Genomic DNA, 121,896 nt, shown 5'->3' with positions numbered 1-121,896 from the left:
CAATTCCAGAAGAGACTTCTTGGTCCAAGAGGAAAGAGGCACGAGAAACAAAATCATGTTGATCATGATGCATTGAGCAACCTTAAGTCTCACATGAAGGGGCCAACCTTCAGACTTCCAGTACATGAACCGATCATGAATACGGGATGACATCCAATCTAGCAATGTATGAGGAGCTACATCCACACCAATAGGATAGCCCAAGTGTCTAGTTATGTCTCCCTGAGAAATCACAATTCTATGTCAGCCCAAGGCCTGCAAAACATTCTCCGTGCAAGAAAGCAATGTAGATTACTGAGAGTTAATATGAAGTCCTGATGCGATAGCAAAAATATTCCATGCAACCATTGCTCGAATGACATTCGAGCAATCAGCCTTAAGAAACATGAAGAAATCATCTGCCAAAGATTGCCCCAAAAGTTGGATCCCACTAGGAAGAGTCAGACCAACAATCTCCCCTTGATCGGCCAACTTGTCCAACAATGAAAGCATCGGGTGAGTGACTAAAGCAAACAGCAAAGGGCTAAGAGAGCAGCCTTGTCGAAGAGACCGGGATAAGGCAATTTCATCCGTGATCCCTCCATTAAGTGTGATGCGGGCTACAGCACCCTGACTAATGGTATCCACAAGAGAAATCATACAAGGTCCAAATCCCATGGTGGTCATAGCTGCCGCAAAAAAGACCAACTAACATGATCAAATGCCTTTTCAATATCAAGCTGAAGTGTAACAACCTATTGGGCTGAAGCTTTAGCATCGTCAATCCCTAGTTGAACATTCAAAATATTGTGCATTATATTCCGGCCCTTAATGAAATCGTATTGGCGTAGATGAATCAACTACAAAAATACTTTCTGCAATTTGTTGGCAATGATTTTAGAAAAGATTTTATATAAAGAACCCATAACAAAAACGAGTCTCCATTGTTTCAAGGAGGATGAAGAGGGAAGCTTGGGCAATAACCGAATGACAACAATCTTCCACTCTGAAGACATCTACCACAATTCCACGATTGATGACACAAACGAGACAATGGATTCTTACGTTGCTCCACATGGGCCAAAAACAGTTCATTAGGAAGCCCATCCCATCCAGGGCTTTTCCTTCGAGGAAAATGAGATAGCACCTCTTCCACTTCTTCCTCCGAAATATCGGCCTCCATCAAATCAGCCCATTCTAGCTTAACCTGATTACCAACCAAATTGCAAATATATCTACAAGCAGAAAGAACCGCATCTAAAAGAATCTCCTGTGGGCCCAGCAGTGATTTATAAAAGTCAACACACATCTGAATTATGGAAGCAGATTCAATCACCATAACACCTTGCTCATCCATCAAATGCACAATATTTTCATGAGCATATTTCTGATGCAATCGAGCAAAAAATTTACGTGATTGACAATTATTGTCGTGTAAAGCTTCAGCTCTAGCCAACAATTTGTATTTAGCATATTTCTCTTCCTGTAAAGATTGAACTCTACCTTTCAACCATTCAATGCATGTGAGCAAGTCATCATTAGAGTCCCCTAACTGACACAAAGACAATGCTGAATACCATACTGTTGGGATAACGATTGGGATAACGATCGGGCATTATCCCTAAAAACAGCCCATGCTTGCATCCCTTCAAAGAGGACCTTGGAACTAAAAGAAGCAATCAGTTGCTGAATATATTCTAAAAACTGATTTTACAGCAGAAATGACTGATTGAAACAAAGAGGCAAATGGGCAAGGAGGGCCTTGAAGGCATGGACCGGTTTGTGATTCAGCTCCAAGACCAAAGGATAGTGGTCTGACAAAACATGCTGTCTCTCCACCCACATATCAATAACTTCAGGAAGAAAAGAATCACTTTGGCAAATATAGATCCGATCTAGTCAGGCCCAAGTATTTGGATGCTAAAGAGAGCGATAAGTATATCCGACCTGAGAAGGATGCAACCAACACCACATGTCCTATTTCAAGGATACAACTGCCAGAGCATCCCAAGCCTGCCGCTGAGGATCATCCATGACGGAGTGTTGTGAAGTCGCTTGATCCATAGATACACATGCATTAAAGTCACCCATAACAAAGCCTGGACGAGCCATGGCCAGGCATTGCAAATCATCCGAGAGTTGATGATGTTCTCGAGCAGTAGAAGGAGCATACATCCCCACTAGCCACAAAACCTCTCCCTCATATAGGATTTTCAGAATCATAAATCTACCGTGATGGTCCTAAGAAACCAAAGATGGTTGCAAGGATGATTTGACAATGAATATAACTCCAAATTTATGTGGAACATGTCCACTAAAAAAACTGAATAATCCTTGTATACATAGGTAGATCCTACCAAAGCATGTTGTTTACACTCCATGGCACAAAAAACATCCCAATTTCCACTTAAAGCAACTTTCTACAACCGATGCTGCTTACTGCCCAAAGAAACACCTTTCACATTCCATAGAGCAATTTTCATGATAAAACTAAGAAAGAAAACTATTGAACCACCCCTTTCCCTTTCCCTTTTATATCAACAGCTTTAGCTACCTGAAATTTCTCCATTTCACTTCAAATCACATCTACCATATCTGCTCTCTACAAACTAGCAATCGAATCATAAGAAGGAAACTGTTGTTGCTGAGAACAGTAAACATCACGAGGAGGCACAAGCCTCCCTTGCGGATCAAAGCGCAAAGTAGAATCAGAAGTCCTTTTATCCTCCACAGTGACTACAGGAGAACGTGAGGATTGAGGTTTCATGTAGAAACCCCTACCTCTACATTGAAAAGTCTGAGTGATAGGCAACGGAAGTGGGTGGGCAGCAAACAAACAAGACTCCTGTCTAGCATTGTGTCTAACCACAATAACCTAAGAATTATCTTACAGAGGCAAATTCCGACCAACCGAAAGCAATGCACCCTCTATACCAATTTGAGACGCATTCTTCTTTCCATCATCATGTCCATGTTGAACAAGCGGCTCATGATCAGCTTCTGGCTACTGAACCACTTGCTGGGGATGATGCTCATGCATATCCGTGTCAGGAACCATTGAACTCTGCAAAACATCAGGGCTTCTATCACATTCATAAAATGTACCCCATTTCAGCTCGTAAACCAACATTTGCAACCCCAGAACCTCAAACCGGACTTTAGTTGGGCGAGATTTCCCTGTATCCCAAAGCATGCAGGCCCTATTCCTGTTGCGGGAGGCCAACCGAGGCTCCACCAACACCTCACCAAGAGTTCTCAATACCAAAGGTAGAAGTCTCCAAAGATGTGCAGGAAAATCAACCACCTCAACCCAAATAGGACATGCTTGCCTAAGTACCCCCTTAAATTCTGCCATAGGTCTCCAAGGGACCATATGTACTAACTGACCATCCATAAACAAAGGGATATGTTGCATAATGAAAGCACGCACTTCCGGGGAGTGAAAAAGGACTTCAAAGAACCCCTTCGGTCCATCATAAATCTCTTCAACAAGCGGGGCCTGCACTTGTGCTGAAGCATCATCTTGACCCATCTCAGTAGCACTAACAAGCATAGACTGCAACCAAGCACGAATTCTAGTGATCAAAGGAGTCCTTCCCGTAAAGTAGAAGATGGCTGCCCTCTAATGGAAAGCAGCAATCTGCTGTAAAACCAGATCTGTACCCATGATAGCTACCACATGTTCCCCTTCCAGTAAAGGACTCGCTTTATCCTCATTGGCTTGAGCGTAATCCGACAATAGATTATTAGTAGTGGCCAGCATAAAATGAAAAGGCCCTTCAGGATGAGAACATGAAGCATAAACATTTCCCTGAATTCTGGGCACACAAGACCGGTTCATCGACTGACATTTTGTGACGTTTACCCATCTCATCCCCATCCATCAACTGTCCAGAGTCTTCTGCTGACGAGTCACCATCTGATTCAACCAAATCTTTATCATCCCCATTCCCGATATGCTGGTCAAGAAAGGCCATATCAATACCATTTGACTCCTGCAGTTTCTCCATAACCAAGTTTAATGTTTATTATAATCTCTGTTTTCAAACCCTGATAAACTGTCTCAGATCTGAACAGGATCAGTCTCCGTACACAAGCTCTTGGTGTGCACTGTACCAGTCATGAGGTCAGCCTGAGAATGACTTACACATTTGCAACTAATACCCCAAAGCCCTTTCGATGTGCTCCAGTCAGGAAATCTCTGCACAGGACGAAGGTCAAGCCGCAGTCTGATCGCAGGGCAGATCGACAGCTGGGCACAGAGCAGGGTGGCACAGAACCAGATTGACTCAGATGGGAAGGTGTGCAGGAGCAGAATGCGATCAGAGCCTCTCTCTCTCTCTCTCTCTCTCTCTCTCTCTCTCTCTCGCAGGCGGACACACAGAAACAGGGACCTGCAGTACCTTATTCCGTCTGCACACAGGTGGAACAGGCCGGAGTATGACAAGGCGGTGCAGGAGGCAGGTCATGACAGGTCGCCATCGAGCATTCTCTCTCTCTCTCTCTCTCTCTCTCTCTCTCTCTCTCTCTCTCTCACAAAAGGTATATCTTCAAGAAAATGCTCAAGTGCACTTGTGCATCTTGCTTTCAAAAGAGCACAGAAGATTTGCAAGCTTTCACCTCCCAGAAGCAGTCCAAAAAGAAATATTTGTAACTTTCAACCCATAAGAAATAACAAGTGCATTATTTAGCACCTCATGTGTGGTTCTAAGATGCACAGTTTACTTGCACAGAGTGTAGATTTGAACATAGGGCTGCTTGATTGATCAATGAAATTATACTTTGCTCAAAGAAAGGAGTCGCCAACAAAACATTACAGAGAAAGGCTAACATTGCGATGATGGGTAAACCCCTCAGAAAAGAGTGTGATATAAGGTTCTTAACGAGCTTGATTCCAAAACATGTTTGCTAAAAAATGAGAGAACACTAAAGGTATTAACTACAAGTTCAAATTCAGATAGACTATTAGAGGATCAAATTAACCAACCATGAATTAAGGCAAATTAACATATGAAAGGGTGGTAATAAATTCATGCTGCTGTTTCTTACTTCATTGCATAATAGAGTTTACTGCTAGCAAATGCTGAATAGGCTCAAAGTTTGACCTCAACACCAAACAAGCCCTTAAAGATACTGAAAGGCAGCCGTTGTAAAGTAATACGTTAAAAAAGCAACTTTCAGAGTCTGGAATAAAAGAATTTGTTAGGCAATAAATGTACAGAACATGAATCCAGAAACTCTCTTATTAACAATGAAAATTTTCTCCATGAATGGAATGATAAAGATTGGTATGTGTATACAACCTTGCTTATCTTCACTGGAATTCGGGTGACAAATCAGTCACCTTAAGGAATATATTCAATCAGTAGAACCCCTCACTTTGAGCAGCCTGAAGGGATGGAGGAGTCCCTGGAGGTATACAAGCAACACCTAGATCACCAGCTTTTAAGCATAGGCGTTCTGCATCCTGTAAAGCTTCATCAAGATCTATATGCCCACTAAGCTCATTGATGAACTTCAGTAGCGTGTCAAAATCCATGTTTTCCTCCATTATCTTTCTCTTGTGTTTTGTAAGTACAGCAACACAAAGGTACAAATGTAAGTGCTCAGCTACATAATTTGTCCATAGTCGCTCCCATAACCGAATAACATCTTCATAATCAAACTCCCTGAAAAAAACAACCCCCAGGTCAAATTTCAAAAGAACAATTCAAACAAGAGGCGTTACTCTTCATCTCGTGCCAATAAAAAAATAAAACAAGCCAAAAATTTATTTCGCCCTCACACCCCTCGGAAGAGGAAAAAAGTAGGAGTTGGGGGGGCTGGGAGGACAAAAGAAGCCAGAAGACCACCACCACCACTAACCATAACTTACAAGATACTCAGTAAGGTTCCATTTTAGATGCCAAATTAAACACCTTACTATTTTGTACAATGTGAATGCTGCTTAGCTAGCAATCAACTTTCAAACAGACATTAACACCATATATCCATATTCGTGGATACTTCTGAAATTGCATAAGTGAACCTGACATTGTGAATGGCACAAAAGCTCAGCAGTCTATTTGATATAAGTACTTCAATGGAGACCGCTAGATCAAACATGTTGTTGATCTGGAGCAGCGGACACTCCAGCCAAAGACTATTCAGCCATACCTTTGGATATCCTCCTCAACTTCAGCGACTGATTGGGAAGACGCAACACTATCTGGGAATGGATTGTTTTGAAATATTTTTAAATATTATAGTGCTTGGCTGTGTAGTTAGGATTTTTTTACAGATCAAAATAACTGACTGAAGTAGTTCCCCTTGCCAACGTACACTTGAGGGTCCTCCAAAAGGCATCTCTATCACACTGCACTCTTCTCTATGTTGCATAAGTACCATCCATGGTCTTTCCACAGCCTAAGATTGATGGGACACACAACAGGAATACACACTGATTGGCTGTGTATCACAAGCCTCCTGTGACATAAGAGTTGGCAAATCAGCAATGTCTCCCTATTTCATGCTTGAGATGTCTCATGCCTGGCTTGAAACACATAGATGCCTCGTGATTTAAAAATTAGTCATTTTAGCAATATTGAAAATGAAACAAAAACTTGTGTTTTAGAATGTCATCATGATATTGGAAAAAGGAAGAGACCAGCTGTCACACATGGGATTTCTCAGCAGATCAACCAGAGATCTTTGGAGGGGTCTTGGTTAGAATCGCCACTCCCATTGTCCGTGCCTTGAGATTAGGATCTTTTGGGCTCCACCAACTAGCCCTACCAAAAACACAAGCTGCTTTGGATAGAATATTCGGTGGATGGATGTGTGGAGAGAGAGAGAGAGAGTCTGTCTTCCTCGCGCGATCGCGTCCGCCCAGTCGCTGCCCGACGTTACGTCGCTGCTCGCCTGACGGTCCGTTGCTGCTCGCCTGTCACTCGCGCCTTCTCAGCCCCGTCGACGCCTGCAGATCCGTCCGTCCTCGACCTTCTTCGTGCTTTCTCCCTGCGCCGCCAGCGAAACCCATCGCGCCCTGTTCCTGACGCCCTGCGCCTGCCGCCGTCAACGCCTTCTTCGCCTGGTGCCCTGTCCACAGCCGCCCCTGACGCCCTGCTTCAGATGCCCTGTCCACGGCCGCCCTTGCTGCCCTGTCCATTGACCTGACAGATCCCTGCCCGGCACCCCAGCCTGTCCCGTCCTGCCGTTGCGACCGACAGGCCTTTGTTTCGCCCTTCTGCCCCTGCACGGTGACAGGTACAGCTCAGCTTTCATTAGCTGTCTTTGCAGAGTACACCCCTGGACAGCGCCTCTGTACAGACCAGCGGGCGAGAGAGAGAGCGGGAGAGAGACAGGGTCAGTCCTCCTTTAAGATCAAATTGTCACACGATGGCTGGTTTGGATCTGGATTTCATCGACCAAACAGTGGCAGCACTTGGCCCGGATTCTGATGCCGAGGAACCTGAGGACATGGTTCCGTGCAACGAAGAGATGCCCCCTGGTCCCGACATTCAGCCTGCGGGTAAACGTACCAAGCATACTTCGGAAGAGATAGGTGTTCCTCAGGATCGTTCCTATGCTTAGGTTGCTTCGGATCCTGTGGACTCCCAGGATGTTGACTGGGAGCATTTGTTGGAATTTGCCAACACGTTGCTTGGCGATTATGTTCAACATAATCAGGAAGCCTTTTCTGACTCAGCACCTGACGATGTTCTGGACGCCACCGTCGACCCAAAAACTGTCCTACGCTCCTTTTCGGTATTTTATGATCGCGCTGTGATACTCTTCTTCACTGGTCGAATCCCGCTGCTTTCCCGTATTCGCCAGTGGCTGCACAGTCTGCTACAAGGGGAATGTGTTGAAGAGATTTTTGTTGGCTCCCGGGGGTTTTTTGAGGTTCTGTTGAAATCAGAGACGCACCGTGCTGCTCTCCTGTCTAAACTGCCTTTATTTTTTGAACGCCGGTTGGTTCATGTGGTTCCATGGCGCCCAATGGCAGATTTTCAGCGTCTGCTGCAACGTGAATGCCCTGTGTGGGTAGAAGTGGAAAATTGCCCGGTTGTTTATTGGCCACTGTTGAAGGATGCTATGGCCGCGGTGGGCACTGTTCTCGTCCCTCCCAGTCTCCGGGCAGTGAATCGCAACCGCTTGTGTATGCTATGGGACACTGCAAGAAAAAGGCCTGCTTGGTTGCGCCTCAACTGCTCGGGCATGCATCCGTTACACTTTCGATTGAAATGGGGCAATTTTGCAAGGCATTGCTTTTCCTGTGGACAGTTGGGGCATTTTATGGCTGAATGCCCGGAACATCAACATACCTCCGATGTTGGCCATGCTGCGCCGCCCACGAAAGATATGGTGTGTGATGCCCCGTCGATGGATGCTATCCACCAGCCCCAAGTTCTGGCCAAAGGTAAACAACAGGTTTCGGGTCTGGATTCCCGCGCCACTGATTGGGTGGAAGTACGTGCAAAAAAAGGCAACAGGGTTGTTGCTGGCATGGAAAATACTGTGCCTACTCCCTCACAAGATTCCATGCGTACATATATGCGCAGGAAGGAAATGTTGTCTTCCGAGCGCTCTGCTCCTGCTATGGTTTCCTCTGGCCCCCGTCATCAGCCCGCCAGAAAAATGTATTCAGATCGTCCAAAGGGTCCCCCTGCTAAGCTGGCATTTGATACCAGAGGTAACGTCATTACCCCGTGGGACCGTCGTTATCCCCGTTCCAACCCCAAGCCAGCAGATATGCCGTCTACTTCCAAATCTGGTCCTCAGAACTCTTTTGCTGTGTTGGCGGATTCCTTGGACGAGGGAGTCCTGGACATTCTTGCTGACAAAGTCAAATCGAGGCAAGCTGTGCCTCGTACCTGATTTGGTTTTAACTACACATGAAAATAGCCACGTGGAATGTGCAAGGAATTTGTTCTCGCCACAAGCAACATGCCATGTGGACGGTATTGCATGAAAATCAGTGGGATGTCCTGTGCGCTGTTGAGCACAAGAGTCACGGTGAAGCCGGAAAAGTAGTGGATTGCAATGGCTTTCGACTGTTCTATGCAGGGACATAGGCCATGCATTATTCGGGAGTGCTCATGATTGTACATGACAAATATCAGCCTATGCTTATTAAAAATGATGTTCATGGCCGCTTTTTGGTGATTGAAATTTTATTCGAAGGGGAAATCTTATGGTTACTTGGCCTCTATGCTCCGAATGATTCGTTATCTCGTCGGGAGCTTTGGCAGACTTTGCAGACCTCGTTTGTCACTTGGCAAACGAGGCTTCTTCATGGGGGATTTCAATATGTGTGTGGATTCTTCCCAGTCCACATCGGAGCATTCGGTAATGGACGCGCCGAAAAGTCGTATGTGGCATGAGTTGGCTCTTGCTGTTCTTAAGCAAGATCTCTGGTCCTGGCTACACCCGTCTTCTACAGGGTTTACTTTCCATTCTGCCCAGTATGCAACAACATGGTCGCGACTGGATCGTATGTATATCATGCAGAATGATGATTTTCTTCCCGAGATGCTCGACATCAAAGTGTTGCAGCAATATGCCTTGTCAGACCATTTCCCTCTGCAGCTTGAGCTGCTTGCACAACCCATTGCACCTTTCAAGCGATTTCTGGACCGACTCCCTTTGCGCTTCAACTCATCTTACCTGAAGCATGCACTCTTTCAGGGCTATATGCAGCAATTGATTGACAGATTTGTCTTGGACTTCTCTTCTCAAGGCACTGAGTCTTTTGAAAGATTGCTCTCTAATGTGCAGCGGGTCGCTCGGCAGTATGGGATTTATCATGCCTCTCTTTGTCGGCAGCGTCGCAAGGCAGCAGAGGATCTGCTGGCTTTGGTTCGTTCTCTGCTGGTGGACACTCCGGATGATGCCTTTCTGCTCGCACTGGACATGCGGGTGGCTGATCTTATTAAAGCATTCCAGTTGAAATCATATCAGCAGGCCAAACTGCAACATCTGACGGAAACTTTGCAAGATAGTGCATGTCAGACCCATAAGTTCTTTCGAGCTCTCCATGCCTCTCCTGCTCGAGAAAATATGACCAGACTCGAGGATGCAGAAGGCCACCTTATCCTGGATCCGCAGACTATTGTGCATATGTGCAGGAATTATTTCCGTGACCTTCTCGGTTCCACTTCTCCACCTTCGGCCCAAATTACTCAGGCCCGTTCGGCTTTTTATGACCTGGTCCGCAATCAGCTTCCGCAGGACATGCAAGCTACTATGGAGTCTGATATTTGTGAGGCAGAGGTTACGGACGTCTTGTTACACTTGCCTAAGGATAAAAGCCCGGGTTGGGATGGTCTCACTAATGAGTTCTTTGAAGCTTTTGCTACCCAACTGGTGAAACCTTTGCAGGCTTTGTTTCAGCAGGTGTGGGAAACGGGAATCATGCCTTCCTCATGGAAAGAAGGCCTTATTAAACTGCTTCCAAAAGCTCCTTCGCCATCTAAGTTGATACAGTGGCGCCCAATTTCTTTGATGGGTTCCATGTACAAAATCTTTTCCAAAGTAATGGCGAATCGGCTCCATAAGCATCTCCCGGCCATTGTGCACCCTCTACAGTATGGTTTCATTAAGGGCCGAAATATCCTACACAATGTATTGAATGCTCAACTGGCAATTGATTATGCCAGGCATTCCAATCAGGAGGTCGTACTGATTCAACTGGACCTGGAAAAGGCTTTTGACTATCTAGACTGGTCTTTCGTTGCTGAACTTATGTCTGCTATGGGCTTTGGTCCGCGGATGTCTCGTCTCATATACACCATTAGCGCTGCAGCGTCTTCGCGGGTCATGTTGAACGGAGGTGTTACTGAGCCATTTGTCCTTGCCCGCTCTGTCAGACAAGGGTGCCCTTTGAGCCCTCTATTTTTTGCCCTTGCAACACATCCAGTTCTTTCGATGTTATCTCATATGGCAGCCTCTTCTCAGTTGGTAGGTCTGTCGCTTCCTACAGGACAGCAATTCATTAACCAATCCCTGGCGGATGATACTTTTATGATTTTGCGTGCGGACAGGGATAACCTTCGAAGAGCATTGGATGTTTGGGGCCTCTTTGGTCAGGCGTCCGGCCTTCGCATCAATGCCCTCAAATCAGCCATTCTCAGCTGCACGGAGTCGGATTTGCAGTCCTTGGACTGGCAGGGTCTGGTTGTTCCTCGTGGCTCCATTGTCAGGCACCTTGGGTACCCTTTGGGTGTTGATGTTCCCCCAAAGCAGCTTCTGCAGTGGATTTCTCAGAAAATGGTGGCTAAGTTTATGTATTGGAAATCTCAAGCCTGGCCTTTCCATGTTCGCCTCAAAGTGGCCCAGACTATTATGTTGCCAATGCTCACATATTTCTTGCCATTGTTGCCCTGGACTACTACGACTCTCAATGCTCTTACTCAGTCTATTCGTTTCATGCTATGGAAGAAAGACTCATTGCATGCAGGTATTTCTTGGATCTCTTGGTCGCATGCGTGCACCCCCAAACGCATGGGTGGCGGAGCTATTTTAGATGCCCAAACTCACATGCAGGCACTCCGTTGGTCGCTTTTCCGCGCCTTGTGCTCGAATCATCATCCATGGGTCGATATAGCCCGTTATTTCCTTGAGGGCCATGGGCTTCAACATGGCAATACCCAGATCCGGAGTTCTTGGTGGCATGTTCTTAATGCTGATTCGCAGTTCTCCAATTCTTCTTCGTCGCTGCTTACTCATTTGGTGTGTTCCTGGAAACACGTCCTCCAGAAGGCTCAATGGCATCCAGCGGAGGATCGCTTAACTACTAACTCTTTTCAATTGGAGTTGTTGGCAGTCTCGCGTTTACTTGCATGGGAAGGTAAATAGGACCTCAGACCACAATTCAACCGGATGGCCCGTTTGGGTTTGTCTTCAGTTGCGGATGCCACCCTTGCCAGTCGCAATGTGCTTATATCTTTTCGTACAGCTAGGAGGCTTTTCAGGATCCCTCGTGGATACAAGCCTTTATGGGAACAGCTTTTGAGGGTGCTCCAGAGCAGACAACCCTTTCCTGCCCTTGCTTCGGATCATCCCTGGCAGGATTGGGACCTACAAGGCCGGCTGGCTTTAAGCAAAGCTTCTGCTAACCAAGTGTATCATATTCTGATTAAAGATCGTCAATGGCTCGTCACCAAAGCGAATGCTTTATGGGGATTACGTAAATCCCGGTCATGGTGGAGGGAAACTGTGATGGCGGGCTGGTTGAACAAGACACCCTTCAAATGTAAAGTTTTTCTTTGGAGAATGATGATTGGTGGTCTTCCGCTTGCTTCGGCTCTCTCCAAGCGACGAATCTCCAATGGCCACTGTTTCTTTTGCACCACTGCTGTGGAATCCGCCCGCCACCGATTTATTTCTTGCCCCATCGCAAAGAAAGTCTGGTTATTTTTGTCGGCTGTTTGGCAAGGAGTGGTTGGTTTCACCCTGCGCCCCTTTGATTGGGCTTTCGGGCAGCCCAAATACCCCGCTCCTGCACAACCACATATGAAGCTCGTGTATCATTTTCTTCGATATTGGGGCTGCTGGCATAACTGGACCATTCGGAATGCTTTTCTTTTTGACTCCGCCTATAATATTCAGCGGCATATTGCGAGGCTTAAGGGCCTCTTGTATTGGCAGTTGGATCTTCTCCGGCATTCTGATTTGCTCTCTAGGGAGGACTTACGTCCCTGGCATAGGGCAATTTCCTCTGCATCTTTGCCATGACGTTGTAACTTGTAGTACTTAGAACCTCTTCACATGATGACTTAGATTGTCGTCATGTATCTTGTAATCAAGTAATCTTGTACTTTTTTCGTAATTAATACAATTACCTTTTACGAAAAAAAAAAAGAGAGTATATTTGACGGGGGTGTGGGTGGGTGTGTGTGAGATAGTCACATGGAACGGGAAATGGGAATGGGAAACGGGAAAGGAGAGGATCATGAATTGCCATTCCATGTAACTATATAGTCACATGCAATAGGCATGAAATAGGAACAGGGAATGGGAACCCAAAAATCGCCATTTCATGTGACTATAGTGTGTGTGTGTGTGTGTGTGTGTGTGTGTGTGTGTCAGAGAGAGACTAGGGTTTCTCCTGCAGCCTCTCTGCCCTGTGCGCCAGCTCTTTGCTGATCACGTGGGCCTGGGGGGCCTGCTGTGCCACTTGCCAGCCACAGAGCCTTGGCTGTTCAACGCCTGCTGTGGCTGCAGCGCCTAGTGTCCCTGCTGCACGCAGGGGCCAGTCTGCACGACACACACACACACACACACACAGAGAATGTTTTACGAAAAAAGAGAGAGAGAGAGAGAGAATGAGCTGCTGACAGCTCCTGTGCTTTGATAGCGGGCTTGAAGATGGCTAATATGGATTAGAATGTTGAAGCCTTGGGTCAAAACATGGACATGGAAGAAGATGCAATGGAAGAAGACATGATGCCCTGCACCGACAAGATAGCTCCGCCCCCTCCTAAGGTTCAGCCATCTGTCAAACGCAGCAAGCATCTTCCTGAAAAATTTCCCATTGCCCCTTAGGCCCCTAACCTAGGTGATTCTTTGCCTCGCTCATATGCTCCGGTGGCTTCTCCTTTGTAGGATTTGCAAGAACCAAATTGGAAACAATTGCTCGAGTTTGCGAATACTCTCTAAGGAGAATATGTCGTGCATAAACATTGAGCTACTCCTGTCTCCACAAAGGAGGAGATTTTGGGTATACAAGTGCCTACTCAGGAGGTTCTTCGCTCCCTTTCTCCTTTTCATGAGCAAGGTGTTATTCTCTTCTTCACTAGTCGGATTCCCGTGCTCACTAGGATTCATCGGTGGCTGGCATCTATCCTTCAGTCAAAGTGTGTGAAGGAGATCTTCGCTAGTCTGTGTAGCTTCTATAAGGTTGTGCTTCTTGTACTTCAGCAGAGGTTACGCCTCAATTGTAGCAGCATCCGGCCTCTTTGATTCCAACTCAAATAGGGTACTTTGCTGATCACTGCTTTTTGTGCGGTCAACTAGGTCATTTCATGGCAAAATGTCCAAACTACAAGCACAACCTCGTAGATCAGCCCATGCATAAGGATCAAAATATGGCTCCAACCCCTACTAAGCAACAAACTCTTCAACCCACTCACTCTAGAGCCAAGCAGCCACCTTCTTCTTTGGACCTGGAAACACAAGGTTGGATGGAAGCCCAACGCAGTAAAGGAAAAGAAAAGGAGACTTCCATGTCCACAACACCTATTGATCCTCCTTTGCCTTCACAAGACCCCCCTCCACACTTATTCACATCACTAGGATAAATCTTTTGATGTGCCTATTACTCGAATTCCCACTCTTGCCAAGGATCTACCACCCCCCAAACAATAGCCACAACAACAATCATTGAGTCAACCATCGTTGCATGCCCATCACCCCCCAACTCAGCTAGCATTCGATGTTGTTGGTAGAGTCATCACTCCATGGGATCACAAGTATCCAAGCCCCTCCACCCAGTCTGTAGAAGTGCCTTCTTCCTCACGAGCTAAACACCAATGACCCAATTGCCTTGCAATATTGGGAGACTTCTTTGAAGATGGTGTTCTAGAGACATTAGCAACAAAGGCTTGGGCCCATGCAACAAAAGCTCATCAAAACTCTTGATCTATTGAAACTCTAGCATCAACCCCTGCATGAGCTCAATAATAGCTACGATACTTCTTTTCTTCCAAAAACAGACTACCTATATGAAGATCATGTTAGATTTGGTCAATTATGGGCAGTGCCCAATGTAATTTGTGTGGTGTAGACAAGTATCAAAGTATAATATCCCTAGGACTTTAAAAGTAGTAACACTAGACTCCAGTTAAATTAACTCTAGTTGAGTTAGAAAATACTTAGATAACTTGAGAGATGGCTGGGGATGAGAGAGAATGTTGTTGAGAGAGAAATTTCAAAGTTTCATCGCGAGAAACGCTAAAAGCTACTGTTGCCCTGCTCAAATAGCCATGAAAGCTATCTCCTACAACTTAGGATCACCAAAAAGACTACCGCTCCCTCCTGTATGCTATCATATACACTAGAAGGACCTTGGACTGCTATCACTTGCTCCTAGAAGACTCCATGCTCTTGTCACATGCTGTAGGACTAATCCTAGCTCGCTACAAATCACATCAGTCACCTCTCCTTGCTCTCTAATAGCCTCCTGTCTCACAATAGCTAGAATAGACTTCCACTAGCCCCTAAAAGCGTTTTTCCCACTTGAATAGGCAAGTTTAGCCAAAAGCTATCCTTCTAATCCCATTTTCCAACATTATCCAGCTTACTAAATTAATTTTTAGAATAAAAATTTTGAAATTTTATTTATTTATTATTTTAGTACTCAAAAAATTAATTCCACCAACCAATAATTAAATTGGCTAGACCAATTTGTCTTCCAAGTATCCTTGAGCAATTATTGACCCTAGCACTAATTGATTAATTATCACCTTATCTCTAATGTCACCACTGACATTAGTAGCCGATAAATTAGTCTAGATCCAAATCTAACACCAAGTACCACCTAGAACCTGTCAAGCATAACTTATTACAAATTTTGACTTTGGCATCAACTAATATCTCGAGGTCTTGGGTCCCACACTATAAAATACTTAACTTGCATCTCACATGTGCAAGTCACATTAGCACATTTAATTAACTTTCAATCAAATGCTAAGCAAACCAAAAAAATTCACGTCCTCGTGACATAAATTAACTCCAATTGAGTTAGGGATAAGTCTAACTTACTTAAGACCTATTGTATTTTCATTCTATCATTCTAGTACTTGCATCTTTTGAGTGTGGACCGCCGCCCACTCTCTCTCTCTCTCTCTCTCTCTCTCTCTCTCTCTCTCTCTCTCTCTCTCTCTCTCTCTCTCTCTCGTATTTTTGGTACGAGACGGGAATGACGGGACGAATGCAGACCAGACAGGCGTGACGCTAGCGTACGTGTCTAACGTGTCGGGCATGTCGGGGATATGTCTAGCGAGTCGGTGACGCTTGTACTGCAGACATATCGTGAGGACCTAACGTGACGTACCTTGCGTGACCTCAGACCTCTCTGGAGTGAGGCAGACTTGTCGTGAGCAGGAATGTACCTGGCATGAGGCAGATCTGTCGTTAGCACTACAGTGTTGCAGAGATGTTGTTGATTTAGAAGAGAAATTGTTGTTTTGGAGGAGGAGCTATTGCTTTTCCAACATGCACACAATTCCATATGCAGTCTTGCACTTTCTCGTAATATTCTAAACCATACTTGGCATCTTCTCAACTCTACCCACCATTTTCTCAGCCATATCCGCCACTTTCTACATATCTTTTTTAAAAACACACAAAAATCCTAATTTTTAAATTTGAAAGTTTTTGAAATTTTGTGTAATTTCTTCTCCATCTTGCTTGTCTCATCTCCAATTTCAAAGAAATTTTAAATTTCTCACACTCAATGCCAAGTGATTTGGGAATTTTCAACCAAATAACCCAATTTCAAAATTTTCTTCGAGGAAATTTGGAGCTTTTGCCCAATTCGAGCTCTCATGTGTGAATCTCCATTGAGACCACCAACATTTTGCAATTTCTTCAACATTGGTGCGAGAAAGTTGGGGTGTGAAGTTTAGTTAGTTGGTTGCTATCTACGTGCATCCCAAGGCAACATTACACTGAATTCCAAGGCTATAAGTATAAAATCGGTTCCGTTTCTTGAAATTTTGTCGAGAAAATTTGAGACTTTTGCTTGGCAAAGATGTCGTTTTTGCTGAAAATGCAACCTATTTCCATGACCAATTTGAAATGCCAGCCTCGTATGAGAATGGTGATGTCTTTGGGAGTCTTTTGCCACTTGCATTCAGACCCATGCCTACTGCAAATGAAGAAAATTAGCCAATGCTGATAACTTATTTTTTGGGAATTAAATTCACCGAAAATCAGCATGGTATTGTTATGTCTCAGTCATTGTATGTTTAGAAGTCCCTAGAAGGTTTAACATACAAGATTGTAAACCTATAAGCGCATCTATGAAAACAGGGATGAAGCTTTCAATGCATGATGGCAATGATCTATCAGATGTTGCTATCTATAGCTAGGCTGTTGTCTCATCTAACTGAGCAACACCCATCCTAACATATAGTATGTAGCATCACAAGTGAGCATCCAAGGATACTACATTGGCAAGTTGTTAAATGCATTTTTCGCTATTTGCAAAAGTATCATAGTCATACGGTTTGCTATTTTCCAAGGGGGGAGACTTGCAAATGCATGCTTGCAAAGATTTAGATTGGGCTGGTGATCACAATACAAGTCAGCCTACAATTGGACATTGTTTCTTCCTAGGCCAGCCATACATTTCTTGGCTAAGCAAGAAGCAAGCTACTATGGTCACCTCATCTTGTGAAGCTAAGTACAAGGCAACTTTCAAAACAATCATCCAATGTGTTTGGTTGTGCCATGTATTGGCTGATCTTCATGTTCATTTGGAGGGATCCACTCCTATTCTTTCTGATAGTCGGAGTGCTATTGCAGTAGCATGGAATCCAATTTTTCATGCTCGTACAAAACATATTGAGATACATTATCACTATATCAAAGAGAGATCATATGCAAGGAAGATTAGCATGGAGCTGGAGTATGTGGATTCTTATACAGACCTAGGAGTCTTATTCACAGGGCCCACCTTTTCTATGCGAGAGGCAATAGACACTAGACTGACTCGCGGATACACAGCACTAGGTGGTTTGGAGAGGATGTGCTCACAGGTGCAATTCCAAGAACCCCGTACCAAGCTATGGCTCTTCGATACACTGGTCACATCTACACTACTTTATGGAGTACAAATATGGGGACCTAGTCTTGACCGCCGTAGCAGATCAGGGCGCACTTATGATAGATGGAGGTCGATGGAGAAACCCCTAGTGTCCATGATATCCAGGATGATCAGATGTAAGGCCTCAATGCCACATGAGATCATTAGAGCCGAGCTAGCAGCTACACCAATTGTGGTAGAGGCCCTCACCCGATCGGTCGCATACATACATAGCCTATGGAACTTACCCAGACACAGATATGCACGGTTGGCCCTTGATTCCTCCAGGTAGCTTGCCAGAGAGGGTGATACTTCATGTTGGTATGCACAGATGTCGGCCTGGTTTGAGCTGCATGGCTTTAGCATAGACAAGTTACCCCCCTTCCAGTACTCCCTTGATGCACCATCTCTTGATCTGAGCAGGTTAGAGATCCGCAAGATCGTCAGGATGGATCTTACCCAATTGGATATCAGGCGTACATGGTTGATGCCAGGGCAGGAACTAGGGACAAAGATAGCTTTCTACCGTGTGCATTTCCTTCATACTACAAATGATGGATTTATTGTTCGCCCGAGATACATGGACACCCACCTTTCCCATGGGATCAGATGTACTATTGGCCAGTTGCGCACCTCCTCACATCAGCTAGAGATTGAGACTAGCAGATATAGATCCATCACACCAAAGGAGCGCATATGCTAGATATGCCAATTAGAGCCACAGATAGAGGAGCATTATATTTGCCGCTGCCCAACGTATTATGAGGTTTGTGGTCGTTTCCACTGTCTCTTTATAGACGGATTTGGACCACTATCCAGAGTCATGGATTTTACCGATCAGCGATGCCTTGGCCTCTTTCTTCTTGAGATACGACGGCTTCGTGACATGCGCATCAGGAGTGACGGATTTCCAATAGACCCATCAGGGGAAAGGTTGTTGCCAACCCACACTTGCTGTTGCCAAAAGCCACGTTACCATTTCCAACTAGGATCGTTGCATTTTGCTGCCACCTGCCAGGAGGGCTGTCGCAATCAGCTGTAACTTCTCGTCCATCAAATTGGCCTGCATTTCAGCCTGCATACCTCCAGAGTCTATGCCGATGTCTTGCTGACCAAGGGACTGTGTTTCACTCCCTCTGCTGCTGCCCAAATCATCATCACTCGTGGTGGACTGCTGCTGCTGCATTTTGGGATACATCTCAAGTACAACACACTCAGAGCTCTTCTCAGCTGGTCTCTTACACTCCCAGCTCAAATGAGCCCCATTTCTTGTGACACGGAGCTTTTATCATTTATCACTTCTATACACTTTCATTGACCATTCATCAGATTTTGTATACCGTGTATCATAAATTTTGGTTTTTTTTTTCTTTGCACTAGCATTTCCTTCCAGCTGATCTGGAAACCCCCTATCATGCACACAAAAAAAAGTTCAAGAATATATCCAAGTGTCAAAAGGCACCACACAAAGCAAGTATGCAACCATGTCTCATAGGATAGGAATGCATGCATGATGCATAATACGATTGAGAATTGCCCTTCAGCATACTGGCTTTTCATATGATTCATACCCTATTTGAAAACAATACACGAGTCCAAATTAAAGAGCAGATGCTCAAGACCAGCTTGAACACAGATCCTTAAGGCCTTGTAGAACAAATCCATAATGGCATATACCAACTTTGCACAGCTCGCCCAACGTATTGCATCCTAGATAATCCATCCATAACAACCCATCCAATGAGCTGCCAAATTTGCTTGTTCCCAAGCTAACGATTCATAACAGTTCATCAAATGAACCGCCAAACTAGCTACTAATCCACCTATAAAAGTTCCTCAATGAACTGATTAAATACTTGCTCATCCTTCCCAAGTAAGCCATCGTAACAGCTCATCTAGTAAGGTGCTATTTGTCACCTGCTCAGAATTGCTTCCCCAAGTATTACATTCATAGCTCACCCAATCAACTGCTAAACAAGATTCACAATTGCCATAAACCAAGAAGAAACAGATGCATTTAGGAGCACTAGTAATGTCGAGAACTTTGGCCAATTAGAGAACCTATTGCTTGGGAATATTTTTGGGAAGGTCTAGCCTATCCTGTGGCATGAATCAGTTTGTTTTTTGGTATTGTTCTGACCACCAGCCTTTTCACCCAGTGTCGTGCATCAGAAAGAACACCAGTATTATATGCTGACCATACGATTCATGTATATTTGTAAGTTTGATTATTAAAAAACATGCAAAATAGGCGAACTTGTGCCCAAAGGGTTGGGACCAAATATGTAATTGAGTAGGATGTTATTGGCCATAAGATCATTATTACTGGAATGTTATAAAAATGTGCATAATTCCAGGTGAGCTTGCACATAGAAGGTTGTGACTGAACATGCAATTAAGTAGGTTCTGATTGGCCAAGAGATCATTATACTCAAATGTCACTACCCATTGAAACAGAAGTTATTGAACAGGCATCCTTTTAAGGGTCAAAAAGTAAACATTGATGATTTGGCTAACTATCTATTTGTTAGAGAGTTTTTGGCTATTCAACATCACATTCCCAAGTATTGTAATTTCTTATCTTTAACTCTCTGATTAGTAGAGCACTTGTTTCCTAGTTGTTGTCCATCTAAATACAGTGCCTAGATTTGAGGCCCACACTAATAGACAGCATGAGTTTCAATTTCTATATTGAGACTACTACAAAAACGATGCCATATCCAGGGAAAATCAATCATGATTCAGTCAATAGATTCATTTCTTTAAAGCTCAGTTATCTTTTTAGCTTGGATTGAGTCTCTCAAAGACAACATATATACTGTTGCCAACAAACTCTTCAAAGTGTTTAGCACTCAAGAAAGATTTTATACACATCAAAGCTATACCAATCAGTTGCAATTGTGATATTCCTAGTAAGAGTTCAAGGAGTTTCACACCATGTCACGAAGCGTTCTCCTCTTTTAGTTCCTTTGAATTTGACAGAGATGCTAACTTGCATCTAAAAGTTAGACTTGGCTAGAGAAACATTTCAATCAAATTTTGATCAGTTAGAGAAACACCATGAGATGAAAGGATATAGACATAACATGGACATCTAATAATCTGAAGACTACAAATGAGCCATTCAAAATCCCATTTGTACTTTACCAACAAAGTTTAAGCATAAATTCAGCCTGCAACAGATGCCTTAGAAAATAACCTATTTTCATGCTGGCCTAAAAGAAAGATGCTATTTTGAGTAACAAAGCAAAAACATTTGTAAAGAGCTCTTTGTATTGTTCACTACCTAAATCAACTGTTGGAAAGTGCTTCCCTCTTCACATCTTTTAGAAAATGAGAACGTTCACTTACTCCAGTAACAGAATGGTTGTTGCTCACCTTTTGAATTGAATTAAAATCCATCGGAAGCAGAAATAATAGTTGAGACAATCTACTTCTTTGAAATAATTGTGTAGTTGGCTATCCAAAAGCTGCACCAACTGCATCAACAGAGCCAAAATTGTGTGAACAATTGCATGGAATAGTAGAGGTCCACTAGAGCAGAAGCATCAAATTTTCTTTAATCTCTTTTCATAGAGGAATTTATGCAAAATTGGTTGATAAGTGATGCATTCATCTGTTATGTGTATGGCAACATTTCAGGGACTCCTTTGACCGCTTTCTCCTTCAATGGTTCACTGCACATGTGACATACATGCTAGCCAAAAGCTCCACAATATTTATCCAATGTACAGTTGACCCCTTCAGAACTACTACTGTTACCCAAAAAAACAAGATGGCCTACTATTACCAAAGAAAAGAAGACCTAGTGATATGTAGGTCAGGGGGATTGGGCGGGGGGGGGGGGGGGGGGGGGGGGGGGGGGGGGCAATGGGGTGGGGTGAAGCTGGGTTTTTAGCATTTCATACATTCTGCATGACTTGATCCATGATTCTACTTGTACGTCTTACAATTCTACACATAAACTGTTATGGAAATGGAGAAATACAGAGAGGCAGAGGGAGAGAACAAAAGAATGTTGTACTAATGTTTGCCAAAGGCCAAAATGACTAATGAAACTAAAAGATCAATACAACTAATTCATGGTATATTTCACCATCGACAAATGTAAGAAAAAACCAAGAAGGTGACTAATATGATTCTTTCAATCTGTGTGTACATCTTGAGGCTCTCCTGCTATCCTAAAGAATCAACAGGCCTCAACATATCTATGATATCCTCTACATGGGCAAGTATACCCTTATGCAACCAATGTGCTTAACAATTAAGCAATTCGCTTGTTTAGGTGACTAGTACTTCAAGGAAATTGAAATTACAAACAATTGAGGCTTACATTAGAGGTTTTAAGAAATGATTATAACCATAGACACATGAAAGATTTGGAGACAATTTGAGGGTTGAAGATGGACCAAACCCCACTCCTAGAAGAAAAAAGAGGCAATTTCTGCTCAAGTCCCTAAGAGCTGAGGTCAATTACAATCAACGTAAGAGAAAAACTACTATTCACTCTCACTGATCATGCAAAGATACACAAAAGCAGGCATGCTCACATACATATAATTCCTATGCCTCGAACCAACTAAATTCTTTACAATCTGAAGAGTACAAGACAGGGAAAATCAGCCTTTCTTCGTGGTGGTGATGGAAAAAGAGTGGCAGAAATGCTTCAAAGAGGCCCTAAAACCAAGTTCAAAAGTCTGCTATTTTGAAAACAACAGTGAGAAAAGAGAGAACTTGAAAGAAAATGATGATGGATATGGCTATGCCCAACTTGGGGCTATATTGAATAGAATTTCAGCATACTTGATGTAGAACGAGAGAAAAGAGCTCTTCTTATGGGGAAAGGTGGTCTCAAGAGCAAAGAAGGAAAGCGCTATTCAGTGAGACCTGTCATTCTTTTCTCAACTTTTTACTTTTTGTGTTGTTAGCCCTAAGGATGCAGCCCAAGATGTGTAATAATAGACCTCAAGCATGGACAGCTTATAACTATGTTAGAATAACATATTGTCATCTTGCTGAGCCGTAAAACTAGATTTGTACTCGATCATAACTATGGTCATTAACCTCTAATTTAGTCTCCTTAAAACAACCCCAAAAAGCAATTAATTCAAAACTACCAGAAATACATGACCTATTTTTGACAATGGGACAAATGCATCCCCAATCCTCTATAAATAGGAATCTTGTGTTTGTGCGTCCTCAAACCCTTCATTCTAGCCAGCCATCATTTAACCCTCTCATCGCCAACTACTATCTACACCCCTTCTTGGAGGACACCTCAGTTCGTGGAGCTTGTTCGAGTGCTGCCCATTGCTGTCTACACAGCCTACTAGCTAGATGGCCTGAATTGGAGAGCTCCCACTGCATCGCCACCATTAGACACCCATCACCTTGTTAGTAGGATTGTTAGATCATGCGTGAGCCTATGCATGATTGATGGGCTGAGCACATTTGTATGGGTTTTAGGCATCTTATTTGCTTGGCATTTTTTTGCCAAATTGGCATTTTTCATACCAGTCAGCCAGCAAACCAACATTTATGAGGGTCACATTTATGACCTATATATTCTAGAGGCTCCTTCTCCTCAGTGATCATCATCATTCACCAGGTGGACTTCTTGTTGGAGAGAGGACTAGATGCTAGTACCCACGCAGTCAGTGACTCAATGTTGTATGCAACTATCTTGTGTTTGGTATATGGATTCCATTTCCTGAGCATCCTTCCAAGTTCTCTTCTTTGCAATGTTCTTTCTTTCTCTTCTATCTTGTGTTCAGGAGTTTATTTCAGCACTTGTTTATGCTTCCATTGTTGCATTCACTTCTAACACGGTATCAGATTTCAAGTTCTATACTACTACTGCTGTTGTGTTTCTCTACTGATTACAGGCTGTCTACTCCCCTGCTGATTTTGCAACTGCTCCCTACTGCCAATCAACTTGCTGCTGCCTGAGTTTTCACATTTAATGCCTGTACGACAGCCTGAGACAGCATTTATTGCCTGTTCAGCCTGCGTTTTGATCCCTGCAATCATCATTTTTCAGTTTTTGAATATTCTATAACTGCGTTTTCAGCATTTACTGCTCTCTAAGGATGGGCGACAATGTTGGTTGTTTTCAATTTTCTGCAATCGAATTTTTGTGATCAGTCTATGAATATAGCATGTGACCTCTATTTTTGTGCAGTTTGTGTTGTATGGTTAGATTGTCTCTCTATCTGCCTTCTATCTTCTCTTCTTATTCTCTCTAGATGGTTCCTCCATGCACTTACAAATTACAGGTTACATGGACTTGACTATCCTACATGGAGTACTGTGATTTTTTTATGTGTGGCTGTTAAACTTCCCAAAGATTTTGATGAGGACAACCATGACAAGGCTGTGCTTACATGGGATTCCGATGACTCTAAGAGTGGTGACACAACTTATAACTTTAGTTGCATTCACACTAAGAACTGAAAAAGAACTAAAGACTAAAACATTGGGCATTGCTCATAGAATTGGCAAATTCTAACACCCCCCTGTAGTGCCAATGGGGTAAAGTATAGGAATGATCAAACACCAAAGGGTAGCAAGTTTAAAAACTTGCGAAAAACCTTAAACTTCTCACTAGGTAGTGCCTTTGTGAAAACGTCTGCAACATTTTCTTATGTAGGAACATACATCAAGTTGATCTCTCCTACATAGCATCTGTCTCTGACACAATGGTAATGCACCTCAATATGTTTCGTGAGAGCATGAAACACAGGTGACTAAGTACCTTGCAAGTATCTAACGATGTGCTTAACAACTTGCCAATGCACAGTCTATGGGCTATGCATATACCTACTCACTTGAGATACTGCATATTGAATGTCAAGGCGTGTGTTGCAAAGATAAATAAGACAGCCAACAATCTGGCTATAAATTGCAACATCAAACATCTCTTCACCATCATGCATAGACAGCTTTAAGCTTGGCTCCATAGAAGTGCACATAAGTTTGCAATCTTACATATTGAATCTATGTAACAACTTATCCACAAACTGATTGTGACATGATGATACCATGCTGATTTTGGGTGAGTTGAATCCCCAAATAATAGTGTAGACAGCCCATATCTGACATAGCAAATGCATGTTTTAATTCAGCCTTGAAATCTGTAATTTTTGCTCCTAAAGGTCCAATAAGCAGAATGTCATCTACATAAAGAATGATAATCAGCAAGTCCCCCCCTTCATTCTTAATGTATTGATGGGAGCATTTGGACTATTTTTGAACCTTTGCTGGCCAAATATGCATCAATTTTAGAGTACCATATACAAGGAGCCTATTTGAGACCATAAATAGCTTTGTTTAGCTTACATACCATGTGCTCTTTTCCCTTCACTACAAACCCTGGAGGTTATGACACATAAACATCCTCATGTGAGAGTGCGCAACGGAAGAACACAAACACAGAGGAGGAGAGAGAGAAAGCAGGAAAGAAGGAAGAAAATCTGCACTGACTGAAATGAAATGCTGAATACACCAAAGTGGACTGATCGGTCCCTGCATGCAGCCCGGAGCGTCAGTGAGGGCACCAGAACAGACTGGAAGCAATGGGAGCACCAATGCCGGAGTGGGAGAGGAGGGAGTGTGTGCTGAATCTGCAGAAGAATGTGAGAGAATGACTGGGGGGGCTGCTATAAATAGCCCCAAGCCAGAAAAACTGGCCGACCTACCCAAATATGGGCCGACTGCACACAAAAAGGCCCATTTTGGGCTGAGTGACACCCGAAAAGGGAATGCAGACAAAATCAGCAAACACAAAACTGACAGAGCTCCTCTGTCTCCTGCCAGACTCTGACAGGAGCTCACAACCAGGAGATGACAGAATGAGAATGAAAATAGAGCAGGCTAACACCCCCTCTCAGATCCTGGGAGGGTCTGAAGACCTAATAACCGCATGTGATGAAGCAAAGAAGCCTGAGGCAAAGGCTTCGTGAAGAGATCAGCCGCATTGTCCGCCGTGGGACAATAGACCACCGCCAGCTCCGAATCCACAATCCGCTCTCAAACATAGTGATACTGAACCTCAATGTGCTTCGTGCGAGCATGAAACACCGGGTTCTTTGCCAGAGCAAGGACACTCTGATTGTCCACGCGCAGCTCCGTAGGTCCTGTCTGGGAAAAGCCAAGCTCCGCCAGCAAGCAACGGAGCCAAACTGCCTCCATAGCGGTCGAACATAGGGCCCGATACTCAGCCTCTATAGAAGAAAGTGCCACAGTAGGCTGCTTCTTGCTGCTCCAAGAGACAGCACCGGATCCAAGGGTGAAAGCATAACCTGTAGTGGATAGTCTCGAATCCACATCACCTGCCCAATCAGAATCACTCCATCCAGAAAGGGTGATCCCATCTCCATACATGATCCCGTAGGATCGAGTCCCCTATAAATACCGAAGAACACGCAAGGCTGCCCGCCAGTGATCCTGTGTAGGAGTCTTCATAAAAGAAGACAACAAAGTCACCACAAAGGAGATATCCGGCCGAGAGTGAAGCAGCTAGATGAGAGAGCCTACAAGGCACCTGTAACGAGTGGCATCTGTAAGGGGGACTCCATTTGCCAAAAGCTTGGACTCAGGGTCCATGGGGCAAGAAATAGGCCGATACTCGGCCATACCAAACTCCGAAAGAAGCTCGGAGATGTACCTATGCTGCGAGATAAAGATGCCATGTGCCAGCTGATAGATCTCCAATCCGAGAAAGAAGTAAAGGATCCCTAGATTCGTCATGTCGAACTCCTGCCGAAGAATGGACCGAGTATGCTCCACCTGCTGAGTGTCGCTCCCTGTAATGGTAAGATCATCTACATACAAAATAAGGAAAACACAAAGAGAACCCACAACCCGAAAGTAGAGATTGGGATCATGATCGGAGCGCTGAAAACCACTCTGTAGAAAGAAGCGGTCAATCCTCTGGTACCAAGCACGAGGAGCCTGCTTTAGGCCATAAAGGGCCTTCCGCAGCCTGTAGACATGATCCTCCTTCCCCTGCACAAGAAAACCAGGAGGCTGTGAAACATAGATCTCCTCCTCAAGGACGCCATTCAGAAAGGCTGACTTGACGTCCATCTGATAAACAGGCCAACGGTGGTGAGCTGCAAGAGCCAAAATAACTCGAATTGTAGACATCCGAGCTGTAGGAGCAAAAGTCTCGAAGTAGTCCAATCCTGCTCGCTGTGCAAAACCCTTGGCAACAAGCCGAGCCTTATGCTTGTCCAAGGAGCCATCTGCAAGATACTTGGTCTTAAAGACCCATTTCACACCTATCACCTTCCGTTTCTTGGGACGCGGTACAAGCTCCCAAGTATGGTTCCGCTCGATGGAATCGAGCTCTGCCTGCATAGCCTGTCTCCATATATCCTGTGCAAAAGCCTCCTCCACAGTGGAAGGCTCGGAATCCTGAAGAATCTGAGACATAAGAGCATAGTTCACACATAGTGAACTATCCCGCTGGGCCTGTAAGCGGGCTGATCTGCGTGGACCTGTAGAAGAAGCAGGAAAGTGAGTAACACCTGAATCCCGCATGAGCCGGCGATACCATAAGGGAATCTTAAGAGACTCCTCCTACTACGAGGGAGACCGAGTAGTCTCCGGAACCTGCAAAGCACCTGTGTCTGCGAGGGACTCCCCCTCACCAAGTGAAGGTAGATCCTCCTCATCTGAAGAAGGCTCCCCATCTGATGGCTGTGGATCCCGAGAAGACTCCTAAGGGGAGTCTGAAGGGGTGGAAGAACTCGTAGAAGGAGTCATATCCGCCAAAGGGGAAGGGGAAGCCGTAGTAGAAGGAGGAAGGGGAGGGGGAGGGGGAGGGGGAGATGACGAAGGAGGGGTGCTAAGAGGTATCCTAGAAGGAAGAGAAGGTAGAGAAGGTGGGGGGTGGTCCGTCGATGTCGAAGAAGCACCTGTAATAGAACCATCAATCGGATCCTCAGAGGCCGAAGCCTCATCAAAGATCACATCCCTGCTCACCTCAATCGTCCGTGTCGTCGGGTCGGAGAGCCGATATCCCTTCGTGGTCGTGCTATAGCCCACGAAGATAAGCTTTCTCGACTTAGAGTCGAGCTTCGTCTTCCTCTTCTTCTTGTCCACATGGACAAAAGCATCGCACCCAAAGATGCGAAAGTGGGACATGGAAGGCTTCTTCCCAAAGAAAGCCTCATAAGGAGTCATGTCCTGTAAAGCCGAAGTCGGAGAGCGGTTGCGAATATGCACCGCTGTAGCCACCGCCTCACCCCAAAGGAAATGAGGAAGACTCCTATGCTCTGGCCATCTCCACCATGGTCCGATTCGCACGCTCCACCACACCATTCTCGGATGGTGTGTTCGGATGGGAATACTCCATCCGAATGCCGTGATCCCTGCAAAACTGAGAGAAAAGGTGAGAAGTGAACTCGCCACCTTGATCAGCTCGAACACCACGAACTTTGGAAGTTGTTTGTGTCTCCACAAACACCTTCCACTCGCAGAAACGAGAGTATGCCTCGCTCTTATACTCCAAAAAATAGGGCCACACATAACGACTGAAGTCGTCTACAATCAGCATCAAATACTTGGCCTTCCCAAGGGAGGCCGTGCCCATAGGTCCGCAAAGGTCGGTGTGAACCAACTCAAGCGGGGAAGTAGCCCTCCTAGAGGCAACCTGAGGGTGAGGCTGCCTATGTTGCTTGCCCCTCAAGGAGCTAGGGCACAAAGTGTGAAGAAGAGGGAAATCTGGAAGTCCCTCCACCATCTTCCTCCGAGAAGCCCGCCGAATAGAATCGAGGTGCAAATGACCATACCGAGCATGCCAAAGCAGCCCAAGCTCGTGGGAAGCCCTCGCAGCCAAGGCTGTGAGCTTATAAAGCCCACCATCCTGTGTACCTGTCCAAAGAGCATCACCTGTAGAAGCATCCTCCACTGTGACTGCATCCTGTGTAAAAATGACTCGAGTACCTAGCTGAGTAAGACCATGCACAGACAATAGGTTAAAGCCTAAATCAGGTACATAGAGAACTTTGGCAGAAGAAGACCGTCTGTCAGAAAACATAGGTAGAGTCCCCACACCTCGAACAGGAACTGTAGAATTATCACCAATGGTGACAATGCCCCCTCGGGAACGAAGATCCTGAAGCCAATCCTGTCAGAAGGTCATATGTGAAGATGCTCCACTGTCCACAAGCCAAGGCTTCTCCTGAGTGGTAGAAGCTAAGGCTGTATCCTCCTCAACAAAGACATGCACAAACGCAGACTCTGTCGTGGCTAGGGCCGCCTTCGAGTCCTTCTCCTTGGGCTTCAAATGGGGATACTTCTGCCAACACTTCTCCTCGGGATGAGTACCCTTCCCACAGTGGGGACATTTGGGCTTCTTCTCCTTCGCATCCTTCTTGTCCTCCTCCTTCTTGTCCTTGGCATTCTCCTTCTGTTGCTTCTTCTTCTTGCCGCCACCTGTACCTACAGTAAAAGCCTTGGGGGAGCCACTGGCACCCACCTCTTTGAGTCGCTCATCATGCTCCAAGACAAGCGGGGAAAGTTCCTCCCATAGGAGTTTCTCACGGGTCCTCGAGGTGATGAGGCTAGTGTAGAAGACATCATAGCGGGGTGATGGCAGCTGAGTCAACAGAATCATCGCCATATCCTCGGACGATATCACACGACCAAGAGAGGCTAGCTCGCCTCGCATGTCCTCCATCTTCGTGATGTGCTCCTTCATGGAAGAAGAATCATCAAGACTGAGCATCCGCAACTTCTTCTCCAAGGAAATCTTGTGGGCAAACGTCTTGTGCTGATACAAAGACGCAAGCTTCTTCCACACTTCCGCCGCAGTCTGTAACCTATGAACATGTATAAGAACGGAATCATGTAAACTCATAAAAAGAAAGGAACGGGCTCGAGAGTTGAGCCTATCCCACAAGGCTGCACGGTCCATAGAGGCTCCATCTGACGAATCCACGGGGGGACGATCGATGGGCAAAGAAATAAGCTCCCATAGGTCGAATGTATCGAGGATGCACTCCACCTTGCACGACCAGAGGGAGTAGTTGGAACCATCCAACTTATTTTCCTTCGGAAAGGAAGGGAGAATCGGCACCTGAATAGAGGGAATCAAGGAAGGCATCCGCACATCTGAAGCAGTTGTCACGGAAGGCATCTTCACGGTAGATGGAACCCTTTGAGATGCATGAACTGAAGAGGGATGAGTGCGAGGAGTCTCCTCCCGACGTTGAAATTCCTGATAATCCCGCCTCCGCTCAGAGGAATGATGAGAAAGAAGCTCATCCTCTGAGTCGTCAAAGCCTGAAAACTCGTAAGACATCTTCCAATCTGCAAAATGCCAAACACCAAAGAAAACTGTGCCGAAGCCGAAGTATGACCAGCAGTATGGTCACCAACCACCAAAACGCAAGCTATGATAGCCTACAAACACCTGGATCTGCAAAATGCAAAGGTAGCTAATGAAGATCACCAGAACAGAAGCTGCCAGCACCAAAACGGAGCCTGGGAGTGGGTTGCCAGCAGGAGAAGAGCCGCCAAGAGTGGAAACGACCACCAGATCAGGAAAACACAGCCTGATGATGTGTCGCCCAACTGAAGGAGAGGCCGCCTGATGGTAAACGCAAGCAAGAGGGGTCGGTTGATGACGTGGCAGCCTCTTGGAGGAGTCGTCTGCAGCAAACGCAAGAAGAATGGCCACCTGGAGGGGCCGCCTGGGCAGTTGGGGATGAGGCGACAGCAGCAGAAGAGGGGTGAGGTATCCCTCCACAAGGTTAGGTCCTCCGTCCTCTCAGTCAGGCTCTGATACCATGTGAGAGTGTGCAACGGAAGAACACGAACACAGAGGAGGAGAGAGAGAAAGCAGGAAATGAAGGAAGAAAATCTGCACTGACTGAAATGAAATGCTGAATACACCAAAGTGGACTGATCAGTCCCTGCACGCAGCCCGGAGCGTCAGTGAGGGCACCAGAACAGACTGGAAGCAATGGCAGCACCAATGCCAGAGTGGGAGAGGAGGGAGTGTGTGCTGAATCTGCAGAAGAATGTGAGAGAATGACTGGGGGGGCTGCTATAAATAGCCCCAAGCCAGAAAAACTGGCCGACCTGGCTGAAACTAGCCGACCTGCCCAAATATGGGCCGACTGCACACAAAAAGGCCCATTTTGGGCTGAGTGACACCCGAAAAGGGAATGCATACAAAATCAGCAAACACAAAACTGACAGAGCTCCTCAGTCTCCTGCTAGACTCTGACAGGAGCTCACAACCAGGAGATGACAGACTGAGAATGAAAATAGAGGAGGCTAACACCTCATACAAATCCCCATTCAAGAATGTTGTCTTAATGTCCAACTAATGTACCTTCCAACCATAATTTGTAACCATAGCAATTACAAATCTCACCGTACTCATACACGATGTAGGAGCAAAACTCTCTTCATTATCTATGCTCTTATTTTGTGCATAGCCTTTTGCTACCAATCGTGCTTTGTACCTGTCCAATGGTGCCATCAACCTTGGGTTTGAGTTTAAAAACCCATTTTGTGCCAATGGCCTTCTTGCCAAGTGGTAAATACACAAGATCCCATGTAGAGTTAGTAGCAATAGAGTCTAACTAATCTTGCATGGCCTGCATCCAATGTACATCTTGCTGAGCTTCGTCCAAGGAAGTAGACTCATCATCATCCAACAGTGAGCTCATAAATACATACTCATCACAATTATCTACTTCCGTAAAATCAGCCAAATGGGCTCCCCTTGCATCATGTGCTACATGTCTAGTAGCCCTTCTGGTGCGTTGAGCTAAAGGAACGTCTATTTTACTCTCCTAGAGAGTTTATAACAACCATCTCGGGACTGTTTTTGCTACATTTACAGCACCCCTTTCATATAGTACTGCATTTTCCACTGCATGTGGCAAACCATCATCAATACCCTATTGTTGAGGCACATATGGTGCAGCAACAGCTTACTATGTTATGTCTTTCCGGCCATTTACAGGAGGCACAAACTCCAAAGAAAGTGACAAGAGACCCTCAAAGACATCACCACTGTCATGGATGGCTGGCATTTGAAACTAATTGTGTGAAAATGCAGCATTTTCGGCAAATATAACATTCCTACTAACAAATACTTTCCTTGTACATAGGTCATACAAGCGATAGCCCTTGCTCTCCAAATTGTAGCCAGTAAATATGCATTTTACAGCCTTGTCATTAAGCTTCCCACAAAGCTCTTTCGGAATATGTACATAGGCTATACAATGAAACACCCCAAAGTAGTCAACATTGGGTTTCTTGTCATGCCAAGCTTCAAACGGGTTGATTGTCTTTAGTGCCTCAGTGGATATACGATTCAACACATGATTTGCACACTGAAGGCCTTCTAACCAAAATTTATGAGGTAGCCCCTTGCTTTTGAGCATACAATGAGTCAGGAGTACAATTCAACAACACCATTCTGTTGAGGAGTAGAATTGGCAAATTCTAACAGCACCTTCCACCATGCAAGCAGTGACCCTTTATGGACAACTTCAGCAAATGAAGTTTGAGTCTAAGGACCCCATTCAATCATTTTTGCTCCATGTTACACAAGTACAAGACCAGCTTCAACACATGCAATCTGCCCTTCCCAAGGCACATCTCATGGAAACAATACTCTACAAGCTTTCCCCGAAGTTTGATGGAGTGGCAAATGCTTTGAGGGCAAAAACATCATCTACACCTGTGAGCTTCACACATATATCCTCAATGTTGCTTGAGCATGAGGCATCTTTGCGTTTACAGGGGAGGCTTCCATCTCATTATGGAGGTTCTAGTGAGACCTTTATAGCTTCAAAGAGGGATAGAAGGAATAAGAAGTCGAAGATCCAATGTTATAACCTGGCATGAAGGGATACTTACAAAAGAACTGCAAGGAGTTAGCAACCTCACGGAAGAAGAAGAAGAAGAAGAAGAAGCAGCAAAATGCGGACTCCTCCAGCGAGTCATCCTCTTCCTTAAATTCCAACTCCAGTCCTCCAATCAAGGAGAAGTCCAAGTCGTGGAAAGGATCCGCTTCTTCAAATCAAGGAAAGGGCTTGGTAAACCCTTCCTTTACTGCTTTCTAGACCAAGTGATGCGGTCATCTCTTACAACTCTCCAGTGCCAAAGCGAACGTGTGAGAGGGTAGTGAGATGGGGCGATCGAGCCTTATCTATATAGGTATGCAAATGCACAAATTCTAGAGAGGGGCATCCTTGATGCATTGACCATAATCTAGCAGGTTCAATCCCAGAAGTTGGTACTGACATCCAGGTTCATGATGAGCTGATTATTTGATAGAAAGCGGGATTGGCTCCTAGTCTGACCTCACACGAAGGAACACTCACGTAGCCTTGGTCAAAGGCGAGGAAATCCTTGGTCACATATGTTCAAAGGCATTTTTGACAAGATGGTCTTGTATGCTACTACGAGACATTGATGATGGACACTCAAATCTACTATGGTTCTTCTCTATTTTCAAGAGTTGGTACCATTGATACCAACATCAGGTTCTCTCCAAGGCACCTTGGTGGTGGCTTAATCACCCACAACTTCGGTATCCATGGTTCTCTTCTAGTGGTTCTATGTTGTATGGACTGTGACGAGTCATTGTTATTGTATCATTATATTGTATCAGATCATTCATGATCTAAGAGAGGGTGTTAGCAGGATTGTCAGCTCATGTGTGAGCCTATGCATCCCTGATGGGCTGGGCACATTTTAATGGATTTTAGGCATTTTATTTGCTTGGCATTTTATGCCAATTTAGCATTTTTCATGCCATTATATTCTGGAGGCTCCTCTTCAATGGGAATCATCATCCAACAAGAGGACTTCTTCTTGGAGAGAGGAGCAGGTGCCAATGCCCACACAGTCAATGACTCACTGTTGTACGCAACTGTCTTGTGTTCGATATATGGATTCCATTTCCCGAGCATCCTTCTGAGTTCTCCTCTTTGCAATGTTCTCTCTTTCTTTCTCTTCTGTCTTGTGTTCAGCAGTTTATTTCAGCACTTTTTTATCCTTCCTTTGTTGCATCCACTTCTGACACCCCAGCTGCCTATGACCTGTTCCAGCCTACCTACTTCTGCATTTACATCAGATTGAGGCTGCCCTGCTGCTTGTGGACAGAATACAGTTGCTACACCTTGCCTTTACTGCATACCAGGCTGCCCAGCATCTGATTCATCCTCTACAGCTTCCGCCTTCATCTGACTCTTGTGTTTTGCTGCCGGTGGACTTGTTTTGCAGCTGGACAGCTGCCTACACTGCTCCTGACTGCTGCTGCTGTGTTTTGGGATCCATTCGAGTATGGCACACTCTTAACACCCATTCCAAACACCTCTGCCCCAGTCCTAGACACACAGACGTTCAAGATCATTTTCATTATCATTCATACACTATCAAAAGCATTCTACAAATTGTGTTCTCCATGTTCGCGTACACTTTGCATTTTCTCTGTTTCCCATACCATTTCTTTGAACGTCTCACTAATAGTTTGTGGGAAACCCTATGTTTCCAGCAGACATGCACATTTTTCTGTTTTGCATTCTAATACAAAGTGCAAGAACACTTTTAGCCTTCTGTAAAGGCCACTTTGTGCAGCTTGCTAGACCCACCTACATAATTTACCTCACCCTCCTTCACTAGGAGAACACAGCTCATATTAGCTCTTTGAAAAAATATCAACCCTCATCATACATTTAGCGACAGCAATATGTTTTTGTGTTCAACTACCAGAAGAACAATCAACTGGCCTGAAAAGTGTTGACACAGGACTGCTTATTAAGACCTGTTTAAAGGCTCACCTTTTGCTGCAGTACTAGAGCACCCTAGCTACTGCTGAACTTGAGAAGGTCTGGTGCAGAAAATACTCAAATTCAACAGTCAGAGAGGAAAGAGAGGCTGACTACATGTAGATTTTTTTAATTCTTTTTCACACCTGCACATTTTTTTGCTTTGTATTCTGTTACAAAGTGCAAGAACGTTTTTAGCCTTCTGTAAAGGCAATGTGCAGCCTGCCAGACCCACCGAGAGAGCACAGCTCATATAAGCCCTTTGAAAGAACATCAGCTCTCACTATATATTTAATGACAGCTTTTTCCTTTTTGTGTTTAACTGCTCAAAGAACAATCTAATTAGTCTGAAATTTAATGTCATAGAAGTGCTTATTTGAACCTGTTTAAATGCTCACCTTTGCTGCAGTACCAGAGCACCCTAGCTACTACTGAACTGGAGAAAGTATGGTGCAGAAAATACTTGAATCTCCCAACACTAGAGATAAGAGAGAAGACTGACTACATGTAGATTTTAAATTTCTTTTCACGTGAATGAAGATTTATGTTTATAAGCAAGATAGTATAGCAGACTGGCAAAATCTTTCTTCTATGGTTTTCATTTTTTTTTGGGTGGTGGGTGGTGGGTGGTGGTGGTGGGGTGTTTTGTTGGTTGGCAGCTAAAATTCTAATAAGGAATGCAGAACTGAGGGCAAAATAATTGAGACCTGACAATGAGACAGAATTCGGGGAAACCAAAAGGAATTTTCCTAACCTAAAATGTTCCCACATCCATTTGGCTGCACATGACCTTTCCAGCTGCAGTAACACATTTTCAGTAAGCCCACATGTAGGCTATGGCCAATAGCAAAGCCATCTCTCCTTTCTTACTGACATAACTCTTACAAGGTTGTGGTTCCATATGCAAATAAATCCTCCACATTGCATCACAGCAGTCACTCCTTCAGGTGTATTGCCACACAAAAGAAAATTAGCTTTTTGACAAAGCTTGTACGTTGGGGTGATAGGTCGAGTGCAGAAAAAGCTATTGTATTTTTGCAACAATGAACAACTTTCTGAAACATCACATAAAAACTTTGCCTGGCATGACAAGTAACAAAAAAGGTATTCTTGTATGTTCACCCTAAATAACCAGACCAAGAAACTAACCTTGGAAACTGCAAGCAATTGTGAACGCATTCCATTTTGATCTCGATGAAAGTTCGGGGCCAGATGCTCCATCAAAGATGCAAAGCACCAAAAAGATTCAGACTCGTCCTCCATAATATATAGAATTGGAGAAAGAAGATCACTCATTCCCTGAAAGGATGCCCATACACATACCAAAAATCCTTCATCTGCAAATGACTGAAACTAACAACTGATTGAAATTTTCAAATCATGAATCCTTCACCTGACAATAACCTAAGTCAAAGTTATAAAATGAATAGGACATGAGTATATCCCGAAGTATTGTAATATTTGGGTTTTCATCATTCGCATAAAATGGAATGCTTCGATCTGTACGTATCTGTTCATGCCAAAACAGATTTGATAAAGGATGATGCACATTCCTTTGGTTCTAAACAGAAAAGTTCAACTGTTGGAGAGAGACTTACTACATCCTTCTCAATCCGACTTTTCCGCTCCCTAAACTTTGTAAAGCGCCTTGCTTGCTCCTCTGAAATAGTCTGAACATACAAAAGAAAGTTTACACAAGACATTCTGCAAATGAGAATAATTCTAAGCTTCATCAAGTTAGGATACTGAATAAGTTCAGATCTTCTGCAGAAGTATCAAACCTCCCACTGGGCCTTTAGAGTTCTGTACTCTGCACGTTTTCTGATAACAAGCTCATTTCTGTCTTTGTATGTAGAATTGTAAGGGAAAAAACCAAGAATAAACTTCCACACCTGTGGCCATGAATGGAATATCAAGAACCAAATATTTCTTAAAACTCATTACTCCACTTAGTGAACATTGAAATATCTATTCAGCTTATGTCGATAAGCAAGAATCCCACACCCACACCTCACGACGCAAACCAGGCTCAATGCCCCCCTGAAAGATTCTTTTCCTTAATTCTTGTGATTTGTTTATGCGCCCTTCACTGTCTAAAAAAGAGACCCACTACAAAACCCAAGAAGATGCATTAGCAAAGAAAACATGAAACCTCTCTGACCAAACAACAACACTACAAAGTCTACAAACCTCATCAATACTCAGTGGTGGAAGACGAGGAGCAATTTCGACTTGAACCTAATTCCAAAAAATAACTAAGGTCAAGATAGTCCAGGATCTGAAGGAATATACAAACGAGTTGCCTTACATTAACAAAATTTTTAGACGACTCAGCTGATCATTGTAAATTAGGAACATTGCACATGCATCTGAGATGCCTGTTGCACTTGCAGGACCAATGTCAAAAGAGTTAACCTGTCCCATTGTGTGAGAAGTAGCAGGCTCTGCAACAGAAGGCTTTGGTTCCACTCTTTGTCTGGGTTCATATAAGTAACTGAGTTCTTCCAACCCATCTCCATACCCAAGCATTCGACTTTCACCAAATAATTGTGCAGTCGTATCACGAGCAAACTTTGTTACCAAGGAAAACTTTTCAAGGACTTGGATGGAGATGTCTCGTGCTGGATCACGGTGACGAGTATGTTGGTTGTGATTTGAAGCATCCACATTACTCAATGTACCTTCCTTCTCCTGTGAATAGCTATCTGTGTTTGTTCTTGACACATTAGGTTGTCTTGAAAATGAAGACTCCACAAACTTTTCATCGCCATTTGAAGGGGTAATATGTTGCTCTTTTGTAGATAGAGCAGCTGTAGATACCACATCTCTTAGTTCCAAAGATGTCAGACTCCTCTGCAAATGAGAAATCAAAAATGAAAAACTTATCTTGGTGCAAGAACAAGTAAAATGCAAGACTGCATGAAAATGGAAGTCCTGTCACGGTACTCCAATAGCATATCATACAATTCAAGTCTAGAGTCCTAGCAAATTAAATGGCCGAAGGCACTCATGTCATCTCAATAGAAATTATCAATAGCATAAAATCAACCTCGTACACATGCAGGTCTACGTGAAAACAAACTACCAATGCCATTATTCACAAGTTATACAAAGACTGCTCCCTGTCCTAGGTTAGTTAAACTGCACTTGTATCATTCAATTCCAAGAACACATCAAGGCTCAACAAAATAAATGGCAAAAGATTGCTTGTGCAGTCTCAATAGAAATCGTGCTTAGCAGAAAACCAACCTCTTCTACCAAAAAACATGCAACTTCCCAGATCCACAAGAAAAACCACATATACTTGTGTTACACCCCATGAGAATGAACTAAACAGTTACACCTACAAGTTGTCACAAATTTATTACATAAAGCACGATACACTCAAAGGAGAAATAGATCAAACAAATGAGGCACAGACTTATAGTGCAAGACATGAGAAATTAATGAGCTCACAATACCTGGAGTGGATCTTGGGTAAAATCATTAACCAAGAACAAGTTTGCATCTTCAACAGACCTGCCCGTAACAAGTAGAAGAATAGAGTGACTAGGAGAGAAATGACTTTTAAAAAGACAGTATACAAGATCAGGCAAGCCATCTGAAACCCCAAACCAAAACCAAAATCAAACCCATATCATACAGAAACGTACTACAACTTTCTTTCTACAATTGACCTGAATCACAAGTACTTGCTTTCTTCATATATATATACATAGAGCCCAACAGCTTTATTGCTAGTATCAACAGAAAAGATAGTTTGGTCATGCCCATTGCTTTCAGGAGAAGTTGAGGGACAAAAGTGTACAACTTTATGGAAGACCAAGACTAAGGGTCACAAGGAAAGAACAGGATATGGTGCAGCCTTCAAACAAGGTTGACATATGCCTTTTGCAAATACTTTTTGATGACATGATGTCCTCAGAAGGATGAAAACTCTATCAGTTGGAGACTAGGGCATTCATCTGAAGACTCTCTCAGTTGGAGACTAGGGCATTCATCTCACATTCCACATAACAGACCCTTTGTAACAGACCCTCCTTCTAAGGCCTGTTATGGGGCAGGCAACACCCACCCCGTGGAGCCCGCCTCATGAGGGATCACTCTCTATTCAGCGGTCCCACAGTTTTGCGGAAGCGTATCACGACACGACAAGGAACGCAGAAGCGTAACACATCATGGGCAGCGGAAGGTAACACGTAACGGGCAAGGTAACACGACACGGAATGAGGGTAACACGATATGTGTATTGCAAGGTGCAACGAAGGCACGAGAATATTTACAAGAAAGCCGAAAGGCTTGTGGGGCAAGAAATCACGTGTAGAGGGTGGACGCTATCAACGCGCATCACACGACGCCATCACGTGGGTGAGGGAGGCATACTACCCTCATACGCACCTCCCCTTGAAAGAACTCGACGACCACCTCGAGGTTCGAAACTAGACTCAAATGCACCAGGGGTGGTGTGCTGAGACTCAAAACTTCGGGGGTCTAAACATGTCTCACTATCAAGACGGCCAGTGTCTACCCGCTAGACCTAACCTATGACCACAAACTTGGGGGTCTTTGTCGACTCACTATCAAGCCGACCAAGGTCTGCCCACTAGGTGCCATGCCCACTGACTCAATTACAAACGTGGAAACATGGTCTTCATGACTCAAAGGAAATCACCCACTGACTCAATTTACAATTGTGGAGTGATCCAAACTGACTGACTAGGAAGACAAGTAATATTGGAAACACTTCAATTCATCCATCTGCTAACCAGATTTACAAGGACAGAATGGAGAATAACCAAGTTAAAACAAGTTGTGTTCACTTGTAATAACTGAAGGTCCTGACAGTATGAGTGTGCAGAAACTGTCAATGGACTGAAGAGGCGAGGGGCGTAACTCAGCTTGAAGTGTGCCACGCCATGAATGCGAGGGCCCAGTAAGCGGCGCCCTGAGTTTGATGACCCCAATTGGCTAGATCTGTCAATCCATGAACCAACTGAGAATGAAGGCCCCGATTGGCCTGATCTGTCAATCCAGGAACAAGATAGTTGCGCGAGGTGCGCTGTGAAGACGCACCTCCCCTTGAAAAAAGTTGGGCCAGGTAAGCCCAAAATGTTTGAGTATGCCGCCGTCTTGCGAAGGTGGCACTTCTGGTGGCACGTAAAGCGCCAAATGGAAGGGGGATAGCCGTTCTTTTATACTCGTGGCGACGCGAGTTTGCAGCACTTGTAATGACGCGTACAGTGCCAAGTGACAGGGGAATAGCCGTTCTTTTAGACTCATGGCGACGCGAGTTTTTGACTGCTTTTTTGGCAATTTGGACATGAGCCAATCGTTTATACTCCTGGCGAAAAGAGTTATTTATCCTTCGGATCTTCACTCTGTTCAAGTACCATATGGTAACAGGATAAATGGCCTTTCTTCTAGGCTCCTGGCACAAGGAGCTTGGTATATCTGCAGGATAAGCATGGAAATTGCCCGTTTCTTTATTCTCCTGCAGCAAGGAGTCTTCAACAAAAGGTGTACAAACATTGGCCGTTTCTTTATCCTCCTGGCACAGGGAGTCTTCGACAGAATCAATGTGGAAAGTAGTCGTTCGTTTATCCTCCTGGCTAAAGGAGTCTTCAAGGATCTCATCATGGAAATTGGCCCTTCTTTTATCCTCCTGGCTCAAGGAGTCTTTGAAAAGATTATCAATAAGCATAGCCATTCGTTTATCCTCCTGGCGCAAGGAGTCTTCAATATGAGATGTGGCCGTTCATTTATCCTCCCGGCTCAAGGAGTCTTCGATATGGTAACTAGCCCGTCAGTTTAGCCTCCCAGCTCCAAGAGATTTCTAGGATATCAGCATGGAAATTGGCCGTTTGTTTATCCTCCCGGCTCCAAGAGTCTTCAACACACGATGTAAATCTGGTCAGCAGATGGATGATTTGAACTGTTTCCAATATTACTTTTCTTCCTAGTCAGCCAGTTTGGATCACTCCACAACTGTAAATTGAGTCAGTGGATGATTTCTCTTTCAATCATGAAGACCATGTTTCCACGTTGGTAATTGAGTCAGTGGGCATGGCACCTAGTGGGCAGACCCTAGTCGGCTTGATAGTGAGTCGACAAAGACCCCCAAGTTTGTGGTCATAGGTTAGGTCTAGCGGGTAGACACTGGCCGTCTTGATAGTGAGACGTGTTTAGACCCCCGAAGTTTTGAGTTTCAGCACACCACCCCTGGTGTATTTGAGTCTAGTTTCGAACCTCGACGCGGTCGTCGAGTTCTTTCAAGGGGAGGTGTGTATGAGGGTAGTATGCCTCCCTCACCCACGTGATGGCATCGTGTGATGCATGTTGATAGCGTCCACCCTCTACACGTGATTTCTTGCCCCGCAAGCCTTTCGGCTTTCTTGTAATATTCTCGTGCCTTCGTTGCACCTTGCAATACACATATCGTGTTACCCTCATTCCGTGTCGTGTTACCTTGCCCGTTACGTGTTACCTTCCGCTGCCCATGACGTGTTATGCTTCCGCGTTCCGTGTCGTGTCGTGATACGCTTCCACAAAACTGTGGGACCGCTGAATAGAGGGTGATCCCTCATGAGGCAGGCTCCACGGGGTGGGTGTTGCCTGCCCCATAACAGGCCTTGGAAGGAGGGTCCGTTACACCCTTCCCCCCACCTCTGGAGTCTAAAGCCCAAGGATCTAGACACCCTCATCCCCACCAAAGCAGGGTAAGTTAAGCAGTATCTCCCAAGCTGCCTTCTCAGTTCAGATACTTGGATAATTATTGCAGATATGCCACAAGGGTATCAAGTACAATAGTGATCATATCTGCACTTGGGAGTCCCCTCCAGACACCACCATCACAATCCAAAGTTAGTGCTGGCCAGAAGGCAGCAAGGCATGCCCTCCCCAGACCTCCCATGGAGGCAGATTAGGGGTGTGGACTCTGAGGGAAGACCCAGCTGCTGGATCCTCACATTGCTTGGTAAGAGCTGCATGAGTAGCAGCTATGTACAATGGATGGAGGGCCAAGCTTTAAATGAGCCGGATCCAACCCATCCAGGAGGCAATGGCCAGCCTCATCCCCAGAAATTTCTACAAGTTTCTTCTCCTGTACAACATGAGCAGTAAGCTATTCCTAGGCAAGACCATGATAACTAGGCCATTACCTAGAGCCGGCATTAGACAGAAGATAACATAACCCAGCTTTGATGTGCTTTCCAAAGCGCCTCTAGGACAGCTGACCATGAAGGAATGTATCCTTCCTCCTCTGGTCGGTAGGGCTCCCAGTTAGCAGTTGGCTTCCAGATGCAGGAGGATGGGATATGTCAATCTTCTCCACAGCAGTGCTTAGACCCACAGCTCCGCCTTTAGGCACGCATGGTAACTCAGTTAGAACAGAGAGGGACTTGCAGTATTCTATGTCATGCAGGGTTGGGCCTTGGGAGCCTTACTTCAGAGGGCTTTTTGCTGGCAACCAAACAGCCAAGGCCAGCACCTAGTCCATGATGCTGAGATGCATGACATGGTGTCTTCATCATTGATGTTAATGCCTCTGTCATCGTCAACTTGGAGACTTGCCTGGTGCACAGGTGCTTGAACCTTCATACGGCGACTAGCCCTGTACGAGCTATGGTATTCTATTATTTACTTACTTTGAGGACATTGGCTGCAACATCAAGGAGGCTTAAAGCACCAACATGGACTTGGATAGTTGTTCCTTCACATCTGCCCTTCACACTTAACAGATACCATAGAATATTCTACATGCTAGTGAGCCCAGCTATCTCCATCCATGTTTCACTTTAATAATAAATATCAGAAACAAGTGAACATTTTGTTCAAGTTGCTAGAATGGTTAAGCACTTTTGCTATGATGTCAGCTCTGTTGAGGCGGGTATCTTTGATGGCAAATTATATTTCTGGCCTTGTCAATCTGAGAAAACAAATTCTACCAAACAATTCCGAGAACCCAGCTATTCATTTGATTAGGTGCACTTTAGTTTCCACCCAAAGGAAAAAGGCACTGATCATCCACAATTAAAAAAATGTCATTACCTGACCATGTGAACATGCTCCCTCAATGTTGACAAAAACTCTTTAATACCACCATTATGAAAGTACAGTGGAGGATATGCCAAACCTGAACAAAATTTCTGCCTAACTTCAATCCGTGTTATTTGTTATCATATTAGATTCAAGCTTATAGAAAGGACATGTCAGCACGCACCACTTGTAAGAACTATTATTATGTACTGCCATCCCAAGGGGGGTGCATGCCTGCGTATAGACCTTATAAGTGCAACAGGCGTATCTTGAATTGTGTACAAAAGTCTATCTGTATCACATAACGAAACAAAGCAGTTTTTGATAACCAACCAATCATTTACCTGCTAAATGTTACACCTGAAATATCACTCAATATGACTAAACTAAAGGTGAGACATGGCCCATGATTAAAGCATACATATTAACTCACAATATTGTTATTTATACCATTTGCAGCTGAGTCTGTTGCACCTTCATCAGCAATCGTTTGCATATATGGAACCCAGGTCTGCAAATTAATAAGCAGCAAAAGAATTGACAATGAGGCAGCTGAGTTGCTTGTGAAGTATGGAAGTTTAGAAACATGTGTTAACCAAACAGCCAGAAAATTAGCTGTACAGACATTTATTGAATTTCCACTGTAGTTGACAAATATTTTAAGACATAGCCTACAATAATTGCAGCCCCGCCATAGCTATTACAGATCTTTGTGACTGCTGCCAAGTTTATGGCATGTGGCTGAAGTCTCACTGGCAATGGCATACAGATGCACTTCACGGTCAAATTAGGAAGGTCGAGGCAAGTATTGATTCAATGAAGGACAGGAAAAAAACCTTCATGTTTTACAGATTCAATATCCATCCTAGATATGGTTGTTAATAAGCTGCATTTCCTTCATCTCTGAACATGGCACTATTATTACTGACGTGACTTGGTATCTAGCTTATGCATGATGCATAAGATGAGGAAGCATAGGGACACTGATATACTATCAATGAGGAAGTAAGAACATGCATCTTGAAAAACAATTTATCAATCAAACAAAATCAGTAATCACAAGATACCAAGTCAACTAGATTACCACAAAAACTGAAGAACCTTGTCTGATCAATCGAAGTCGTCCATTTATCCGCTGACTTGCATTCTGTGTCGGATGCACTGCTACATTGTCTTTGACAAACAATGTCTCCAAGTCAGCAAAAGACTCTCCATCAGTCCTATTTATTTGACCCTGCTGTAATGCTTACATTAGTCATGGATTCTTTTCTTTTTTTTTGGAGAAGTAAAATTTATATTAATGACACATCAAATCAATACAAAGTTAGAAGACTTCACCCAGCAACCCTTTGCACAATAACACTTTACATTATTCCAGATGTGATAAGTTCCTAGAGGCTTCTATACTCACAGACAATGACCCAACATTGTTTCCACAAAGTAGTCACTGTTAGCATTCCCATATTTTCCATGCTTGCCATCTTGTGGTTGTGAGCTACATCAAAGTCTATGGAGACATAGGAGCTCTGATTGTTCATGCATTTCAGTTTCCAGCCCTAGCAGTTCAGTGCATTTCAGATTTTAGTATGTTTCTTAGTGTTCACACTGCCAGACACTGAATCAGTTCCATTGGATTTCAGTGGCAATGAAACCCTGGGCTGCATTTACACTGTAGGAGGCTGTTTGGGGCTGGGTGACCTGTTTCTGCAGGTCAGCTGCAATTAATGCAGTGCAGCCACTGCAGAATCTCAGCCACATCCTAGGGCTGCTGCTATGAATAGCAACCCCAACCTCATTTGTTTTGCAGATCTCAGCACTCTCCCCATCCAGCCTGTGTGATTCCTCTATCATCAGCTTGATCCAGTGCCCTCACTGATGCCTTCAGCTGTGTGCACAGAATGATCAGTCCATTGTATATTCAGCATTCCATTTTCAGATCAGTGCAGTCTTTCCCTTCTCTTCTGTGTTCATATCAGTCTCTCTCTTCCATTCTCTCTCTGTATTTGTGTTTCTCTTACATTGTGCACTCCCACGGTCAGAGCCACACAAAAACCCACGAACCAAAAAATAAAAAACTATGTGCATGCTCAGAATTGCAATTCTAGAATGTGTAATATGAGGGGCAATAGGATTTTCACCCAATAGTCACACCCATCCACCCCCAAAATAGAACGAACATGCACATCATTGTAGTGAAGCTATAGGATAAGTGAAAAATGCCAATTAACGAGATGAAGCTAAGAATTGTGGACATAGATTCTACCAAAGAAGATGGAGAAAAAAGTGTGAGCTTTTTTTTCTGAGAGAAGAAAATTCTATTAATAACACCTCCGAAAAAATCACCCTGAGGTAAAATAAGTAAATGAACTCTGTAAATAGTATCTAAATACATGACAAATACAACGGTTTTGTGGGCTATATACCACATCATCTAAGGTGCAATATGGAAAAAAGTGCCGGAATCCTAGGTCCACAGGAAGGCCTCTATCCTCTTCCTTATCCTCCTAGAGCCACCCTACATCCTCCCCCATCTACTACAAAGAGTGTGGATTATCCTTATCCAAACCATCACAAGAGTTGCTGCTGTGGATACATCCTAAAGGTCTATAGCATGCTGCAGCTTGCGGCCCAAATGTACCTTGCTACAATCTAATTCAGCTCCCATGTGTAACAGTATCCTTGGGTACTATGCCTGCAAGTAATCTGGGGTCAAGGATCCTACTCGTATGCTGTCCAACAATGAGGAAAGAATGGCTCCTCTAAACATCCTCATAGCCACATATTGGGCCTCTGTCTATGACCCGAGCTACAACCCCCCATTTTGCAACCATGGTTATTGGGCCTCTATCTATGAACCGAGCTACAACCCCCCATTTAGCGACCATGGTTTCTATTGTGCCATTGAATATCATCATGAGGGTGTTAAGCCAAAAAAAAGATCAATTACCAATTAAACAAGGTGAATTACTAGTTGGAATTTAATTAGCTTTTTAAGACAATCCCAAAACTCAAAATCACCGAGAGGCTTAGTCTTCATTCATTATGAGTTACTCTTCACCTTTGAGTTCTACTATTCTATCATTGTGTTTTGTCTTACACTTTGTGTTTATCTTCTATGCTGAAGGTATTTCCTTACATGGTATCAGTGCTAGGTACTCATTGAAGAAACTTAAACCTTGATTTGAATGCTCAACATCAAACTTTGAAGAGAAGAAAGAACTCTAAAGGGAAGATGACTTCAAACACTTCATCACCACTTCAACCTCCAAGTCAGCCTATGCCAAGAACCGAACAAGAGTGGTACTCACAACTAGCTCCCAACTATTTTCGACATGGGTGAGATCCAATTGACCACTACCGACCATACGAAATTTCTCAAGCTGAATTCGACTTCATTCTCATGCACCAAGCCCAACAACTGCTTGTAGCGCCTTAAGACCAGAAGCAGGGGCCGAGCCCCGCCTCCACCTCACAAAGTAAGTAAAATAACGTTTAAAGTAGTGGTATTTCACTTGCGTCAAAGGCTCCCACTTATTCTACACCTCTCAAGTCATTTCACAAAGTCGGACTAGAGTCAAGCTCAACAGGGTCTTCTTTCCCCACTGATTCTTCCAAGCCCGTTCACTTGGCTGTGGTTTTGCTAGATAGTAGATAGGGACAATGGGAATCTCGTTAATCCATTCATGCACGTCACTAATTAGATGACGAGGCATTTGGCTACCTTAAGACAGTCATAGTTACTCCCGCCGTTTACCCGCGCTTGGTTGAATTTCTTCACTTTGACATTTAGAGCACTGGGCAGAAATCACATTGCGTCAACATCCGCAGGGACCATCGCAATGCTTTGTTTTAATTAAACAGTCAGATTCCCCTTGTCCGTACCAGTTCTGAGACAGCTATTCACCGCCTAGGGGGGGCCGCCCTGCAAGGGACAATGTTCTGCCCCCGTCACCCGATCTGCATGCGGAGGTCCACCCTCGCCGCTAGGGCAGCTCGCAGACCCTCGACAACCTCCGAGGTCAAGAAGCAAAACCCTAGACCCAGCCCTCAGAGCCAATCCTTTTCCCGATTTCCATCAATAGTATCACACACCACACCAAGGGGACTATCAAACATAGGCAAATCTTTCTCCTATAGACCCTCTACTTTTGCGCAATCGGGTGGTGGAGGTGCACTAGTTGAAATCGGCCTTCAGAAGCCCAAAGGGCAATAGACCACATTTTAACAAACACTAAATTCATCTAAACAGTAAACTCAGCAAGAAAAATTCAAATACAATTGGAGCTGGAGTGCTCCTACACCACACATGGCACATGTTGGCCTCAAAGCTTGGTGCCCCTTTTGGTATTTATTTAGATTATTGATGTATGCTTGAAATTGGTTACAAATGGATGTATTTCAACGATTTTTGGTGACACGACTATTCCATGCATGCACAATGACCTTGTCCCCTTCAATGTTGGCCTCCAACCAACTGTAGAGAGTTCAAAAATGCAAATGAACACTTCAGCCCGCCAAACCCTAAAAATTAGGGCTAGCATTTGAACCCAATTTCATGAAGCATTCACCTAGAAAACTTGTCCTACATAGTTCACATGCAATCTCATGTTGTTCTTGTCACAAACAAAAGGATTTCTCATGATGAAACTATGAGAATATCACTTTCTTCGTGACAAAGTTGCCTAGATAGCACATTCTAACTGGTGAGACCGCTTGATTGGCCACTATGTAACTTGAAATAGAACTTGCCATATCAATCTCAACCATGAGCTCCAAAAGTTCAAAATCACAAAGCAAGATGACCTTAAGGTCAAGTCAGTGTAATACCAGGATTTACTCACCGAGTTTGCCACTATGAGACTTCTTATATCCTCTAATGACAAAGTCACTTTGTTCTTGAATAAATTACCCTAGAAATATTTCAATTTTGTCCAACACATGATCCCATAGCCTATTATGGCCACATTTTATGAGTTTTGAGTGTTCTATACTGCAATACGCCTGGTCGTTTGACCAATTCGATAAAATTGTCTCTCACACCTACAAAGAGGGCCTTTGTTTCCAGTTCACAAAAGGGGTAAAAAGGGAAGAGCAAGAAGGATCAAATTCAATCTCAAATACCTAGTGAATCATAAGGGAACACCTACTCACAACTCAAACCAAGATGGCATGATATATCCAAGCAAAATGCATATTGTCAACATTGTCAAAAGGCTCGCCATTTTGACGAGGAGTATCGCTCAAAGGGTAAAGGCACAAGACCAAAGAAAATCCCCTCCCCCCCAAAAACAAAGACCCCCGCCTACAATCGCAAGATAACGGCCCACAATGGAGGCAAGGTGGTGGCAACCAACAACATCAATGCAATGCAAATCTCAAAGTCACACTACCGCCAATCAACCATTATAGTTTGCACCATTTTCAGCTCCACAGGGCATGTCAAACTGGTCTCCCCTCCCCCCCAAAAACAAAGACCCCCGCCTACAATCGCAAGATAACGGCCCACAATGGAGGCAAGGTGGTGGCAACCAACAACATCAATGCAATGCAAATCTCAAAGTCACACTACCGCCAATCAACCATTATAGTTTGCACCATTTTCAGCTCCAGAGGGCATGTCAAACTGGTCTGCTAAATCTCGACCTTCAATGGACTTCAATGCTCATGCCCACCTCATCATTCTAGAGACATCCGAGGTTGCGAGCTTGGTTCCCATTCACGAGTTGCCCTAATGAGGCAACTGCAGAGACCCACCCTACATGACCTTGCGGCCATTCTGCCTCTTGGATTGTGGATAGTGGAGCTATACATCATATGACCCCACTGGATGACATTTTCATCTCCCAAACCCTCTACATTCGAAATGTCCAATATAAGAGCAACTCTTCTATCAAGATTCATAGGCATTGATCAAGTTTGATACTGACAAAGGCTCTAATCTCCCTTCATTGGACGATGTTTATCATGTGCCCCAGCTTGTCATGAAACTGTTATTTGTCCATCAGCTTTGCAGTTTGGACACATCAGTCATATTTCCAACCACCATAGTCAAGGTACTTGATGCTAAGACTCATTTAGTGATTGCTTGTAGTGGGTTATAAGCTAATGGCCTCTATCTGAAGATATAATTTATTTCCCAATCGACATTGGAGAGCTTTGAGTTTCAAAGACTCCATGTCCTAGCTACAACTAGGAATCCTACAAATGAAGAGCATGAAACATCCATCCAACCTACACAGAAGATACAATACAAGCTAAATCTACTAATTAGTCAAAATTTTAGAGAAGGACAAGGCATAATCAATGTACAAAGAGAAAAATCTATCAAAAAACTATGTCATGTCAAGGATGGTTGAAGCTCATTAATCGGAAGTTCAAGGACTACACCATCTAATCCTAGCGATCCACAGTCGAGCCTTCCACGTAATAGACATGATATTCTTGGTCAGTAGATACCGCGTGGAGTCAAACTAACTGCACCAATCAAGAAAAACAAAAAAGACAGCCATCGTCAAATAAAACTATAATTGTTTACCGTTAATGTGTCAGAGTGCAGCGATGCAGAAGCGTAGGACAAAGACTGAGAGAGAGTGAACACAAAGAGGAGAGAGAGAGAGAGAGGAGAGAGAGGAGAGAGTGTAAACGCAAAAAATCTGCGGTGTAGTATGCTGTATAAGAGTGCAAAAATACACAAGGGGACAGAGGAAATATCTGCGTATGTCTCCGACTTGATGACCTCGATCTCCATTAGCCCGAGCACAGTCTGTCTCAGCCAACAGATCTCAAGATCAGAATCTGAAATCACTGAATAATGTGCCAACAATGTGCTGGAGGACTGCTATACAAAGCAAAAATAAAAGGCACAAAATAAACAGGTCGGCTGCATTAAATGCAGCCAACTGCAATAAAATAATGCCAAATACTGTCCAACTGCACTGCAGGCTGCCACGTGGCACCTGTGCAGTCTGCTGACATGGCACTATACTCTGTCTGCTGCTGACGTGGCTCTGTAATCTGTCTGTTGTACCAAACCCTAACTATGCAGAAACCCTAACACTGCCTCTCCAGGGGATGACTCTAATGCTAACACCCCTTCTCAAATTCTGGACGAGGCATCAAACTGAGGGATCTGGAATGCTGCCGAAGAAGAGCCTGGGGAAGCGCCTTCGTAAACAAATCTGCAAGATTATCCTCCGTCTTGCAATACTCCACATCAATTGTAACCGGCCTGTTCACTGGGAAGGGCGGTAGTGTACAACCAAAATAAATAAATGCTTTCACCCAATTTAACAGTCGCCCACTTTACCTGAACTTAAAGACACAGAATCAAGAAGACATACAGGAAGCTAGAATGCTCCTGTTGCAACACATACACCCTGTTGGCCCCTAAGTTAGGCGCCCCTTGCGGTATTTCTTTATTTTTAAAAAGAGAAAGTACAATGGGCCGTCTTTCACCTATTCTAGGTGAAATTTGACAGCATAACAGTACAATTACTGACCCAAATCAAGTTGACCAGGAGGGGAAACTCTGTCCAAGTCTGAATCTTCTCGTTGGAGTGCAAAATTGGCCATTTCAACCTGCTGTATTTACTGGTTCAAACCTGTTCTGACACCTGTTTACAATTCATACTGTTCCCCGTACTGTTCAGCCCACTGTAATTACTGGTTCAGACCTGTTCTGAAACCTGTTTTCAGTTCATACTGCTCCTGCACTGTCCTGCATCATTTGGGCCAAGTGCCCCTTGACTCTGACATCAATTGGGCTCTGAATTAACCTCTGAACAATCCAAAAACAGTACTGATTCAGTGCTGTTTCAGACACTTACTTGGTGAGGTTACCACCCTCACCTGTCCCTGCTGGGACAGCCTCATGCAAAAACAGCATATTCCACACAGCTGTACCTGAATCAGAAGAAAAGCCCTTGATTCTGCAGCATAACCATACTGTTAGGGAGAGAAAGAGAGAGTAGGAAGCAAGCCCAGCCCTCTGTGCATCATAGACAAGGTAGGCCAGCTCTCAAGAGCTCTCCATCTGCAGCAATCCATCTCCCTTTCACAAAAATGAGCCCCCCATGCATTGAAACTCGTTTTTGTGCTGCCCTCTCTCTCTCTTTTGGGAATTTATGCCCAAATTGTGACACATGGCATACATGTAACAATTTTCCTGTTTAAACCTTTCGGTCTAAAATTCTCCATCCTCGGTTCAAAATTTGACCTCGGCATAGACCAGAGGATTAATCCTCGTACAAAAACGAAGATAATGACACGAACAGATTCTGGTGTCCAAAAATAGTAACTCCCTTAATTTTAGGAGTTGCTTTCATTGTATCTCCACTAGTCTTCTGACCATCTTTACAGACTATGGCTACATCCAAATCTGTAATGTAGCTCAACTGAAAGTGAATTTCCACTGATGACCCCACATAGACTAATCTCTTGAAGATTTGTCCATCTTCACTTTGAACTAGTCTCTTCTAGGCTAGTTCTCCAACACACTTGTCCATATACACTTTCACAAGTCTCTTCCAGGCTTGTCAATCTACAGTGCCATCAATCTCTTCCAGACTTATACTAGACCTTAACTATCCAGTCTTGACTCACTAGACATTCCTGTTCGTTTCATAAACTGGCCATGCAACTCAGGCGTTTAGATTTGAAGAGGGATCCTTCCAAAAAGAAAAACCAAATAAAATATGTAATAAAGAAATCAACAAAAAGGTAATAGTTGTCACAGTCTTGTGACATCAATGGTCCCATCCAAAAGCTTCTCTCGAATAAAGTGATACTGGATCTCAATGTGCTTTGTCCGAGCATGGAATACAGGATTCCGTACCAAGACAATGCAACTCTCATTGTCGCACCGCAATAGAGTAGGATAAGTCTGGGAGCAGCCAAGCTCCTCCAACAATCTCCGAAGCCACACAATCTCATATGTGGTGGAAGACACAGCCCGATACTCCGCCTCACTAGAAGAAAGGGCTACCATGGGCTGCTTCTTGCTACTCCGAGAGATAACACCTGGACCCAAGGTAAAACAGTAGCCTGTAGTAGACCATCGGTGGTCTACATCGCCAACCCAATCCAAGTCACTCCAACCTGCAAGAACCAGATCTGAAGCATCTGTACCTGCAAGATAAGAAATCCCTAAGTTAGAGATCCCCCTCAAATACCAAAGAATCCTCAGGGCAGCCTGCCAATGCGCCTCTTTGGGTTCCGTCATGAACCCTACCAAAAGACCCACAGCAAAACAAAGATCAACACGAGTGTTGAGAAGCCAAATCAAAGATTCAATCAACTGACGGTAGCATGAAGCATCCATCACAGGAGAATCTGAGTGTGAAGTGGCCCTCCAATTCGGATCCATAGGAATAGTAATGGGCCGACAAATCTCCGTCTCAAAAGTCACCAAGAGCTCCTGAATGTACCTCTGCTGAGAGATGAAAATCCCCCTCTGAGACTGATAAATCTCGTGACCCAAGAAGAAATGAAGAAGCTCCAAATCAGTCATCTCGAATGCCTGATGTAAAGCTGTCTTGGTCTCGCGGACCTTCGGTGCATGATCCCCTGTCAGGATCAAATCATCAACATATAACACAAACAACGCACGACCAACCTCAGAAGTGTGCACATAAAGCTGCGGATCGGCCTTAGAGCGCTAATATCCCAACTTCGACTAAAGAAACGAGTCAAACTTCTCGTTCCATGCACGCAAAGCCTGCTTGAGGCCATACAAGGCCTTCTTCAACCTGTAAACTTTCCCATCTGAGGAGCCAAAGCCAGGAGGCTGCTCAAAATAGATCTCCTCCTGCAAGTCACCATTAAGAAAGGCCAACTTCACATCCAACCGTTAAACATGCCATCTCCTATGGCCAGCCAACGCAAGAACAACTCGAATAGTCGCCATACGAGCAGTGGGGGAAAAAGTATCATGGAAATCAATGCCTGGGCGCTAAGCAAAACCTTTAGCAACAAGGCGAGCCTTGTGCTTGTCCAAAGAACCATCGCTGAGATACTTGAAGACCCACTTGACACCAATCACCTTCTTGTGAGAGGAATGAGGCACAAGAGACCAAGTGCCACTCCTCTCAATAGCCTCCAACTCGGCTTCCATGGCCTTCCGCCAATGATCAGACTGCAAAGCCTCCTTCACGGAAGTGGGCTCTCGATCCTGCATAACACGGGTCAGCAAACAATAGTTGGAGCAAACGAGCTTCGAAGAATGTGTCTGGTTCCTCCGTGACCTCCGCGGTCCATCCTGCGGTTCCCACTCCTTAGGGACCCCCTCGATCCCTGAATCTCGGAGTGTGTTACGGGCCCAACGAGGAGGGCGAATCTCTCCCTCTCGCTCTCCATCTGCTGATGACGCAAAAACATCCACCGGTGGAAGCTCCTCAAGAGTGGCCGGTGGAAGAGAAGACTCGAAGTGGGAGATCGATTGAGGATGTGAATTACGGTAGCCAGTGCCTCGGCCCACACAAACTGAGGTGTCTGATGGTGCTCCATCATGGTGCGTGCCATCTCGATCACACTTTGGTTTTCCCACTCCAAAATGCCATTCTCTTGGGGAGTGTTGGTGTTAGCAAACTCCTGGTGAATGCCTCTATCTGCACAAAAATGAGCAAACTCATTAGACATAAATTCACCTCCCTTGTTTGAACACAAGATCTTCAGTTGCCGGCCAGAACGGTTCTCTTCAAAGAGAAGCCAATCCTTGAAGTAAGAGAAAGCCTCCGACTTCAAAGTCAAGAAATAGGCCCAAGTCATCCTGTTGTAGTCATCTACAATCAACATGAAGTACAAGCTCCCCTTCACGGACTCGGTCCTCATCAGGCCACAAAGATCCGTAGATACAAGCTCCATGGGTGAAGTAGACCGCCTAGAAGCTTTGTTGGGAATCACATCCCGATGTAGTTTCCCACAAATGCAGGAGACACATGGCTGATGACTCACCACTATGTCTAGCAAGCCTCGGACAAACGACCCTCACGACGCCTTCCGAAGGTACTCGTAGTTCAGGTGGTCAAACCGAACATGCCATAGCTCGGATTGTGTCTGAGAAGTAAGAGCTGAAGAAGACTTCAATTTGTAGGCGTCATTCTCCTCATACCCTGCAGAGAGAACCTTCCTCGATCCATGATCAAGGACTCGAACAGTATCATTGTCAAACTCCACCAAGAGGCCAAGAGCACAAATCTTATGGACAGAAAGTAAATGATACCCCAAACCTGGCACATGCAACACCTTAGAAGTGTGGGTACCACCACGTCCATCTGGAATAAGCTGCATCTCACCCCGCGTAACAATAGACACAGAAGAGCTGTCTCCAATGAGAATTTGCCCACGCAAAGATCGCAAATGGGCAACACCAACGAAAGGAGTCATGTGCTGTGAGGCACCGTTGTCCACAATCCACTCTCGAGCCTGGGGAGCTGTCTTCGCAGCATCAAAAGTCTTCGGTGTAGAGTCCTCAATGATTGCTAAGTATAGAAAAACAGCTGATGAGGGTGCAACCACCGCTCCAAAATCCTTCGTGTCCTTCTTCTTGGTATCCTTCTTGTCTTTGTTGAGGCAATCCTTCTTCCAATGTGACCGGCCTTTCCACAAATATGGCAAGTCCTTCTCCTTGTCCTTCTTGGATTTATTGTCCTCCTCCTTCTTTTGGTCCTTCCCCTTCTTCTGAGAGGCTTGACCAACCAATGCCTCCTATTTGGAAGCATTCTGTCCCTTCAATTGTTCCTCCTAGTCCAAGACCATAAGAACCAACTCTTCCCACCGAAGAGTCGACTCCCGCCCTGATGCAATAAAAGTGGAATAAAAAGTATCGAATCGTAGCGGCAACTGGGACAGTAAGGTGATCGCCATGTCTTCGAAGGAAATAGACTTCCCCACATTTTGAACCTGCATCTGAAGTTGCCGAAGCTTGTTGATGTGTTCCCGAAGCGAATAAGACTTATTCACGAAATCTGCACCTCCAAAGAAACCCTCTTCGTTAGGGTTATCCAGTTGTACATCTAGTCGAGCTCCAACCATATCTCACGAGCAACCGTCAAGGGCTCAATGTGAGCTATCACAACTGTGGTGCAAGACAGAAAAGATTGAATCCTAACATTCAGTTTGTCCCAATGAGATTGGGCCTTGGTCAACTCCACACGAGCATTGGAAGAGAGTTTAGCCTCATCCCTCACCGAGCGCCTATTAATCTCCTCCATCACCAGTTCTGCCAAATCATCAAACTCCAAAATGGCCAACATCATCACCCGCCAAATGCGGTAATTGTCACCCTCAAGCTTTTGATCCGATGGAAGAGCTCGTAGGAAAGGCACCTTGTTGTCCGTGATCGCCTAGAACTCCAAATTAGTCTCTGTAGACATGTTAACGTACAATACCTGCACAAACGCAAAATCAGTCCCTTCTGACTGTGAAAACGCAGCCTTCTAGGGCAGGTTCCTCCGCTGCCCAAACCTTCTTCACCCGTCAAAGGCGATGAAAAGGTAAAATTTGCAATGGAAGGCCTCAAATGCAACCTTCCTCCCCTTCGAACAGCAATAACCTACAGCAAATTCACCGATTAGACTCCTTTCCCGCACGCCCATGCTCGCTTTAGCTTTGATCCGATGCGCGGCCCTCCCACTTGCCCACGAATCCTGGAAACGCAGCCTTGTGTCGCGCTGAAATCTCCTCTTCAGATAGGTTCAGCCCTCAATCAGTTCATCTTCACTGCTCTGATAACATGTCAGAGTGCAACGATGCGGAAGCGTAGGACAAATACTGAGAGAGAGTGAACACAAAGAGAAGAGAGAGAGAGAGAATGAGACAGTGTAAACGCGAAAAATCTGTGGGGTAGTATGCTGTATAAGAGTGCAGAAATACACAAGGGGGCGGAGGAAATATCTGCGTATGTCTCCGACTTGATGACCTCAATCTCCGTCAGCCCTGTCTCAGCCAACAAATCTCAAGATCAGAATCTGAAATCACTGAATAATGTGCCAACAATGTGCTGGAGAACTGCTATATAAAGCAAAAATAAAAGGCATAAAATAATGCCAAATACTGTCCGACTGCACTGCAGGCTGCCACATGGCACCTGCGCAGTCTGCTGACATGGCTGGCTGCTGACGTGGCACTATAATCTGTCTGCTGGGACGTGGCTCTGTAATCTGTCTGCTGTACCAAACCCTAACTGTGCAGAAACCCTAACACAGCCTATCCAGGGGATGACTCTAATGTTAACATAATGTTATCAATGACATTTAAAAGGTCGTATGCACTAAACATAATTTTATTTATGGAACAACCATTACAACTCGTATTATTAACAAAGCACTGCTCTTCTAAAAATTCAAAGGAAATACCTAAAGCTTCTACAGTATTTGCCAAAGCCTTTGAAGTCCTCGACTATGGCAGTCCCTCAAAGACCCCTTCTAGACTTTCCATGGTGAAACCACCCTTCCTTCCGTGGATGGGTGGTAATTCCCTAATTACAACTTAGCTATAGCAAACACATTTATTACAAAACTGAGAAATGCAAATTTATCTACAATCTTGGACAATGGACACCCTATTGCTCCCAAAATCAGTGCCCCTTTCGGTATTTATTTAACTTAATTGAAGAAGTTGATGTACAATGGGATTCTCCCAATCCCTTTGGGTATTCCAACTCCCCTTGCTGTCCAAAATGACCACAAGTCTTCAATCTCATTTGCCCCTTGATTCAGGCAGTCAAATGGCATTCACCCGCTTTAATCGAGATCAAAAATGCCCCAAATTCATTGATTTATTGGTCCGTCCATTTGAATTTGACTAAAAGCAGCTTCAGCCCTATTGAATCCAAGTCTTGGAGCTTCCAATTTTTGACACGCTTCCCGAGGCTACTGCTAAACCCTAATTTTTGCTTTGCATATTACGGTTTACAGCAAAGAAATCTGAAATTTCTCAGCCTCTGGTGATCTCAATGCTGTAACCTTCGAAGCAAGGCTGTAGAAAGGCTAGGAGATGAGAGAGAATACTAAGGAGAGAGAAAATTCAGACTTTCTTCGCAAAGAATTGAAGAAAATGAGTCATTTGATGCTACTACCCTGTCTCAACAGCTTGTAGATACAAAGAACTGAAGAAAATCAGTCAAAATGGAGCGACGAGAAGATCATTGGGACAAAGGGGCTAATTTGCATTAAATTGAGAGCTAATGGAACTTTGGACAAATACACGACTCATCTTGTGGAACAAGGGTTTCAACAATAATATGGCATTGAATATAAAAAAACATTTGTGCCTACCACAGAGATGACATTATTCCCTCTTTTGATTGCAATGACTGCGCATCACTGGCCTATCCTTGTATTTTGGTGGCAAAATTGGAGTGAAATTGGACAATTTTGTGAAAAGCCCCAAATTTGGTAAAGACCGCACATCAAATTTCTTTGATCCAATGTAGAAATTTGCAAATTTGATGGAAGCCCCAAGATGTTTGGTGTGGATTGAAGCTAAATTGGGAGATTTTTGAAAAACCCCCAAATTTTGGCCCAATTGTGCCTATGAAGGGGCAACACGTGAATTGTACTTGCTGGTGTGGAGAAATATTTTATTTATATTTTTTTAATGTTGGGCTAGAGCTGACAAGATGTTGACGTGTGAGCTAGACAGGCAACGTCTGACAAGCCGTTGCATCTAGGAGAGACAACTAGTGACGCATCGGCAGGTCGATCAAGAGCAAAATGTGACAGTAGGACTAGTCACATGCGACAAGTGGCGTGTAAGCCGGCGGATCCACATGAGCTGGAAAAGGCAACACCATTGGTTGATCAACGGGAAAAAAGTGGTCAAGGCAAGCGATGGAGGTTGTGCAGACGTGACTATCGACCGCAGTTTGGCAACCAGTCTGATAGTGTCAAGTTGTGGCAACTGGCAGGCGGCGCTTCAAACTAGGGCAAAGAGGTTGGTTGAGCAAGGTGGCTTTGAGCTCTCACTGGGCAATGACTGGGATGGGTAGAATTGCTGAATTCTCACAAGGCAAGATAGACACACAAGGTGCAGACATTGGCAGTAGTTGGTAGCATGCGAGCATAGGTAGCAGCACTAGGTGTGCAAACACCTATGAGGAAACATAAGCCAACGCAAGAGCAATAGCTCATAGGGCAGCTGCCCAAGCAAGAAAAGCTCAATGGAAATGGCTGATGGCAAATGACCGCGAGCGATGGCAAGGGCGATGAAGGAAAGTGGCTCTGATACCACTATTAACCTAGGCATGGAGCAATTGTGTGATTATTTTAATGGAAAATAAATGAGAATGAAAGAATTAATCGATGCACAATAATACTCAAACACGAATGAGAAGAAATGTATTAATGAGTGAAAGAGAGTACAATGTTCAAGGCGATCACACTAAAGAATGCCACACTTGTGCAAATGAGGCACAAAGTTTCTTTCAATAATAAAAACTGAAACCCTAATGGCTTAATCGTCATAGGAAACCCTAAAATAAACCCTAACCCTAGGGGAAACAATGACATTTTAATGACAGTTTAAATGCCTAGGGAGCCCGGATCATGGATCAAAGGGCATCAATCCGTAGCCCACAAGAGATGACCTACAATCATTCTCGCCATAACATGGTGCTTTGATAGATCATCCTCTCTCTCTCTTTTTTCTTTCGTAAAAAGTAATTGTATTAATTACGAAAAAAAGGTACAAGATTACATGATTACATGATTACAAGAGACACGAGGGCCCTAGGCCAACGTGTGGGAAATCCCCGTACTAATGCACTAAAAAGGTTACACCAATCATGGCAACGACCCAGAGGCAATTGCCATATGCCAGGGATGCAAATCCTCCCGAGGAAGCAAGTCGGAGTGCCGGATGAGATCTAGCTGCCAATGCAAGTGCCCTTTAAGCTTCGCAATATGTCTCGGTACATTAGAGGCTGAATCAAAGAGAAAAGCATTGCGCGTGGTCCAAATGTGCCAGCATCCCCAGTATCTGAAAAAGTGAAATAAGATCTTCATATGTAACTGTGGCGGTGTGGGGTACTTTGGGCGCACAAAAACCCAATCGAAAGGAGTTAGTGAGGACCCACCACTGCGCGCCAGATTTGCGACAAGAGTGACCAGATATTCTTGGCGAGCAGGCAAGAAAGAAAACGATGTCGGGCCAATTCCGCAGTAGTGGTACAGAAGAAACAATTGCCATTCGAGATTCGACGCTTGGAAAGGGCCGAGGCAAGAGAAAGACCACCAATCATTACCCGCCAAAGAAAGACCTTGCATTTGAAAGGTGCCTTATTCAGCCAGCCCTCCATCAGCGTTGCCTGCCACCATGACTGCGATTTCCGCAGTCCCCAAACAGTATTAGCTTTCACACCCAGCCATTGGTGATCTTGAATGAGAAGATGATACACCTGATTAGTAGAGGCCTTTTCCAGACTCAACCGGCCTGCAAGGTCCCAATCCTGCCAAGGACGATCCACAGCCAGGGCAGGAAAGGGTTGCCTACCCTGAAGCTCCGACAAAAGCTGTCCCCATAAACCACGGTATCCGTGCGGGATCCTGAAAAGTCTCCTAGCAGTCCGAAACGATGAGAGGACATTGCGAGTGGCAAGGGTAGCATCCGCAATCGAAGTCACACCTAAACGGGCCATGCGGTTAAATCTCGGTCTGAGCTGATGTTTGTCTTCCCATGAAAGTAATCTCGATACTGCCAACAATTCCAGCTAAAAGGAGTTAGTCTGCAAGCGGTCCCCCACTGGATGCCAACGGGCCTTTTGGAGCACCACTTTCCAAGAGCCGACCAAGTGCAGTAACAGAGAGGAAGAGGGACTGGAAAATCGAGAGTCAGCCTTAAGGACATGCCACCAGGAGGCCCGAAGTCGTGTGTTGCCATGGCGTAGCCCGCTGTCCTCAAGAAAATAACGGGCTATGATGGTCCACGGATGATGATCCACACACATGGCACGAAAAAGAGACCAACGAAGAGCCAGCATATGAGTTTCTGCATCCAAAATAGCTCCACCACCCATGCGTTTAGGGATACATGTATGTGACCATGAAATCCACGAAATACCTGCCTGCAGTGAATCCTTCTTCCATAGCATGAAACGAATGGGATGAGTGAGAGCCTTCAAAGTAGTAGGCGTCCACGGCAGCAATGGCAGGAAATACGTTAGCATTGGTAGCATAATTGTCTGAGCCACTTTGAGGCGGACATGGAATGGCCACGCTTGCGACTTCCAATACATAAACTTCGCCGCCAGTTTTTGTGAAATCCACTCCAGTAGGTCCTTTGGCCGTACATCCACCCCCAATGGGTATCCAAGATGCCTGACAATGGAGCCACGGGAAACCACCTGGCCCTGCCAGCCTAATGACTGTAAATCAGGCTCCGTGCAACTGAGAATGGCTGATTTAAAGGCATTGATGCGAAGACCAGAGGCCTGACCAAAGAGCGTCCAAACATCTAATGCCTTCCGAATGTTGTCCCTGTCCGCCCGCAAAATCATAAAGGTGTCATCAGCCAAAGATTGGCTAATGAAGTGCTGCCCCAAAGGAAGAGACAATCCTGCCAGCTGAGCAGAAGCCGCCATTGAGGATAACATTGAAAGGACCGGGTGAGTCGCCAGGGCAAAGAAGAGAGGACTCAAAGGGCAACCCTGTCTGACCAAGCGTGCAAGGACAAATGGCTCTGTAACCCCACCATTGAGCATAACTCTTGAAGAAGCCGCAGCACTAATGGTGTAGATCAATCGGGACATCCGAGTACCAAATCCCATAGCAGACATGAGATCTGCAATGAAAGACCAATCCACATAGTCAAACGCCTTTTCCAAGTCCAATTGAATCAATACCACTTCCTGACTAGAGTGCCGCGCATAGTCAATAGCCATTTGCACATTTAAGATATTATGCAGAATGTTGCGGCCCTTAATGAAACCATATTGGAGAGGATGCACAATAGCTAGAAGGTGCTTGTGAAGCCGATTCGCCAGCACTTAGGAGAAGATTTTATACATCGAGCCCATCAAAGAAATTGGTCTCCAGTGTTGCAGCATTGACGGCGAAGGGACCTTTGGAATCAGTTTGATAAGGCCTTCTTTCCATGAGGAAGGCATGACCCCTGTTTCCCAAACCCGCTGAAACATGACCGCCAATGGCTTCACCAACTGCGTGGCCGAGTTCTCAAAGAATTCATTAGTGAGACCATCCCAACCAGGACTTTTATCCTTGGGCAGGTGCAACAAAACATCCATAACCTCCTCCTCGCAAATATCCGCCTCCAAAGTGGCTTGCATATCAAGTGGAACCTGCTGGCGGACCAGATGATAGAAGACCGAGCGGGCATGCGTAACCTGGCTAGAAGGCGAGGGAGAAGAACCAAGAAGTTCCATAAAATAATTTCTGCACATATTGACAATGGTCTGCGGATCAGTGACCATGCGACCTTCCGAATCCTGGAGTCTAGTCATATTTTCGCGAGCAGGAGAAGCATGCAAGGCGCGAAAGAACTTATGAGACTGGCAGGCACTATCTTGCAATGTGTCAGTCAAGTTATGCAGCTTGGCCTGCTGATAAGATTTCAACTGAAACACTTGAATAAGATGGGCCAAACGCCTCTCCAGTGACAGCAGAAAATCATCATCTGGGGAATCCACGAGCAAGGAACGGACCAAAGCCAGGAGTCCTCTGCTGCATGTCGACGTCGCCGACAAAGAGAGGCATGATAAATCCCATACTGCCGAGCAACCCGCTGCACATTAGAGAGCAGCCGTGCAAATGAAGCCAAGCCCTCAGAGGCGAAGTCCAATAAGAACCTCTCAATCAATTGCTGCATATAGCCCTGAAAATTTGGATGCTTCAAATAAGAGGAGTTGAAACGTAAAGGGAGCCTATCCAGCAACTGCATAAAAGGTGCAATAGGTTGTGCCCGCATCTCAAGCTGGAGGGGGAAATGGTCCGACAACGCATATTGCTGCAAGACCTTCATTTCCAACATCTCGGGAAGAAAATCATCCCCCTGCATGATATACATTCGGTCCAACCGCGACCAAGTAGTTGCATATTGTGCGGAATGAAAAGTAAACCCTGAAAAAGAAGGGTGAAGCCACGACCAAAGATCTTGCTTAAGTACGCGCAAAGCAAAGGAATTCCACACCCGGCTTTCCGGTGTATCCATTACCGAATGCCCTGAAGTGGACTGAGAAGAGTCAACACACACATTGAAATCTCCCATCAAAAACCCCCTTCGGCCAAGTGACATCGAGCCCTGCAAAGTCGACCAAAGATCCCGTCGGGATGCGGGATCATTCGGAGCATAGAGGCCCAGCAACCATAAAATCTCTCCTTCAAATAAGACTTCGATTACCAGAAAGCGGCCCTGCACATCATTTTTAACAAGAACAGGCTGGTATTTCTCATGGACAATCATCAGCACACCCGAATAGTGCGTAGCATGTGTCCCTGCATAAAACAGACGGAATCCATGACAATCCACAACTTTTCCTGCTTCACCGTGACTTTTGTGCTCAACTGCACACAATACATCCCACTGGTTTTCATGCAAGACAGTCCACATGGCATGTTGCTTATGGCGAGAGCAAATGCCTCGCACATTCCACGTGGCTATCTTCATATATCTTCAAAAAAAGGAAGTCAGGAACAAGGCGCCTGTTACGTCGATTCACCTTTTCCGCGAGAGCATCCAGGACACCCTCATCCAGAAAATCAGCCAATACTGCAAACGAATTCTGGCGACCTGCTTTAGAGGTAGAAGGAAAATCCACTGCCTTGGGAGTGGGGCGGGGATAACGCTGATCCCAGGGTATAATCACATTACCTTTTGTATCAAACGCCAGCTTAGCAGGTGGGCCCTTGGGACCGTCTGTATAGACTTTCCTTGTAGACTGATTACGGGGGGCAGACGGGGCCATAGTACGCGCAGCATGTTGTGAAGTGAACATTTCTTTCCTGCGCATATACGTGCGCACGGAATCCTGTGAAGCATTAGGCCCAGGATCCGCCAGGCCTGCATCCAACTTTTTACCTTTTTTTTTACGTGCCTCAATCCAATCAGTGCTACGGGAATCCAAACCCAGGACCTGTTGTTTGCCTTTATCCATGACATTAGGTGGCTGAAGGGCCTCCTGTGTCGGGGCATCAAGCACCATGTCATCCTTAGGCAGCACAACATGCGCATCCTCGGAAGACGGTTGCCTTTCAGGGCATTCGACCATAAAATGCCCCAATTTACCACATGAAAAGCAGTGTCCTGCAAAGTTGCCCCATTTCAAGCGAAAATGCAAAGGATGCATGCCAGAACAATTGAGGCGAAGCCACGCAGGCCTTTTCCTGGCCGTGTCCCATAACATGCATAAACAGTTTCGATTCATAGCCCTGAGGCTTGGGGGAACCAGCACTGTTCCCACAACTGCCATCGCATCCTTCAACAATGGCCAATAGACCGCCGGACAATTTTCCACTTCCACCCACACCGGGCATTCTCGTTGAAGCAGACGCTAGAAGTCGCCCATAGGGCGCCATGGTACAACATGGACCAAGCGGCGATCAAAGAATAATGGCAACTTGGACAGGAGCTCAGCTCGATGTGTTTCCGATTTCAACAGCACCTCATAAAAGCCGCGAGATCCAAGGAAGATCTCCTCAACACACTCCCCTTGCAATAAATGGTGCATCCACTGGCGAATATGTGAAAGCATTGGGATCCTGCCAGTGAAGAAAAGTATAACGGCACGGTCATAAAACACCGAGAAGGACCGCAAGACTGATTTCGGGTCCACCGTGGCTTCCAGCACATCATCAGTTCCCGCGTCAGAAAAAGTTTCATTATTATGCTGGACATAATCGCCAAGCAGAGTATTGGCAAAGTCCAACAAATGTTCCCAGTCAATCTCCTGCAAATCCACAGGATCAGAGGCAACCTGCGCAAAGGAATGTTCCTGAGGACCCATTGGCTCGTCAGAAGTATGCTTGGAGCGTTTGCCCGCAGGTAGTAGTTCAGAACCCGGAGGCATCTCCTCCGTGCACGGCACCATATCCTCCGGCTCCTCTGTATCGGAATCAAGGCCAAGGGCTGCCACCGTCCGGTCTAGAAAATCCATATCCAGGCCAGCCATACTGCTGTCTTCTCTCTGAAGAAGCAAGTAGGAGCAGGCTGCGGCTAAGCCTGTACTCTGTGACCACAGGCTTCAGACGGTAGGCGTCAGGCGAGCAAACAGGCACAGGCGGAGCAGGCGGCCACAGACGAATACAGGCGGGGGGGTCTTCAGGCACGCGGGCAGTCGTCAGGCCATCGCGAAGCAAGCACTCGTCAGGCGCGCTCGTCAAGCGTTCAGTCTTCAGTCGTCGACGGGGCAGTTGAACTAGGCGCTACACGCTGACGCAGAGCAAGCGGCCACAGGCGGATCAGACGGGCAGTTGTCAGGCGAGCACAGGCGGATCAGGCGGGCACACACGAACACAGGCGGATTAGGCGGGCAATCATCAGGCGTCGACGGGGCAGGCTGACAGGTCGCGCAGGTCTAGGCAACGGCAAGGGCCAGACGGGCAGAGCCGCGACGACCAGGACCGACGGTCAGAGCCGAGACGACCAGGTCAAGGCGCAGAAACGACGGGGCAGGCAGAGGCCCGAGGCGACCAGGATCGACGGGCAAAGCCGACAAGTTAGATGCCAGACGGCATCCTCTCTCTCTCTCTCTCTCTCAAGATGACCACGCTCCATGAGCAATTCCACACTGCACTTGAAGTGCATCTAGATTGTATCAAGTCTGTATACCATTTTGTACCTACTCACCTAGTCCACCATAACACCAGATAGTAGCTTTACTGGGACTTGGAAAACTTCCCAGACATTTTGTATGTAACCTTTTGGTCTCATAGGCCAACTTGGCCTCTTGTAGACGTTAATATAACTTTCTTCTTCTTTCTTTCTTTCTCTCATGAATCTCGTATAATCTCATTTCAATTTGATGGTCATTTCTTCATGATAGAGGGCTATCCACCCTCTCAAATCACCGAATCTAATGTAAATATGGCATTAGCCTTGGAAACCAACAAATGTGTTTTTGATTAAGATAATCACTTGTGTGTGTTGAAAAAGTTCAATAGTGCACATCTCGATCCATTGTTACACAAATTCATTGATGACTTTCGGTTTGTTGAGTTACATGATGAAATTCCATCATCTCGTGGAACATTGGATTATAGGATAAACTAGCCAACAGATCTCTTGGCAACCTTATAGATTTAGCCTGAAAGAGGAAGATGAGATAACTAAGCAGTTTCACAACTATCTTATAAAGGGACTTATTGATACTCATGAATCACGACCATCAATAAGGTGACCTTCAAGAACAAGTATCCATTGCTTCAAATGGATAACTTTATTGATAGACTCTACGGTGCAAAGTAATTCACCAAGATTGATCTTAGGTCCAGGTACCATCAAATAAGATAGCGCCTAAGAATGTCCCAAAAACTATGTTCCATACATAGTATGCATGCTATCAATTCTTGCTCCTACCTTTTCAATAGAACATCACAACAAGAGAAGAGATAATGAGAGAAGAAGACATGCAACTGAAGCTGAAGGAATAACACTTTGATCTCAATTCAATACAAGGTTGTGGACAATCAGCCCCTGTAGGTGTGGATGCTACATCAAAGTGCCTAAGAATGTCCCAAAAACTATGTTCCATACACAATATGCATGCTATCAATTCTTGCTCCTACCTTTTCAATAGAACACCACAACAAGAGAAGAGATAATGAGAGAAGAAGACATGCAACTGAAGCTCAAGGAATAACACTTTGATCTCAATGCAATACAAGACTATGGACAATCAGCCCTTGTACGTGTGGATGCTACATCAATGAGGATGCGGGACTAATGGCAGACAAGAATGCACGTGATAATGACATCACAGGCCAAGATTGGCTAGTAATGCTCAAGGCAAGGAAGTAACAGCATATATATGCAGTGGGCTGCAGCCTACAAAAGTGGCTGACTTGCTGTATCAAAAACAAGCCAATTTGCTACTAGTCATTGTGTGAAGATACATTAGAGTTTGCAAAAGAAAACACAATGTATAACCACAAGTGAAACATGATGAACAAAGATGCTAATGTAAAATGCAAAATTGAATAATGAATAAAAGAATGTGTACAAAATGCTTAGTGGTGGCAGAGCAAACCAATAATCATTGGCTCTCATGGGTGCACGCTAAGGGAGGAGTGTTAGAAAGTGTCACCTTCTAGAGATAGATCCTCAATGCAACAACCAAAATTTCAAAGATTAGAATGTTGATACCGATAAGGAGGAGAACCCAAACACAAGTAAGCTGACCCAAATGCACAAGGGCTAAAAGTTTGGTGGCCAGCTCCAATCCAAACTGGGTCGCAAATCTATTCCAAATGCAGCTTGAGGGGAGAGGTCAAAATCAGGGCAACATGGGCTAGAGGAGTTTGCCAATACCAAGGCAGGACGAGATGTTGCAAAAAATGCGACGATAGCAACACTCTGATGAAGGTGACACGACCAAGACAAGACAGCAATACATGGGTGGCTCCAACAGCAATAAAATGATGACGTCCACATTGCTGGAACCATATGCTGAAGATGGTTGTCATCAAATTATGAGAGCAACAATAGCTAGAGATGGTGGGTAGCAACCAATCTAGGGAGATGGCAACCACCAAAAAGGGGGGGTAGACTATGATAGACAATTATGATTAAAGATGCAAGTGACCTAGCACATCAGTACTTAAAGAGATCGAACCAAACAAAAGTGTGAGTTTGTGTCACCGGGGCGTGAAATTTTGAGATGCTTTAATCTTGCTAATAACACTTGATTAAATTATTGATCAGATGTGCAAGGTTGTTTAGCACATGTGATGCATATAGTAGTTATTTCATGGTAATAAGCCAAGGACCCCGAGGATATAGTGGGTGTCAAAGGCAAAAGTTATAATAAGTTATGCCTGACAGGTACTAGCCTACTAGGTGATACTCGATGTTAGATTCGAACCTAACCAATTTATTGGCTACTAATATCAATGGTAATATTAGAGACTAAGCATTGTTTAATTAATTAATACTAGTCAAAGGGTCAATAACTGCTCAAGGATACTTGGAAAACAAATTGGCCTAGCCAATTTAATTATTGGCTAGTGAAATTGATTTTTTGAGCATTACAATAATTATTAGATAAATTTTCAGAATTAATATTTTAAAAATTAATTTAATAAGTTGGATAATGCTGAAAAATGAGATTAGAAGGTTGCCACTTAACAAAAACTTAGTCTCGCAAGTGGGAAAACGTTTTTAGGGGCTGATGAAAGTCTATTCCAGCTATTGTGCGAGAGAATGAGGCTATTAGAAAGCAAGGAGAGCCTGCCAATGTGATTTGCAGCCATCAAGGATCACGCCTACAGCATGTGACAGCAGTTTGGAGCCCTCAAGAGTAGGTGATGGCAGCCCAAGGTCCTTCTGGTGCAATTGACAACATATAGGAGGGGGCAACAGTCTTTTTTATGGTCCTGAGCTGTAGGTGATAGCTTCCATGGCTATTTGAGTAGAGCAACAGTAGCTTTTCAGTGTTTCTCGTGATGAAACTCTGAAATTTCTCTCTCTACACCATTCTCTCTCATTCCCTAGCCATCTCTCAAGTTATCTCAGCATTTTCCAACAATTTGAGCCATCAGAGGAAGAGATTTTGATCAATCTCTACTATAAACCCTAATTTACAGAGCAGAAATTAGGTTTTGATTGTCATCTCGAGATACATGCTCAAAAATAGAGGGCCTAGGACTTAAATTCCAGCAGTCGAAATTGAGAAATTTCAGGGACATTCAAAAGGCCAACCAGCCAAAATCAAATTTGGGGCTGACTTTGTCTTGCAAGGAACAAGGTCAAGGCCAATCCCCAAGCAAACCAAGGGGCAAACTGGTTTGGAGGCTTCCTAGTCAGTTTTGACAGCAAGAGGCACTTGGATTAGCCGAGGAGATCAGAAGACCTCAGTTGTACTCCATCCATTTGCAATAAAAGTTAAAGATATACCGCAAGGGGCACCAATTTTGGGAGCAACAAGCTATCCATTGTCCAAGATTAAGTGGTAACATTTGCATTTTCAATTTATGTGAATTTGCTTGCTGTAATTAGTGTTTAATGAAGTTACTTGCCACCCTATTCAAGGAGGCAGACTAGTTCCAGTTTGCTTATGGGACATTGAAGCACGGTTCTGCATTTGAGTTTTGGGGTTGTGTAATAAGCTAATGAAGGTTTAATGTGTAGTGCATCTTTTTTAGCTTAACGTATAAAACTAGCCAACATAGTGTTGTATGGGCTGCCAATACTCAAAATTGGCCATACACATGAAGATGATGTTGCCTAGGCTGCCACATGACCAGGGAAAAAGAAAGACAAGAAAAAAAGGCACTCCTCAATCAGGCTGGAAACAATGTGAATAGGCAGAGAACTGCAGTGAATGACAGTACCTAGCACATGCACATACAACCCAAGAGATGACAAAAAAGCAAACATACTGCTACTAACATGATGAGCATTGCATTAGCAATGCAAGACATGGATAAAACATTGGAACTTATAATTCCCAAAGCTTAGAATCTAAAACCTTCAACTTAAGGGAGAATAGAATAGTTAGATCTTTATGAGGAAGTTTAAGTCTGGCCAAGGACATTAAAATTTAAGTAGCCACTTTAATTTTAACATTTCAGCAGCCCACTTATACTGAAAATATCAGAAAACCAGTGAGGGATTTTGCATGGCTGATTGACATAGGAGAGGTGGTTCCTGGCTATGGAGGGCTGAGAAACAGCATTGTGACCTGTAAGTTCCAGCTGTCGTGATTATCAGGGCAGTATCATGACCAGCAAGAAAGTCAAAATAACCCCTTGCTCTTCACAAATGAAGCACTTGTTTGAAACTTTCAAGGGTGATTTTATCTTTCTATGCGAATGAAGCATTATGCTTTTTTCCATTTGTAGGACACAATGTGCACTCTCCATCTTCACAGCTTTTTGAGCTTTGCCATGTTTAAATCCTGATATATGGCCTGTAAGCGATGTCATGTCTATGCATGCACTATAATCATCTCTATGCCATGCTGTCACAACAGCTACCTCAAAAGTACTCAGCCAAAGAGGAGAAAACTTGTTTGAACATTACCCAATTATTTGAAGCCATATCTTGATGTAGTTAGGTAGACCAGACTACAAAGCATTACACTAAAGATGTCAAAAGTGGATACAGCAATGGAATAGGAAACTAATGTAACAGACTCCGTACAGATGAGAAAAGAGAAACATGGCAAAGAAAAGAAGAACTCGAGAAGAAACAGATGCTCGAGAAATGGAATCCGTATACCAAGACATGAGACAATATAGAAACAATATGAGTAACCTGCTGTGTGGGCATTGGCACTCACTAACTCCCTCTCTCCACCAATACCTATTGTGAGAGTATGCAAATAGCAATTGAAACCGGAGGAGGGAGACTGAATACATAGGCATAAAATAATGCCAAATATGCATTAGGTAGGCCAGCTAAATAAAATAATAATCAGGTCAGCTCTTGCAATCTATAAATCTCAATAGTACTTGCCTCCAAATTCCCACACATTACTAAATGCCTTGTTGGTTGCATGCCTCCATACAGCCCTGCTTGCATTCTCCCTCCATCCCTCCATCCTAGATTGCTTTCCAATGCAAAGGTTGCCTTGAAAACTCATGCCCCACCTAATGTTGAGCTAAAATATGCATTACTTGCTGATTAGCCTCTTAAACAGCCCCAAAACACACTAAAAAATGCTCTTTTAGAGTTAAACCCTAAAACGGGGAGCGGTTGAAGAGAGTTCAGTGGAAAACCTAAAACGGGGAGCGGTTCTAGAGAGCTTAGTGGAAACCCTAATTTTTGGGGCGCCCTTCCACATCTATAAATAGGCAGGCTGCCCCCATTTAGCCTCATTCCGTCTGTGCAGGTTTCACACTCTCCAATGCAGATTTCAGCCATCAGTCTACCTCCACGTGGCTATCCAGCCCTCGCAACTACTACCACCTCTCCCTCCAGCCTCGCAATGCCCTGGCGCCTTCTTCCAGCTGTCGCCCACTGTCAGGCGACATCTCCCAGGCTGCGTTTGGCCTCCAGCTGCCATCGCCAGCATCTCCAACATCAGGCGACATCCTACAACCTGCGTTTGCATCCTTCTAGAGCCACTTGGTGTCATCTCCCCACTCTGCAGCTGTCACCTCTGTCTCTGGCAGCCCCTGGTGCCAGCGTTTTGCAATTTTCTCTCTCTTCACTCTCTGATTGGTGGTCACAGACTTGGGATCCGTCTCCGATGGGCATCACACTCCGACATTGCTCTGCCCTTGAGCACACTATACACTCTTACATTCATTTATAGCATTCATTCACTTCAGAGTCGTATTCTCTCTCTCCCATTCGGACCGGTTGGTGAGGCTGGCCACCTCTTCAATCATGGAGGACATACGGCATTCGCAGCGTCTGGCGATCCATCTTCATCATCTCAGCCAAGTCTGATGTCAGGTTTCTACAATTCTTTTGTGTTGCATTAATCAAAACCCTCACATGTTTCTTCTTTTGAGGTACAGGACCCAGATGGCTTTGCGTATGTGAACTTCAATAGAGGGGGGTCACGAAACAGACGAAATTCAGGTACATCTACAGCTTCTGTTTCATTTGAGCATGTCACACACACTTCTCACTTCCCTCCTTCTATATCACACCTTGATCACCTCTCATCATCTTTCCAAAACCTTGGATTACACTCCACATCTGCATCACACACCCAAGGGGTTGGATCTTCCATCTCCGCTCCTAGCACCTTTTCCTTCTCCGCCCCATTCTCTACCTCTTTGCACCATGGTACTTCGTTAGGGGGAATGCCACCCTTTAACACAATGCCTCTCACCTTTCAGCAAATGAGCACATCCATAACTCCTGGGTCAACTATGATGGGCGTCCCCCTCACTTTCCCCAGCTTCACATCTCCCATGACCACTCATACACAGGGGTTTCCATTCTCAACTTATGGTGCGACTTCACATTCTCCTTGGGTTACACCTACGCAAAGATTCCCATCTTCTATTCCCCGTGTTTCCATCCCACCTCCTTGGGTTCCTCATGTGGCTACCATGCCCATGCCTAGTCAGCCCATCCCTACCTACGGATCCACCTTACACACTATCCGCATGCCTGGTGGGCACTCTGGGGCCCATTCCCAAGTGTACTCCACTCCCCCATCCTACCCACACTACACTTTTTCACACTATCCATCTCCGAGTACTACTACTCCTGTTGCAACGGCCAAGAATGCCTTCACGAATAAGACACGTTTTAACAGGTCAAATTTCACCACTTGGTCTAATTTCATGCAACAAGTGCTTGAGTCTCACGGTCTTTGGGACCTCGTCATTGGTCTAGAGCCTATGCCGAACCCTCGACTAGCTCACCCTGACTACATCCGTCAATGGAGAGCCCGCAATGCCACAACCAATGTTGAGCTGATGTAGGGATTGCTTCCTAAGTTTCACTCACAATGGCTAGCCTAACCTTTTGGCTCAGTTTTGGGCTTGAGAGGGAGGGGAGTGTTGCATTAAAATAAGCATTATGTGTTGATTAGTCTCGTAAACAGCCCCAAAACACACTAAAAAATGCTCGTTTAGAGTTAAACCCTAAAACGGGAAGCGGTTCAAGAGAGTTCAGTGGAAACCCTAAAATGGGGAGCGCTTCGAGAGAGTTTAGTGGAAACCCTAATTTTTGGGGCGCCCTTCCACATCTATAAATAGACAGGCTGCCCCCATTCAGCCTCATTCCGTATGTGCAGGTTTCAGTCATCAGTCTACCTTCACGTGGCTGTCCAACCCTCGCGACTACTATCACCTCTCCCTCCAGCCTCGCAGTGCCCTGGCGCCTTCTTTCAGCTGTCGCCCACTATCAGGCACCATCTCCCAGGCTGCGTTTGGCCTCTAGCTCCCATCGCTAGCATCTCCAACATCAAGCGACATCTGATAGCCTGTGTTTGCATCCTTCTAGAGCCGCCTGGTGTCATCTCCCCACTTTGCAGCTGTCGCTTCTGTCTCTAGCAACCCCTGGTATGCGTTTTGCAATTTTCTCTCTCTTCACTCTCTGACTAGTGGTCACAGACCTAGGATCCGTCTCTGGTGGATGTCACACTCCGACATTGTTCTGCCCTTGAGCACATTGTACACTCTTACATTCATTTACAGCATTCATTCACTTCAGAGTTGTGTTCTCTCTCTCCCTTCTCCTGTTTGTGTTTGAGTTTCTGTGTTTGAGTTATGGGTTTTGCATTTAGAGTTTGAGTTTTTCCCTCTCTGTCTGTGTCTATCTCTTTGTGTTTCTGTCATGGTTGTACACTCTGTGTGTCCTCAGCGCAAACCCTAGTAGTTTTCTTCACACCTAAGACGTACTTGGATGGACAAAAGTCAATTCTAGTGGCCTTGGATGAATAGAAGTCCCATTAGAATTTGCAATTGAGGTTTCTTCTTTTTCTTGCGTTCAATTGAAGCCTTCAAGGTAGCAAAAACTCTTTCATCTTTGAAAAGGTCTACAAGCACATTCAAAAACCCATGTACATGAGTCCCAAGGTAGAGTTGAATCCTCAACCACCTCCAAATGGAGAAAAGCAGTTAATGAGGCAGCAGCCACCACTCCAAATCCTTTGAGGATTTCTCCTTCTTCTCCTTTTCAGGAAATCCTTCTTCCAATGACCTGTTTTGCCACGAATGTGACAAGTAGACTCCTTGTCTTTGTCCTTCTTAGATTGGGCTTTCTTCTTCTCTCTTCCCACCGAAGAGTCTCAGACCGCCCTGAAGCAATCAAGACAGAATAAAAACCACTGAAGCAAGGTGGTAACTGTGAAAGGAGAGTTATCGCCATGTCTTCATAAGTGATCACCTTCCCTGCATTTTGAACCTACATCTGAAGCTGCCTTAGCTTGTTGATATGCTCCCATATAGATGATGACTTGTTGACACTCATAGTCCTCATTTATACTTCCAAAGAAACGCGCTTCATGATGGTCATCCGATTATACATCTGATCCAACTCCAGCCATATCTCCCTAGCCACCGTCAAATGCTCTATATGAGAGATAACAACTGTAGTACATGAGAGAAATAAAAACGAGTGAATGCGAGCATTGAGTTTATCCCAATGTGCCTGAGCCTTTGCCAACTCTGCCTTCTCACTGGAAGAGAGTCTAGACTCGTCTCACGAAGAAGGATGATTGATAGCCTCTGTAACAAGCTCCGCCAAATCATAGGATTCCAATATGGCAAGCATCATGACCCGCCCGATGCAATAGTTCTCACCATCAAGCTTTTAATCTAAAGGAAGAGTTGGTAGAATGGGCACTTTCCGATCCATGATAGCCTAAAACTCTGTCTCGGCCTTAGAAGACATCTTCACCTACAATGCCTGCACAAAACCAAAACACAGCCCCCTCTGACTATGAAAATACAGCCTACTAGGGCTAAGGTTCGCTCGTCCTGTATCTTCTTCACCCGCCAGAGGCAATGAAAAAGTAAAATCTGCACTTGACGGCCAAAAAACACAACCTTCTTCCTTCTCTAACAGCAAGAAAACAGCAACTTCAGCAAATCTTCTCTTTTCTCGCACGCCTGCGCTCGCCTTAGCCTTGTTCTGATGCGCAGCCCACTTGCTCACACTTGAACATTAAAAACGCAGGCCTGTGTCGCGCTAAAAACTCCTCTTCACATAGGTCCCACCCTAGGTCAGTCCTTCAATGCTCTAATACCATGTCAGAGTGAAGCAATGCGGAAGCGAATGACCATGACAAAGAGTGAACAAAGAGAGGAGAGAGAGAGAGAGAGAGAGAAAGAGACAATGAAACGTAGAAAATCTGCAATGAAGAATGCTCTATAAGGATGCAGAATTATACACGGGTGCAAAGAGAATATCTGCATATGTCTCCACCTTGAGGATCTCGATCTCCATCAGCCCCGAGAGCAATCTCCGCAGTCTGCAGGCTGAAATCTGTGAGACGCAATATGCCAAGACTGCTTGAAACTCAGCCTATTTATAGGCTGGAAATAATGCCAATAATTGATCAAGTCGGCTACATTAAATGCAGCCAACTGCTGCTGCAGTCCGACTGCTGCCACCGTGGCAACCTGCTGAGATGGCGTCTAGGGAATGACTCTCAACACATCTTAGGCTGTATTACACGCTCTTGTTGTTGCTGTTGAGAAGCAAGTGGCTGCTCCTCACTCTTATCAATATTAGTCTCCTGAGATAAATCAACATAATCCACCTTCTCTTCAATGTCCAAGATGTTGAATCTGTCTAATTTGCACTATTTTTGAGATTGCAAGGAGGCAAAACTGGCTAAAGGAGCTTGCAAGATTCTTCAATGCACTCACCCACACTTGGGGTGCATCATGCAGGGGGACTTTCTATTGACCAATCGTTCACTTCAAGGCTGCAGCCTGCAACCCTCTCTAGGAGCCTATTGTATGTGATACCACTTCTTCATCATGGAGGATGGTTCCTATGTTATGATTGAGCTATTAAGGCAGTCGTAACGATGTTCTAGAGAACGTCGGACCTCAACTAACAATTGCCAATTTGTATATAATAGCTCTATGTGACAAATATGTCATTTTGTTTACTGTAAACCGTTTTTCAAATCATCTATAGCAGAAACGCATACTAATACCAACCTCAAAACAAATCAAGGACCAACGGTGGTCGTGCAGTTATCATAGGCCCATGCTGGGCGAGTAGTAACCTTAAGACGCTCTACTTTGGGCAAATAGCGGCCTTACAGAGAAATCTCTAGCAAATTAGAGCCAAATAACTAGACCACTGTGTAATGCTAGTAAATGTTAAATTCGGATGAATGCAGATTTGAAGTCCATGCTATGGACACTGCCCAAGTATGTGAACTTTTAATGGGACGAATGCCGATGTGAAGATCCTGCTACGACGATATATAAATGCGGCACTGTAGGCTAAAGAAGCAAAACAACCACCGACATTTATATAAAGCTGAGCAAATACAAAGCAAAGCAAAGCAACTACGATGGAAACAGTACAAAATCTCTCACATGACAGAAAGAGACACCAAGGGCTGGAGAAGCTGAAATGCTCTGGGAGGCTGCGTAATCGGCATCGTCCACAAGGTCCTGAAGCTCCGAACCACTGCGAGCTGCACCGGTCATGGCCGCTTGAGGTACAAGCGCCAAAAGGAAAGAAAACCGGTCAGGGCAAGCTATGACGGGTATGGCGATGGCAAGGACTCTGATTCGATAGCGAAAAGATGACACAGCAAAAAGTTGCAGCTCTGTCAGAGATCGACCTTGGAATTTCAGCTTTTTTTTTTTACAAATCTCAAAGGATGCAAAAGGTGAAGAAGAGGAAGCACATGAGATTAATCGATCACGGCACGGTGCACCTAGGACTTTTTAACTTCTTAACGCGTGAACAAGATATTTACCTCCTAAGAGGCCCATCGCACCTAGGACTTTTTACCTTCTTAATGCATGAATAAAGAGCCAAATATGAGTGTCATCATTTGGATGCACATAAAAACCATCAAAAGGAGTGCTTAAACATCAAGAAGCATCATCCATAGCCTTCCTCTTGGGAAGCACTAGTACCGTGTCTTTACTGTATTGTTAGTTATTTGCTACAATACACTTCTTTTGTCTCTTTGTTGGGGCATTGCTTTTATCACTCATCTACTTCCAAGATGATTTCAACTTTCTTAGAAACTCTTGGTCTTTTGGGTTGAATGTGAGCGGTGGCAACTCATTACCAGCTTGAGTGGGGGTGGTCAAATGAGATGTGATTTGGATTGGACAGTGTTCAAACTCTTCATACAATTGGTGTCAATTTGGGATTTGGAGCCAACCATCATCTACCTTTAGTAGCATATGCCCTATCAAGGCTAGCTATTGTCAAGGGCTAGTCCTTATGCTTATTGGGCCAAGTGAAGGACATGCCACCATAAATGGAGGCGAGGTGAGCCATATCCACAAAATCATTAGATCTACAAATGTCATCCTAGCTATCACCACCAACATGGTATTGTAACAATGCAAACTATCCTCTCAAGAGCTGGTCATATTCTAGTCAGCAAATAAAGATGGTGCATTCTTGGGTGATTTCCTTCACCAAGATGTCCTATAATTGAGGGGGGTAGATGGCCTAAAGGTGAGCCATATCCACCAAATCATTAGATCTACAAAGGTCATCCTAGCTATCACTTTCTACCACCAACATAGTATTGTAACTATGCAAACTATCCTCTTGAGAGGTTATCATATTCTAGTCAACAATCAAGATGGTGCATTCTTGGGTAATTTCCTTCACCAACATGTCCTGTAATTCAGGGAGGCAAATGGCCATATATCAAAATGACGATAAGTTTGGCTCCATTAATCATTATTGAGATTGTTATAGCCCCATCATTTTCCACCTCAATCTAGGGTGTAAACCTTCCTTGACTAACAACAATAGGCCACCTCTCCCCCTACCCAAAATTACCAACAAGCAATTGTTTTTTGGAAATGAATCAATTTGCATGGCATCCTTTGCCAAATGCTCTCTTCCATAGCTAGGGCATCTAATTTCCTCCACCTTAGAATTTTCTTGGTCGTGGCTTTTTAGGATTTGGAGCAAAGCCCTCTGACATTCCATGAGATAATAGTGTTGTTTTTGACGACCTATGCATGTATTCCATTAAAGCTAGGGTGGAACTATCATTCATTACCATCTATAAGGGCCATGAGTATATTGTGATTAATAATGGTATTCTAGAAAACTTTACTAAGAGAGGGTTTTCTCTTGGCTTTTTGTTTCTTAGTACTTTCCTCAAGCTTATTGGGGGAGGGGTGTTGTCTCTTTTCCTCATTGCGTAGAGGCCTTGTTGTGTCTTTTAAGGGCTTCTTAATCCAAGGGTGTTTACTTTACCACTTATAGCTTTGCTAGATAGCTTCATCCTTATTCCTTACCTTTGTAGCTTTGTTTGCTTGCTTCTTTACTTATTTGGCCTTGCCTTGAAACTCAACTTTGTGTTAGGCTAGGGCTTATCCTATTGGTTGGCCCACTTATGCAATCCCTTGCATAATAACCAATCTTGTGACACAAGTAACAAGTGTCATTGAGTGGAGAGCTTCACCTCTAGCACCATCTCAATGCCATGAGGGTCAAAAGTCTTTAGATGACCAGATGTATCTCTATGTCTATCCAAAGGTATGTAGGCCTTCTTCCCAACTCGTGATATACCATTAGCAAGAGCAAGAATGTAGAGTAGTTTGCTTGGAGAGTTAGTGAGAACATTAACCTCTCCATCTAGCTAGTCAAGTAGGCACAAGAAGGTAACCCATACACAATAGTCACATTGGAAGGATTCTTCAAATGTGGTGACCACTAGATTGCATAAACAAAGCTGCCTCAAAAACTAACTATCATGATAGTCACATTCCAAGATTTCTTTGGGTGAGAAATGTGGTTGCCACATGATTGCATGGACAAAGTTCCTACAAGAACTAACTACCAAAGCCAAAATCCAATCCAACTCAACTTGAAGGTTGACAAAAGCAAAATAAAAGCCCTTACTAGCAATCTTGAATTGGGTGAGCATGGCTCTAACATGATACATTTGCAAAACAAGTGAGCATACTTCTCATGTTTGAGGATCCACCCCATGAAAGTGTGCATGGAATTTCTAATAGAAGAGTGCCATATCCCTCCATAGGGCCTTTTTCGATCTTGGCCATGTCCACCTCTCCATGTTTATCACTTAGAGGAAGTCAAGATTCATTCCCTCGTCCCTCATTTGGTTCTTCTAACTCCCATCCTATACAACATCTCCCTCTACCTTGTTCAAAATTGATTGCCCCCATGCAAGCTTTGCATAGGTAGCCTACTTATGTGGTGGCCATGCATCAAGTTTCAATTCATTTATTAAAGTAAATGCCCTTAAAAGGAAGCCACCCCATGTTATTCCCATACCCACACCATCTAATGATCTTATAGTCTCTCAATCAACATTTTTACTAAATGATACTAGGACTTAAAAATTAACTTTTGAGGATAAGTACAAAAATACTAAAACAGCTCTTGTATTTTACCATAGAAATCCATACTATATGCTCAAATTACTTTATAATTTATAGAGTTCATTATTAGTCTTCCCTACATCATATCAAAGAGTTTGGCAACATTCTTCCTTACCAACAAGCCAAAAAATGCAATTGAAATATTGTAAATCAGTCAAAATATTACACCATGTAAAATGTGAAACTCATTAATATTGTAAAATACAGAGAGAGCTTGCATTTATCTTCTACAAAGCTCAACTATTGCATGACACCTTCTAGATTCTCTATTGGACCTCACACACACACACACACACACACACACACACACACACACACACACACACACACACACACACACACACACACACACACACACACACACACACACACACACACACACACACACACACACACACACACACACACACACACACACACACACACACACACACACACACACACACACACACACACACACACACACACACACACACACACACACACACACACACACACACACACACACACACACACACACACACACACACACACACACACACACACACACACACACACACACACACACACACACACATGGAGGAGGAGGAGATGTGATGATTTTCTAGGGGTGTGCATTTGTGTTTGCCATTAAGGTTTCATTCTGCATCTAAAAGGTGTGAAGGATCATAGTTCGGGCTTGAATGAAATTGAATGCAAGGAAAGGAACATATATAAAGGATTTGGAAGGATCTCCGTAAAGGATTATGGTTTAAGGTTCTGGGGAACGCTATAGGAATTTTAGATAAGGGTTCTATGGTTTTACGAACGAGGGGCTAAGGTATCTCTCTCTTTTCTCTCACATGGAGAGGGTCCTGCACCACAACCCCTCTATCACATCAAAGCAGAGGAGTCGAGGGCATCCAATAGAAGAGTAGCATGCAATAGACGTTTGGCATAGAGGATGAGTGTTATTGCCACTACTATTGCAACAACATGTAGCAAAGTAGGTGACATGTAGTAAAGAGGGTGAGTGAAGCAACAACTAAAAGAACACCAAGTAGTGGCATTAAGCCCGACGGACAAGCGCCTCGTCCTGCACTTGAGATGATGACCTGGCCTGCCAGATACATGGCCATGGTGGATAGAGATTTGTGATGATGACTTTGCATGTCAATAGCCAAGGGTAGATGGCCAAGACATGCGCTGACTAATGCATGCCTCAACATAGCGTTGACCATGTGACAGGAGGGGTTGATTGATGGCAAGCGTCGAGAAAGAAGGTGGCAAGGTAGAGTAAGAGCCTAGTATAAGAGTCCTTGTTTGGTCCTCAGAGATGCTCAACATTCTCTCTCTCTCTCTCAAAAGAGGACCGGCTAGGAGGCTAATGCAACACACACATGCACACGCACACACACACACACACACACACACTCTGTGTGTGTGTGTGTGTGTGTGTGTGTGCGAATCATAGTAGCAACCCAATTTAGTGACGATTTATTATTGTACAGGAGCGCCAATGAAATGACACTATCACTTGTTTTTCCCCCCGAAATTGATGATGTTTTATTCATTGATTGGAGGAAGGGGCCTATCAAACATTCACTAAAATGGTGCTAAATCCTTTTTCTTACAAAGCTCACTATAGTTACAATTCTCTAGGCATTTTTTGATACAAAAAACTGTAGAGAAATGCCATTGCCATGTAAGTTACTCATCAGCTTCATCCAAAATTTTAATTGAAAGCTAGTTTTATCCTTACGAAGCCATGGCAACATGCAAATTTTGTGTAGTTGATGGATTCAAAGAGATCGAAAGGGGGGCCGATAGTTGTCATGAAACCGGCCCCTTTACTCTAGAGAACAAAAAGGAGTCACAAAGGTAGCCGGGTGGAGCAAGAGAGAAGGTGTAGCTGAACAGAGATGCAATGACACAGAGAGGCACTAGAGGAGAGAGACAATGGAAAAGAGAAATAGGCAATGGATAGAATGGTGGGGTAGAGCGGTGCCAAGCAAACACTATGGAGGTGACATGCAATGCACACACACACACACACACACACACACACACACACACACACACACACACACACACACAGGGTGGAGGATAAGAAAAAAATGTAGAGAGAGAAAGCATGGGGCAAGGGATTAGAAAATATGAAAGAGAAAAAAATGGATAGGCAATATAAATGATGGAAAGGATAGAGAGCACACATGCATGCAACCACATAAGGGGACAAATACCTATAAACCCCACACACAAAGATACATGTATACTAGCATAAACATTGATGCATAAACATAGACATATGCCTGTGCACAAAGGTGCACACATGCATGAATATGTGTATCCTTTCCATGCATGCAGACTCCTTATGCAACCACATAAGGGGACGCATACTTATAAACCCCACACACAAAAATACATGAATACTAGCACAAACATTGATACAAACATAGACACGTGTAGGTACACAAAGGTGTGCACATGCATGGATATGTGCATACACATATACATATAGACATTGCACACACATGCACAATTGCACAAATATAAATATGAGAGAGAGAGAGAGAGAGAGAGAGAGAGAGAGAGAGAGAGAGAGAGAGAGAGAGAGAGAGAGAGAGAGAGAGAGAGAGAGAGATGATGATGATGATCATGATGATCATGATGCAAGAGAGGATAATGTACACATTTGAAGACCCAACAAATGGAATGGACATGTATAAAATGCATACATCCATGCCATCATGGACTTAAACACACACATTCACACATGTGCACATATACAAGTATGTGCACACACATACATGTGTACATAAGACATGTATATATGTATCTATGTATGTATGTACATGTACGCACATGCACACTAGCCCACGAGAAAACGCACACATACATAGACATATGCATGTATATACACATATACAAATATGTACATATACACACATGCGTACACAATATGCACATATGTATGCACACAAATATGTGCATACACATATATACACACATACATAGATGCACATACATGAATGAGAGAGAGAGAGAGAGAGAGAGAGAGAGAGAGAGAGAGAGAGAGAGAGAGAGAGAGAGAGAGAGAGAGAGAGAGAGTTTAGGGTAGTCATGAGAAATGGTGGGATATTATTGAGCTATTTAAGAAGCACTTGGCAACAATAATTGGATTTCAACTTGAGGAGATAGGTGATTTCAAGCCAATGTCTCAAATGCTGTTAGGGATTCAATCTTAGCTCTCCTAGCCAAGCTAGTCTTTTGTCTTGAAAGACTCATTTCAAAGGATGAAAAGTTTGTTATTAACTCTATGAAACATGGGAAGTCATCAGGCCTTCGTGGTCTATGAGTTGAGATATTTGAGAAGATTTGGGATATTTTTACCATGATTTGGTGGACATGTTCAATCACTACAATAAGATTAGCTATGTGTTCAAAGAGTTTAATACATGGGTGATTACATTCATACTTCAAGTGTTGAAAGAAGAGGTCAAGCCATTGGAAACCTCTAAGTATGCTCAATTTTAGCTACAAAAATACTCGCTTTGGTAACAATCTATTACCTTGTCTTCTCAACACTCCACTCTAACTAACCATGCATTCTCATCTCTATTCCTAAAATTCAAGATCATAAGGCTAGCTCTAAGATGTAGTAAATTCGCCAATCTTACCTTCCCAAGTTGTAGTCCATAAGTTTAAAGGCTTGAAGATGGTTCCATGACACAAGCAACATGATCTAGTTCCGTCACTCCATCGCATCCACCACCATGCATGCCCACAATAAGACAAGAAAGAAGAAGGAGAAAAGAAAGAAGGAGACATAGAGCTTCTGTGATTTGGTCCTTCTCTCAAACACACCTCACACACACACACACACTCTCTCTCTCCCTCACTCTCAAGAATGGAGACAAGATGGTAGAATAGAAGTGAATGAATGCTCAATAGTTGTATTGATAAAGCCTCTATATCATGGATGCATAAAAAGGAGATAAAAAGGGTACTTAGACCTCCCACCCATATATAGACTCAAATTAGGGTTATGATTAGGCCCGTTCTCTAGGATGGTGCCCCATTTGCATTTTAGGGTTTATGAATTATGATTTGCACCCTTTCTTGGGTGGCCTACCCACTTTTGGATTCTACACGTTCTTCCTTGATGTATGCTTCTACCTTAACCTGATTTGACCTAGCCTAGACCATTCTAATCACATTTTTGTGGCTACAACCTACACAATAATTATGGGTGCTACAAATACAACTATGGGGTTAATAATACATTGTGCATGGGTTCAAGCTAGGACGGTCTCACAAAATAATACAAACATAATAATAATGTTTCCACAAAGTAATACAAGTGCCCAAAATAATATGTTGGATATCCAAAAAGGATAATCCGCAATAAATAAATAAATTTGGGCACTTATGCATTGAGTTTTCTTTGACCTCCATTGACTTTGCATTCTAGATTTATTGTTAGCATTATGACCATCTTAAATGCCTTGGGCTTGGGGCGTACATTTATGAAGATAATTGGCTCACTCTTCACAAATGCTTTAGTAATTCATGTATCATTTGTATGGTGTTTTCTCACTTTATATTTAGAAGGTCCACCAGGCAAGGTTGCCCACTTATCCCACTACTATTCTCTGTGATTATTACTAATCCTTTACTAAGGAAGATCGATAAGAAGAATCCTTTGTTGGGAAGATCAACAAGAAGACTCAAGATGATGTTATTAGAGGATTACCTCTTCCTTTTTTGAAGACTCAACCAAAATCAACCCTGGATGATCATTTTGTGTCATTGGATAGTTGTTGTGCACATTAAAGGTGGCCACTAGCCTTGTATATGTTGCGAAGATGTCATGTGCAACTATTAACTTCCTCTTCAAATTCCTCATGTGAAGGTGGTCCAAGCTTTGGTCAAAACTTGAAGGCTCACCTTAGTGGAGTTAAAGTATGTCGATAATGAAAACAAGAGAGGGGACTTGTCTTATCCTTATGCCTAGGATGAGCCATTTGTTCCAATATAAGAGCGATTTTGAGCTCTCTAAATACATGTATTGTAGAGGAGTTAAATTGTGGCTTGTTGTTTGGGATGCTTCATTATGTTCCCTTTTTAGCATTACTGAGATTATGAGGTAATACAATATGTGAAAAGAAGAAGGACGAGATGATTAGACCTTTTCAAGCATGGTCTTTGCTTCTTCTTTTTTTTGGCTATCATCATGGCTAGAAAGTCTTAGAAAGAGCTCCTCTTTGACAATCGCCCCCTCTTGATTTTGTTCAACAATTAGAGTGCTCTTTGGATCAAATGTCATTCTTTCAAAATCAAGGAGTTCAAAACTTTTAGAATGGAGGCAATGCAATAAGAAAATGGAGTCATTTCAAGCCTTTGTATGGGACAAGGAGAACCTATATCCCATGCTTTAATCTTGTCCCAACAACATGGAGAGAGCATCCAAGGAGTACAGCAAAATGCAACTACTAGAGCTCAATAATTGAATCCTCAATCTAATGAATAAGCATAAAACTATGAAGGCATGCAACCTTAGAGCAATCAAACACCAACTACGAAGCAAATAGCTTGCATATCCCATGGACTCGATTCTCACATTCAATATTTTAAAGATTATGTCAAAGTTAACTAGGAATGTGAGGAAAAGAAGAGTCTTAATATCTTCCAATTAATCTAATTTTGCTTCAATGATGTCCTTGGATAATGTGAATGTCGAAAAATACCCCTCTCACTCTCTTCCAATGGTTTGAGAAAATCTGACCATAATGATCCTAATCTTGCCAAAATCTCAATGTGGACCAAATTTTCATTTCTACTTCTTAGCATGTATTACTTTTTAAAGCCTATCTCTACTCATTTGGATAAAGGTGTAGTACAAAGATCATACTTAGTGGTGAATCCTGTGAAAGGTAGAGCCCAAATGGAAGCACACAAGCAAAAGCAAGAGCAAAGCAAGTGCTATGGTGGATGGAGCAAGAGAGCAAGAGAGAGACACCATATGTGAGAACCTCAATAGTCACAATGTGTAACTGACCTTCCCTTATTTAATAGTCACTGAAAGAATAAATAATAAAGTGATAATGATGGGCACTTGCCACCTATAATATAAGGGTATGTGATCACAGTATGTGCAGTAAATACAATGTATCATAGGCATATGTGCCTTTATCCCAACAAAAGCAAGAGCAAAGTAAGAGCTATGGTGGATGGAGCAAGAAAGCAAGAGAGAGAGACACCATATGTGAGAACCTCAATAGTCACAATGTGTAACCGACCTTCCCTTATTCAATACTCATTGAAAGAATAAAGAATAATGTGATAAACATGGGCATCTACCACCTATAGTGTAAGGGTATGTGATCACGGTATGTGCAGTAAATACAAGGTATGATAGGCACATGTGCCTTTGTCCCAACAACCTCCCACTTAAAGGTGAATGTGTCTCAAATGAGGAGAGACCAAGAAAAAAGTGAAAAAATACACATGTATATAAAGTATAATAGGATGAGAAATAGAAGTTATCTCATACTATGCCCATTGTCTTCTTAAAGAAGGCAAAACATTCCACTGAGAGACTTTAAGCAAATTTGTAGGATTCTTGTCAGTCGAGATCTTGCAAGCTCAATAGACTTGTCCTCTAACACCTCGCTAATGAAGTGATAATGCATCTTAATGTGCTTTGTCTTCACATGGAAGATGGATCCTTGGCCAACTGAATAGCACTCATAGAATGTGAATGTAGTGGAGAAGTAATAGTAATACAATGGTCCACCAAATAGCCTAACCATAGGGCCTCTTTGCAAGCCTTAGTGGTTGCAGTATACTCTGCCTTAGTAGTAGATAAAGTTGTGTATTTTTGCACCTTGGACATGCAAGAAACTACACCTCTAGCACAGGTAAAGACATACCCAAAGATGGGCTTCCTACTATCTACATGTTCTCCATAGACAAAGTCAGTGTAACCCATGAATGTAGTATCCTAGCCACCATAACAAATGCATATATCTGCAATGCTTTTTAGGTATCTCATGAGAGAAATAAAACACTTGTAATTAAGAGGTGGAAAATATTGCAAAGGAGTAAGCATTTTCATTTCCTTTAAAGCCATGTACCCAAGGCGATGATGCCATAAAGATACATGTGGATGTTAGCCATAGCCAAACATGGAGAAGAAACCTATGTACAAATAAAGGATAGAGGCTGCTAGCCTTGGCACCTTAAGCAAAGACAAGGTTCCCACAAGTAATCTTCCATGTGAAATCACCAAAAGATACATAATAGCTCGCATCATCTAATTATCTAGTAGATAAAAGGCTTTTGGTCAAAGACGGTACATGATGTACATCATGCAAAGTAAAAGAGCTACTTGAGGAAAATTTCGACTGTACATCTCCAATATCAATAGTATCCAATGCCAAGTCATTTTTCAATCAGAACTATCATGTTGTGATAGGTCACCAATCCCTATATAGGGTAACATGAAAGGAAGCCTTGAAATCAAGTATTCAACATTGAGAATATTAAGATGAAGCATTGGTCAAGTAAGAAGTACTAAGAGAAAAAGCTACTAAGATGTACCCATTTTTACTTTGGCTACACTATATTTATCTCTTTAATCTTTATACTGGTCTTATTAGGGACAATACTACAATACTACAATACTGGTCTTATTAGGGACAATACTACAATCATCATACTTTTCCTACATTTTTCCATTGCCTTTCTCTTTGCACTTATCATCACACATCTTATGGCACTATGATTGAATAAGACCCTGCTTCACACATTAATGACATATTAGAGAGGACTTATGACCATGAGACTTACTGTGAGACTGAGGTCATTGTGAGTCTCTACCACAGTGGTCATTACTACTCTTACCATCATGTCTATCCCTAATAGACAATTCATGAGAAGTATGGGGGTTGTATCCATATTCTTTTTGTTTATTTTTAGCACACATGGTTGTATGAAAGTGTCCCATGACTGGAGAAGTGTCATAAGAAAGAACAAGGAGGGTAGGTTATCCTTGAACTCAATGCCTTGCAAAATCAACTAGCTAAAAATGGAATGAAATTCATTCAAATGTGATGACACACTAGTTTCTTTCTTCATGGGAAGGTCCATAAGTTGTTTCAACCAATACATCTATGATGCATGACTTTGCATGTCATAAAGATTGCATATCTTTTTCCATAATTGCTAGGCATTATTCTCAGTTGTGCAACAACATTGAAGTAAACCTATTTAGACAATGATAGTATAAGGATGGACTTACATAGCTTATCCACCTCATCTCAATCATCTTGATCCATGTCTTTGGGCTTTATGCTCTTGGTTTTCAATGGCCTAACTTGCTTCTTTTGAACTAATACTTGCCATATAAGCATTTTCCAATAGGTGAAATTTGTGCCATCAAGCTTTTCAATATTAAAAATTGCAGTGTCATTTGAAGAACTAGCCATAATGACAATATACCAATGCAAAATCCAAGAGAATGGGTTGTTGTAAATGGCTGCAAATTAGCCTATAAGACTTGGTAAAAAACAAAGGTTCTTTGAATGACAATGATGAAAACATGCTCTTGATATTACAAGGGAACCAACCATAATGACATTATAGTAATGCAAACATTTCCCATAAGCATCACTAGAGCATAAATCAATCAAATGCTTGCTATCCAAACCAAAAAAAGAGAGAGGGTATAAAATGGAGAATTAAAAATTATAGATCAACTTTATGAGTATTCAAATATGCAGTTCTCATCATGCTTTTTGTTTCTAGCTATAGAACACTTGAATTTGATATCATATACAAAAGTTACGACCAAAATACGAAATTACTATCAAGATACCATAAGTGTCCACGACTTCTGTAGTATGCTCTGTATCCACTCAAAATAGATAGAATGACTGCTTCTTAGCTTAATAAGTACTCAACAAGACTCAATTAAGCCTTAAGAAGCTTTTGACAAGTTCGGAGCAAACTAGAACAATCTAGGACAAGGGAAAACTCAATGCATACCTTGAGAGAAAGAAAGAATGGTTACCATGAAGCCTTGAGTTGAAGCTTTGAATCCAAGCTAAAGCAAATGATGAAGAAGCTCCTCAAATGCCCGTTGTGATACTAATTGAAAGATAGAGTATAGGATGAAGCATGCAAGTGGAAGTAAGAGTAAAATAGGAGCTATATCGGATGGAGCAAGAGAGCAAGAAAGAGAGACATTATATGTGGAAAGCACAAATGTGGAAGGAAGAGCAAAGCAAGAGCTATGGAAAATGGAACAAGAGAGAGAAATATGGTAAGTGGAAACTTTAAAAGTCACAATGTGCAACTAGTCTTCACTTATTCAATAGTCACTGAAAGAATAAAGAATAACGTGATGGTGTTGGGCACTCACTACTTGTAGTGTACATCTGTGTAGTCAGGGTGTGTGTAGTAAATACAAGGTGGTGTAGACATATGCGCCTTTATCCCCAACATCTTGGATGGCTATCAAAATAGAGATTTTACCCTCTATCTTAATAGCTAACATCAAAATGAAATATTCTAACATACCAATATGTTATGTTTGAAAAACTGCCTATGCATATTTCAAATGCTCCAAGGTTTGCCATTTTACCAAGGATTGTACTAACATGAAAATTCAAGAACTTTCTTCTCTTGCCACTAAAGGGGCCCTCAAGGGAGTTGAACAATCTCAAGGGAAAGGATATATGTAGTTTTTGATGGGTTTGAAACTACATTTGTACTTATAACAATACACTCTTCCTATAGGACACACTTGAGAGAGAAGCAATGGTGGGATGTGAAATAAAAGCTATGGAGTGTGCAAGAGGGTTAAGAGAGAGAATAACTCAAAAGATTTATGTGAGTATAAAATGATTGGTCCTTTTATTCTTTATTATCTTCACTTATATATAATTGTATAGTGTGTATATATACAAGGATGCCCACCTTGTTATAAGCCATTGGTTTTTATCCCAACGTCCTCCCATGTAAAGGCCATTGCATCTTTGTGGGAGTATAAAAATAAAGTAAAGGTATTGCACAATGCATCAATGCTCTATAATGTGCAATGTGCTCAGAAGATGTACTCTTCATGAGAAGATTGCCAAGGTAAACATCTATACAGATCTTGATAAGTTTTTTTCTCAAGAATCTCCTTGATGTAGTGATACTTCACCTCATTGTGCTTTATCTTTGTATGAAAGATAGGGTTTAGTGCCAACTGAATGGCACTCTAACTATTAGTGTGCAATGTAGGTACTCCCACTAAACAAGTAAACCATATAGCTTCCTCACATGTGTCAGTGAGATGGCTGAGACATACTCTACCTCAATTGTAGATAAATTCATACATGGTTACAACCAAGAACCCAAGAGATTACACCACTTGTAAAACTGAAGATAAAACCTATAGTAAACCTCCTAGAGTCTATAATCTTTACAAGATTAGCATTTACATATCCAAGAACAAATGCATCCTTCCTTTTGAAGCATATGCACATAGACCTAGTGTCATTCAAGTATCTCATGATACTCTTTATTATCTCCCATTTCTTAAGCAATATTTGAACATGTAGCAACCATGGCATACATCAAGTTACCAATTGTAGATGTATAAGGAACCTTGGCCATTTCATTCTTTTACTCATCTAACTTGGGGCTGTCCTCTTAGCTAAGTTCCAAATATAGAGGCAATGGAACACTAATAGCCTTCTCTCTCTTTATATTGAAATGCTCCAATACCTTCCCAATGTGTTCCTTTTGAGACAAATATAGTATCTTTTTGTCTTAATCTTACATAATGTGCATATCAAGAATGTGACAGTATTCCCCAAGTCCTTCATGTTAAAGGTTTCATGTAACATTTTATTTAAAGCATCCATATCCATGACTAACTTTCCATTAATTAACATGTCATCCACATAAAGAATAAAGATAATACAGCTACCATTCCTAGCCTTCCTAGTGTATAGACAATAATAAGTCCCACCTCTAATGTACCCCTAAGATTGCATAAAGGCATTAAAGTTATTGTACCATTCCATGGGAGCTTGTTTCAAACAATATAAGCTCTTATATCACTCATGCACCAACTACTCCTTGCCTTTCTTAATAAATCCCTCATGCTTTTGTATCTAAATATCCTCATGCGAGTCTTCATGTAACAAAGTATTCTTTACATCCATTTGAATTGACTCCATATCCTCTCTAGCAAGATACCTTTAGCTTGTAGATTCACTTACATGGCAATGCATGTTTGCCCTTTTACAAAGTAACTAACTCCCATGTAACATTCTTTTCCGATGAATCCATCTTTGCTTGCATAGCTCTCTTCCACTTATGGTTGTCACCCCTAGTCATATTATTAGCATAATAATAAGGCTCACCACAATTCGTGACCATGAAATAGTCTAGAGACAAACTATATCTAATTGGTGTTCTAGAGACCCTTATAGACCTATGTAACATTGGCTCAACATGAGCCTCTAGTTGTCCCACTTACTTATTCTATAAGATATTAGGTTGTCCACCATTGCATGGCACTCTCACCTTAGCATGTAGATGGCATCATGGCTACATACTATCTTCTTTGATTCAAGATCCCAGAAAGTGATAGCCCATTTCATCTAACTCTCTATAGCCAACAAAATGCATTTCTTAAACTTAGGATCAAGCTTATTCCACTTTTCCCTAGGTATATGCATAAATGCCTCAAAGTAAAACACACACAAGTAATCATAACTAGGTCTCTTGCTAGAACATAGCTTCTCTATTATCTTGCCATCTAATGGCTTGCTATAGGAGACTTGTTGATCATATGCACTATTGCCTTTATAGTTTTAGCCCAAAATCCATTTATGATATCGACAACAATAGAAAGCATGCTACATATATTTTCCTAGATGGTGCTATTCATCTTCTTAGCCACACTATTTTGAGTAAATTATTAGGAGCTGTCAACCCTCTCTTGATACCATGGCTTGGATAAAGGTTCATAAAGGCATATAAAGTGTAGTTTCCACCATTATCAATCCTTAAGCACTTAAGCTTTTTGCTTGACTGATCCTCTACAAATGCCAAGAGCTTTTGAAATGCATCTAACACATTACTCTTCTTACAAAGAGGACAAGCCCAAACCTTCCTTATGGCACCATCTATAAAGGTGATAAAGTAGAAAGCTCCACCCAATGAAACTATGGATATTGGGCCACACAAATGACTATGTGTGCCATTATCCATGGTAGCCAAGAATGCACTACTAAAAGAGGATACAAACAAGGCATTGGCATCATCATTGCCACATGTATTAATCTTCTTAATATGTTCCTTGCTTTTCTCTTTTCCATCATCCTCATTTTCCTTCTTGCCTTATAGCTTATTCTTTCACTTGAAGCAATCCTTTTTTATGTGTCGTTTCTTGTTATAGAACTAACATTCTACATCCGTTTTGCTATGTGACTTGCTTCTTGACTTGTCTATGTCATGAGAGTTCTCTTTGGCATTTGACCTTCCTTACCATAAGTGAAATGGAGCTCTTTGACCTTGCATTGTTCTTTTTATTTATCTCCTCAATGAGCAAGTTGCTCTCAACCTTTTAGCACTTGTAAGACCAACTGTGGGTGTGGAGTTACTTTTCATGATATAACAACCATCGGAGAATAAATATATGCAAATTACCTTCATAAATCAATTTCAACCCATATAATCTCTACAAAATGAGCATAAACTAGCATGATCAATCCTTGAAGACAACAAATCCGCGAAAATATGTGTGCAATCCCAAGGTAGAAGCCTTCGAGTGTGAGGTACTATCCAAAAATGTTGTCTAAACCAAAATTGTTTTGTTCTATGTAAAATAGAGAATTGAAAAATACACAAAATCAAATGTAGCTCTCATTGTGCTCTTCATTTTGGGATATAGAATACATTAATATTATATCATATACAAAAGTTATGTATAAAATACGGAAGTATTGTCAAGTTATCATAGTTATCGATGACTTCTGTAGCATTTATCCACTTAAAACAGAGAGAATAGCTCCAAAGTGAATGCTTGAAAGATATTTTCATTTTTTTCTCTATTACACATATGTTTGAGAGAAAGAAAATAAAAGAGAATGTCGATTTCTCTTTTCTTGAAAAGCTTCAATATTGCTCAATGTCTTTGAGCATCCAAAACCTCTTTTCAAACATCCAAACTAAGCTTTTTTGCATCAATTTTAGCCACTAATGGCTACCAAAATGCAAGAAAATCAAGCTATTGCAAACCCATGTTGGGTGTTAAAGACCGCATTCCTAGCCATTTATGTTTACTTTATACAAAGTGCCCATACATCTATACACTATAGGTGGTAGCTAGCCATCACTAGTACTTTATTCTTTATTCTTTCTATGATAATAGAATAAGGTAAGGTAGCTCACACATTGTAACTATTAGAGTTTCCATGTATATACCATCTTGCTCTCTCTCTCTTTCTCTCTCATCTCCATAGCCCTTGCTTTCTCTTACTTCCACTTGTGCTCTCACTCTTACTCCACCTTTCAATTGGTATTAGAGCATACATTCAAAGAGACTCACCAACATTCTTAAATCAAGGAAGAGAGCTTAATTCTCTATTTTCATGAAAGCCACTCATCGCTGAGATATATATTAGCTCCATTGCTTTTCATATCGGCATATACCTTCTAGCTTTGATCTAGCCTCTCCTGGGGATTATTTGAGCTTCCAAAAGGTGTTCTTTGGGCATCAAGGCAACTTGTAGCACCTCTTGGATAACTCATGTTGATTATCCTACTTTAGGCATTGTTTAAACTTGGTAGACCTTGGCATTTGCTCCCAATACTTGTGGCTTGATTTTGAGTACATTTTGGAGAGGTTGAAGTTAGCCATTGCTCCAAATTCATGGCAGATTGTTGTTTACTCTTTGGGACAACAAGTATTTGATTTTTTAATGCTCTATTGATGGTTATGGAACAAGTTTCTGATGCCTAATGATGTATTGATTCTTGGAAAATCCTCTTGGATCAATTAGAGCTTGTTTAGCTCAACACTTGGAAGGTTCTTTATTGTAATACCTTATGGATAGCAAGTATTCATAATGAAGGCTTATATATTAAATGCTTACAGATGCTTTGGGGATGTTACATGGATGCATTGATGCTTGGCATTGATTATTATGCCCAGATATGCTTATGTTGAGCTCTAAGCTTTGGATACATACTTGCAATGGTTATTTTCTTAAGTGATTTTTCACTTATAGGGTTGAAGATTTGTTGTTTGGTGCATGGTCTCAAATATATTATTTCATGTCTTTTGACACCCATATGTTATGAGACACATGTATTGAGCTTTGCTTTGATCTTGAACATTCTAGATTTTCTTCTATGGGAGCACTTTAATATTTTCATTATTGTAGAGCTTGGACTCTTGAGTCAATGTGAGACTCTTACATGCTTATTGTTTCTTATGCATACACTATTCTTGTCATAGACATTGATGACCATGGATTGATTTAGCTTTGGTTAGTACACCCAATACTTCCTCCTATTAGATGGGTTTGTTAGCTTTGAATCCATGCTTGGTTATGTACTTGAGCTTCATTCTTCATATGTAGTTAGTTAGTTGTAGGCTGGTAGATCTCTATTGCTTTTAGAGATCTCTTACACACAATTGGCTTATGTATATATTACTCATTTGTTTGAAATTGCATCTACGCATTTAATATATTTGGATCTCTGACAACATTTGGTACCTTGGTGATTCATACCTTTCTTACACTACTAGTTGCATTTTACATCCTAGTTGCTACCTGCATATACCTAGTGGTGGAAGCTTTGTATTTTGACCTTTTGCCCATAGTTATACACTCATTTACCACAATTTTATGGACAACCATGCAAAAATTTAGTTTTGAGCAATTCCCTTGAGAGTATAAACTTGCATTGCACACTCTAGTGCTTCTTGCTTGTGGAAGTAGTGTTTTGGCTCAATTTTCTTATTCTTGTATGCTTTTTGGCTTAGATTTGGGGCTAATCTACTATTATTACATTAGCTCATATTCTCTTTGGTTGATAGATATAATGGTTGGTGTTTCAAATGCTTCCAACAAGAATACCATCTTTAATATTGAGAAGTTGGATGGCAATAACGTCCAATATTGAAAGACTCAAATTTGGTAGATATTGGTGCAAAAGAAACAAGTCAAAAAGCCATTGAAAACCAAGGGCATAAAGTTGAAACATTGGAATAGAGATGATTGGGAAGAGTTTGATGAGCTATGTAAGTCTACCATCATCTTGTCTTTGTCTAACAAAGTTTATTTCAATTTTATTACTACTGAAGATAGTGCTTATAATTTATGGGGGAAGATATGTGATCTTTATCACAAGCAAAGGTCTTGCTTCATAGTTGTATTGGATGAAGAAGCTTGTGGACCTTCATTGAAGGAGGGCACTCCCATGTCCACTCATTTGAATGAGTTCCACTCCATTTTTTGCCAGCTTATCTTGCAGAGCATTCAGTTTGGGGATAATATAAAGTCTTTGTTTTTACTTGTTACACAACTTGAGTCTTTGGATACATTTTGTACTCCTATGTGTGCTAATCCTCGTGAAGATGGCTTTAAATGCTCTGATGTAAAGGGCACACTACTTACAGAAGAAGTGAACAAGCAGAACATTGATACAGCCTATAATTTTCATGCACTTATAGTTAGAGGTAGACATGATGGTAAAGAGAATGATTGCTATAGTAGTGACTCACAACCCAAAAGAGGCAACTCTAAGTCTCTCATGGGTAGTTATGGTGTAAATCTTATGGTCTTAAGTCCTCTCTTGCTTATCATTATTATGGATAGTAGGGTCACATAATAAAGCTACAGTGCCATAAAATAAACAATGATAAGGATGAAAAAGGCAAAGGAAAGTGCAAGATAATGCCATTCTTTTGATGATCCCATTATTCCTAAGTCTATAGCTTGTCCATAGTTAAGATAAAGAAGATCAATGCCTTGAAGTACAATTCATATGATTACATACTTGTTGCTCCTTCACTTGATGCTACCTAGTTGATTGATGTTCAATCTGTTTAGTCTTAGTTAGCTTCTTGATTTGAGGGCTTCTTTTCATGTGGTTGCGCATTGTTATTAGTTTTATGCCTACCACACCACTAGAGGTTCAGATATTGGGTAATTGATCATGTATGTATTATTATTGGCATAGGTAATGTGAGACTATAGTTTGATACTGGTGCTCCATTTGTGTTGTATGATGTACATCATGTTCCATCTTTGATTGTTAACCCTCAAACGAACAAAGGTGGAAAATCCGGAAAAGCTGAAGCAGAAGACAAGGCCAAGGCAAAAGTGAAACAGAAGATGAAGGCACGCCAAGAAAAATCTAGAAACACAAGAAGCGCAGAAAAGTCCTAAATAAGGGAACAAGACGCACAAGAAAAGTGCAAGTCAATACGTTTGTAAAAGAGCGCAAGTGCATCATGGTTTAATTCAAGGAGCGCCGGGCTCTCACCCATGTAAGTTGTAAATGTAGACGGGCAGTGGAAAGGAAGCTAGGAAGATAGAAGGACAATGGGAAAAAGGGCCTACGCCACAGCCGGCCATGTAAAAAAGGGGATAAGGGGATGACCACCCAAAAGGGATTTAGGGTTTTGTACATAAAGTTGAAAAGTGAATGAGAAGCTCATTCTTGTGTGTGGCCAAAAGTGGCTCTCCTCTTCTTCTTTTTCTTCTTGTTCTTGCTTGCTTGAGCTTGTGCTTGAGAGAGGGAGTGTGAAACTGTGAGGGAGTGAGTGTGTGAGGGTGAGGGACCGGGGAGAAGAAGTTCTCCATATTCTCCTCTCTTCTTCTCTTCTCTTATCTTCTCTTCTCTTGTCTTGCTCGCGGTGATGGAGCTTGGAGCGTGGAGCTTGAGGATGGAGCTTACTTGAAGCTTGCACTTGAATCGTGGAGCTATCGGAGTGTGCGAGAAAGGAGGTAACTTGATCGGCATGGAGGTAAGCTCACTACACTTGTAGATATGGATGGCGCGTCGGCTATGTGAGAGATAGCCATTAGTGCTCGCTTGGAATGCTTGAAACAATAAGCGGTCCGTGGGTCTTGGCGGTTGAGCGAAGACTCCCACATTTTGGTTCCATTGCCGGGACCAATGGATTCAAGCCTTGAGCGCTTGCACGCTTCGAATTGAGCATTGAAGTAGGGTTTTTCCCGAACCGGTGCTTGAGGTAGATAGGTAGGAAGCGAGGGAGTTTGAAGAGGTATTCGATCTCCTTAGCAAGTAGGTTTTTGTTGTTTTGGACTTGGAACAGCATGATGGAGTAGTGTAGGTATTTTTCTTATAATTTTTTCTTGCATTTAGGAAGGATAGGAGCAAAAAATTGGAGCAAATAGTAGGGTTTTCTATTGCTGTATAACAGGCTAAAATAGGGGAATAGGGACACAGATTCAGATTTCTGGCTGGAAGACTATGAGAGACTAACTTCTGAGGTCACAACAGGCTGGGATGGGGCAATAAGAGGCCTAGGGAATTAGGAAATACCACATTTGACACCCTGCCTTCTGAGAAGAGAGTGAGCTTGAGAGCCAGGGAGAGAGCGAGAGAGAGAGTGAGCTTGAGAGCTAGGGAGAGAGTGAGCGAGAGAGAGAGAGAGAGAGAGAGCTGCGGGGAGATTGTTGACGTGCGGATCGATTCAAGTGCCACACCATTTCCAAGTACGCCAGGTGTTTCCCTCTGTTGCTTTGCATCTAATTAGACAGCATGGCACGATTCGGTGAAGTAGATGTCGACCTAGAGGCATCGCGTGCAAGTCGCAGGCCGTCAGCCGCGCAATTGGACTAGTTCATCCGAGTTCTAGAATAGGATTGCCCTATCTCTGGAGTTGGACCGTCCGACTCCGAAAATCGGACCACCTTTCTGATCTGATTCCCAGAATCGGACTAGTCCTAGAATCAAACTAGTCCGAGAATCTGACCACCTTTACTTGTCTGATTAGACACTTGACCGTCCGATTTTGAAAATTGGACACTCGGACCCTGGAAATCGGACACAAGGAATCAGACCACTTAGAATCGGATGCGTGTCAAAATCGGACGTGACCAAAATTGGACCACTGGGCCGATCGGACCAACCAAAATTGGACGTCCCATTTTGATAATTGGACTCCTAAAAATCGAACATCTGAGAATCGGACATAAAACTGTCAAAATCAGGTAGGTATTTAGAACACAAATTTTGACACATCTAAACCCCAAAATTGACCCCAAAGGCTACGCAAAGCTAAAGCCATATCACAGATCCATCACTGGGTTGAAACTTAGAGCAAGTAGTTCAAAATTTGGCTATAAACGGTCCTCTAAATTGCGCATGGTGTTTACCGCAACGACCCTATCACTGCCCCCCCGGACCCCCACAGAGGGGGCTCTGTCCCCTCCGCACCTCCCCCAAGTAAATTGGAGAAAAAACGCGTGTCGTGACAGGTCCTCCGGATTAGGTCCTAGTGTAGTAATGGCTCTACACAAGCATAGATCTTCACCTACAAAGCAGTAAATAGAAGTCCACACCCAAACAAAGACAAAAAGAGACCCTAGAACCTCAATAGGCCAATCTAGCCATCAAGGGCAAAAAGGCCACACCACGAGAACACAAAGACATTGTGTTCAGACCGTGTCTAGTCAGAGCAAAATGCAACATCAGCAAGCTACAAATGCGAAGATGACTAGATATGACAATCCTGATGATAGATGCTCCTTGAATAGCACTGCATTGACGAGCCAAGATATCAGTGGAGAATCCACATCTGGTAATGTAGTTGGGGACTCAAGGGCATTTGTGAGAATGCTTAAATTTACAAGCCAAGACCTAGAAGACGAAGACATAGTACCACCTGCTTATCTTAGGGTGAAACTCACTGCGAAAAGAGAGCATACTATCGATGCTCTGATTGATGAAGGAGCAGATTTTAATATCTTGACCTATGAATCATGGACCCTAATAGACCAACTAGAGCTCACACCAACTAATGCAACTCTTAGCCCTTACGGGGGACATCCACAAGCACTCATAGGGAAGTGCAAAATCCTTGCGACAATTGAAACTGAAAGCTTGTCTATCCTATTTTATGTTCCTCCAAATAGTGCTAGTTACAGGAAGGAAGCCCTCCTTGGAAGACCCTTCAAAAGGGCGACCAAGTGTGAGGCCGACTATGTAGCACAGAGGATACACCTGACACTACCGGGTGTGAGGATAGTCACAACCTTTAGTAAGGGTGACCTCATCGAACCTCGAGGGAAAGGCAAGGAGGGTGCTGACATAACAATCAAGCCTGCTAACAAGAGCAAGGACTTGTTGGAAGAGTTGATTCAAGCATAGGTCGAGCCACGAGAACCAGTGAGTGAGGCCATGCCTGAAACAAGAAGGTCAAGAGACAATGCCAAGGACGGGGTTTGGACTTACAAATATCGTAGAAGACCCCAAAAGAAGCCCAAGCCTTATAGATGAAGGCATTGATGGAGGGTCAGCACAACGCCACGATGGATATCCAAAGCATTGCTACGTGCTCAAGGGTATTATGCATGTAACTGATGGATTTGGGTGCCAAAACCCCTTGCTAACCCTCCCTCGTCGACTGAAGGCCAGATCGTATCAAGAGCAAAGAAGCGTAGGAGGAGATCTAAACGAAAAACCAAGTCTGGAGTCAACAACATTGGAGTGACCGAGCCCCTCATGCTCGAAATCAAGAGACCAAACGGGACTAGTCAGAGGGTAGATCCTCAGCCTAGCGTGCTTGACAACCAGATATTGGATGTAATAGTTGAAGATATGCAAAAGCTGCTAGTGCCCAAGGAGCCTTTGATTCCGCAAGAGGATAACAGGCATCATAGGCACAACATTGCTCATGGCAAGGTTAAATGCTCAACAAAGCAAATAGAAAAATCATCTAACAGCCACGAGCAAATATCCCAGCCAATGTCAAAGCCACTTAGGAGTCCCAAGTCTCCTACACCCTCTTTTTCCAAACGGACACATGAAGCACAACAGTGGTCGTCAAGGGCGGCTGCTCACTCCCAATCTCTATCTCCATCTAAGCTTCCAAATATCCAAGAGGTGGGACATGACACTAGCCGTAGCTCTCGGCCCAAGGATATGCCTGTGCAACCTAATGAGACTAGATTAACACATGCTCGATCTACACAAGTAAATGCTCGAAGGGCAACAAAAGACACGACCACTTTCGATCACCCTAGGGACTTGACACTGCAATCTACTAGCAGTATAGCCAGTCCATTGAAATAGCTGCTACTACTTCCAATCAGGGATCACAGTAGTCACATCCCTTGGCCGTGACAATGCCCCTTGCGAAACATGTCCTTGGCAGTTCACCTGTGGAGGAGGTGCCGCAACCAGCATCCTTGACAACTCCAACACTTCCAAAGTGCTTAAAGCCTAGGCTGGAGGAGTTAAACAGAAGGGAATTGGCTGAAGAGCTAGACTCTCCAAAAAGAGAGGCAGTTGTACCCTCACAACCTAGCAAGGCTATTTAGTAGGCCACGACTATGTCCCATAAGGACACTCTAGAGAAAGAGAATGTTGAGGCCCAACCAATCATATCAACGGTTGACCTAGTACAAGGTCTTGAGTTGCTAAGAGATGCACCTTCACTGACCAAGAAAAAGAGGAGAAAACAATGAAAACAACAGCAGTTATAGGTGGTTGTGGACCCCAAGAACATTGACACCAAGAGCACTGGAGAGCTGAGGAATAAAGCATCAAGTCCATCCACCAATGACCCCATTGATGCCTCTTCTAATAGTGGCGAAACCTCAGACACATCTGTGTGCTCTAAAAAATCAAAGCAATCGTTACCATTAACTGTTGCTTACAACACTCAATCCATCGACAATAGAACTCGCATTGACCAATCAAGAGTGGATACAACGCTGTCACAACAGGGTGATAAATCTATACCAGTCACGTCCAAGGAGTGCCTATGATTACTGCAAATGGTGTGATGCTTGTTAGCGAATGGGAAAGCCTACCAAATCTAGTGCCATGCCCCTGCAACCTATTCTTCTCCTAAAACTATTCGAGAAGTGAGGGATTAATTTTGTGGGCCCCATTGATCCACCAACTAGGCAGAAGTAAAATAGATACATCTTGGTATGTATATACTACGTAACCAAGTGGTGTGAAGCTAAAGCTCTGAAGCGGGATGATGGAAATAGTATGGCATTGTTATTGTACAAGAACATCATCACCCGTTTTGGCAGTCCCTTAGAGCTTGTCAGTGAGGTACTCACTTTCTCAACAAGATCATGGAAGAATTGACAAAATTGTACAAGATTCGCCATCGTAAGTCCGCACCCTATTATCCTAGAGCCAACATCCAAGTCGAAGTTACCAATCACATCTTATACTCAATTCTGACAAGAATGATAGCCGCACATTGTCATGATTGGGATGATCTACTTATAGAGGCCCTCTGGACGTACAAAACCTCCCATAAGGCGGCTACATGACATACCCCTTTCCAGCTGGTGTATGGAACAGATCCTGTCTTTTTTGTTGAACTTGAGCTACCCTCTCTATGTGTGGCCATCAAAGAACGCTTAGAAGATGACGAGTCCCTATAATGCTGTCTCTTGTACTTGGAGTGTCTCGATGAGATTCGTAGGATGGCCCTACAGTGCAGGGAAGCCACACAAGCTCACAGAAAGGCCTATCATGAGACAACTTCATTAAGCAAAAGGAGTTCAAGGAAGGAGACTTAGTTCTTGCTTATGATTCTCGATTTGGCAAGTTTCCAAGCAAGCTTCAACAATGCTAGATGGGCCTTGATAAGGTACTTGCCGTCAATCCTAATGGCTTAGTCCAAGTCTAGACGACGGATGATCCCTTCCTTATTAATGGCTATCGCCTCAAGAAGTATTACCCTCCATGGGAATCTTGACAATCATCATCGATAGCTTCATCATTCCTTGTATGATAGTCAATACGCCTTTACCTAATGCTCCTGATAACCCTCTTGTTGAACTTGATGATGTGGTTTCATTTTGATAGCCCCTTGCAGCAACCACCTTTCCCTCCTCCTTGGCTTCCTTTCCGTTTGATACAGCAGAGGTGGCGAGGATGGTTCTGATACATGGCGTTCCTGCAATTCTATTATTCAAAAACAATCTTAAAAAATAAAAAATAAAATATACCAGTCATGGAAGAAAAGGAATTCGGTCCCTGCCATGCCGACCTCGAGAAAAGGTGGAAACATCCTTGGGAGTAGGGCAATAGAAAAGAAAAGAAAAGAAAAGGAAATAAAATTGTTATGGGAGAAAAGAAAGCAATTCCCTGTCATAACAGGCCTCGTTCTAAGAAAAGCGGGCACATACCTTAGACGTGAAGCTAGTTGTGGAAAAGGTGGTAACACCCCACAGTCCAGGATCGCCAAATCTCTAGCTGAACTCTTGTAGAAGAAGTTTTCAAGCCGCCTCCCTTGGTGCACTAAGTTTTGTAACCTCATAAGTGCTTCTGATTCCTACAACAAACTAAGTTTCCAACATGCAATCCAAGCATCGAACTTGTTGGCTACCTCCCTGGGTATGCCTCTTCATCAACCAATCCATGTTGACATCATCAATCAGACAAAGTTGATCCTCATCGACAAACCGAGCATTAAGAGCTTTCATCCTAATCGGATTGGGGATATGAGTATGGGCTGCCCTCTGTATTCAACAACAGAGTGTGAGATAGAGGGTGGGGTGAGTGACAAGTCCTTGCCCTTTATATCCAATAGAGAGGTGAGACGTGTGAATGGAGAGTTGCACGAACGAGATGGGCCTCTCAATGCACACAGCACAAAATTGTTCCTGTGCACGGCACTATAAGGTTCCATGGCCTTCCTTCTTGCATCGTACGCCTACACATCAATGGGTTTCAGTAATGAGCTGTCCTCTTGTATCTATCAATAGAGTGTGAGATAGAGGGGGGGAGGGCTGAGCGTGACTGATGTTTCCTCATACAATCATTGAAGGGGGCAGATTGAGGATCGTATGCCTACACATCAATGGGTTTTAGTAATGAGCTGCCCTCCTATATCTATCAACAGAGCGTAAGACAGAGGTGGGGCTGAGTGTGACCGATGTTTCCTCATACAATTATTGAAGGGTGCATATTGAGGGATGTTACGACACTTGGCATCAGGTACATTCTTGTTTCCCTATACACATATGGGATGGGTCCTTGCCATCACCACAGGATATGTCACCCTATTTGGTACACTGCACTACAAGGTTCCCTGGCCTTTCTACTTGCACCTATATGCTAGATGGAGTTAAACATACTAATGCACCATTAACTGTGCACACCGGCATACTCCCTTTGAACCATCTCTCTTGTTGAATTCTAAACTGGGTATGAGACTGAGTTTCCATCATTATTCTAAACCGGGTATGAGACCCAGCATACTCCCTTTGAAACATCTCTCTTGTTGAATTCTAAACTGGGTATGAGACTGGGTTTCCATCATTATTCTAAACCGGGTATGAGACCGAGTTTCCATCATTATTCCATCAAGTGATGTCCGTTGTGGGGCGAGTGATTGTTCTTTCATTCCATTTGAGTGACCGTGAGCTGGGTACAATATCCTTCGCCATCGATGATTTTTCATGATTTCCTCAGCAATACAACTGCCTCCTTGGGTACTACTGCGTGGTTCCTTCCACGCTGAACGTGTGATGTGAAGACACTTTGGTACCTCCTAAGCCGACTACAACACATCATGTGACATCGCCAATTAACTTCAATTCTTGGCAATATGGGCCAAGTTTTTCTAACCTTGCACCTTCTGTTTCTTAGTGACGGTCATGTTTTAAGTGTGGGGACGACTGGGTTGGTCTGATGTGTGGTCTTATGTCCTTGACGTTCAATTCACCTATCCCGATAAGATCTTAAGTGTGAGGATGCGTCCCTGCGTGTCTATGTGCATACCTTCATGCATATATTACGATCTGCTATGCATATATGCAATGTACTAATTGTACTCTACTAGGGTCCCTTCCCCACCCACTCTTCCTTCTTTACCTCCTTCTTGCGACCGTTCCTTTTTCATTTTTCTTTATCCCTTGTTTTGATGTTTTTTCATGTGCACACATCCTCCATTCATCGGAACTCCCATCCCACTTGATGGCCATGTTTTTGCCTTTGACTTGACTACTTTTTCTTTTTACAACCCCTTGTTCCGAGCCACGGATCTTGAGTTATTAATTGTTGAAGAATTTTGTGTCCCTTTCACGCTTTTCCAAGCGAATGCACCCTTTTCACATCGGAACTGCAATCTGATGAGCCAGACCTACCATACACCTTCTCCCGGACAATTTTCCTTTTTATTGCCTATCATTCCACTTGACGATTTGTCTGTTATTAAATTTTCTGTAAATTCAAGTATTTGTGTGTGTGTTTTTGACTATTTTTTCCATGTGAACTTGCCTTAATTACCTCCTTGAATTTTGATTGCATAACCCTGCCCAGCTTGGTCCTGCGCTTGCTTTTCCTTTTTTTCCCTCATATTTTGGTCTATTGATATTATTTTATTAATATTTTTGTGCGTTTTATGATCTTTTTTCTTCTTTTTTTCCATGTGAGCGGCCCCCAATGCCCTCGGAATTGCGTTTTGATCATACGAACTTGTTCCATTCCCATCCCCTGCCATTTTTTCCTTTTCATTGTCCCTCTCTTTTGATGCACGACTTTTTTCGTATTCATTTTCGACTCCGTTTTTAATTGTGTGTTTGCAGTTTTTCCCATGTGAACGTGCCTTTCCATCCCTGAAACCGTGTTCAATCTTTTCCATCTTATCCGCCCTATTCTTGTGGACATTTTTGGGGTTCAATATGTCGCGTTTCGATCGTCGGATCATTTTGTATTAATTTTTCTGCCTCGTTTCAAATATGTTTTTCTAGTTTTTTCCACGTGACCAAGTTCTATCTCTATTGGAATGGCCTTCTGAGGTAGGCCAAAAGCATAAGGTCAACCTTAAAAGTTCAAGACAAGCGCAAAAGAGGAAAGACACATTTTAAATATAAAAGCATACTGTAAATCCTTGTAAAAAAGCACCAAGCTCCTTCATGTGCAATTTGTAAATGTAGATGGGCATGGGTGAAGGCACAATGCAAACATGAAGGGAATAGGAAACGAGGACCTAGGCTAAAATGATTGAGCATGAAAAAAAGCGATGGGTGCCCAAAGGGGATTAGAGTTAGGGTTTTGTATAAAAGGCAAAAAGTGAATGAAGAAGCTCATTCTTGTGTGTGGCCAAAGCTAGCTATCTTCTTCTTCTTCTTGCATGTTTGAACTTGTGATTGTGAGAGGAGTGTGAGGGAGTGAGAGAGTGAGTGTGTGAGAGTGAGGGACTGAGGTGGAGAAGTTTTCCATATTCTTCTCCTCTCTTCTTCTCTTCTTCTCTTTTCTTCTAATGTCTCACACGCAGCAATGGAGCATGGAGCATGGAGCTTGAAGATCAAGCTTGCTTGAGCTTGCACCTTGGATCGTGGAGCTACTGGAGTGCTTGAGGGAGGAGGCAACTTGATCAAGCATGGAGATAAGCTCACTACACTCATAGGTGTGAGAGTGTGTACGACCATGTGAGAGGTAGCCATTGGACTTGGCTTGAAACGAGTGAAGCAATAAGTAGTTCATGGGTCTTGGCGGTCGAGCGAGAAGCTCCCATAGTTGCCTTGGCATAACTGCCATGTGGGGCCAACCTGGAGAGTGGCATAGCTTGATCAAATCTGTGTTACGCACGGTGGTTGGTGACCACTCTGGAGAATCTATGTCTCCCAGGGCAGCCAACCAATGTGTCTAATTGAAGGCCCCTAACCATGCTCAACTTGTCCTATAAGGTGCTAGCCAAAGCCCTAGCAATGAGAATGAAGATGCTGTTGTCATGGTGGATTGTACATGAGAAGCAATATAGCTTTGTGTTCAGCATGGGGATTCAAGGTGCAATTCTAAATCTAGTCTTCTCCATGGATTATGCCCTTGTGTAGCAATCAACTCATCCTCATCAACGTGGATTTTGATAAAGCTTATGATCGAATAAGTTAGATATTCATTCTGAGGACATTGTTTGCCCTTATGTTTGGTCTAATGTTAATACCAATAGTTAGTAGACTTTTTCACAATGCTTCTGCAGTCATAGACATAAATGGTTTGATGGTAATCCGTTTGCTTTGAGGAGGTCCATTTGTTAAGGGTGCCCACTTACCTCTCTCTTGTTCACTCTGATTACACCGATCGTTTCTTGTGCAAAATTGATATTCAAATCAAGGAGGGATCCATTAAGACTCACTCCCTTCCAAATGGGAGCATGGCCTCTACAAATTTTTTTACTAATGACAACTTTGCCATGGTTGCTATAGAGGAGGACTCATTAGATGCCCCTTATGGCAACTAACCAAGAATTTGTTGCAATGTCAACTTCTAAGATTAGCCAAGCTAAGAACAAGATCTTCAACATGTCATAGAGGGATCTTGATGGTGGTTGCTACAATATGGATTCAAGCTAGTAAGGTAGAGGGAGATAATCTAATACTTAGGTGCTCATATGGGGGTTGGCATATCCAACAAAGCAAAGATTTGATTGGTACATGGACAAGGTCAACAAGTGGATGGGCCACCTCCTCTCCTTTGTAGGTAGGTTGATTGTCTTGAAATCAATCCTTACCTCTATTATTGTCTATTTGGCCTCGATGTTTGTCTTCAGCAAGGTGCTTGGAAGTTGGTCGAGCAACTATTTAGGATTTTCCTATGGTCCTCCAAAGGTGTTAGAGCTTTGCCCTAGAAAGCTAGGGACACCATAATAATGGGCAAGGCTAGTGGGGGAGTAGGTATCATGCATATTACTGTTAAGGTACAAAGTCTTTCCTTTGGATTAGTTAGGAGGATTGATGCAAGTTGAAGCAATGGGTGGAGAGTGAGTGACTTCACCCATTAAGGGGAAGGTGTGATCAGCGGTCAGGTAGATGGACTACATGTGCCATCCTAGTGTAGAGATCAAAATTCCAACCTTGACTATGGCTCGAGCCCTTACTCAAAGCTAGGAGACTACTCTCTAAGAAGCTCGTTGGCCACCCTCCTCCTCTAGAAAAAGAGATGCCTCCCTTAGCCTCAACATTTGGATTGTGTCGCATGCATATGATGCCCCCTTCACGCCCATGGGCCACAACCAAAGGATGTCCTACTATCTAAGCCTGAGGGGCCTTACCAAGTCATTTGACCTAGGGGATGATGGATGTTCCAAGTGGAAGGATGTTCATTTGATTGTAGATAGTTTCAATTTGAACATGGCAGAATCTCAATGGTCATAAGATCCAGTGGTCATCTAGATGGCTACATTCCCTCATTGGTCCAAATGGTAAATCCTTGTGGATGTCCAACAAGTCCAAAGACTTTGTGATAGATTCACTAGTTTTGTCATGAGAACCCATGACAAGTGGAGGAAGTTCTATCCCTCTACATCTATGGACATGTGGAAGAGGAGACTTAAGAAGGTATGAAAGTCCATCCCCTCCTTCAGACTTAATGTCTTTACATGGAGACTCATGTTGAGATCTCTACCCCTTCGTGCTTGGCTAAGCCTTAAGATACCTATCAGTCTACTTTATTCCATATGTAAAAGAGAGGAGGAGATCAAGAAGCCTTTATTTTGGGACTGTTGCCATAGTGTGGAAGAAACTCAAGCATTGGATCAAGGTGGCCAATAATCTTAGGGCGAACTTTGGCTTCACTATGTTAGGGATAAAGGTGACTGTGCCTAACTGCCTCCTTGCAAGCATTAGTGGGGGGATATTGCAGTAGACTCTACCTCTCTAGTAGATAGAGCAATGCATTTTGCACCCTAGACATCTAAAAAATAGCACCTCTAGGAAAGGTGAAGATCTAGTCAAAGGTGAACTTTCTATTGTTTGCATGTCATACATAATCAAAGTTGGTGTACCCCATGACTTCTGTATCCTGGCCACCATAACATATGCACATATTTGCAGTGCCCTTAAGGTACCTCATGATATCCTTCATGACATTCCAACACCGCTCGCTAGGTGTAGCCATATAGCATGCCACAACTCCCACTACAAATGCTATGTTAAGAGGAGTGACTATCATGGTATACATCCAATTGCCCACTGTAGATACATAAGGGAACTTGGCCGTCACGGCCTTCTACTCATCATACTATGGACAATCAACTTGATTAACCTTCACATGAGAAAGTAAATGATATCCAATAGTCTTAACATCTTGTATATGAAACTGCTCAAGAACCTTTTTGATACACTCCTTCTATGACAAAGGAGACCCTGAGAGTGATCACGTGTGATGCACATCCCAAGAATATGTGAGGTTTGTCCCATGTCCTTTATCTCAAAGCTCTTCTTGAGCTGATTTTTGAAGGCATCTAGCTCATCATGAGCACTTCTAGCAATGAACATTTTATCAACATAGGATACCAAAATCATAAGGCTGCCATCACGAGTCTTCATTTAGAAAAGGGATCCAGATCACTATGGGTATATCCTTGCGAATGCATGAAAGTATTGAACTTATGGTACCATTCCCTAGGTACCTGCTTAAGGCCATAAAGGCTCTTTCTCAACTTGTATAAATCCAAATCTCTATATAATATCAAGAGTAGTGTAGGTAATTTTCATTGGAATAAAATCAAATGCCAAATGAGAAATGCAAGCTCAAAACATTAAGTACATGACATATGAGTATCCAAGACACACGAAGCATAAGCTGGGAGCATAAAATCCAATAGATTCTTCAAGCCTGTAATTGCACAAGCCACTAAAGTAACCAAGATATGTAACTAGAGCCAAGATCAATATAACAAAGCCCAAATCTCAGCTCAAAAGTATACTATAGCATATCGAAAAGTATACATAACAATCAAAGTAGCGATGCATCCACATAGTATCCTGTGAAGCATCAATGAGTATTAGGCACAAGCTTTTCACTGATAAATGCTTGTTGCTATGTTATTACAACATTGAAATGATAGTGAAATAACATCCCGAAACATCATACATGCAATATGGAGTTTACTATTTACTGCACAAACCAGAGCTGTTTTGTTCTGTGTGAAATAAAGAATAGAAAACTACATAGAATCAACTCCTTGAGTATCTAGATACATAGCTCTCTTGCACTTTTTGTTTCTAGCTATAGAACACCTAAATTTGAAACTGTATGTAAAATTTATGGCCAAAATATGATTGTGATGTCAAGTTGCCATAACTATCCATGGCTGCTATAGTATACCCTGTATCCACTCAAAATGGATAAAATGATTGCTCCTCAATAAGTACTCAACAAGGGTCAACTAAGTATTGGGAAGCTTCTCAACAAGCGTAGAGCAAGCTGGAATGAGCTAAAAGAAGAAAAGACTCAATATATACTAGCTCGAGAGCAAGAAATAATGACTGCCATGAAACCTTGAGGTGAAGCTTGAATTTGGGCTAAAGCAAAAAGATGAAGAAGCTTCTAAAATGGTTGGCTTTGATACCAGTGTGCCTAAATGCCCCTACATTCATTACACTGACAATACCTGCACACCTGTACATTGCAGGTGGTGGGCTAGCCATCACTGTCAGTTCATTCTTTATTCTGTCAGAGTGACATTTAAATAAGAGAAGGCCAGTTACACATTGTGATTGTTAGGGTTTTCCCACATAGTACAATGTCTTGCTCTCTTGCTCCATATGCCATATCTCTTGCTTCTACTTGTGTGTTTCCACTTAGCTTTATCTTTCACACTACTAGTTTCTTTGTTGACAAATGAACTCTAGATGACTAATCCTGGGGGCTTATCGCTCTCATTTCGAGGGTTACACTTAGGTTCATTTGGCATAAGAGAAATGAACTCCTCTTTCATAGGAATTGCAAATTGCCTTATGAATGTATCAATGCAATTTGTGCTAATCTGATTGAAAGTTTGAAAGTAGGAAAGCTTGGATTTGTAAGCTTTTTTGTAAAAAGCTAATGGCTATGGGTTAGTATCGGACCGCTGTCATATTGCTGCGCATCCGAGGTGTGGAATCCACCAAAAAGTTTGTGTGTGTGACATTTGTTACTTTGTACATACTTAATCATCGAGTTTGCATTTTATTCTGCGTGGGCAGTATAGTGGAGAGGGGGTTGGAGCAAGAGGAACTTATCGGTAATGCTCTAGTTGGCATGTATGCCAAGTATGGAAACCTTCCAGCGTGTCCTCTCATCTTGTCTCCTTCCTTCTCATCGGAGGCCATTCAATCTCGCAAGTTCCCTGGAAGCGTTGCCCGCCTTCATTGTCATTGCCTGCTTCCAGTGAAGAAGCAGTTAGTGATAGCATTCAGGTTGCAGTTGCAAGAGCTGGAACTCGAACATTTTTCGTACCTTTGACATTGGAGGAGAGTGTGGAACAGGCACTGTTAGCATGTAAACAAGCTGGAAAAGGTGGACTTGAGCTCACAACACTAGCTGTTGAGCAACTGAATCGTGAAGAATTGAGACATGTTGGGTTGAAAGTCCTTGTACGGGAAATTTTAGGTCTTCGAATGGACAAACCCAAGAGGGTCACTATGAGCAATTGGGGAACACGACAGCTGAGTAGGGCACATATAGAATATGCCTGTACTGATGCCTGGGCTTCATTTGCAGTTTCTCAAAAGCTTCTGAACCAGAATTGGCAGCTGCAGTGTTAGCTTGGCTATTATGTTTTTTTTATATAGTTTGTGGCTTCATGCAGGATCAAATATCAGGCTCTCATGAATAGAGGCCATTCAACAATTTAGAGAATGCATTGATGAGCTGATGTGGAAAGGCACGTTAGTCTATTCTTTCCTAAGGGAGAGGCTCTTTCTTACTTGAGTGCTAATGACATTAAGAGCTTGTGAGCTTTTGAGCAACACTCGAGAGCCAATGATTAAGGGCTTCGTTAAAAGTTTTGAGACTGTTTATTCCTAAAACCAGTTACAAATTTTGGGAGAGGATGTTCGATGTTCGACTTTTGAAGTGCTACCCTGGAAATTGGCAAGTCTTTGTAATGGATCGTGGAGGGGGCAGGGAGTGTGTGGCTATTGAAGAATAGAAACCTGCATACAGCAAGCTTCAAGATATTCTAAGAGTGAGAAAAGGGTCTAAGGGGGCCAGGGAATTCTGATATAGGGAGGGGCCGCTTTTCTGGTCCAAAAGGGGCGTGTTGTAGGCCGCCTGGGGAGAAAAAGCAAGAAAAACAGGCTTAGAAAGGGAGAAGCAGGGCATTTCTGAGCATGTTCGTGTTACCAAGAAGAAGGGGAGCACTCACGGGACCTGGTGCGTCAACCATAACATCTGCTTGGTGTTCGAGAAGGATCACTCGGTCGCTACTACTGGCAATGCCTGTCCTGTGGGAAGCTGATGAATAGAAGAAAGACTATGTAACACAATCAGAATGTTAAGCATATCCGAGGGGTATTGTTGAAGCAGTGGTGTGTGAAGCTCCTTGGTTTTAACTGTATCTGAATATGGAGATGCAGACCTGTGGAAAGCCTATCGATTCCCTTCTGGAGAAACTCCTATGCATGAACATACTGTTGTCTGACTATTTCAAGGAACTATATAGATTGAAGACTTACCATGAAGCCATCGATGAGATTTATAATCAGGTTGACCACGTGGAACCTTGGATGAATGGGAAAGCAAGGGACGCTTCTCTCTGATCGTGGAATTTGATGCATCCTGTAGTGTGATATTGGCACCATCGATCGGATGGAGGACATACTCTCGACCTGTTCACAATTTGTGCTGATGAATATGAGGAGTGTGGAAACAGATTTCTGAAGTTGAGCAATTGAGAATCAAGAGGATAAAGATTGGAGAATTTGAGCATTCTTAGGAAGTCATCCGATGGGAGCTTCCATGAATATGTTCTTGGCCTCCAACATCGTTGTGTCTTGTCTTTGCTTCTCATCTTTCGTCTTCCACCTTCTCGTCTTGTGATCTCGGAAAGGACCCGTGTGATCGTGGTATTTACATGCTTTTTCTGTGCAACTATTATTTGATGCGGATAGGTGTCCAGTTCTATTTAGCCTTACATAAAGCCAAAGATGATGCTCTTGATGCTCCAGACCTTGCATCTGTATACAGACATTTGCAGCTGTTACCAGAACTCTTAAAAGCTCCTTGTTACACATATTTGTCTCTGATTTCGACAAGCATGGATTCTATTATACTAGCAGGTACCCTGCACTCGTGAAAAGATAACCGGCAACAAATAATGCAATATGAACTTCTGGAATCAAACAGGGGACTCTGCATATGTTAGAGGTACCCCTTGTGATTGGCTCTTGTTTTACAACGGGCTGAATCAGCAATCTCTTTGACCGATTCTCTAGATCTAAGACATTTGTACATGAAGCCAAGACTCCAAATGTGAAAGAGAAAGTGCAGCTTGAGTGTGCAACCCAGGAGGGATGGATTTTGGATCCTGTTGATGTTGCATGAGCTCTGTTTTGAGCTCTTTTGGAGTGGAAGAGCTTGAGTTGTTTTTTTTTTTAGAAAGTTCAGAATGTTTTTGTTGCCAAAGAAGAGGAAGGAACTGATTTTCAATTGCAGAAAAGAGAACCTCACAAGAGCTTTCATCTTTGTCTGATTGCATGCATCGGCTTCATGCAACACTTGACAATATTCACCAGTGGAAGGAGGCTGTAAACTCTTGGAAAGATATTGTTACTTAGCATCATTTTCTCGTCTTGCTTATTCGCTCAATTGATCTTCTATCTTAAAATTCATCAAGGTCCTCTGTGGACGCGACTTTGCTTTCGAAAACCCTTCGACATCTTTGGTGAACCCGACGTGAAAGCGTCGCAAAAATTTCAGGATGGGAGATACTTCAGCATCCATTTCAGCCTCTTCTACAATTCCAGCTGCATCCTCTACTTCAGCTCCATCATTGACTACTGCGTCAAGTACTTCAACAGATGATCTAAAGCAGATTTTGCAGAATATGTCCATGTATATGCAGCTTCAAAATCAGCAGACACAATTGTATATGCAGCAACAGCAGCAATTGCATCAACAACAGTTGTCTCAGCAAAGGCAACTATATTCGGAGCAGGAGAATGCAATCAGCGCGACTAAGGCGATTGAAGCAGTTGAAAATGAGAAGAAGCTATTTGATGGCCGTAATGTTTCAGCATATTTGAAGACATATGAGATCAAGATGGGGTTTTTTGGAGTTCCAGCTGGACTTATGAGTAAGTATTTCCTTCGTCTTGTCACACCTGCCTTGAGGGCAAAAGTGACTGATCTTTTTATTCAAAATTCACATTGGCAAGATTTTAAGAAGGCCCTAAAAGAAGAGTATTTCCTTGAGGACTTTGGGATGGCTACATGGCGGTCATTCCGAGAGTGGGTCTACATGCCAGCTGCTTCAGAGTTGATTCGAGAATTTGAAGAGAGGTATAGTCAGCTTGATGCCATTGAACAAAGAGCATTGGATGTTGAGAAAGTTGAGCTTTTCTTGCAAGCTGCAGATCCTGCTCTTCAAGAAGAATTGGGAGAGCTTCTTGAGGATCGCAGAAGCCTATGGGACTTAAAACGGATTGGCAAGATGCCCAGGAAGCAGTCTCGACTTTGACCAAGAGAAGGATATGGAAGACCCGCCTATAGAATGGTTCTATGACACCGACACCGTCTTTTGCTCCTATGCCTGCTTCTATCCCTGTTATTTCTTCTCCTCCTCAGCCAGTTTCTTGGCCTATGCCAGTGCCTACTGTTTCTACTCCTCCTATTCCTCCTGCTCCAAGACCGATGCCGGCTCCTTCTGCTCCAAAACCATCCACTCCGTCGGTGCCTACCTCTCTTGATGACATAATCAAAGGCATAACGGATTTGACACTGGAGTCAGTTAAAGCGGAGTTGGCGGGAAAATTGAAAGAGTAGTTTGCTTCGACTGCGCCTACTATTTCTTCTAGTGCTCCTACTGCACCTAGGAGTGCTCTTACTGCACCTAGGAGAGATCGAAAATGTATTTGGTGTGATAGTACGGACCATCAGCATTGCAGGGATTGTGAATCTTTTCAGGATGCAAGGAGGAAGAATTTGGTATATTGGGGACAAGATGGTAAGATTTGGTTGACTGAAACAGGAGCTCCGCTTGCTACCAACTTTGGGAAAGGCGGAATGAAGAAGTTAGTGGATGACATGGCTGCATGTACTTCTTATGTGGCAGGTAGAGGAGATGCTTCTACATATGGAGTTCAGATTGAAAAGGGATTAGAGAATCAGTCAGCATTATGGACTTATGCTATGGAGACTGCAAACAAGGGAAAAATTCAGCAAACTGTTTTGACTAGTGCAGGCTCTAGCATCAGATCTGAGACAGGTTGGGATTCGCCTGTTGACAGGTACTCTATTTATGCCTACTTGGCTAAGTCTCAGGGAGTAGATGTACTTGTTGAGGAGAAGCATAAGAGGGATGAAGAAAATCCAAGTGCAGCTAAAAAGACTAGAGGGGGTGAGTTTGTTACTCCACCTACTGCAGGACCGTCTTTGAGACCAGGGCCAGAACGACAGATGGAAGATGCTCAAAAGAGAGAAAAGAGGCAAGAGCCTAGAGAGAGTAGATTGATGTCTGATATTGAGACATCTACTGACATGAAGAAAATCTTTAATGATAAGATACTTGGCAGTGAGGCGACTTTTACTATTTCTGAGGTTTTGGGTATCTCGAAAAGAGAGTTTCAAGATCAGTTTCAAGAGGTCCTGAAGAGGAAAAGACATGCATTGCCTACTACTGATACACAGGGAGTTTTGATTGGGGAGTTGGATGAGGATGAGGTTATGGTTGAGAATGCTTCTGTTTTTCCACAGATAGAGAAGAGAGTTCAGCCTATGCACTATGCTGAAACTGATGAGCCTGTCTTGATATCGCGTAGTCACTTTTCGCGGAGTCATTGGGCTAGGGCAACTACAGAGACGATGGTAAAAATTGGAGAGAAACAGGTGCCTTATGTTGCTTTGGTGGATCATGGTTCAGAGATTAATCTCATAGTTCGTGGAGTTTATGAAAGTAACAGATGGCCTATGGATGTAGAGCATGGGTGGCGTATGAGAGCCGCCAACAACACTGCATGTGATTTGTATGCTGCCTGTCCCAGTGTCAGGGTTTCTATTGGAGATGTAGAGGAGGATTTCCATTTCTTTGTGCAGGATTCATGCTCTTATCCCATAATTCTTGGACAGCCATTCATCACAGAGATGCGTATGGAAACAAAGGTAATGGATGATGGATCTGCTTATGCACGGATTCACAGTAAAGATGGCATGAGAGAAGTTCAGTTTATGACTGTGTGTGTGAATCGTGTTAGAAACAGGGATACTCTCAGAGATGCACCTTTGCCCACTATGAGGGATTCGGGTTTTCATTAGGTACCGCCGTTTCGCGAGACGACGGTGGTACAGAGTAGAGGAGATTGGAGTTCTCGCCTCCTAGCAGCAGTGTTTTCTCCTCCAATTTTGTTGGGATTTCAGCAAACAGTTCGATGAGTTATCAGAAGACTTCTAAGTTGCCTAGAGCTGCCAGGCAGTACATATGCAGGAAGGATAAAAATTTAAAAAATGCAGGAATTTTAGAGGATGATGAGCACATAGATGGGATGTATGACAGTATGATTTGTGCAGATACGATGACAGAGATGGAAGATATGCTGAAAGCTGATATGCAGAGTTGTCACAGTAATGTATTAGTGCAATCCCTGGACATGTTTCATGAAATTGCAGATTTTGTGTCACAGATTGAGTCAAAGGCTGAGGTGATTCAGCAAAAAGTATTGAGTGCTGAAGAAATTCAGCAAACAGAGTTTCCGGCTGATTATGATCAGCTTACAGAGACATAGAGGGCTAAAAACTTTCAGCCAACAGAGTTTACTGCTGAAATATTTCAGCATCCAGAGTTTAGGGCTGTTCCTATGCAGTCCATAGAGCAGAGGGTTGAGGATATTCAGCCATTGAAGTGCAGAATTGCTGATTTACAGCAAGATTTGAGTAATGCAGAGGATCATAATGAAGCCAGGGTTGACACGAAATACAAGACTGTGGATAAGAAGGTGAAGCCGGTAGCTATACCGCTTCCACATGACAGTGATCAGCAAATAGAGAGGGCTGCCAAACAGCCAATTTTGAGGAATCCGGAGCATATAGCCATAAATTTTTAGCAGAGACTCTTGCTGAATTGAAAATTGGAAATGGTGATTTCTTGCTACCCACAGAGAAGCAATGTTTTCAGGAGATGCTTGAGCGACATGGAAGGGGGTTTGCTTTTTTCCTGCATGAGATTGGATGTGTGAATTCAGATATTGTTGCTCTTATGGTGATCTTTACTATTCCTCATATTCCATGGAACCTTCGACCTATTCCAGTGCCTAAGGCACACCTGCCAAAGCTGATTGATTTGTTGAATGAGAAAATCAGGATGGGAATTCTTGAGCCTTCATCTGCACCATACTCAAATAGGTGGTTTACAGTTCCAAAGAAGAATGGTACTCTCTGATTTATACAGGACATGCAGCCAGTAAACAGAGTTACTATCAGGAATATTGGTATAGGTCCAGTTGTGGATGAGTTTGCAGAAGCATTTGCTGGACGTGCCATCTATTCTTTAGGTGATTTGTATTCGGGATATGATAAGTTTCAGCTGGCTTTGGAAAGCAGGGACATAACCACTATGAGAACTCCTATTGGGCTTGTTAGGATGTGTACCTTGCCTCAAGGTGCCACTAATTCTGTTGCACATATGATGAATGCCATGCATAAGGTCCTTCGTGATTACATACCTCAGCTTACCATGCCTTTCTTGGATGATGTGCCCATTAAGGGGTGTGCAGAAGAAGAGAAGAATGAGAGTCTAAATGAGCAGGGATGTAGATACTTTGTGGCTGATCATATTTCAGCTTGTGAGAAGATTTTGGCCAGGTTAGAAGAAGTGAACTTGACACTATCAGGGCAAAAATCTGTTTTTGGAGTGAATGAGGTTGTCATTGTTGGACATATGTGTGGATATTATGGCAGGAAACCCTCACCTGATAAGGTGGATGCTATAGGCAAGATTACGGAGTATTGTTCTACCACTTCAGAGGTACGGAGATTCATTGGAGCTTGTGTGTTTTATATGAATTGGATACCTCATTTTGCACACATAGCAGATTGTTTATATCAGTTGCTTCGAAAGGGGCAAAAATTTTATTGGGATGAGAGCCACACTAGAGCCATGTGAAAATTGAAGAAGTTATTGCAGATTGCTCCTACTCTCAGGAAAGCGGATTATAATTGCGGAAGGCCTATTGTATTGACAGTTGACACTAGTCCAATTGGCATAGGTTGGGCTGCAGGTCAAGATGATGCAGATGGAAACAGGTATGCTATTCGGTTTGGGGCGAAAGTCCTAAACGAGAGACAGAGGAGATATCCGCAAATCAAGAGGGAGTTACTGGGGATTGTTACGGCTCTAAAATGTGACAAGGAGTACTTTATTGGAGCTTCAGTTGTGGTGAAGACGGATTGCTTGCCATTGATAGGTATGATTACGAGTTGCTCTACTCCGGATATAGCTATGTTGAAATGGATTGCATACATCAAGTCATTAAATCCAGAATTTAAACACATAGCAGGGAAGGATAATCCAGTTTGGCAGATATGCTGTCTAGAGCCAGATATGATGATGAGGAAATACTACTTGCAGAAGAGGATGATGCAGAAATTTCAGCCGCTATGGTTGATCATGTTTGTCATGTCTATGATATTGTGGCTTTCATAGAAGAACTCTATGTTGGAGATTGGTTGCAGATTGGCAAGTACCTTAGTACACTAAGCAAAAGAGATGAATGGACAGATGAAGAGTTCAAGAAGATCAGAAGGAAAGCTTATGGTTATTTTCTCAAGGACGGATTTCTTTGGAAGCATCCGAAGAAAAGAGGTGGATTACCTTTGCGGGTTGTCTGCGATAGAGAGACACAGTTACAGGTGATGAGGGAGTTTCATGAGAGTCCTTGGGTTGGTCATAGAGGAGTGTGGGCTACTTATGAGAAAATCAAGGAGAAATATTGGTGGAAAGGCATGTACAAAGATGTTTCTCACTTTGTAGAGACTTGCAGAGATTGCCAGATATATTCGGTAGTGCGTCATCGAGATGAGCTTCATCCGACCTATCCGCTATGCATTCATTATAAGTGGGTAGTTGACTTGGTTACTATGCCTATGGGTCTATGGCAGATGAGATATATTGTTTTGGCTAGAGAGGATCTTACCAATCATATTGAGGGCAGATCTTTGAGAACGAAGACCACTAGTGCAGTGTGTAAGTTCTTATTAGAAGAAATTTTCTGCAGGTATGGCTGTGTGGGTAAGATCACTGCGGATCGCAGTGAATTGGTTGCAGATGAAGCTAGGGAATTTTTCTCTCAACTAGGAATCAAGTTGGCTTTAACTACAGCATACAATCCAGAGGGAAATGGGAAGAGTGAAAGAGGGCATCCGCCGATAGTGAAAGCATTAGCCAAAGCATGCAGAGGACGGATTGGAGAATGGCCGAGACTTCTACCATTTGCTTTGTGGGATGATCGTACGACTCACAGTGTTACCACAGGATATATGCCCGCAGAGTTGATGTATGGTCAGAAACCTGTTATGCCGACTGAGACTTGTGCTTTGACTTGGTCAGTTTTACCTTGGCAGGAGGATTGGACGAGAGAGGAGCTCTTAGCTCTTCGGATTCGGCGGTTGGAGAGAAGACCAGAGGATATTCAACTAGCTATTGACAGGTTGAAGGTTGCTAGACTAAGAAATAAGGACAGGTTTGACAGCAGGCATCACTTGCAGCCTAGAGCAATAGAAGAGGGAGACTGGGTATTAGTCTTTGATAGCAGCCTTGAAAATCAACATACTGTACTTCGGAAGATGGTGAAAAGATGGTTTGGGCCGTACATAGTCAGACATGTCTTTGATAATGCAACATATGAGTTGACAGAATTGGATGGGACAGTGCTTAGAGTGCCTATTGCTGGAAAAAGAATCAAGATTTTCAAGAAAAGAGATGATGAAGATTATGCATTGGAAGAATTTGCAAGAGAAGAGCAACGAGAAGAAACTCTAATGGAAGAGACAGATGATATGGCAAATAATCTTGTTGATATACCGGAAATGCACAATGAAGAGATTGATCTATTTGTGGATCTTGATGATAATGATCATGGATAGTTGGCCCATCCGGAGGATGCGCAAGATTAGAGGGGGTGGATGTCGTATTGCTGCACATCCGAGGTGTGGAATCCACCAAAAAGTTTGTGTGTGTGACATTTGTTACTTTGTACATACTTAGTCATCGAGTTTACATTTTATTCTGCGTGGGCAGTATAGTGGAGAGGGGGTTGGAGCAAGAGGAACTTATCAGTAATGCTCTAGTTGGCATGTATGCCAAGTATGGAAACCTTCCAGCGTGTCCTCTCGTCTTGTCTCCTTCCTCCTCATCGGAGGCCATTCAATCTCACAAGTTCCCTGGAAGCGTTGCCCGCCTTCATTGTCATTGCATGCTTCCAGTGAAGAAGGAAGCAGTTAGTGATAGCATTCAGGTTGCAGTTGCAAGAGCTGGAACTCGAACATTTTTCGTACCTTTGACATTGGAGGAGAGTGTGGAACAGGCACTGGTAGCATGTAAACAAGCTGGAAAAGGTGGACTTGAGCTCACAACACTAGCTGTTGAGCAACTGAATCGTGAAGAATTGAGACATGTTGGGTTGAAAGTCCTTGTACGGGAAGTTTTAGGTCTTCGGATGGACAAACCCAAGAGGGTCACTATGAGCAATTGGGGAACACAACAGCTGAGTAGGGCACAGATAGAATATGCCTGTACTGATGCCTGGGCTTCATTTGCAGTTTCTCAAAAGCTTCTGAACCAGAATTGGCAGCTGCAGTGTTAGCTTGGCTATTATGTTTTTTTAAAATATAGTTTGTGGCTTCATGCAGGATCAAATATCAGGCTCTCATGAATAGAGGCCATTCAACAATTTAGAGAATGCATTGATGAGCTGATGTGGAAAGGCACGTTAGTTTATTCTTTCCTAAGGGAGAGGCTCTTTCTTACCTGAGTGCTAATGAGATTAAGAGCTTGTGAGCTTTTGAGCAACACTCGAGAGCCAATGATTAAGGGCTTTGTTAAAAGTTTTGAGACTGTTTATTCCTAAAAGCAGTTACAAATTTTGGGAGAGGATGTTCGATGTTTGACTTTTGAAGTGCTACCCTGGAAATTGGCAAGTCTTTGTAATGGATCGTGGAGGGGGCAGGGAGTGTGTGGCTATTGAAGAATAGAAACCTGCATACAGCAGGCTTCAAGCTATTCTAAGAGTGAGAAAAGGGTCTAAGGGGGCCAGGGAATTTTGATATAGGGAGGGGCCACTTTTCTGGTCCATCGATGAGATTTATAATCAGGTTGACCATGTGGAACCTTGGATGAGTGGGAAAGCAAGGGACGCTTCTCTCTGATCGTGGAATTTGATGCATCCTGCAGTGTGATATTGGCACCATCGATCGGATGGAGGACATACTCTCGACCTGTTCACAATTTGTGCTGATGAATATGAGGAATGTGGAAACAGATTTCTGAAGTTGAGCAATTGAGAATCAAGAGGATAAAGATTGGAGAATTTGAGCATTCTTAGGAAGTCATCCGATGGGAGCTTCCATGAATACGTTCTTGGCCTCCAACATCGTTGTGTCTTGTCTTTGCTTCTCATCTTTCGTCTTCCACCTTCTCGTCTTGTGATCTCGGAAAGGACCCGTGTGATCGTGGTATTTACATGCTTTTTCTATGCAACTATTATTTGATGCGGATAGGTGTCCAGTTCTATTTAGCCTTACATAAAGCCAAAGATGATGCTCTTGATGCTTCAGACCTTGCATCTTATACATACATTTGCAGCTGTTATTACCAGAACTCTTAAAAGCTCCTTGTTACACATATTTGTCTTTGATTTCGACAAGCATGGATTCTGTTATACTAGCAAGTACCCTGCACTCGTGAAAAGATAACCGGCAACAAATAATGCAATATGAACTTCTGGAATCAAACAGGGGACTCTACATATGTTAGAGGTACCCCTTGTGATTGGCTCTTGTTTTACAACGGGCTGAATCAGCAATCTCTTTGACCGATTCTCTAGATCTAAGACATTTGTACATGAAGCCAAGACTCCAAATGTGAAAGAGAAAGTGCAGCTTGAGTGTGCAACCCAGGAGGGATGGATTTTGGATCCTGTTGATGTTGCATGAGCTCTGTTTTGAGCTCTTTTGGAGTGGAAGAGCTTGAGTTGTTTTTTTTTAGAAAGTTCAGAATGTTTTTGTTGCCAAAGAAGAGGAAGGAACTGATTTTCAATTGCAGAAAAGAGAACCTCACAAGAGCTTTCATCTTTGTCTGATTGCATGCATCGGCTTCATGCAACACTTGACAATATTCACCAGTGGAAGGAGGCTGTAAACTCTTGGAAAGATATTGTTACTTAGCATCATTTTCTCGTCTTGCTTATTCGCTTGATTGATCTTCTATCTTAAAATTCATCAAGGTCCTCTGTGGACGCGACTTTGCTTTCGAAAACCCTTCGACACCGCACCAAGGATACTGTAACTATTACCTCTTTTACCTCAATACAACCGTATTTTTTAAAAAAAAGAAAAGGTAAAAAATGCATTGGGGAGCATTCCTAACCATGGTTAGGAATGCTTTGCTAACCATGCTATTATTTTTCAGAGATACAATACAGGCAGGCCTATGTGATTATTAGAATCACTACTAGTCAACTACGAGTTGTTTAATTAAAGCTAACGGCCGAGTTAAGTGAGAAACTCACAAGGAGAGATCTGACTTTAACGGTAATGCCACAACGGCTATAATGTCTGAGGACATTAACCTTAATGGCATAATGCGCCTCTCTCTCTCTCTCTCTCTCTCTCTCTCTCTCTCTCTGTGCCTGCGCCATGATCTATCTCTTGTATCTTACAAAGCGTACTAATGTGGAAGTAATCTGATCTTTCATCAAAGTCAAAACCAGTATTCGCATGGTCTGCCTCACGGGTAGAAGAGAATGCTCGCAGGAGGATGCTATTACAATGGCGTGCGTAGCAATCCCACCCCGGGCTCCCCTCTCTCCTCCTACTCTGCTGATCATGATCTCGATAACCATCTCTTGCAGCAGCACGCACATGACTATGCCCCTTCGCTGCAGACTGAGGTCTCGCTCGGCTTCACCCTCCAGCAGCACCATATTAGCAGGTTCCATTACCAAGAAGAAGTACACGATCTGCAGTTGCATCCCACTGGTCACCCTGATGAGCTAGTTTCTCCTTCCTTTATCACAGAGCTTCCATTACACGGCAACGGTCATATTATAAGCCACTCTAATCATGGAGTATGTTCCAGTCCCAGTGATCATAAGGTGGATCTTCAACTTGAGCACTCATGGATCAGCACTAATTTGCAGGATGGAGATCCAGCCGGCCATGATGATGAAAATGCAAAGGAGATTAAGCAGGTACAGCATATGGCAGATAGTCGTCGGATTAACGCGTCACCGCAGGAATATGCATTCTTCCGGAGCTGGCAACAGCAGCAGCAGCAGCAGCAGCTGCTGCTTCAACAGATGATTGCAAACGAGGAAACAGTATGTTGGCCTGACCAGATAGATATTATGAGCAGTGGCTGCGTAATTCCGTCATCTTCTTGTTACAGATACGACACCATGAATCAGGTTGCAGAAGACGTTTGGGATGTAGCCGCTCTCGCCTGCACCTCGTCGTCTTCTTTAGCCGGTAGTTATCATGCAGACCGCCCTATGAGAGGAAGCTGCTCTCCTAACTCCTCCTCACTTGTCTTGACTACAAGTACTGCAGCACGCCACGATTCTCCTGTGTCGACGTATTCAGCGGGGTCGCATGTGCAGATGCCGGCGTGCCTGCCATTAACACCTCCTCGACTGGGCGTAGGTGCTGTGAAGGACGAGCAGGATTCGCTAGTGACGGGCAAAGGCAGCACTGGTAGCTACATGGGGGAGCAGCAGGACGATAAAATTATTGATGCGATGTTCCCAGCTGCTGCAGCCGGGTCGGCACTGTCGGACAGTACAGAAGCTCTTCTGTGCAGGGAGCGTGAAGAGCTAAGCATGGAAGTCAAGGGGAAGGCGGAGGAGCAGGAAGAAGAAGAAGAAGAGGAAGAAGACAGGGAAGGAGAAGAGGGTGGGGTGGAGCTTATCGATCTTATGGTGGGATGCGCAGAAGCCATAGCTGGGCACCAGCTCACCCTTGCAACCGAGTCCCTAGCGCGGCTCGGGAGGCTCGCTTCGCCACTCGGCAGCTCCTCAGTGCACCGCCTGGCCGCTTGCTTCGCGGAGGCTCTGGCTTGGCGCGCCGCGAGGCTGTGGCCGAGCATCTACCACGTGGGGGCGCCCTTGGGGGGCGGCTGCCACCGGCCGGACGACGTGGACGACGCTGCATATGACGCGTGGCAGGTGGTGGACCGCGCCACGCCGCTGCTCAAGTTCTGCCACTTCACGGCCAACGCGGCGATCCTGCGGGCGTTCGAGGGCGAAGCGCGCGTGCACGTGGTGGACCTGGACATCAAGCAGGGGCTGCAGTGGCCGGGCCTCCTGCAGAGCCTGGCGGCGCGGGAGGGGGGCGCGCCCGCGCACGTGCGCATGACGGGGGTGGGGCCATGCAAGGAGGAGGTGGAGGAGGCGGGAGACAGGCTGGCGGATCTGGCGGAGGAGTTGGGGCTGAGCTTCGAGTTCCACGCGGTGGCGGCGGACAGGCTGGAGGATGTGCGGCTGTGGATGCTCCACGTGAAGGGCCCGGACGAGGCGGTGGCGATCAACTGCGCGCTGAGGCTCCACGTGGCGGGGGCCGCGAGCGGCGGGGTGGAGAGGACGCTGGGGCTGGTGGCGAGCGCGCGGCCCAAGGTGGTGGTGCTGGCGGAGCAGGAGGTGGGCGGGCAGGGGGATGGGGACCACTTCGAGGGCCGTTTCGCGGGCGCCCTGCCCTATTTCGCGGCCCTGTTCGACGC

The 121,896-nt window shown here is 43.5% G+C and overlaps 3 protein-coding genes and 1 pseudogene across 4 annotated transcripts in view; 3 read left to right on the top strand and 1 right to left on the bottom strand.

Moving 5' to 3' along the window:
* Positions 1–5,195: 5,195 nt before the first annotated feature.
* On the bottom strand, positions 5,196–75,085 carry LOC148011678 (uncharacterized). 2 transcript variants are annotated; one of them, XM_087670480.1, is made up of 15 exons: positions 74,745–75,085; positions 43,694–43,846; positions 43,060–43,120; positions 42,794–42,901; positions 42,622–42,706; positions 38,037–38,094; positions 36,991–37,428; positions 36,766–36,813; positions 36,586–36,684; positions 36,357–36,467; positions 36,174–36,245; positions 35,969–36,085; positions 35,725–35,874; positions 21,149–21,249; positions 5,196–5,648 (listed from the first exon to the last, which is right to left on the bottom strand). In XM_087670480.1, the coding sequence occupies exons 1-15, from the start codon at positions 74,856–74,858 to the stop codon at positions 5,342–5,344; spliced, it is 2,022 nt and encodes a 673-aa protein (XP_087526606.1). In that variant the 5' UTR covers positions 74,859–75,085; the 3' UTR covers positions 5,196–5,341. The 2 variants fall into 2 exon arrangements, with proteins under 2 accessions (XP_087526606.1, XP_087526607.1); XM_087670481.1 differs by having other exon boundaries at positions 43,694–43,843.
* On the top strand, positions 17,712–18,812 carry LOC148011679 (uncharacterized; annotated as a pseudogene).
* Positions 75,086–108,014: 32,929 nt separating the features above from the next.
* Positions 108,015–108,520, top strand: LOC148011677 (uncharacterized). Its single transcript, XM_087670401.1, has 2 exons — positions 108,015–108,025; positions 108,145–108,520. Exons 1-2 carry the CDS (start codon positions 108,015–108,017, stop codon positions 108,518–108,520), a joined length of 387 nt encoding a protein of 128 aa, XP_087526527.1.
* Positions 108,521–119,813: 11,293 nt separating this feature from the next.
* The window catches only part of LOC148011676 (GRAS family protein RAM1-like), a 2,682-nt gene continuing 599 nt past the window's right edge, over positions 119,814–121,896 (top strand). Inside the window, exon 1 of the mRNA XM_087670825.1 lies at positions 119,814–121,896. This exon is cut by the window's right edge and continues 599 nt beyond it. Within this exon, the coding sequence (XP_087526951.1) occupies positions 119,927–121,896 (1,970 nt within the window). The 5' untranslated portion in view covers positions 119,814–119,926.

Source organism: Lygodium microphyllum, chromosome 28 (genome assembly GCF_053477565.2).
Source record: "Lygodium microphyllum isolate KBCC chromosome 28, Lygodium_microphyllum_v1.1.10, whole genome shotgun sequence".
Classification (NCBI taxonomy): domain Eukaryota; kingdom Viridiplantae; phylum Streptophyta; class Polypodiopsida; order Schizaeales; family Lygodiaceae; genus Lygodium; species Lygodium microphyllum.
This window is presented reverse-complemented; position numbering and strand designations above follow the sequence as displayed.

Excerpts from the sequence above, each read along its gene's own strand:
- LOC148011678 (XM_087670480.1), bottom strand. The coding sequence starts at position 74,858 with ATGACCGGTGCAGCTCGCAGTGGTTCGGAGCTTCAGGACCTTGTGGAC. Across the intron at positions 38,095-42,621 it reads GAGCATGTTCACATGGTCAG|GTCTGTTGAAGATGCAAACT; the intron begins GTAATGACATTT and ends TGTTACGGGCAG. Across the intron at positions 35,875-35,968 it reads TTGACTTAGGTTATTGTCAG|GGAATGAGTGATCTTCTTTC; the intron begins GTGAAGGATTCA and ends GCATCCTTTCAG.